The 144179-nt window shown below is 36.3% G+C and overlaps 5 protein-coding genes and 1 long non-coding RNA gene across 8 annotated transcripts in view; 1 reads left to right on the top strand and 5 right to left on the bottom strand.

The window, feature by feature from the left end:
• LOC109163354 (delta-aminolevulinic acid dehydratase, chloroplastic-like) overlaps positions 1–7189 on the bottom strand; it is a 9083-nt gene extending 1894 nt beyond the window's left edge. The window contains exons 1-11 of the mRNA XM_019312114.1: positions 6668–7189; positions 5659–5770; positions 5475–5548; positions 4781–4849; positions 4614–4697; positions 4430–4499; positions 2212–2267; positions 1872–1993; positions 1010–1081; positions 823–904; positions 625–702 (exon numbers count right to left, since the gene is read on the bottom strand). Of these exons, the coding sequence (XP_019167659.1) occupies positions 625–702; positions 823–904; positions 1010–1081; positions 1872–1993; positions 2212–2267; positions 4430–4499; positions 4614–4697; positions 4781–4849; positions 5475–5548; positions 5659–5770; positions 6668–6976 (1128 nt within the window). The 5' untranslated portion in view covers positions 6977–7189. The remainder of the gene's footprint in view (positions 1–624; positions 703–822; positions 905–1009; positions 1082–1871; positions 1994–2211; positions 2268–4429; positions 4500–4613; positions 4698–4780; positions 4850–5474; positions 5549–5658; positions 5771–6667) is intronic.
• A 32283-nt stretch (positions 7190–39472) lies between these two features.
• On the top strand, positions 39473–44125 carry LOC109163311 (phytanoyl-CoA dioxygenase). 2 transcript variants are annotated; one of them, XR_002051247.1, is made up of 10 exons: positions 39473–39583; positions 39702–39826; positions 39937–39997; positions 40077–40145; positions 40331–40449; positions 41782–41929; positions 42051–42195; positions 42296–42382; positions 43595–43760; positions 44010–44125. XR_002051247.1 is itself a non-coding variant. In XM_019312065.1 (9 exons), the coding sequence occupies exons 1-9, from the start codon at positions 39529–39531 to the stop codon at positions 43635–43637; spliced, it is 852 nt and encodes a 283-aa protein (XP_019167610.1). In that variant the 5' UTR covers positions 39473–39528; the 3' UTR covers positions 43638–43814. The 2 variants fall into 2 exon arrangements, 1 of the variants encoding a protein (XP_019167610.1); XM_019312065.1 differs by lacking the exon at positions 44010–44125 and having other exon boundaries at positions 43595–43814.
• A 3241-nt stretch (positions 44126–47366) lies between these two features.
• Positions 47367–60830, bottom strand: LOC109163320. The gene is made up of 3 exons (XR_002051252.1): positions 60821–60830; positions 48749–48751; positions 47367–47542 (listed from the first exon to the last, which is right to left on the bottom strand). It is a non-coding gene; the product is annotated as an uncharacterized LOC109163320 (long non-coding RNA).
• Positions 60831–80276: 19446 nt separating this feature from the next.
• Positions 80277–88729, bottom strand: LOC109163358 (uncharacterized protein At1g04910-like). Of its 2 annotated transcripts, XM_019312118.1 has the most exons (10): positions 88070–88724; positions 86998–87067; positions 84613–84680; positions 84376–84464; positions 83822–84019; positions 82828–83032; positions 82566–82733; positions 81484–81651; positions 81204–81394; positions 80277–81008 (listed from the first exon to the last, which is right to left on the bottom strand). In XM_019312118.1, the coding sequence occupies exons 1-10, from the start codon at positions 88442–88444 to the stop codon at positions 80846–80848; spliced, it is 1695 nt and encodes a 564-aa protein (XP_019167663.1). In that variant the 5' UTR covers positions 88445–88724; the 3' UTR covers positions 80277–80845. The 2 variants fall into 2 exon arrangements, with proteins under 2 accessions (XP_019167663.1, XP_019167664.1); XM_019312119.1 differs by lacking the exon at positions 80277–81008 and having other exon boundaries at positions 81264–81408; positions 88070–88729.
• Positions 88730–127010: 38281 nt separating this feature from the next.
• Positions 127011–127823, bottom strand: LOC109163334. The gene has a single exon (XM_019312087.1). It carries the CDS (start codon positions 127821–127823, stop codon positions 127011–127013), a length of 813 nt encoding a protein of 270 aa, XP_019167632.1.
• Positions 127824–140298: 12475 nt separating this feature from the next.
• Positions 140299–141178, bottom strand: LOC109163317 (10 kDa chaperonin, mitochondrial-like). Its single transcript, XM_019312072.1, has 3 exons — positions 140928–141178; positions 140638–140777; positions 140299–140539 (listed from the first exon to the last, which is right to left on the bottom strand). Exons 1-3 carry the CDS (start codon positions 141033–141035, stop codon positions 140488–140490), a joined length of 300 nt encoding a protein of 99 aa, XP_019167617.1. The 5' UTR covers positions 141036–141178; the 3' UTR covers positions 140299–140487.
• Positions 141179–144179: the final 3001 nt, after the last annotated feature.

Genomic DNA, 144179 nt, shown 5'->3' on the forward strand with positions numbered 1-144179 from the left:
AAGGGTATTTTCATTCTAATAAAAAGGACAAGCAAGAAGCTAAGATAAAATCAGAGTTGGGAAAACTCTCAAAACAATCCCAGTATCTTGTTCCCCAATTAAAGTCACATTTTTCCTTTCCACCCTCGTTCCTTTAATCCATCTCTCAACATAGGCAACCCACAGACAACCTCCAATAACCCTAACCTCCCTGTGAGGCATGCGTTCGTCCAAGTACATAACACCCAACACCTTGCATTAAACTTAGCAAAACTGGGACAGAATACATTGTCAACAACTTCAACACCACCATCACTAGAGGAAAGGCACCACTAAGTTGTACAAAACAATTGTGCCTAGAGCATCCTAAAGTGACAGTGACATAGATAAATTACCCTAAATTTGGTATTCTTTCTCTCTCTAGGGACAAACTGCTCCTTCACCATTTAGTTTATGCTACTGAAAGAGCTCTTAAACTATGTCTTCACTCTGTTCGTTTGCTCTGATAGCATACAATTTGAGTTGATTACTTAGTGAAGTTTATTATTTTTGGGATTGAAACTGTAGGATCATGTATCCAGCTTTGTAGACCTAGTTAAAAATATAATCATAGGGCAAGCAGGTGATATTAAAAGTTTATGATACCTGATATGCAGCTATGGGTAAAGGAGATTTATCCCGTAGAAGCCTTATAATATCCAAGTAAGGCAGACCGGGTTTCACCTGTTTATAAAAGAAACTAACTTTATTAGGGTAGTGTAGTCAAATAAGAAATTATAAAATAAATAGGCACATAATCCATTGTGAACTCGTGGAAGACAATAAAAGCATTAGCAAGACTACCAGGAGAATATCAGCTCCTTCAGACTCATCTTCGTGCATCTCAACCAGTGCTTCCCTATAATTTGCTGGGTTCATCTGATAGCTAATGTATAGAAGCCAAAATTGATTCAAAATAAGCCAGGACGCTAAATATTCAGTATAATATATTAGTTAAAAGAAAAATAATCTATTCAAGTTAGCTATGTACGTTTTCTTATCTCCAAAACGTGGATTTGAGTCTAATGCTTCTCGGAAAGGACCATAAAAGGAGCTTGCGTACCTGCAGTATTGTTCAACTCAATAAGATTGGCAAAATTATGCAATACACAAGACTACTAGAAGTCTAGAAGAAGTAAATTAAAAGGAAATATGCATGCTGTGCCTGATTTTAATGTGCCCAGACTTATGTTCCGTTAGATAGGAACAGATTTGATAAATACTGATAACTCTCGGATAGAGTACGACCAGCCTTCATTCGAAAGCGCAGATGGTTGCTATTTCTTTCAAAATGCTAGCCAGCAAACCCCCCCCCCCCCCCCCCCCCCCCCTTTACTCAATCATTTTAGGTTCATTTTAGTATCTGAAAAACTATACTCCACAAAAAGTTCTGGAAACACTCCATTCTACTACAGTGTAAGTCAAATTGAGGTTTTAGTAATTCTAGTTTGCTAACTTTTATTTACTGAAAAGGTTATAGATTCCTTTCCAATTAGGAAATCTTAGAGTCTATAAATACCATTCCAACTCTCCCTATTCTTAGGCATCAGTTCTCAGACATGATTGAGCTTCAATGGAAACTCAGACACAAACTAGCTCCTTCATTCTCCAGAGTTCAGTTGTAACATGCAATTCAACCCTAGCTGTGATACCAATATGGTTAATTCCTAGTGCTTCTATTATCTTTCCTGCTTTTTTCAACATTTTCTAAGCAGTTCTACTTCATTTACTGTTCACAGGCACTGTTTTCTACTTTTCTGACCCCTAAGTGTTCTGCTTATTCCATACAAGTATGCCTGTCATAGATATTACAATGTCTTTTTGCAATGATAGAAGTTTCATTGAGCAATTACTTTGCAGTGTAGGACATTATAGACACATTATGAAATCCTTCAGCATCAAGAGCAGCTCGAATTGCTCCAACACGGCCATCCATCATGTCACTGGGACTGACAACATCCGCTCCTGCTCTGGCCTAATGTAAAGGGGAAAGAAAGCACAAGGTTACATGCAATGGCTTAACCTAGCATGCTTGTTGAGAAAAAATACAGATACTCAAGAATTATAACAGTATCTGCAACATGCAATGAAGAAGTAAATCTTGTCTAGGAAATACTCCGTAACATTTTTATAATGGGATAACAACATGAGATGTTTATAGACAGTGAACAAGGCATATAAATCTGAAATTACTTGGCTGACTGCCTGCTTACACAACTGGTGCACAGTTTCATCATTCATTATAACTCCTGCAGAATATTGAAGTTGTCAAAATAATTAATTCATCTGAGCCAGAGAAAAAGAAAAAACACAATATCCAAAAACAACTGGCAACTGATTAGCTAAAGTTAAGGATTTTACATATTGGCAGCATGGCCTAAAGTTCAAAAAGAAAGCAAGGCATAGAGTACATGGGCAAAAAAATGAAACTATGAAAGTTGTTGAGGAATAATTCTGCTAAAATTGGTAGAACCTAATAGAGGCTATGCAGTAAAAAATACACTCAAGTGTAATGTATCAGTTGAAACACAAAGGGATGTGTCTATCTGCGAATGGGGTGCCTGATGAAAGTTCACAATGTGTTTGTATATATTTGTATGTTGTCTCTTCTTTTAGAACACGAAAATATACAACTTCTTCTCATCATTTTCTATATGGTATCAGAGCCCTTGTATCCCAATCTAGCCTTAGCAGACCATGGGTGCCTCTAAATATATCTCTGATAACTCATCTTTAATTTCTCATTTCACCAATTCTGAGTCTCTTCCATCTATTTTTTTTGGTAATGGGTCAAAATGTATGACTACCGGAATTGGAAAAGCTTCAACCCTTCCTACTCTGCTTCTCTATTCGGTTCTTTATATACCTAAATGCCCTTTCAATTTAATTTATGTCCATAAACTTACAAAATCTTTAGACTGTTTGGTCACTTTTTCTTATGATTTTGTCATTGTGCAGGACCATACGGGGATGCAATTGGCTTGGATATGAATCAAAAGGACTCTATTAATTGTCTACCCCAAATCCTACAGTTTGCGCTACTACCATTCCTCCTCCTCTTGCCCATAGTTGGGTTAGGGCATCCCAGCCTCAATAAATTATGACAACTTGTTCCAAGTATGTTCTAGTTATCTATCCTAGAGTGTGAAGCTTGTCAACTTGGAAAACATTCTAGAACGTCTTTTCCTAATCAAGTTAATAAAAGAGTTGCATCCCCTTTTTCCTTAGTCCATAGTGATGTTTGGGAATCTTTTCGTTGTACCTCAATTTTAGGTTTTAAATACTTTGTTACCTTTATTGATGACTTATTGTTGCACACGGGTTTTCTTAATGCAAAACCATTCTGAAATGCTTAGGCGTGTTTAGTTTCTAGAAAATTTTCCATTTTTTTTTTGGAAAAATGGTAAACAACCAAAAAAAAAATAATATTCTTTAGCACTATTTTTCATTTTTCTATTTGGAAAACTGTTTTTTCATTGTCCATTGAATTGAAGATTTGTACAATGGATCCCATGAAGCTCATTTATGGTAATCAAGCATCTCTGCTTATTGCGTCAAATCTAGTTTTTCATGAAAGAACAAAACATATTGAAATTGATTGTCATTTTAGTCAAGACAAAGTTACATCTGGAGATATTACTACTTCATTTGTAAGCTCAAACGATCAAATAGCTTATATATTTACTAAATCTTTAAGATGTCCTAGGATTGAATATATTTTTAACACAAAGGGTTGTGTCGTGCCTAATGAAAGGCCAATGGGCCTATATATATTTTTTACGTCATCTCTTCTTATAGAAGACAGAAATATACAACAAAATCTGCCATATTTTTCAACAGTACCATTTCCTCACCAAACAAACACTTGAAAACTAAGCGGAATTATATCAAGAAAGATGATGTACATACTAGATCAACAATTCACCATGACACCAAGAAGGCAAGAATCAAACAAAAATTTAACACCCCAAAAAGAAACTTCAATATAAAAATGATTATTATGGCAAAGAAGAGAATAGTAAACCAATCACCAATGATATAAAAATTTAATCTTGGAAATGGTTTCCCTAGCCCCTTTTTTCCTAGAACAATAATGGGATTTCCAACAATGTCTTGCACATCACTAATGGTCTAGGAAACTGTTATCCAGACAAATATTTTTGTCTTCTATATTATATTTTTAAACTTTAGCAATTTGATATTTTCCAAGGGATTTCTAACCTTCTATACGTAATTTCTTTTTAACATCACTAGAATATTGTTTTCCCTCAAAAAAAAAAAAAATCAAAATCAAAATCAAAAAAAAAAAAAAAAAAAAAAACAAAAAAAAAAAAAAAAACAAAAAACAAAGGAAGAAGAAAAGTCAAGTTACTTGTATCCTAGACTTCCATGAATACGAAGTACATCTTACCATCCTCCCTAACAATACCATCATGCCCATCAGAGGAATATGGATCTAGAGCAACATCAGTGTAGATAATCTGTTGAAGGCCACATGAAATATTATAAAATGTCACTTCTCCGCAAACACCCAATACATCAGTAAATAATTTATTTCAAACAAATGCAGTAAGTTCATTAACAATTTAACATACAAGATCAGGGTACTTGTCTTTTAGCAGTCGTATAGTTCGAGGGACTAATCCATTATCATTGTAGGCTTCATCACCTGTAGGAGACTAAAAGGTACAAAGCCAATTATGTTGTGTCAAATTGCGAACTCTTAATTTTAGAAGTTAACAATTAATGCATAAGAGAGCACCTTTATAGCATCTGGAACTTTTGGGAATAGCACAACACTGTTAACACCAACATCCCTAGCCTTTGAAACCTGTTTCAGGATAAAATTTGATACACTAAATCATGAAATGCAAAAGCATATACAATTTATCACTGTATATTTTTTTACTGATATTTACAAAAGCATTAATTGTTAAGCATCCAGACTAGAGTAGCCTCCAGATTTGTCGCAACCAAATTAAGACCAACATTTCCTGTTTATAGAACCAAAAGTGTCATGACTCATGAAGTGGACAATATCTTATGACTCCTGAATAAAAAGAGAAATGTGACAAATAAGAATCAGACTATTTTCATCTCTAAATAGGTACAAACTAGAAACATTTTCAGCAACAAAAGTCATTATCACATTTTCTTATACAGTGACAACACAAGGGAGTCAACATTGAGGGTGTTAACAAGAAAAATACTGTGAAAAGCAATAACTTATTTCCTCATAAATGTTGTAATACAAATATTTGCTTTTTGTGTCTCATAAAATAATTCAACAATGCTTTTCTAGTTTGACCATTAAGATAAATTGGTAGAAACCATTATTTGGTTGCTTTTCTACTTTTTAAAAATCTATGCGTGTGTGTGTGTTGGGGGCAGATTGGATTGTGGGTCCAATATCATGTTCATCATAGTAGAACAAGAATTAGCAAAAGCAAGTTTACCTCTTCAATAAGTCCATGCCTCCACCCAAGCCTATAACATCCAGGCATTGCCCCAATAGGTGTGTCTTCTTCACCTGCAAATCATGTAAATATGTAATTCAAAAACACATATAAAGCACACTAGCATACATCATAACTGTGTAGACACAAAAGACCTGCAGATTCTAAACATGCGAATACTCACCCTCATGAATGAAAAGTGGATAAACAAAATTCGCAGGGCTCAAAGTTGTTTCTTGGAATGCGGACCTCATTGCTGGTGACTTACGGTTGCGACGTGGGCGCCTATTTAGTGGCTGATGCAAGCAAAATTCAGCCACATGAATTGACAAAAAACTTGAAACTGCATATTCTAACTTTTCAGTTCCAACTTCAAACTTATTTCTTACAAAACCAAATTAACAAAGAAAATATGTGAATCCACAAATATACAAGTACAATACCAATTAATTGGTCCCAATAAAATTAGGAATATAAGCTTTGTATGGTAAGCAAAGCTTCTGTCTTCTTTCCAGTTTTTAGTATGTTCATTTCATCACAATTCACAAACATGAAACATGACCCTTTGGGATTTCCTATTTCTTTTCATACCATTTCTTCAGTTCATGGAAAGGAAAATTGATTCTGATGAACGAGGAAATAAAACCACATTTCTTAGTTTGTTTTCAGAAGCAGAATATATAACTATTGCAGCTGCTGCCTTAGTAACACTTTGTGTTCAATCAGTATCAAGGAATAAGAGGCCAAATCAACTACCGATGTCATCAACTGTAATAAAAATAGCAACTACTTACACTTATTCTCATCCAGTTTTTTCCAAGAAAAAACATATTGAACTTGATGAGCATTTCTTTTCATATGGGTTGCTTATCTAAGCAGCCTGTTTAGCATGTCACCTATAACGGCTAATAGGCAGATTCTATATAAGTTTGTTTGGAATTCAGCAAAATAAGACCAAGCTAGCAGCTAGATGACACTCCGATCTTCAAGGGCCATTGGGAAGTAATAATTAGTCTCATCAAAATTTTGATAAATTAATATTTACTTCCAAGTAAAAAGACACCCTTTTCTCTTCAATTTGATTCATTTCTCTACACCTACGCGTCCAGAATTCATAACAAAGGGGCATTTAATAGCTTAGCTAAACCTAACATTACCACAGCTCTCTAGTTCACTCAGCTGAGCACACTTACAAGCGAAGAAACTACGGGGGTACCGGCCGGGGCGGCAGGCTTGGGCGGCACAGGCGGAGCTTCAGGCACGTTTCCAGCGACGACGGCAGCCTCACATTCGGCGTCAGTCATGCCCAACTTTTTCACAGGTCCGGAGCTTCCAGAGCCATTATTGATACTCGACTTGATCAACGTCACAACCCGCGGTCGCCTGGTCCTGATTGAAGGCAGCCCGACAGGGAAAAACTTCACCGATGGCTCCGATTTCAGATCGAATTTGAGTGCCCCAAGGATACCGGAAGAAGAGCTTGACATCGCGATTGAAGCCATTGAAAATCGCCGGAGCGGTAAAACGAAATTTTATGCTCCGCTCCGTATGTAATGTAGCAGTAGCAGGATAAGTGCTCCTCCTTGTCAAATGTCAAAGTCTTACCTTACCTTAAGAGGTGGGGACGAGATATCGGATGGGATTAAGATAGAAATGGTTAGGTGGGGGAACCCAATTGGTTCCGACGCTACCACACCAATATTCGATTTTAACTTAACTCTAATATGCCACTTATTCACAATATATACTACGGAGTAGTATTTTATATATCCCACTTAACTCTTGCTTCAGATACTATAATATAAAAGAATTAGTAGTACTTGATACTACTAATTTCGGATTGTAGAATGTATATACGAAGGTGTAGAACAAAGCATTCTCTTCTATTAATGTGTGTTCTTGTATCTTGCTTTAGAGAGAAGGGGGAGAACAAGGGCAATTTATATCCTACACCACGGCACGCGTTGCACTGTGCGCCCAGATGCAAAACGACGTTGTTTTAATTTTATTTTTTTTTTTTTTGAAATTTCCCGGCCCAGTGCATGGCAGTTAATTTTTCTTTAAAAAAAAAAACCATGTTTAAAAATGTACATAATGTTATACTAGAATACACATAATTATATAACAAAATATACATACTCCTTTTAAAATATAATACACATAATCTAACATAATACATAATAAACATAAACTTTTAACATAACACACATCAACTCTTAACATAATACACACAAATTTTCTGATTCAAATGTACATAATTGTATAAAAAGAATGTACATAATTGTATAAAAAATGTACATAACTGTATAAACAAATATACATAATTGTATGAACAAATATACATAATTGTGTGAACAAAATACATAATCACAGCAACTTCCTACCGCGCCTCCCAAAACGACCCCAAAACAACGTCGTTTTGGGAGAGGCGCGGCGCACAGTGCTACGCGCGCCGTTGTGTAGGGTATAACGATTGGAGAACAAGCTAGAGAGAGAGAGTAGAAGGGAAGCCCCCCAACTAAGAGGGCCAAGGGCCCTTTTTATAGGCCCAATAGGGTGGCGGGTTTGACCCCCACCTTTGACCCCGACACGCAGACCAGGACCCAAACCGTCTGACTCCGATCTGACTATAAACGGGAATACGGACCCGGGGTATATATCCTACCAGTATTCAACAAAAAAATATGTGCAATGCGCAAAAATATATGCACAATACTAATACTTACTTAATGTTAAAATATTTTTTTAAAATAATAGAATATAACTTCGTTTTTAAATTTATAGTTGTAGAATGCCTATATTATATTAAAAGTATAGTCAATAATTTGAGTAATGTTGAATGGTAGGTTTGTCTGCAGGCCTTTAGCTGGTGAAGAACAGTAATAAAGAATAATAATAGCAGGAAGAAGAAGAATAGAGAAAAGTAATATTTATTATCATCATAAACTCTGTACAGCATTACAATGGTCTATATAATCTCTCTATCTTTAGGACTCTTACACGCCTACCGTATTCAGAATCCTATCATAAATATAAAGCCAGAATAATGTCCACATAAGATTTTACAACACTCCCCCTTGGACATTACTCGTTAAAAACTCGCTAGAAAAATCCCGTGAGAAAACCTAGCCGAGAAAAGAGTACATGATATATGAATAACCATGTGTTGCATTAGTTGTCTAATTAAAAAAACTTAGTGGGAAAAAACTTAGTTAAGAGAAAAATAGTACAATCATAAGCCTTCAAGGCATAATCGGCATAATCTTCAGGATTTTGGGGTTTGTCTACTTAAGCAATTATTTTGCAATTTTTTCTCCAATTACATTACTATATCATACCCATGCCTAGTTAAAAACCTCACTAGAAAATTCAGTGGGAAAAAACTAGTTGAGGAAAAGAGTGCATGATGTATGTGTAGTCTTGTTTTAGATTAACTGCCTCATTAAAAACCTTAGATTTAAGGAAAAAATCCCGTGGGGAAAAACTTAACTAAGGAAAAGAGTACAACTGTTAGTCTTCAAAATCCAATCTTCAGGATTGATTCATGCAAAATGATACTCCCCCTCAAGATAACAACCTTTAAGTTCCATACATTAAATTTACAAAATGTATAGGGGAATTTTGTAAATACACATGTACAACTGTCAATGGCATAAATATATTCTATAATAATCTCATGACTCTTCTGGAGCTCACGTGGGTATAATATTGACATCATAATATCTAGTCAAAAAGGATTTCATTATATCTCCTTTTATCATTTGTGCAACACAATCTTTATTGTCCCTTTGCTGGACAATAGGATAATGGGGTAAATATAGCACAACCAGTTTTGGAACTTGGCATTATGGGGATACAAAAATAATAGCCAGTACCCAAGTATCCCATTATATATAGGCTTGTCTAAGCATCCAATCAAAATCATATATTGGCTAACTGGTGTATAAAAATTCTTCAAGGAAAAACTCGATCTTCAATTCAAGTCGAGATAATACTTAGCTTTCCCAAGCCTTTTAAACAAAATCTCTGTCTTTAGATATGGGCTGACATCATCAAGCTCTTTATATATTTCATTGATGTTTACACCATCAATATTGACTGAGATAATAAATAATAAATAAGTTCATTATCAACCCTTTATCGAGCACATAATGGTACATATTACTCCTTCTTAATGAGGATATTAACTCCATTCGCAACTCTTTAAAGAGTACATAATGACACATAAATACATATTCCTTCTTCGAGAGGAAAATACTAAGTCAATTCTTAATTATTTCAGGTCATATAAAGACCTTAATATTTTAATGTTGCGATTTTCACTTTTTCTCATTTTGAGAACTTAAAATCCTTTGGGGACTTTTGAAATTAATATTAGTTGCATATCTAAGTTTATTATTCTACCAGTGATATTATGTAGTGGAACTTAATGTCATTTACCGTGGCAGGGTATATTTGATTAAAATCAATCAAGGGTCTCTGCGTGAAACCATAAGCTACAAACTCGCTTCATATTCTATCACCTCATTAATCTTATTTCTCTTTCATGCACATACCCATTTGTAACCTTCAGGATTAACACTCAACGGTGTATTGTTATAAAGAGAATATATATTTTAGCGAGTCGAGCTATGCCTTAATTGCTCCTTTATATGTTAAATAGTCATGGCACTTCCGGTGCCTAACTCTGCATCCAGATTATCATATAACGGAGCAATTTGTAAAGGCAATTGTGTTATCGACAACTATAATACTTTCATAAATCTCTCCGATATTTATCATTGTTCATGGCAATATTTAAGTCAACCAGATTCTAGATATTTCCCAGAATTATTATGACCACATCTGGTTGTCCTGCATCCCTAGTATTATGTTTGTTTGGTGCACCTATGAATTGACTAGGGTTTCTCGTCATCTGGATGAGCGTCTTCAGGACTAAATTATTCAAGCTTTTCCAAGAGTGACAATATTTATTTACTAGATCTAGTATTATGATTCTTATCTCTTTTCACTGATAGATCTCCTACACTTCTAGTGTCAAAGAGTATCGGTAGATATATTTGGTCCAAGTTGGGGAAGGTATATGGACCTAGTCACTCTTTTATGATCACTATGATCAATAGATATGTTTGGCAGATTATTTGCCAAAGTCGCAAATATATAGACTATCTTTTGAACTTCTAGTTCAGTCTAACTAGTACGTGAATTTAAATAATGAAGATCTTTTCATTTTATAAAATTTCTCGTCATTTCATTAAATTTGAGTTCATATCTCCCCTAATGCCGTGAACCGGTCTTCATAAAGTATGCAGTCAGCGTATCTATTATCCCCTATAATGGGTTGTAGGTATTTAAACAACAGACGGAGATTTATAACACACGGAGATACGCTGAGGTGGTGATACAATAAAATGAACTGCATACTAAGAATAGAAACACAGATTGGGAAATGTTCAATTCTACCACGTACTATGTGTATGGAGGAATAATTACGATATGCAGTGAGTCAGATTTGAATTAATACAAATATTCCCAAAAATAGATAATTTGGTAATTTCTCATTCACACATGCTTTATAATTCACTCATATATGGGTATGAAATTTCAATATCTGACTCATTATGTTCGTCCTAAGTGACCCAATTGTTCATGCCATAATTTAAAAGAATTTGAGTCTTTACAATTCTAAAAGAATCGCAACATATAAGTACTCAAAAGTATATGCAATCATATATGTCCAAATAGAGAAAGCATACATATTAATTAAATGAAATTATACGAGTACACAACCATCTTAAGTAGGTTAAACGCCAAATAGATGTATAGATGGTGAGACCATTCAGGATCTCAAAAATTCATTTTCTCAACTTATGAGGAGTAATCATTATCAAATATTATACAACTATTTGCTTCAGGCAAATTATCATGACGTAATTTATTTCCAGCTTTCAAGCACATAGCATTTTAAATAACTATATCATGATAACTTTGCGAAATGATCATAAAATATTTTGGACTAAATAGCATAACACTAAGGATAGAAATTCAAGACTTTTCATGAGTCATTATCTCATCCAAAATCAATCTCATATGAGGTCTTCCATACTTTTATTTAAAAAAAAAAAAAAAAAAAAAAAAAACGGTCTGATGACCAGACACATTACCAAGTAGGAAAGACTTAGAACTCATAAAGTACATTCATATAAAAACTAAAATTTTGATGTCTTGTAAAAATCAATGACATTCAAGATACTTATTATAATCTGGTCATGTACTACTATAGGAGTACAAGGAAACTATCACATATGACAATGAGACTCGCACTATTTTAAAATAATTTTAGTTATGTACTTCTACTAGAGTACAATGGATTCATGTACCATCCAAAAGGTATCATCCGTGAATTAAAACCCGTCTAGAAAAGTAAACTTCAAGAAGTAAATTCTGAATTGTCAAATGATTCTAGATGATCCACGAGAATTAACTGCTCAGATCATGCATTCTATGCATTAATGGATTGCAATAATTTAATGATCGTACGATCGTACTGATCCTTTAGGGATTAACTTAGGCTCTATGAATCTTTTTCGATCAAATATTCATAACCGATGGTTTAGACCAAAAAGGTGTCAAATAAAAATTAGTGCTCTTAGTGTTTACCTTCTGAGCAAAACTATATTAAAAATTAGGCACTATCATCTTGTTTGGATACTCAGATTTGAGATTTATTTCAATGTCTGAGACACGTGTAAAAGGATTTCTAACATAAAGACTAGCACCATAAATAAGCTTGAACTTGGACAAATAATCAATTGACTTCTAAATAAATACCAAGTCAATTTTCATTAGGAGATTGTCCTAGTGCTATTATATTCTAATTAGTGCCATGACTTGTCTCCTTCTGGGCAATGCTATGTCTAAAAATTGAAGCTATAATCTCTCTTAAAACGTAGGGTGTGAGTTATATCACAACATTCAGGCTCATATCATGTACTCCGTAATTGTTATAACAAGAACAAGTTAAGGTTTAGCAACAACAGGTGAGACCTAACAAAACCATGTTTCCGGTGTGATGCGTAGTATATTTGCAAACAAATAATTCTCGGAGTACGAGTTATCGATCCACAGGGAAGTGGTTGTATCAAGCACTAGTTACTAACTTATTCATTAGAGCTAATCCTAACAATTATTTAGATGATTGATTGGCATAAAATAAATAAAATAAAACAGAGGTTCAGGATTTTGAAAACAATTAGAGAGAAGTTGAGATTCATGGGATTCAAGTATTTAATCACCTAGTGCCAATTATCGTTAGCAATATTTAGTTTGGAATTAAGATTTGTGTGGGAATGCAAAGTGGAATCGAATTACTCCCGTAATCTCTATTCCTAGTGAATTTCCACTCCCATGGCTTAAACACCCAATAAGATCAAAGATCAACATTCAATTATTCCTAATTACTACCATCTCCCGATTGGCAACAATCTAGAATAAACTTCCCCTAATAAGTTCCCCTTTCCCAAGGACCAACCATTAGGTGCAATCGTGTATGCCCTAATTTATGCCCCAACTCCCATTGGTGACACAAACATGGTTATAAAGCTAGTAACTATGGCCATTAATTACAAGCATCAAACAATATTATCACGATTGCAACACAAGTATTAAACCCAAATAATAATATATTAAAGAAACTGAGAGCTCAGGCACATAGGTTCATAAACACTTTTACCCAAGAATCTCTAAAGAATTTAGCCAAGCATGACTAAATTATACATAGCAAATATAAATAAAGAATTACAAATCATCAAAAGAGTACAAGAATTAACCAGACGATTTTCCCAAATCTCCCTAGTCTTCTTCTTGCTTTCCAAGACAACTTGTGGCTCTTGATTTCTCTCCTTCTTGTCTCCAAGAATCTCTGAATTCTCTCGGTGTCCGGTCTCCCCCATTAGGGTTGAGGAAGGAGGGATTTTATAGTGGGTACAAAGTTGAGATGAAATAGGAATCTTGTACCAAATTGGACTCAAATTCTAATTCCTATATTTAAATAAAGAAATTGTCGTCTTTAATGATATTTAGAATTTGGAAGATTCCTTGAATTGCTAACTTTTAATATGGAGATATGAGCATTGAAATCCGTGCAATTGATATTAGGAAAAGAAATCTCGCGCTTGTATTGAATTTTGCCCAGCTGCGCCACTTTAGGCGTCTGTTTTTATCCCAGAAATAGACGCCTATTCTCTCGACGCGTCGAGAATTTTCTCCACGCGTCGAGACTTCCTGTGCGCGAATTAGTTAGCTACTGGAAAATTTCGACGCGTCGAGCCAAGGGCTCGACGCGTCGAGTCCACTGGGCCCCGAACTCATCCAAAATTGCTCCAAACTCATCCTTGAACTTCCCTTGCTCATAGAATTGACCTACAATGGTTCAAAAACACTAACAAATACCGTAAAATATTCAAAACAAGTACGAACCATAATTAAATGATAATAGCAAGGAAAACTTGTATTAAATAAGCAAAATTAAAGAACTTAATTACTATGATGATTCAAAATAACCATAAAAACAAGCACAGATGTGATAACATCACGGTGACATATAACAAATAATTAATTGCCAACAAGAGAGACAACAAATTCTCTTATATGAGCCTAATCAAGAGATTATATGCTAAATTTTGTCAAATAAGGAGAAGCATATTCAATATGTGATATAATTGTCCCTTATATATGTCTTGGACACAAAAAATTCAATTGAGTCATGCACATCCATTTTAAACAAAGAGTATCATGTTTGGTACACACAAGGCACATGACGAGATATTCTATTAATTAATAAATTAGAAAATAAAATGAGAGAAGTACCGTGTGCCGAAGGATAACGAGCACATGTTTGCTGCTGGGCCCATTCATTCCTATTTCAGGGAGTCAAAAATAGCAATTTTCAAAGCAAGCTCTCATTTTATCTCATTGTTTCATAAAAGCATCAAAGCAACACAAAATAGCAAGATATACAAGCTGAAACCGGCAGAAAGTTTTCAGATTTTTGACCTGGATTGCAGAATTTTCTGGGGAAGAACGGTAACTCATTTTGACACAAAATTTACCATATAAAAAGTACATCGAGTCTAGAATGTGCACAAAAAGTTTCAGGTCAATCCAAGGTCTAGAAGTATTTTTCTCAAAATTTTTCCCAACACTGCGCCAAACAGAAAAATAACTGGTAGCACATTGCCAAAACTTTACAAAAATTTTCTGGAACAACCAAAGCATATTTTTAACAAAATCTTTTTACAGACATCAAATAACACAATTTTAGGTTCTCCATAAAAAAGTTCATGCCAAAAGGAGTTCAACAAGTATTTTTCATGAATTTTGCTTTCAAACTGCACCGATCAGAATTTTCAGGCAATGATTACTATGTGTGAAGATCATTCTTCTAGAAGTCACAATAAATAGACTTTTGAACTAGGACTATATAAGTTGTTTTAGTGCGATTATCACATAATTAGTGCTAAAGATTTGCCTTCCGGGCAAAGCTACATTTGAAAATCAGCCTATATATAGTTTCATGTATAAGGTGTGAGATACCTCTCAATATTCATGACATAATTTATCAAAGAACTAACAGTTTGACACCATCAAGTGTAAGTTCAACAAATAGTGTATGTTCAAAAACATAATAATAAAATGGATACTTGGCAATGTGCCTTCGATATGTTGTGTTTGTAGCTTGTAGCATTACCGTGCAAATTAGTCGTGCTACCACCATGTAAGGTATCAGGTAAAGCCGTTCACCAGGGTGTATTGAGCGTGCTGATATCGTGTTGAATTGCAGGTTTGTCTGCAGACCTTTAACTCGTGAAGAACAGTAATAAAGAATAATAATAGCAGGAAGAAGAATAGAGAATAGAGAAAAGTAATTCTTATTATCATCATAAACTCTGTATAACATTACAATGATATATATAATCTCTCTATCATAATAGGCTTTAGGACTCTTACAGTATTAGAAATCCTACAGTATTCAGAATCCTATCATAAATATAAAGCCAGAATAATGTCCACATAGGTTTTACAACAAGTAATAATTATGGTATATGATTAAATGATTAATATTATTTAAGCAAGGATTTTAGATATGATAAATTAATGAGAAAATACCAATTTTGGTCCTACGAGTATTAGCAAAATGACGGTTTTGGTCCACATGTTTAATTTCTACCAATTTTCATCCACGATTATTGTTTTAGTACCAATTTTCATCCACGACTATTATTTTAGTACCAAAAATCATCATGCCGATCACCCGTCCATTTAAGACATGCCGAAATCTAAAAATTGTAAGGGCATTTTCGTCTTTTTCAACATAAAATTCTAATTTGAGCAAGAATAAGGAGATTTAAGCCCTAAGATCAATCTCAATTCGCAGTTCTCCTCCTCATCTTACCTTAATTTGTGGTGGAGAACTACGAATTAGATAGATCTTATGGCTAAATTTCCTTTATTCATGTTCAAATTGAGATCTTAATTTGAAAAAGGACAAAAATACCCTTAATAGTTTCATTTTTTGGCATGCCTTAAACGAAGAGGTGACCAACGTGATGAACTTTAGCATTAAAATAATAGTCGTGGATGAAAATTGGTACTAAAACAATAATTGTGGATAAAAATTGGTAGGAATTAAACATGTGGACTAAAACTGTCATTTTGTTAATACTTGTGGGACCAAAATTGGTATTTGCTCATAAATTAATAGATATAATTATGATAATATTTAATTAAAATCTAATCAACTCAAACTTATTTCTTACAATAGCATGTTTACATACATTACTATTACCATTGAAGAATATAAGAAAAGATATGGGTCGTTATATCATAGACCGCGGTGCATGTGCATCGCGGTAAAAAACGACACTGTTTCTTTAAGTAAAGAAACGGCCCGCCATTATAGTTAACGGAGTCTGCTTGTTTGGTGTATTAAACATCAACTGACACTACAGTATATTTAAACTGACACTGCAGTTATATCAAAATGATACTGTAGTTATAGTGAAATGAAACTGCAGTGTATATAAAATGAAACTGAATAACATTTCACATATTTGAGTGTACATTGTACAATGAAGCTGTAATTATATCAAAATGATCATGTAGTTGTGTTTTAATGAAACTATAATGTATATAAAATAAAATTAAATAACATTTTCACATATTTGAGTTTATAAATATCGAATGAAACTATAGTTATATCGAAATGAAATTGTAGTTGTGTTGAACTGAAACTGCAGTATATACAAAATGACACTGAATAACATGATTACTTTTTGCGAAAAGGTGCGAAACGGCGGAAAACAAACACCGTTTCTTTTCATTTAAAAAAAGGACGCGCGGTGCATGATTGATCATGCACCATGGTGCATGATATAATTTTCCAAAAGATATTGTGTATGTATGTGCATAGTAATAATAATGAGAAATGATAACAGAAATTATAACGGTAAGATTATTTTTTTGTCCAAAAATTTGTAGAGTACAATTTTTATAGCATAATGTATAAAAAAAATTAACAGAAAAAACGAACATGTAATTTTGCATTTTCTTTTTTTAAACAAATTAACTGGATTAATCAACTGACTAAGTGGACTGACTGATTCAGCGATGAATTCAATCAGTAAAAACTAATCACAGTGAAGATTAAAGAAAAGATAACACCACAGAGCCAACGACACAGAATGTTTACCCAGTTCAATACAGTGTGTATCTACGTCTGGGGGACGATCACATAGGCGTCCAATCCACTAAATCATAATCCGATGTACAAATGTAGATATACAATAATCTTACCCAAGTGCCTCACACAAGGTACATACCCAGTCTACACAGGTTTAGTGGATTGATGAAGATGGAGAGCTGTGCATACAGAAGTCCAATGAAATCCCTTCACTTGGAGAGCCCAATCTGATGCAGTCCACTTCAATGACGCTCTTTACAGTTGTTCCCACAACAGTGTGATCACAGTGTCCTTTCGTTTAAGCAGCAGTGATTCTTCTCAAGTTCATCATCTTAATCACCATGAACATGTTGTATTGAGAAGAGGCATGATAATCAAAGATCTGATCTCATCAAACTAATATAGAGTGTTTTCTTCTGTCTCAAAAGCGTAACCCTAATTCTCTTCGAATGAGGATACTTATAGTTCCATCAAAAGAACACTCCTTCCATAGATATCTTTGATTGTAGATGGTAGGACAATATTTGAAGAATGTAATCTTAAGGATTCGGTCCATACCTTTCCAAAGCAGATACGCTGATCTTCTTTCCAAATCTGACTTCTGTAATGCCGCGTACAGTCTTTTAGAAGTCAGCTTCCTAAAATAGATCTTCAGTGTCAGTCCTTCTGTTGTTGCTTCTGATTGATCAGTCATCTGTAGAGCTGGACGGACAAACCCTAAACCTATCTTAGTAAGCCATAATAATATTGCCAATTATAAGTTGGGGTTTTTGAACAATTAAAACACTAACAGAACAAAAATCAAGGATATAACCTGAATTGAGACTTATTATGTTTTGAGATAAATGAATAGAATTTCATAAGGAATGGGGTGGGGAAATATCATTTCATCTATTTTGTCTTGATTACTACTCTTTTTTTTTTTTGGTAGAGACCTTGATTACTACTCTTTAATAACATTCCGTTGCTTTGCTTTCAAAAAAAATAAAGAAAAAAAAAAAAAGAAAATACAATTAAATTTTAAAAGTAAACTATGGTAGATTTGGTGGGAAATCAAATATATAATATTTTTTAAATAAAAATGTAATACTTTCATTCTTATACTCTTCCTTCAACCAATAGTGCAAAGATAGAACAAAATGAAACGTGGAATTAAATATTATATGCAATATGATATGTAGATTAATAATCTATTAAGATTAAAACTTCACATTTTTAAAAATAAAAAAGTATTAAAAGGTAAATAGTTGATAATTCAATATGAAAGTGCACAAAAGATAGTATAGAATGCTAAAAGAGTAGCACCTAGAAAGACGAGAGATTCTTTCACCAACTTTAGATGTTGATCAAATTAATCAGTATATGTGTGACATGTACATTACAGAAGGTCGGACGTATTTAAGCTGTGATTCTTTGTGTAAGGCAGAATCAGATGGTGATAATCTACAATAAAGGTTGGTTCACATGTTATGCTATTGCGGAACACAGACCACTCTCTTGGTCTTTGCAACGATACATGCCCCATTGTTACAAGATTGGCGGATCATATTGTCGAAGCAAGAATAGTTAATGGAATGCAGCAAGTAAACAAAGTTCTTATACCACAAATGTCTCTCATCCCTTTTGATACGAGATTGTCGTTCAAATTACACCGTAAACAATTCCCGTTGATGCTAGCATATGCAATGACTATCAACAAAAGTCAGGGTCAAACACTAACTCACGTTCGCTTATTGTTGAAAAAATCGATTGTTTTTTTCCATGTCACTTATCCTGATGGCCTTAAGGGTTTAGCTCTAGACGAGGATGGACAAACTTCTGTTACTACTAATAATGTCGTCTACATAGAAGTTTTCAACAATATGTAATTCAAAACAGTTATATTATGTATTCTTCTTGCACCAATATAACAAATTGTTACATATCCACATATTACGTATATATTTCGTTACAAAAATTTTATAGTTAATTATTACACATAAAGATAATGAGACCAATTAATTCAATTCCGAAACATTCATACAAATCTTTGAATATAAAGCAAATTATAATTCATATATTATAAGGATTATATTCCGTGCATCCCACGGGTGCAAATACTTAGTATAACTTAATAAATTTTAATTACTTCTAGTTGTATTGGGTTTATGATTCTTATGCTTAATTCAAAGCGGGAAAAGAATCCTAAAATTAGATGGAACAGCATTACCTATAAATAAACTATAAATAAATTCCCATGTTAATTGCTCTCTCACATCTTCATCTACTGCAAGGTTTCTGATCTATCTTCTAATGGCGGATATAGTTGCTTCCTTTCTTGAGGTCGCCGGCGTCGGCATCTCTCCTGACACGGCAAGGCAGTTCCTTGATGCCACAGGCGGGATGCTTGACGAAGCACTTTCACTCTTTTTCACAAGCGGTGGAGTATTGGAACAGCCACCGTCGAACTCTCGAAGGGAAACGTTTCTCGACCGAGACGAACCCTCGCCGACGGTGGAAGAAGATTTATGGGGATCTCCTTCCTCCAACAATAGAGCAACGGATCTCGCGGCTTTGTATCGCCCGCCTTACGAGTTGATGTACTACGGATCCTTCGAGGGCTCCAAGGGTGAAGCTAGGGATCTGGACAGATGGCTTATTGTTAACGTGCAATCCGGCGGAGAATTCGCGTCCCACGTTCTAAACCGCGATATTTGGGGCGACGAATCCGTGGCGCAGATAATCAGGAGCACCTTCGTTTTCTGGCAGTACGAACACCACACGGAGGAAGGCCGGAAGGTCTGCACCTACTACAACCTCACTTCCCTGCCGGCGGTTCTGGTGATTGACCCTATCACCGGTCGGAACATGAAGTCCTGGACCGGAGCGGTTCAACCTCATACTTTCCTGCCGGAAGGTCTTCAACCGTTTTTGGATCAAACGCCGTCCGATTATCTCGCAAGCTACTGCAACAAACGCCGCCGAGACCAGATCGAAGCCAAAGAAGAAGTAGAAGAAGAAGAGGAAGAAGAAGAAACAGCCATGGTAAATGAGACGAAGAAAGAGGATGACGTCATGCATTATCCCGATCTTCCTGAAGAGCCGCCATTGATGAATGACGCTAATCTGGTTTGTAGAGTTGGAATTCGGCTACCTGACGGGAGAAGGCTGCAAAGGAGGTTTTTGCGTAGTGATCCGGTTCAGTTGTTGTGGTCTTTCTGCCATCTCCACGTCGGAACAAAGCCATTCCGGTTGATGCAGGCGGGTGTCCCCGGATCGCCAAGGCTTGTTCTGGACTATAAAACTAAAATGAGCTTTGAGGAATCAGGCATCACTAGCTCCATGATTATAGTAACTTGGGATTGAAGATATATATGTTGAATATCTTATAATTCTTTTTTTTTTTTTTTTTTAAACAGAATATCTTTTAATTCGTATCAATGTTATGTTACGGACTACTATAGTAGTTTATTTTTAGTATTATAAAATCTTTGCATAGTTTGAGTTTTCATGATCATTCGTAACCCATTACTTGGCATCGTTTACCGTGGACCAAGGTTCATAGTGAATTGTGGGCTCTAGTTCTATCGTTTGTTATTCAGTTCACATTATAATTTTTATTTAGTACAGTAAAGTATACGTATGTGTCTCATGTTATGCAATTATTTACTTTAAGTGTATGAATTTTGTACATGAAATAAAGTAAATATAATATGCATGTGTATATGTCTCATGTTATGCAATTATTTACCTTAAGCGTATGGATTTTGTACTTGAAATAAAGTAAATATAATATGTGTTTTTGTGTCTTGTGCTACGCGTTTTTGTGTCTTGTGTTATGTGTTTTTTTTTTTTGTATTTTATGTTATGCAATTCTGTACCTGAACCGCGAGAAAAGATTTCCCATAAAGTAAGTTTGGGGTGTGTGGACACACTTGCGCGAATTCATGTAACGGCTACAAGGGAGAAATCGAAAGGACACTGTACCCGACCAGGGATGGACGTAAACTCGTAAGCTACCGAAGGTAGGGATAATCGTCCCGGTCTTATTGTGAAAGAAAAAAGCCGCCCCGCCACATCAGACGGGTTGCTTCCTCTGTCGTCGCCGGGGAGCTCTTGGTGAGGAGACCTTTTGAGAAGTTGCTAAAACAAACGGGATGGGAGGATCGACCCGTTCAGTAGAATTCCGAAGAAAGACGGTTGACAGTTGGTATTTTATAATATAATTGTATTACACTATTTTATAATATTAGAATAGGAATTTTAACCTAGAATTATAGTACAAATAGGAAAGTAGAAAATAATATATTTTTAACTGAAAGAGAGATTTTTTTAGGAATTGGGCGTGAAATTAAAGTTCCGGAATTTGTTTTTATATATAGTATAGATTCGAATAGGAATTGTATTACACTATTTTATAATATTAGAATATGAATTTTAACCTAGCATTATAGTACGAATAAGAAAGTAGAAAACAATATATTTTTATCAGAAAGAGATATTTTTTAGGAATGGACCTAGGCGGGAAGTTAAAGTTCATGATTTTGTTTTTATATATAGTATATATTATATTATATTATATTATATTATTATTATTATTATTATTATTATTATTAATATTATTATTATTAAATGGCTAAACCCACAACATGCCGTATTATATATAAAATAGTTATAATCAAATCAATTTAAAACAATTTATGCTTGATAATTGATATTGGGTAAGAGAAAATTACACTTTTGGTCCTATGACTATAGGGGAGGTGGTAATTTTAGTTCGTGACTTTTAAAACTAACAAATTTAGTCCTTTTAGTACGCTTTTTTTTACACATTAAGTCCTTCCGGCCAAATCACCGGTGGATTTTGGCCGGAAAAACACAATCCCTTAATTTATTAAATATTTGGGGATAAAATGGTCAATTCAGATTCTACTTTCTTCTTCCTTCTCCTTCCTACTTCTTCGTTCTTCTTCTTCCTTCTTGATGAACATACAGAAACCTCAACGACATCATCCACCGCCGGCGGAGCCGGGACAGAAACCTCAACGACAGCTAAAAGTAATGAGATAGATACCTGTGACAAACAGGAGAACTCAAATGACAGCTACCGGTCCAATGCATCACACCAAATTTCTGCCGGAAGTTTGATGGAAAATGTTATGTTAGATCCAACTGATTCAAGGGCTGTTGCTACTGGAAAGGAAAAGTCTAATCAAGTTGGTAAGAAAAATTCTGCTCGCAAATTTCAGTATCATCCTATGGGAAATTTGGATGAAGATGTAGATCCTCCATATGGATTGCAAAAGCCTATCCATACACAGGCAATGGCCCCACAGAATGCCCACTTTGGCCACTCAAAGTTTTTGATTCAGGTTCCAAAGAATCTTTTTGAAGTTATGCTGTGTGTATAGCATATGTAGTTTATTTTGACCAAATTATTGGCATAAAAGTAAAGTTGTACCTTTGGTTTTTCTGTATTTTTTACAGGGGCAATCATCTGATGTTCTAAGAGATGGCAAAGGCATGGCTGAAGTGCACTCTCAGAACTGGAGATATCAGCAAATCATTTTTTTCACGAATAAGTGCTCACTTATTTGAAGAAGATTTATCTCGCAGGTGTTGAAGAAGGTGACCGGAGAGATGCAGGGATGGTTGAAGATCATATTGGCGGCGGTGTCGACCAGAGTTCTTGTTTCTCTGGTGATTATGGTTATCCAGAAAGCATGTTGTCGTGGGAGATGAGGGGTTGAAGAACGGGATCGGAGATTATGGAGGATGGGCCGGCCGGGAGATCGGAGAAGAAGAACGAAGGAGAAGGAAGAAGAAGGAAGAAGAAAGAAGAATCTGAAATGACCATTTTACCCCCTAAATATTTAATAAACTAAGGGATTGTGTTTTTCCGGCCAAAATCCACCGGTGATTTGGCCGGAAGGACTTAATGTGTAAAAAAAACGTACTAAAAGGACTAAATCTGTAAGTTTTAAAAGTCACGAACTGAAATTACCACCTCCCCTATAGTCATAGGACCAAAAGTGTAATTTTCTCTATTGGGTAATTACTAACCATCATTCACTCTGGCTCTACATAGCTGTAGTATAACGATCAATGTATCCTTCTTACTAGTAATGAAACAATGACTGCAAGGTAAAATGAATGTTGCTTCTAGTATTAACCTCGGGATCCTGCAACTTGATAGTTTCTAATTCATAACATTCCACCTATTTCATAATTATATTCTCAGTTAAACAAATTCTTTTTTAATTTGAATTTAGTTTGTGTCTACATAATTTTTCTATGTTTTTTTTCTTCTTCTTTTGGCAGTATATATACTGTGATGAAAATGCCTGCAAGAGAGCAACAATATTACAATCACTTGGAATTGAGAAGTAACTCAATGCATAAAATAGAAAGAAAATAGACGTCAAACTCATTGTTATACCCAATCAGCTAACAACTATTTACCAAACACGCCAAAATAGAATTGAAAATTAGAGAAACAAAAGATTAGTAAAATAAAATCAAAACTATCAACGTTTACTACAAATCATAGAACTATAATTAATAACATTCACCTGAGAGTCATGGAGTAAGCACTCCAGTGTCTGTTAGTTGATTGTGGAACGTGGATATTTCCTTGACAACTAACAATGCATGAGCCGGAGCCTTATACAGCTTTTTCTCTTGGGAGATAGGTCGGAAGTAGAGACAAAAACAGACTCCATTAGTATATATATAAAAAAAAAAAAAAAAGCAATATTGTTGGAATGCACAGATTATAAGATTTCGAATCGCCAAAAGTACAATGTTGTTGGATTTTTTGTTTCTTGTATTTGTAGTGGCGAGATTTTTTCGTGCGTTCAAAGAGTTACGCATGGAGTATTTATAGTGCCAGATAGAATATATTTACGCATGGAATATTTGTAGTGCCAGATAGAATATATTGTCCTATTGTATTACGAATATGAATTTTAATGTAGAATTATAGTACAAATAGGAAAGTATGAAACAATATATTCTATTAGGAATTGTATTACACTATTTTATAATATTAGAATAGGAATTTTAACCTAGAATTATAATACGAACAGGAAAGTACAAAACAATATATTTTATTAGAAAGGAATTGGCCGGGAAGTTAAAGTTTAGGATTTTGTTTTTATATATAGTACAGAATTTTAACCTAGAATTATAGTACGAACAGGAAAGTACAAAACAATATATTTTATTAGAAAGCGAAATTTTTTAGGATTTGACCGGAAAATTAAAGTTTAGGGTTTTGTTTTTATATATAGTATAGATTATACTTTATAAGCAATTCTTTTATTAAAAAAAAATTATTAATCAAGCAAAATAAATATCTTACAAATAATGGTCCAAAAGTGACCATAAAACAAACTTAGACCTAAAGAAAATGCCTAGAATAAATAAATAATAGAATGGACCAAAGCCCTAAAAAAGAGGCACATGCCTAAAGATGGCAATTTATATCATGCACCGCAGCACACTCAGTGCCGGATCCAGAAAATAATGTGAGTGGGGACATACTTAATTCAAGATCTCACTTCTAAGAAAAAATTGCATCTTTCACAATTTTGTCTGAAGAATTCACCACGATTTTAGAATTAATTGTCAATGACAAAATAGCAAACATATATAATATGGTTCAAATACATTAGAAATTATAATACAATATTTATGATAGACTACAAGATAGTTAAGGGCGGAGCCAAAACTATACTTGGATAGGATAAAATTTTAAAACACTTTGAAATGTTATAAAAATATTTATAATAAAATATAAAACATAATCGATTAGATAAAATAGTTTGAATAGAAAAGACATTATATTCATAAATACTTTACCAGGACTATGTGGTCCAATGGTACCCGGGTTGGACTTCCATTTGGAAGATTGTGAGTTTGAGCCTCAGTGGAGGCGTTATTAGCTCTTTGTGTTTCAGTAGGTTGAGAAAGTATATGAACAGATACTAATACTTTAATTTTAATTAATTTTTTTAATTAGATCAACTTTAAATTATTCTAAATTAATTTGAATACGATGAAGTATAATATAAACTTGTTGACTACATTAAGTAAATGATTCACAAAAAAAAAATATTTAATTTATTGAATGGTGAGAAGAGCTAAAATAAAGAAAAGAAGCTAAAATATACATGCAAAAAAAGTAGAATTAAAAAAGTACATTTAATTTATTGAAGGGTGGGAAGACATAAAATAAAGATAAGAAGCTAAAACATATAAAAATGCTATAGGTGCGTTTCAAACCTGTGACAATCCATGTCATATTCAAGTTTCGAACCTGTGACACTCCATGTACTTATATAGTTATATATATATTAATAGAAAGAGTTGAGGAGGGGCAGCTGCCCCCACTGCCCCTATTGTGGCTCCGCCACTGGGCGCACATAGCAATGTGCGTCCAGCACAAAACGCGCGCATTTCAATTGATGACGTTACTCTGTCCATCCAAACGGCACAAACCTCATTATATATGTGTATTCAGTTAAAAATTTATGTGTATTGTGTTATGAGTTTCTGTGTATTCAGTTAAGAGTTTCTGTGTATTCAGTTAAGAGTTTTTGTGTATTCAGTTAAGAGTTTCTGTGTATTCAGTTAAGAGTTTCTGTGTATTATGTATCATGTTAGATTATGTGTATTCAGTTATGAGTTTCCGTGTATTCAATTATGAGTTTATGTGTATACGAAACAGATGATTTTTTTTTTTTTTGGACAGTGCGCCAAAACGACGTCGTTTTGGGTAGGACGTTCGTGCACGATATAACGACTACCTAAAGATGGCAAATTATTATGTGGATCCGGATCCACCACCTTGCAAGGTGGATCCTGGTCTAGAAATACAGAATTTACCTACTAAATGTTCACAATTTACCTTTTAAAATTCACAATTTGTGATGACCCTATATTGTATTCACAAATTCTCAAAACATAAAAATACAATTTATATTCTAGAAGTTCACAATTTCAATACTAAAAATACACAATTTAGGATCATGGTCCATCTTGTAAGGTGAACCATCCATAATATAACAACTACCTAAAGAATGAAAACAAATAAAATAAAGAAAGGCTCAAGCCGGCCAACGCCCAAACCTAAATAATGAAATAGTTTAAATAATAAAATTGAGTATATCAATACCTTCTTTGTTTTTTTTTTTTTTGTTTTTTTTTTTTAATGCTATTAACTCTATTAGAATGCAGTATCTATTCATAACTACTTTCTCAACCTACTGAAGCACAAAAAATCAATACCTTCTTTGTTTATTAGTACAATTACATGGTTGTATTCTGTTAGCATTTAAATGTAGTTCTAAATAACTATTTGACCCATCGTTATACCGTGCATCAGGGCGCAGAACGCATTATGCACCCCACTCTGCCAAAACGACGTCGTTTTGTTAAGTTGTGTGGGGAGTTGACGCGACGAACACCAATTTATGTGTTTTATATTAAGAGTTTATGTGTTTATGTTAAGAGAATATATGTATTATGTATTATGTTAGATTATATGTATTTTCCTTTCAAAAAAGATGACGTATATTATGTTAGGAGTTTATGTGTACTATATTATACAAGAGTAAATACCTAAAATGGTCCCTCGAATATAGCTAAATTCACAAATTGGTCATCGACTTTCAATTTCAACCAATTCAGTCCTTAACTTTGCAATTTTGACACGATTTGGTCCTCCATCTATTTGACCATTTGTTGACCGTGATCGATGATCTCCAGAAGAACCTTCAGCTCTTGTCGGAGCACGTGGAGGCCTCCAGGATGACGTTGCACCGGTTCGGAAACACGTCATTTTCTTCGCTCTGCTACGAACTCAACTACATTGAATCCAAAGGGAGGATGAAGAAAGGCGACCGGATTTGATAGATTGCTTTCGGTAGTGGATTCAAATGTAACAATGCGGTCTGGAAATGCAACCGGAACCTTAAAAACCCGACGATGGACCATGAAATTACATATATATCCTCAAAAATCACAGTCAACAAACGGTCAAATAGACAGAGGACCAAATTGTGTTAAAATTGCAAAGTTAAGGACTTAATTGGTTGAAATTGAAAGTCGAGGACCAATTTGTGAATTTAGTTATAGTCGAGGGACCATTTTGGGTATTTAACTCATTATACAATTATGTACATTTTATATTACAATTATGTACATTCAAAACAATGGATTTTTTTAAGAGGTAAGAGCTTATGTGTATTATGTTAAGAGTTTATGTGTATTATGTATTATGTTAGATTATGTGTATTATCCTTTCAAAAAAGATTGTGTATTATGTTAGGGGTTTATGTGTATTCTATTATACAATTATGTACATTTGAAACATGAAATTTTTTTTAGCAGTTAACAGCGGAAATGCGAAACTGAATTTAAAAAAAAAAAAAATATACAAAATGACGTCATTTTGGGTCAGGGCGCACAATGCATTGTGCACCGTGCACGATATAATTTTGACATGTAATCATATGCTTGCATGTGTAAGCATAATCCGGCAAATTATGTTGTGCATCCGTATGCACCATGCATGGTGCATACGGATGCAAAAACGACGTCGTTTTAATAAAACGCACGTCTCTCCTTAAAAAAAAAAATCAGGTTCGATTACCAGCAACAACATATGAACTAAAATTCCATAATCGATGAATTATAATTCCATAATCTAATCTATGAACTAAAAATTCCAGAATGAATGAACTAAAATTCCATAATCTATAAACTAAAATTTCAGAATCGATGAACTACAATTCCATAATCGATGAACTATAATTCCATAATCAATGAACTATAATTCCATAATCTATGAACTAAAATTCCAGAATGAATGAACAATATAATGTTGTTGTTGGGAATCGAACCTGAATTTTTTTAAAGGAAAAACGCGCGTTTTTTAATAAAACGACGTCGTTTTGGCATCCGTATGCACCATGCATGGTGCATACGGATGCACAGCATAACGATTGGCATAATCCTATTTACACATTATGGAGTATTTAATTTCTCAGGGAAAAAGGTCCTAGAGCTTTCTTTCAGTTCCCCAATTGTAGGCAATTAAATCCAAAGATCTGAGTAATATAATGCTGCCTATGCACAACCAATTTACCTAAGAACACTCGGTGCGGGCATCTCCTTATCAAAATGCTTCATTCGTGGCTTCTTAATTGTGTTTGGCATGCTTTATTGCACCCATGACCATTTTGATGGATCCACAATTTAAATGATAAGTCATATAATATCATTATGATTGAAAATGTAAATTATGTTGTAAATAATATTAAGTGGACATTATTATAGTGTTTATAACACTTGTAACGGTCGGAGGATTATGACCACACTTATGGTTTCCGTTACAATTGTACATTATATATATGTGCTAATACCTTCTTGTATAGATGGAGTTTTGGATGCAAGATTAATAAAACTTCCTTGTCTCTTATCTTGTCTCTACTTTTCTTCTACTTTTCTTATTTTGTGCCACTTGCAACTGTATTCACCGGTTACCGGTTAGGAGCTAAATGGCCAACGGGCATAATCTCCCACAACACGTTATCAGCACGCTCAAACTTGGTGAACGGTAATTTTATGTTATTCTAATGCACGTTATACTCGTTTAAAGCATATACTATCATTTTTATGATCAGTGGATATATTTCTTGAATTATATGTTTTTTAGACAATTCGTATGGTATGAATGCATGATATACATTTTTCCTTCCCGTATTAATCATAGTTGTCTAGATACCACAAAAAATGGTATTTATATTATCTCATATGCTTTACGATTTTCTCAAAAATATTTTTTTCGGTATTTCTTTTACATATTGCGTATATGTATATGTTTCGTATTAAAAATTTTTTTTTGGGAAAACCTTGGATTGGAGTACAAACACAATCCATAATATGAGAATGGATTTGCTAGTGATCTTCCTTATCATAGATGGTTTTTAAAGATGATTGTCATCTTGTAGTGATCTTCCTTATATTACCTTTAATATTGAGTTCATATAGCTAGCAATGATGTGCCTTGTGCAACCAAATTGTTTCAATGACTATTCTCACATTGAAAACAAAAAAATTTGACCTTCAATTAAATGCTAAGAAATGTGATTTTGTATCATGGTTTTGGAAAAGGCATTGTTTTGTGGCAATTAGATATTGCATTTGTTTTGATTTGCCATAATAATCTTGATTATGATATGGGAATCATATTTTAGAATTCCTATTGAAATTGCTTATTCAAATTTTATGTGGTAATAATGATGATATTATGATTTTCAGTTACGATACACAAAAAAATGTTTATATAACATTATTACTATTAAGTAATATTTTTTTTCAATTGAGAATTTCATGTATCGTAACCTTATCATCATTATTCTTGGATTTTGATATCCATGTTGGTTGAGAATGAATATTTAGATTTATTCTCATATTCATACTTTTAATTCAAGATTATTATTATGCATATAATCGAATTAAGTGCATAGTAGTATTGATTTAAATTATCCAATTTGATTATTTCTAGCATATGATGTAACCACACTTATCAAACCACACTGCCAGTACTTGCTTTGTTTAGTGACAGTGCTATTGTTCCTGGTTAATGTGAATACCACTGCTAATGAATCACTTAGTGTTGGTATTGGGGACTAGGGTCACACCTACTTGCGTGACTAATAATGGTGCACGTCAAGCTGCCAGTTCGGCCATAGCGTCTCGTGACTCTTATGTCACAATTAATACTTTAATAATTTAAATACTTTGGTCTAGCCCCATGTTCCAATTCGTGGCAGTGCATGTGCTTTCAATGAACCTGTTAGTGGTTGGCATGTTGTGTTGCTAGGTGTTGGCCCTAGTGTTAATGCTCTTAATGTTTATAAGATTTTTCTTAAATCTTAATGTAATTTTTTTTGCCTAGAAATGAAGCACTTATTATATGATATGATTGTCCCTGAAGGATCGTCTTGATCAAAATTCTAAACATAGCATTGCCCAGAAGGCAACAAGTCATGGCACAAATTAAAAATAACAGTACTAGTGCGGTTTCCCCAATGTAAAATTGGCTTTGTATTGTTTTAAAAGTTAATTGATGGTGCTAATTTGTTATACAAATTATTTCCCATGAGTCTTTGGCATTGAAATAGATCTCAAATCTAAGTATTTAAACGAAATGATAATACCTAATTTTTTTTAATATGGTTTTGCCCAGAAGGTAAACCAAAAGCACTAATTTATCTGTCACTCGTTATCTTGCCCGTCAGTTATGATTGTCACATTGTACTCCAGTAGTAGTACATGACAAAATTATGCTAAGTGTTTGGTCATTGGGCTATTTTTTTAATAAGGTCTGGAAGACCCTGAATGTGGATTGATCTTTAAGGTGACTAATGACCCATGAATGAAGTTTGCAACTTCTATTTCTAATGTTATGCTACTCTCCAAAAGTCAACATTGACTCACATCATGTTGGTTTGCCTGAAGCAAACAAGTTGTGATTTTTTTTAACATAGTAATCACTGCCTAAAAATTCTGACCGGCGCAGTTTGAAAATTAAATTCGTGAAAAATACTTGTTGAACTCCTTTTGGCATAAATTTTTTTCTGGAGAACCTAGACTCGTGATATTTGATGTCTGTGACAATATTTTGTTAAAAATATGCTTTGGTTATTCCAGAAAAAATTGTAAAGTTTTGGCAGTGTGCTGCCAATTATTTTTCTGCCTGAAGCAATGTTGTAAAAAATTTCAGAAAAAATACTTCCACACCTTGGATTGACATGAAAATTTTTATGTACGTTCTAGACTTACTGAACTACATATCTGCCAAATTTTGTGTCAAAATGTGCTACCGTTTTCCCCAAGAAAATTCTGCAATCCAGGTCAAAATTCTGAAAATTTTCTGCCGTTTTCAGCTTGTATATCTTGCTATTTTGTGATGTTTTCATGCTAATATGAAACTATGAAATAAAATGAGAACTTGCTTGGAAAAGTTCTATTTTTGACTCCCCGAAATAGGAATGAATGGGCCCGGCAGCGAACATGTGCTCATTATTCTTCGGCGAACGGTACTTCTCTCTTTTTTCTAATTTATGAATTAAGAAACAATATCTCTTGTCATGTCATGCCTTGTGTGTACCAAACATAATACTCTTTATTTAATGGATGTGCATGACTCAATTGAGAGTTTGGTGTCCAAGACATAAGGGACAATTATATCACATGTTGCATGTGCTTATCTTTAATTGACAACATTTAGCATATAATCTCTTGATTATGTTCACATAAGAGATTTTGTTATTTATCTTGTTGGCAATTTATGATTTGCTATAGGCCATAGCTATTGAAATTCATCACACAACTTATAAGTGAGGCAATATCATGAATTCTCAATATGGTTAGGTTGCACCTATCATTGCTAAACCTTAGCTTGCATGTGATAATAGTTAAAGGCTATGACTTGTTTACAATGCTAGTTTCTGCTATAGAAACTCTTTGACATGAGATTTGGGCATATGATATTTAAATTTATAGCCCTCATTATTTTGTATATTTATTTGCCCAGAAGGTAGATTAAGGATTTTAATTCTCTAAGTCATCCCCATTCTTTTAGGATGAACCTTTTAGGATGAATCGTGACAATGAATTCTTGACCAAAAATGGTCAACCTATCCCATCAATCCCCGAAGGATTGCTTGACGTTACTATGAGTCAAGTTTTTTTTTACTAAGTCTAACATACTGCAGATCACAAATCAATCCCTCAAGGATTGCTATACCCCCTTTTTCACCTAGTACGTGGTTTCAAAAGTAACATTTCCCTATCTGCGTTATTTTATTTGCGCAGTCTATTTTATATCACCACCACAACGTACCTCTAAAAGGGCTATCAAAGAAACCTCCGTCTATTGATTAAATACCGAAAGCCCATGATAGAGGATCAATACATATAATTGGGTACGTTGACTGCATTCCTAATGAAGATTGTTTCTCGGCATTAGGGGGAGATAATATACTACTCCGTAGCTTTTTGGAATGCCAAGAAATTTCATAAGAATAAAAACATCTTCACTATTTAAATCCATGTACTAGTTAGATTGAACTGGAAGTTCAAAAGATAATCTATTTGCGATTTTAGCAAATAATCTGCCAAAAACATACCTATTGATCATAATGATCATAAAAGAAGTGACTAGGTCCTATATCCTTGGACCAAACATATCTATCGATACTCCTTGACACCAGAAGTGTAGGAGATCTATCGGTGAAAGAAATATGGATCGTAATACTAGATCTAGTAAAGAAACATTGTCACTCTTGAAATAGCTTGAATAATTATGTCCTGCAGACGTTCGTCCAGATGACGAAAAACCCTGGTAAGACTTATAGGTGCACCAAACAAATGTAATACTAGGGACGCGGAACGACCAGATCAAAATATCTTTGGGAAATGTTTAGAATTTGGTTGTTTTAGAAATTGCCATTACTTTTACAGATATGGGAGTTTTACAAAAAGGTTATAGTTGTCGACAACACAATTGCCATCACAAATTGCTCGTTATATGATAATCTGGATCCAGAGTTAGGCACCAGAAGTGCCATGACTATTTAATATATAAAGGAGCAATTAAGGCATAGCTCGACTCGCTAATATGAATAAATTCTCTTTATAACAATACACCATTAAGCGTTAACCCTGAAGGTTACAAATGGGTGTGTGCATGAAAGAGAAGTAAGAATAACAAGGTGATATGATATGCAGCGAGTTTGTAGCCTATGGGTTCACGCAGAGACCCTTAATTGATTTTAATCAAATATACTCTCCCACGGTAAATGGCATTAAGTTCCGCTACATAATACAATTGGCAGAATAATAAATTTAGATATGCAGTTAAATTTATCTTGAGAAATCCCTGATGGATTCATAATTCTCATTTTTAAGTATTATTATGTGTCATTATCTACTCTTTAAAGGGTTGCGAATGGAGTTAATATCCTCATTGAAGGAATAATATGTACCATTGTGTGCTCGATAAAGGGTTGATAATGAACTTATTTATTATTTATTATCTCAGTCAAGATTGATGGTGTAAACATCAATGAAATATATAAAGAGCTTGATAGTGTCAGTTCATGTTTAAAGACTGAGACTTTTGAAATAAAAAGCTTGTGAAAGATATAAGTATTATCTCGACTTGAAGATCGAGTTTTTCTTTGAAGTTTTTTTTATATATACACCAGTCAGCCTACATCTAAAAATGTTTTTTCACATGTCTATATGCATATAAGTGTCATGTTTTATCAAACTAAAGGTTGCCTAATAATCTCCTGAAGCAGATAAGGAACCTTGTTGGACTCGAAGTCCCTTACTTCATTATCGTTGGAGCACCATTATAGAACCAGAAGTTCCATAATCGCAACATATTTGCGATGAAATTACTAGCAAAATCTAGTGCTCCCCCTACAAATGAAGTACTTGAATAATGATTAACATATCCTCCGGTATCTTCGAGATACAAAGACATGACATTTATGTAAGAAACCATGATACGGTTTTAATAGGCTACTTGGGTACTGGCTGTTTTGTTTGATCCCCGCAATGCCAAGTCCAAACTGGTTATACAATGAATTTCTCTAAATGTTCAAAATGAGGACAATAACACTTGTGTTGCACAAATGTTATATTAGCTCTAGAAGAGCCATAAGATTATTGTACACTACTCTAAGTGACAATCTAGAAGAGTTGTCCAATCCATCTCTTCAAAATTTGAAATATATGTAGAACTTGAAGATTGTTATCTTCAGGGGGAGACTGGAAGTACATTTACTCGAATCAATCCGGAAGATTGAACATTGAACGTAAAATCCTGAAGATTAAGTCATAAAAGACTAACAATTGCGCACTATTTGCAACGAATAAATACATAAATATCATGTACTCTTTTCCTCACTAGTTTTCTCCCATTGGGTTTTCTAGTGTGGTTTTTAACGAGGCATGAGTATGATATAGTAATGACAATGAGGAAAAGTTGCAAAATAATTGCTTAAATAGACAAACCCAAAAATCCTGAAGATTATGCGGTTTGCGCCCTGAAGGCTTATGGTTGTACTCTTTTTCCCTTAACTAAGTTTTTCCCACAGGGTTTTCTTAAGTTAAGGTTTTTAATGAGGCGACCAAATACAATATATGTTTTTACATATATCATGTACTCTTTTCTTCAACTAGGTTTTTCCCATGTGGTTTTCCTAGTGAAGTTTTTAATGAGGCATGAATATATATTTTTTATTGTACTCTTTTCTTGTCTAGGTTTTTCCCACCGGGTTTTTCTAGCAAGGTTTTAACGAGGCAAGGTCGTGGCCAAATAATGTCCAAGGGGGAGTGTTGTAAATAATATTAAGTGGACATTATTATAGTGTTTATAACACTTGTAACGGTCGGAGGATTATGACCACACTTATGGTTTCCGTTACAATTGTACATTATATATATGTGCTAATACCTTCTTGTATAGATGGAGTTTTGGATGCAAGATTAATAAAACTTCCTTGTCTCTTATCTTGTCTCTACTTTTCTTCTACTTTTCTTATTTTGTGCCACTTGCAACTGTATTCACCGGTTACCGGTTAGGAGCTAAATGGCCAACGGGCATAATCTCCCACAACAAATTAACAATAACAATATCCTTCTTTACGATAACAAAAATTAATTAAAAATTCTTAATCAGTTTGACTGGTAGGTTGATTTAGACAGGTATTGAGCATTTCTAAAGTACCAAATTTTAAAGAAAAGCGGCAAACATCCTGCAAACCTGCAATATCAATATATGTTTAAAGAGCTTAATTTATGCAAACCTGCAAGGTGCCAAGCTTTGCACCAGCCAAAGAAGTTGGATTCCTAAGTCTACATCTGCCCTACCAATCATGAACACCTTCAGTACTAAGCACAAAATCATCTAAGTCAATAAAGCTTCTCATGCATAAACAGGATATACCTAAAGCCTATAGTTTTGAATACTTAAACATAGTTATATGTCTCACATTTGAGTAGAGACAACACATAGATGCTAAACTATAACATTTTTCATCTTCCAATATAGTAAAACTAAATTATTTGAATTTGAGGCACGCACAAAAATAATTAATAATTGATGTTAAAGACTAATTTTATTCTTTCTAACACTATTATAAAAAAAAATGGGCCAATACAAAATTCTAATAATGCAAATTCAAACTTCAATAGGGAACCATAAAATTCATAAAACACATTATAAGTGCATAATTAATAAACTAATACCATCATGAATCATAGAGCCCAGCAGACAAAAATTAAAGTTCATTCAATTTTAATACAGAACAGATATATATAATCAAATATATTCCATTCATATGATCATATCCATCATCACTACTGGAAATTCTGAAATTTCCGACCACCTGAAAGTGATCTTAAATCAAGTTGAAAGTCTTGTTCCGACCACTTTTGGTATCCGGAAAAACCACTGTTGCTATTTCCGACCACTTTTTGGACTTTTTGGTATCAACTTAATTTAAGATCATTTTCAGGTGGTCGGAAATTTCAGAATTTCCAGTAGTGCATTTCAAACCAGATGCATGAAGAAAGACGAAGTATTATGGATCAGAAATCAATATTTACCAGAAAATCAAACAGGTCAACCAAATTCTATTTGAAGAAATTAAATATAAACAACTAAAGCTGCAATTTTTTCCTTCCAAAATTATTCTTTGTGTCAGTTCAGAACATTAATCTGATTATAGAGATAAAGTCCAATTCTTAATGCAAACAATCTCTTGGAAAGTGATGTGAAATCTGTGTTCAATATAATCTTCAAGATTCATATTGTGTTCATGCCTAGAAGATCTAACTGATACTGAAATTTCTGCTGCCTTTAATTTGGTTAATCTAATCACTTGTGTAAAGAAACACAGCTCTGTCAAGGCTCAGGTGTAACGTTTATCCGTTACTATTATTATAACATTAGGATAAGTTATGATAATAACGTGCATCAGGAACAACAAATATGGAAAAGAAAGCCTATATATGCCTTCCTGGATTTGCTGCTTGTTATATTATAATCCATATCAACTAACTAGTACAAATCTCTGCTGTCAGACAATTTAATGCAGAAAAAAATAAATAACAATAACTGCACCTATGAGGAAATCTTACATTTCATTAATAATGAAAAGAAATAAAGCATCATAATATACCACGAAATCTTACATTTCATATATAATGAAAATGAGTACAACAAATTATTACATGCATTTTGAGCCCCACAGACCTTCCTAATGATCAAAGCACAACAAATTGAAGAAATGAAGCTAGCTAGTTCAAAGCACCGCAGACCTTCCTAATGATACCATTTTGACCTGTGAGTGGCTGAATTTCAGACATTTTAATCATAGCTGATGCGAAATTTGCTTGGAATGCCTGTGGGCTCCTTGCATACTCTGAAACTATGCTGTCCGTAGCTCCACCACTGAATAAAACTGATCCGATTGAAGCAAACCTTTCTTTTGCAATAGGTTCTTGTAGTAGTTGTTATCGAAGGAATTTGTGGTCACTAAATCAAGTGGTGCCAAATTTTCATTTCCGGTGTCGTTAGGACATTGGCGTCTTCTAGTACGTGTTAGCAAAACTGACATCAATGTCAGTATGGTTGCCATAAATTCTATCGCGAAATAGGAAGCATTGAGCTTGGCCGAGAGTGTGTGCACCAGACAAAGCAACCATGTCTCTTGTATTAAAGCCTTTGCTTGCAAAGCTAGATATAAGTGTATCTAGATATGCAAATAAATCTGACACTATAAATACAAGAAATCTTATAATCTGCCCACACAATTCGATACCTCCGTATAATACTTTTGAATCTGCAAATTATACTAATGGGATCTGTTTTTGTCTCTGCAAATTATACTAATGGGATCTGTTTTTGTCTCTGCTTCCGGCCTATCCCCAAAGACAAGAAAAAGTTGTATAAGACTCCGGCTGATGCGCTGTTATTTGTCAAGGGAATATCCACATTCCACAATCAACCAACAAACACTGGAATGCTTACTCCATGACTCCCAGGTGAATATTATTATTATAGCTCTACAGTTTATATTACATGTTGATTTCTGGTGGAGTTGTTTAGGTTGCATTTTATTAAAAACTCGTAGAGCATGCAAAAAATTAATAAGATTATCAACTCCACCAGAAATCAACATGTACTATAAATCGTAGAGCTATAGTAATAATATTCACCTGGGAGTCATGGAGTAAACATTCCAGTGTTTGTTGGTTGATTGTGGAACGTGGATATTCCCTTGACAAATAACAGTGCATCAGCCGAAGTCTTATACAACTTTTTCTTGTCTTAGGGGAAGCAGAGACAAAAACAGATATCATTAGTATTTTCTATTTGAAGAATCGAACAAAAATGATTAGAAAGTATTATATGGAGGTGTAAAATTGTGTGGGGAGATTATAAGATTTCTAGTATTTATAGTGACAGATTTTATTTGTATTGTCCTATTAACGAATAGGAATTTTGATGTAGAATTGTAATAGAAATAGGATCATAGGAATCAATATATTCGATTGGAATTATATTATACTATTTTACAGTTTTGAATTGCATGAGCAAATTATAAGATTGGTATGTAGTGCCAAATTTATTTCTCCAGTTTTAGGGTTGGAACACACGAAATATTATAACAATATTTTAATATTATTGTATTGTATTACAAATACGAATTTTAATGTAGAATTATAGTTCGAATAAGAAGGTAGAAAACAATATATTTTATTAGGAATTGTATTACACTATTTACAATATTAGAAATTAGAATACAAATGTGGATGTAAAATTGTAGTACGCTAGAAAAGTAGAAAACATTATATTTTATTAGGAATTGTATTAACAATATATTTTATGGGATTGTTTTGGGCGGGAAGTTAAAGTGGAGATTTTGTTTTTATATATAGTATAGAGTATAGATAGATAGATATGGATTTGTACTATTATAAGGAACTAGTATTTGTCCCGTGCGATGTACGGAAAATATGTTATAAAAATATACACTATATGAGATTTATTCATATATAAAATTTTTGTTATTTAATAATTATTATGTGTGAATTCCTATGATAAAATTATGAACATAAATATATTTACAATTAAAATAATATTTAAGGTGGGTGATTACTACAAATATTAAACTATATTAAAAATTTAGTACATAGTATTTAATATTATAAATTTTTAAGAACTTAGTAAACTACAATAGTAATTGAATTACAACTTTAGAGTCACCACGGATCAAAATTTTTAGACCTTTGAGATTTCTAACTCTAGATGTAGCAACATACAATTGACGTTTAAAGACCAAAATCACAATCTTAGTTAGAACATTGATTTTTTTCTTCCAAATACTATCGAATTAAGTGTGTAATCAATAAAAGATGAGAACTAATAATTCGAGAATATAATCTTAATGTTACTAAGCCTACTTCACGTCAATTAAGTTGGAGAGTGTTGTTGGATAGTATCCGATGAATCCACGAATAACGCATCTTTGTCTCCGTAGTCCTCAATATGCACATCAACAATCTTAAATATTAAGCCACATAGCTATGCTATATATTAATTTCAAACTTATGGACTTTGGGGTTACATGCATGCTTCTTAAAGCCATATGGCTTTAAGATGTGAAAATTAAATGTTGCATTTAATTTTCACATTTTAAAGACCATTTAATTTTCACAAGACTTTCACATCTTAAAATCATATGGTCTTGTGAAAATTAAATGCAACATTCAATTATCACAAGACCATATAACTTTATTATATATAGGATAATTAATAAAAGATATATTAGTTATTTATTTAAATTTAATTATTAATAAATAATAAATTATTTTTATAAAATAAAATAATGCTCTCATTTTGCCTATTATAGCTAATAAAGATAAAAATAATTTTATTAAACACATATTCACAATTAGATAATAGTTAATGCTAACAATTAATAGCTAATTGCCTGGAATACCCATTCACAAAAAATTGAAAAAAAAAAAAAAAACAGTCAACTGGGTTGCTTAAAGGATAAAAAGTCAAAGTAAGTAATTCAATCTTAATCTATTTTTGGCGTGGAGGTATATTTGACACTTTGTGCATATCACATGGAAAAAAATGGAGGATAAAACTCATAAAAGCACTCAAGTTGGTATATAAAGTTATATACGAGTAATACATTTCTCACCAAAATCAGGAGAAAGGCCGCAGACATGGGAATCCTTGGAAGTCTCAGTTCAGATCAACTCCAGTTCTTCAATTCGCAAGGTTAACATCTCTGTTCATATGCATATACACATATCTGTATGTATGTATGTGTGTGTAATGCAAACAATTACATGTAAATTAGCATTGGAACTAATGCAGTGAGTGGAACTATGATTAGGGTATCTTGTGTTGGAATCGTTTTCCAGTGCAGAAGATATAGAATCGATGAGGAAGAGAATGGAGGAGTTGCTAGATACGTTCGATTGCTCTTCCACCGCCTCAATTTTCTCCACCAGGAATCAGGTCAACTCTTATTCTCGACTAATTAACACCGCCATATCAAAAACTCAACTCAAAATATCCTGAAATTCCCCTTTTCTTTTTGGGGTTTTTTTTTTTTTTTTTTTTTCCAGAAAAATACTACTGACAATTACTTCTTTGAAAGTGCTGAGAAGGTTTCATTTTTCTTTGAAGGTTTGTTGTCGATTATTTTGTGTATGTATCTTGTGATTTGGCTGATGGGTTTTTAAAAAGGTAGTTGTATAATTTACAGAGAAAGCATTTGGGGATGATGGCAACTTAAAGCAGCCAAAGCATCTCTCAATAAACAAAGTTGGTCACGGTATGCCTGAATGAAAGAAACGCCCTTACTGAATTGTTTAATAATGTACATTCTGAGACTTTCAACATTTTGAGTCTCTTCTATTCATAATTTAAGCAATATGATCTTGAATTACTAGAGCATATCCTATGTTTATTTTTATTTTATATCTTAAATTGGATATTTTATTACCTGAAATTTGGCAGCTTTGGATGAAATTGATCCTGTGTTTAAGAAGTTCTCTAGTACAGAGAGAATGTCAGGCCTACTCCAGTCTTTGGGTTACCATAGGCCAGTGGTCATTCAATCCATGTACATATTCAAGGTACCTTTTTTACTGGCATTCCGGAATGCATGTTGTGAAAGAAAAAGCTATCTATTGGCTGCTGTTCCCACATTACATTGCAGCAGTTATGTTGCACCGGAAATAAGCAGTACTTAATAGTGTTAATTTTATTTTATTTTAAGTCAAACTCTCGACTGCTGTTATGAAGGATGCAGAAATTAGGGCCAACACAGTAAGGAAGAATCCTGCATATCCGAACACTTGAGTTACACTACATCTAGATAAAAATTAGTTTTTGGGAAATCCCCCAACTACGGATGTGGTGGATGTGAGACTCACATGTGAAGCTTGGAGATTTGAGATGACTTGCCAAATTAGTGACAACACCCTTACTGGTGATGAATCATGGCCCGATTCAACCTAGAAAGCATAGACACCAAATTTAGGATCAGATACCCATCCTAGACACGATAATGCTTCAGACCCCAAAATATTCCCATCTTAACATTTTGTGACAATTTAAAAGGGGCATGCAAGTCCTAACACATCCAAGACACATATTAATGGTAGTGATGATAAAATTGAAGAACTATGAAAACTGAAATTTGAATCTCTTTGGGTAACTAATGTTATTATTGTTACTCTGTGGCTTCAGTTATTTGTAGGCTATTCTACTTTACTCTTCTTTTGTGTGTCATTTTTTCTTTGTTGGTTTTATTTTATTTTATTTTATTTTTTAATTTGTCACCTGATATGCTTAATAGTAAATTAATAATAGAAATATTACTAGAGTAATTTTTTATAATAACTAAAATTAGTGTCTCTAAAAGGGTCTATATTTTGGAAATCTTGTGTCCTTGTGTCCATATCCACTCTTCATAGGATTCAATCAACCAAGGATTTTTACCAGCTTTTACTGATTTCTACCTGGTTTTGCTACAAAATCTTTCATGTAGAAAAGAAGTCTGACTAGTTCCCTGTGGATTGGCTGAAAATTCTCTAGTTCCCTATAGAGAATTTATTGAGTGATGTATAGTTTCCATGGACGCACAGAATAATATTTTTAATTTTTTGTTTTTCATACCTCTGGTCATAATTTTAAGAGAACCTCCTGTTACTTTCTTTTATAATTTGAATCTTTTTTTTTGTTTTGTTTTTTTCCCCCTTTTTTTGGGTCTTTGAGAGTATGAACTATTCAAAGGAGAGAAAGGAACCAAAGGAGTGGTTTCTGTACATATGTGACCACCACCTCATTCCACACTTGATATTCAATTAGTATAAATTACTGAAATAACATAATTTCCTTAAGTATACCTCATTCCTTGCACGACATCTAGCTTTCTTGGGTGACATTTCAAGTTTCCTTTTCAGCAACCAGGTATTGGGGGTGAAGTAGTGCCACACCAGGATAACTCATTTCTGCATACTGAGCCACGAACTTGCACGGGGTTGTGGCTGGCTTTAGAGGATGCAACAGTTATAAATGGCTGTCTTTGGGCTATTCCAGGGTCTCATAAAAGTATTATTGCTTCTTATTTTATTTTTAATTTTTAATTTTTAATTTTTAATTTTTTTTTTTTTTTACAAATTGCAATATAGTTTTTGCTTATCAAAAATAAAAATTATTTTCATTTCTTTAGATGGTCTTGTGAGGAGATTCATTCGAGATGCGAATGGGGTTCATTTTGATAACCCATCCCCACTCTATGACCAAAAAGATTTTGTTCCTATTGAAGTTAAAGCTGGCACTTTGGTTGTCATCCATGGTGATCTTATCCACCAGAGGTAAGAAGTTCATTAATAACCGGATTGATTGTTGACTATATCTCTGCCATATGCACCTTTGAGATTATACTCTGTAACACGCCGATATATTTTTTTACAGCTTTGAGAATCAGTCTGAAAAATCAAGGCATGCATACAGTTTGCATGTAGTAGATACTCTTGGCTGCAAATGGTCAGAAGACAATTGGTGAGTTCTTTAGTTCTAATTATCGTTTGCTTTGTGTTTTGCAATTGGTGATGCCACACTTTTTCACTTAAGTCAAAAGTAGTAGAATCAGTTTAAGCTTTTGTTTAGTGTTGGAGTGGCCTGGTCAATAAAGATGTCCTGCCTGTTTAATTTAAACTATTTTTTCCATTTTTTGATCTCCAATTTTCTATTTCCATTCTCTATGACTCTATGAGCCATGGGTCCCACTGGAAAGTTTTTGTTTTCCAAAAAAAAAGTTCACTGTTAAAAAAGGTGGGTTCTGTTAGTCTGCATTTTCCATTTTGGAGAACCACTTTTCCAGGTTTAGAAAGTTGGGAGTCTTGGAAAAATGTTTTCCATTTCCAGTCTTCTAATGGAAAAATTTCCAATTTTCCAGATGCTGAACACTTGGTTTTTCAATGTTAATGAGCTTTGTAAACTCAAAGTATATTCAGGATAATTATATTGTACAAGTGTCAAACCCTCCCGTGGATTAGCATGTTCCGTACTGTTGTTGAAATAAATAATACAAGGGAACTGATAAACTGATTGCATACTCCTTTTCTTTAAGATGGTCACACAAAGGACTTAAATCTGAAAAAAAAAAAAAAACTAGATGTTGGCCAAGTAGCTAGAATGGCAAACAAGCCCAATGCCTAACTGTATACAGGACTAGTAAACACACCACAGACACATATAACTAAGAGAATAATTTAATATGTATTTTTAAACTTAAAAGCATGGTCGGTGCATTCTTCACCAATGTGTGTATGCATAAATATCTTCTGGTACTTAACATATGCCTAGACTGATTTTTGCAATAATGATTAAACCAGAAGGGTGAAACCCAATAGCATCAGTATTAGATAAGCAAGTACTATAATGATGTCATGAAACGTTATGAACTTGCATGGAGTTGCGTCTGCCCTAACTCTGATGATAACTCAGAATAAGTAATGGAACCTTCTTGTGGTTGGTTCCCTTCTTATGGATTCATTCTTTGTATGCCAACTGAGTTTTCTCTACAAGCCCAGCTCATGACCCTACTTGTGGGCTATGTAACTAGTAAAAGCTTGCAATAGATATGTTAACTGTTAACTTTAGCTATATAGCAAAACAAATTGAGAGACATGCATATACTTGTGAATGTAAAAATGAGTTACTACCTCAAATAATTGCTAATGATGTTTACTTGTGTGAACAATGGATCAGGATTAGGAGGGCTACTGATCTGGCACCCGTATACAGTTCTTGATATTGACCTGGCTTGTCTCCAACAGTGTTGTTTAAGAAGCTTCTGCATTCACCAAGTGCAAAATCTATGCTTGTGCATATGTAAACATGTTGTCTGGAAGAATAGGAGTTGTATTGAGCTTTGTTTCTATCTAATAATAAACCTAAATAATGGGAGTTCTGTTGAGCTTCTTTTCAGCTAAATAACTCTCTCTGATGGGATTATCTAATGCTTCTCTTTTTCATCATCATTTGTTACTGTGTTTTTCTAGGGAAATCGATAGTAATAGAAAGAATTTCAAAGTCATGGACAAAAGTAGGAAATTTTTTAATATTAGACAAACTTAGGAGAAGAATTTTTAGTAAATGCGTTTTTGGCGTTGATTGAGCTATATTTCAGTTTAAAAACATACACACACACACTCTGACATTGGTTCTATTATTAAACCTAAATAATGAGAGTTCAATTGAGCTTCATTTCAGCTTAAACTCTCCCTGACGGGATTTTCTAATACTTCTCTTTTTCATCATCATTTGTTACAATAGGTGTGTTTTTCTAGGGAAATCGATAGTAAAGGGAAGAATTTGAAAGTTATGGACAAAAATAGGAAACTTTTAAATATTAGACAAACTTAGGAAATTTTTTTTGGTAAATAGTCAATCAAAAGTTTGACTTTTGTAGAACCTGCAACTTAGAGTTGATGTGTGCATTAGAGTGCAAAATTTATCTAACCGGTGAGTTTAAGATTCATATTCAGTGTCATTGTATCCTTTCTAGCCTTTTACTTTGAATGTGTTGAGGATTGTTAGGAAGTCATTCAAACTAGAAATCTTTTGGCTTGCTAGTTGTCCTACATTGGTATTGGAACCTTCTTTATGATAAACAACACTTCTAAGTCTTTTGAATTCCTATTGAGAAGAAAGAAAAGGGGAACCCCACAAGCGCCATCGCCCCCGCCAGCCCGCTCAGCTCGGTTCGGTTCGCACGCGTGCAAGGTGTGGTCTGGTGTGGCAACTTTTTGTCACCTAATTTTTTGGATTAATTCTGTTTACCTTGTCCGCATTGTTAATGAGATCATGGATACGTATAATTCTCTCAGCTACACGTCCCTATCCTGCGCACTGTTAATGAGATTATGGGTATATGTAATTCTCTTAGAATTGTTAATGAGATCATGGGTACGTGTAATTCTCTCAACTACACATCTCTATTCCTATGCTCATCCGTCGCTGAAAACAAAACTTGTTGCATTATTTATTATATAAACAGCATCCAACATTGTGAAGGAACACGCCAAAACCTACAGAGTTTCTTCTCCTCTCTAGTTCTATTTGAGCAAAGTCTAGTTCGCCTACGTTATAGCTGGTGTAAGCTAGGCGTAGGTGGTCTGTGTTACCCGTCAAAATCGTGTCAGGAAACTTTTGACTGCACAGTCACAAAAAAATCGCTTTTAAGGTAGTGTTATTACAACATGACACGGAGCTCTCTTTTCTTATTTCTCAACAGCCAGCATGTTTTTCCCTTCTTTCATACACTTTCATTTTCATACACTTTCATTTTCTTCCAGAAGTTCTTCGACGTTGCTCAAGGTATTTTACAACACTAATGGTCCAGGATACTTGGCAATCCACAGCCACCTATGTACCCATGTTAACCCCCACACTTTCCACTAGCTTGCTATATAGCCTATGAAGCTGGGAGACCTTAGACCAACATCCCCATTGGCCAAAAGAACCTAAAAGTCAAGCGGGTCGGCGTATAATTAGGGGTTGGAGGCTGTTTCGGGCTTGTATTCTTACTGAGCGAGAGTTGGACCTTGACTCAAGCGAGTGAGTGAAAGGCGTGGCAAGAGAGCAAGTTCGACTCGCGAACGATCAGCAAGTGAAGGACTGATCCTTTTGCGCCAATACTGTTGCAAGACTGGTACTTGGCGGCTCACGAGCAAGCATATCGAATGTCCGTCTATTCCCGCATTTGGCTACTTCTTCATACAATTAGTCTGGAATAGAGAAATGACAATAATACAAAGCGGCATTCTCCCTTTACTCTATCTTGATTGAGAATGGAATTATGGAACAAACTCCCAAAGCTGTGGAACTAACGAGTCTATTAGAAAGTAGAATTAGCAACTTATGCACGAATTTTCAAGCAGACTCGATCGGCCGGGGGAGGAGCATTTTTAAATGCTAAATCACTGAATTAATAAAATGCCAAATGCGTTCCTCAATCACAAGCTCTAAAGGGAAAAAAATAGAATCACCAAAGCGGATGATTGACTCATTCCATACTAGAACTAATCATAGAAAATTCTTTGATAACAAAGATTCCTATTTCTCAATGATATTCTATGATGAAGACAATTGGCTGAATTCCGAAAAACCATTTTATAGAAGTTCATTGATATCCTCTTTTTATAAATCAAATCGACTTCGATTCTTGAATGAACACTAAAATCCGACCGACCGTCCACACCTCACCACAACCCGGTCAAGACCAAGGTGGAGGGTCAGCCGACCCAACAAACTAGTTGGCTAATAGATGAGAGTCAAAATAGCACCTTGCCCGCATATCGGCTAGGCGAGGGGCGAAACTAACCCCCTTCTCCCCCAGCCCTGCATTGTGTGTTTTTTCCTCCTTGCTCCAATTCCCCTCAACAAATTTACCTTAATCAATTTCTGGTTGAAAGAAGCCTAACAACGAATAATTCCTAATCTGTTTGGTACCCCACTCTTCATGCTAAACTTATATATATATATATATATATATATATATATATATATATATATATATATATATATATAGGGTAATGTTCTTGTGATATCATACCACCTCTTTCTGTGAATTCGTGAGACCCTTCATGAATGCACACAACTACTCAATGGTAGATTGTATGCATTCAGCCATTCATGTTGGGCAGGGCCGGTCCAAACATTTTACAGGCTCGGGGCGAAATTTTAAAAAAGGGCCCTATATAAAAAATTTAAATTCAAATTTAATAATACTAAAACAATTAGAATATCAAATAACAAGAAATAAGATTAGAAAATTTTCAACAATTTTTTAAATACAAAAATAATCATGACAAAAAATTTCTACGTGCTTTACTCGATGCAAAATCATCGATAATTGCATCAAGATTTATATTTTCTAACATATCTTTCTCAATACACAAAATCGCCAAACCATTCAATCTTTCTTGTGACATTGAAGATCTCAAGTAGGTTTTCAATAACTTCAATTTTGAAAAACTTCTCTCCGCTGATGCTACAGTCATGGGTATTGTCAATAATATTCGATAAGCAATAGAAACCATTGGGTAGCAATCCGCAACTTTGACAAACTCAAGAATCTCAATCGCTGACATCAATGTGTTTGGCAAAGTCATCTGTAACACTTTTAATTCAGAGAAAAGATCATCAGAATCAACATCGGACATATCATTATGAGAAAAAGTAATTGCAAAATTATTGCAACATTCTCTTAGTTTATTATTATCCAATGACTTCAATATTTTTGAATTATATAAAAATCCAAAAGTATTTTCAAATATCTTTAGTTGTTCAAATCTATTATTCAATGAAGTAATTGCCACATCCACAACAGTTAAAAAATAATTGACTCTAAAAGACTCCTCAGGTGATTGAATTTCCTCTTCATTATCATTTTCATCAAATTGCTTTTTCCTAATAATACGTCGTCTAATTGGAAATGTAGGCTCTATGTCCATATCACATGCAATATTTTTGGCAATATTCATACTAGTAGCAAACCCTTCATTTCTATATTTCTCAAAAAAATTCATTACACCTTCTAATTGGGTCATTGTAGTTTCAATGCACATAGATTTTGATTGCAACTTTTTGCTTACCATATTAATAGCAAATAAAATATCATACCAAATAACAATTCCAAGTAAAAATTCAAAACTTTGGAGTACATTAACCAAGCTATCAGCTTCACTTTTTGATTTGGCATCATCACAAATTTTAGATAATTCTAACAAAGCTAACCTTATTTGGGGAGCTTGAAATCTAATAGCTTTGACACTTTTTATTCTACTCTCCCATCGAGTATTTGATAAATATTTCATAGTCAAGTTTGGAACATTATCAAGTAAAATTTTCCACCTTTTTGTTGAACTTGAAAATAAAGCATATATACGTTGCATAGCACCAAAAAATGAAACTGCTTTAATACAAGAATGTGCCATATAACTAACAGTAAGATTAAGACTATGACAAGCACATGGCATATACAATGCTCTCGGATTTATTTCAAGTAATCGTTTTTGAACACCTTGGTGTTTTCCTTTCATATTCGAACCATTATCGTAACCTTGACCTCTAACATCATCAATTTTAAGACCTAAAGCTTTAATTGCATCTAACAATTCATTAAAAAGTCCTAAACCAGATGTATCATCCACTTTCAAAAACTCTAAAAAATATTCTTCTATTTTTATTTTATTACTAGACATATTAACACACCGTACTACAAAACTCATTTGTTCTTGATGACTCACATCAGGGGTACAATCAAGAATTATAGAAAAATATTTAGCCTCTTTAATAATATTTATGATGAAACTTTTAACACTTTGGGCCAAAATAGAAATTAACTCATTTTGAATTTTATGACCAAGATAATGATGATGAATTTCATGGTTGTTAATACGTCTAATATGATCTTGCATTATTAAATCAAATTCTGCAATCATCTCAATCAATCCCAAAAAATTACCATTATTATCACAATAAATTTTTTCATTGGATCCTCGAAAAGCCAAATTATGTTTTGCAAGACATTTTATAGCAGAAACTATGCGTAGTAAAACTTGTCTCCAACGTTCTTTTTCTTTTGAAATTTCATATTGTAAATTTTTATCAATAGTTTGATTATTATTCAATCTTATTTTTAGTTCATTCCAATTTGTCATATTAGTCATATGTTCAATACTATTCTCATGTTGTTTGAGTCTCTCACTAAGATGCTTCCAATCTCTAAATCCATCATTCGCTAAAGGACTTGTATTGTTATTAGATTTGAACAACTTACAACAAAAACAATATACTTTATCCACATGTTTTGAGTAAACTAACCATTTTCGATCACTAGTTTCTCCATTACTCAACTTCCTAGTATAATGAGCATATAAAAAATGCCTAGAGTTATTATCCAAAGGAAACACATTATTTAATTCCCTTATAGGCCCCTTTTCAACCAAAATATCTTTTGATTTATTATCAAGATTAGACCAATTTCTAGGGTCATAAATATCAAAATAAGGAGCAATTTGTTCATCAACCAATATATTTTCAACACTATACTCATTTGATAAATTATCATGTTCACCTAAAGGACTATTATTTGTTACATTATCTTGTCCATTCAAATTACCAATATCCTCATCAATATGATCTTGATTCCTCAAATTTTCATTAGATGGTTCAAGATTATCTACGTTTGGTCTCTCTAAATTTTCATTAGATGATCCTACTATTTTAATAAATTTATTCATAGCTCCTCTTTGTGAGTCTATTAACTGCTCAATTTTTTTTCTTTTTTTTCTCTTTTCACTTCCAGATAAATGTTTATTAGGCAACATTATATATATATATATATATATATATATATATATATATATATATATATATATATATATATATATATATATATATATATATATATATAAGGAACAAAAGCACCTGGCACTTGGAATACTGAAATAGCCAATCAACAATCTTTATTTCTACCAACGGGTAAACATGTATCTTCAATCCCTACATAAATAAATGAATAAACACATTACACAACTTACAAAATAAAATAAAATAAAATAAAAACAATCTTCATATAATAAACCTAATAAACTTACAATTTCATTATACATAGGAATCCTAAGAAATAGAATTAAAAGACAAATAAAATTCATAATTCCCAACTCTTAAACAACAAATCAATAATTCCTAATTTCAAAATGTAATAAGCAATTTATTCTGCAATTTTTCCTAATTTCCAATAATCTGCAAATCTGCAATTTTGTAATATGTAAATCTTTAATATTCAATTCATTATGCAAAATTCCTAATATGCAAATCTGCAATTCCTAATATTCAATTCAATATGCAATTTATTAAATCTGTAATATGCAATAATTCATACTTTCAAATCTGTAACCTAATATGCAAATCTGCAAAAAATTCATTTACCAAATCTGTAATATGCAATTCATTAAATCTGTAATATGCAATACTTTCAAAATGTAATATGCAATTAATTCCTAAATCATAACAATTAACTAAATCTGCAATAATTCCTAAATCTACAATAATCCCTAAATCCTAACAATTAACAGTTAACAAAACTTAAATTCAGATTACATTAATAACTAACAATTAGCAATGCCTAATCTGCAATTTTAAACCTAATCTATAATTCATTTTGTTTTTAGAATGTAATATGCAATTCCTAAATCCTAAATTTCCAAATCATAAAATACCTTTGCAATTGCAGATTACTGAGATTAGGCCGGCGAAGGCCGAAGGTTAGGGCGCGAGACAGAGGAGTAGAGGACGGTGACTTGGAGAATGGCGAAGAAGAGGCAGGGCGGTGAACTGAAGAGCGGTGAAGGCAAGGTAGAAGACTGTTATTTGACTTCTGAACTTTTAATAACTTCATTCTTACCGTTGAGAAGAATTGAAGGGTTACAATGGATTGTGTTGTAGGTGCAACCGGCCAGGCAGAGAGAGGCGTCTCTTCTTCGTAATCCCGTCTTTCCGTCTTCCGCTCTTCTGCTCTCTGTTATTAGATTTTTTTTAATACATATTAACTATTAAGTACAAGTATTATAATATATATAATATATTACTATATTTTCTATGGGCCCCCTATAGACTTGGGCCCTGGGCAGGTGCCCAGGCTGCCCATGTGCCTGGGCCGGCCCTGATGTTGGGCAATTAAAAATATTTACGAGTGAGGGAAAGAAATCATATGTTTGGACAAGAGACTTTAATGATAAAATTACATATTAGCCTTCTTTGAAAAAATTATAAATGGATGACTAATTGTGACAAACAAATTAAAATCATGGATATAATGAGACAAAATTAAAAGAGGAAGATTAGGTGACAATGTCACAATAATCAATAACTAAAATTAAATTTTATTTATTTATTAAAATGTCAAAGTACATATGAAGTCCATGTGCTATAGGGTGGCAATGTAACAATAATCAATTACTAAAATTAAGGTTTTTTTTTATTTTTTTATTTTTTTATATTTAAAATGTCCATGTGCTATAAGGTTTTGTTCAATTTAGTTCATATACTTTTGTTTTGAGCACCATAATCTCTTTACTCTAAAAGTTTATACAATTTAAAGACAATAATTGTCAATATTAATATAACCGTTAACTTTGCTAACATGGCATTAACTCATCATTACCACATCAGCATAATATGATGTTGGCATGTCTAATTCATATATTATTTTATCAATATTTAAAGATAAAAATGAGTATGGAATTCATCACGAAAACTCTCTCTGAAAGGGAAGAGGTGGAGGTCCCAATCGCGCAGCAACTCAACCAGAACACATAGTTGTTCGTGGTTCCAATCAGGGGCGGGATATTGCCACGACGGTGGTTCACCATGGAATTATGACCACGAACCATCCTATGGCAGTCGATTTAGTGAATATGTTTAAAGAAGTTCCTCCTGACATCCCTCACATTGGCACCAAGGCGGCTGATCCTCCGGATATATCAATGGTTAATGTGGTTAATGATGATGGCAGTCATGGCCTTGAGGCGTCTTTCCTTTTGTGCTCTTAATGGGCCCTTTTCATTTTATTTATTGTTTCTAATGATCTCTCTTGTTTGGAATTGTCAGGGTGCGGCCTCGGCCTCCTTTAGGCGCACCCTAAAACAGTTTTCTCGTGATTTTGCACCTTCAATCATTTGCTTGTTGGAACTTGTTCAAATCTCTATATTTCATACTATTGAGTCAAGAGGATACATGTATTTATACTAGGCTATGCACACTAACTATGGTAAGAATCAATAATATCCTTAAGATATTATACACAATATCCCTAAGATATTATACACACAATCACTGAGATCATATCAAATATACTTCTACCATATAATGTTTAACACTCCCCCTCAAGTTGGAGCATAGATATTGATAATGCCGAACTTGTTACATAAGTAATCTATTCGAGGCCCATTCATAGCTTTTGTATAAAGATCTCTTAACTGTTCTCCTGTCTTCACAAATCCAGTAGAAATTAAGCCTCGTTGTATCTTTTCACGAATGAAATGACAGTCAACTTCAATGTGCTTGGTTCGTTCATGGAAAACAGGATTGGCTGCAATATGGAGAGCCACTTGATTGTCACACCATAGCTTCGCAGGAATAGAAGCCTTGAGCCCTATTTCATCGAGAATGTGATATATCCACAAGATTTCACAGGTTGCTTGTGCCATTGCTCTATACTCTGACTCTGCACTCGATCGTGAGACAACATTTTGCTTCTTGCTCTTCCACGAGATCAAGTTTCCACCAAAGAAGACACAAAATCCGGTTGTAAACCTCCAATTCTCCTTAGACCCTGCATAGTCTGCATCTGCAAAGCACTCAATGTTCATATGTCCATGGTTTTGATATACAATTCCACGTCCTGGAGCCACCTTTAAAATAGTTCAGGATTTGTTCAACAGCTTTCCAATGATCAACAGTTGGAGACGCCATAAAGTGACTTACAATACTTACTAAGTAAGCAATATCAGGACGAGTTACAGTCATATAATTTAGCTTACCAACCAATCTTTTATATCTTTCTGGATCATCAAATAGCTCCCCCTTTGATGTCAACCGTGAATTAGGGATCATTGGAGTATTGCACGGCTTGGCTCCCAGTTTCCCTGTTTCTGTCAATAGATCAAGTACATATTTTCTCTGGGAGAGAAGTATACCTTTCTTACTCCGTATTACCTCAACACCTAGAAAATATTTTAATGTACCAAGATCTTTAGTCTGAAATTGACTATGAAGAAAGGTCTTAAGAGATACAATACCAGCGGTGTCACTTCCAGTGATGACAATGTCATCCACATAGACAACTAATAAAATAATGCCTTTCTCAGAGCGTTTATAGAAGACAGAATGATCAGGATTTCCTTTTATCATGCCAAACCTCTCAATCGCTTGACTGAATTTCCCAAACCATGCACGAGGGCTTTGCTTAAGGTCATACAAAGATTTGCGAAGTCGACAAACCTTACCATACTCCCCCTGAGCAACAAACCCAGGTGGTTGCTCCATTTAGACTTCTTCTTGAAGCTCACCATGTAGAAAAGCATTTTTAATGTCCAGTTGATGTAAAGGCTAATTAAATGCAGCAGCCATAGATATAAGCAATCTGACAGAGGTCAATTTTGCAACAGGAGAAAATGTGTCAGAGTAATCAATACCATAAGTTTGTGCATATCCCATAGCAACTAGACGAGCCTTCAACTGAGCTACAGATCCATCAGAGTTAACTTTCACCACGAACACCCATTTGCACCCAATGGTGTTCTTCCCTACAGGTAAATCTACCAAGTTCCACGTACCATTGAAATCCAAGGAATTCATCTCCTCAATCATAGCGTTACGCCACCCAGAATGGGACAGTGCTTGTTTGACAGTTTTAGGAATTTGTATAGAGTCAAGAGAAGCAATAAAAGAGCAGGAGATATGGGGTAAGTGGTTGTAAGAAACAAACGATGAGACTGGATAAGTACAAGTTCTTTTACCTTTGCGTAGGGCTATTGGCAAGGTAGCTGGATCAGACGACGAAGAATCCAGCTAAGGACATGAATTTGGCGTATTGTCAGGAACCGAAGTAGTGTCTGGATTGGGGTTAACCTCTTTTAGAACAGACTGGTGTTTACGAGAATATACCTGAGTGATTGGTGGTCGGGAAGGTGGAATAGAAGCGGAAGCGGTGGTAACCGTATAGATGAGAATATCATCATCACTGTCGCCATGGCTTTCTGAATTTGAAGAAGGTGAGAAGGAAACATCTTCATGGAAGGTTACATCAATAGACACTAGATATCTTCCCGTTGACGGACAATAACACTATACCCCTTTTGAACACGAGAATATCCCAAAAAGATGCACTTTAAAGATTTAGGATCTAATTTCGTGATATGGGGCCTTACATCTCTCACATAGCAAGTACATCCAAATGTTTTTGGTGGAATAGAAAATACAGATTTGTGAGGGAAAAGACACTGATAGGGTGTTGTACCATGTAAGACCGAAGATGACATACAGTTGATCAAAAAACAAGCAGTAGATTCATGTCCTTTACCAATAATCTGCTTCGTCGTAAGATCCGGGAACATGCAGTGAGTGGGAAAAAAGGTTATGAAACAATTTAGAGCATTAGTGATTTGACTAACAGAGATCAAATTAAAAGACAAGTTGGGAAGGCTCAAGATCGAGGATAATGGGAGATCAGGAGTCGGATTAGCAGTGCCAATCCCAAGCACCCTAGAGATGGATCCATCAGCTAGAGTGACATGGGAAGTTGAAGGAGAAGATTGAAAGGTAGATAGGAGGCTAGAGTTACCTGTCATATGATCCGTGGCTCCTGAATCAATAACCCATTTGGAAGCTGAAGAGGCGAGGCAAGTGTTGGGATTACCTGAGGTGGCAGCCGCTACAGTTGAGAGAGATGATGAGGATTCTTGGTACTTCAGGAACTTAGCATACTCATCTGCAGAGAATACAACTGTTTTCTCACCATGAGTATCAGAAGACACCATATTGGCAGACCGATTGCCCTGATTTCTATTCTGAAGCTTTCGGCAATCCTTCTTCATGTGTCCCGGTTTCTGACAGTAATGGCAAATGATTGGATTATACTGTTGGCCATGAGGATCCCTATTGTGATATGACGACTTCACAGGCTCCCCCTTTGACTTCTGACTGACAAGAACACTGCTCGACTGAGGGGGTTGGTAGGTCTCTGTGCGTAATACTCTAGAGAATACATCAGATAGGGATTTGAGCTCCTCACTGGACAATATCTGGGACTTGGCTGGTTTTAGTCGAGGATGAAGACCAGCCAAAAAACTCATGATGGCCATTTGTTCTCGCTGTTGCTGCTGCACCTTTATATCCGTTGTGAACGACATTTATTCATTATGAGCCTCATAAGTTTTCTTGAACTCCATAAAATAAGTCTGCAGAGGTTTGTCAAGCATGTCGGCCCTATAAAAAGCCTTACAAACATCATAGATTCGAATAATGTCGCCCTTACCCGAATACAAAAAATTAAGATAGTCTAAGAGCTCTTTGACAGTTTCACAGTGACTAACAAAACCAAATATCTCAGATTCAATTGAGTTCCGTATTTGAAGAAATAATTTAGCATCATCACGCAACCAAGTTTGCTTAGCTTTGTCATCCTCGGGTGGGGTGTCAGTCATATGGGCATCTTTGTCAATACTACGCAGATATATTTTAATGGTTCGTTTCCAATCCAAATGATTTGAGCCATTTAATTTGTGTTCTGTGATTCTTGCATTAACGGGAAGAATATCAGACACAAATATAGACTTAGGCTCAGACATTAGGCTATCCAACAGGAAGATATCTCAAACCAGACAACCAAACTTCCAGAATCAGTCCTCTAAGCCACAAGAAACACACAAACAGCCACACAACCTCACTGTCTTGCAAAGCAAAAAATAAGAGGGATATTACCGGGACCTCCAATACCAAAACCGAGCCTAGAGCAGCGATGTAGAAGACCAGGTGACCTCGGGAAAGTCGACCGGAATCGATTCCGGCGCCGGAGTGAAGCACACGCCCCAGCGCGTGGACTTCCGGCGAGGGACGAAGGCGGCGCGTGAGGGCCACTCGCCGGGAAAAATGACGTCGAACTCAGCAGTCCGGCCTATCGGCGACCGACGAGTCTGCTCCTGAGGGTGGTGACGACAAACGGCTGGCGACAATCCCGACCCAAAACTCCACCGTGCGCAGAAGCAGAAAGAGGAAGAAAAAAAAATTCTGTGTTTTTTTTTCTTTATGTGGCTCTTGATACCATGTTCAAATCTCTATATTTCATACTATTGAGTCAAGAGGATACATGTATTTATACTAGGCTATGCACACTAACTATGATAAGAATCAATAATATCCCTAAGATATTATACACAATATCACTGAGATCATATCAAATATACCTCTACCATATAATGTCTAACAGAACCAAAGGTCTCCGGCAGTCAAGCCAACAAAATTTGTTCAGGCTTCAGCTTTGATGAGTGGATTAGAGTAGAAGCTATGAGCTTTTCCAGAGGAATTTGGGTTCTGGGGAAGGGCAGCTTGAATGTTGAAATTCTTCAAACTCATCCCCAATTTATTTCTATGCAGGTAGACAATGGAATTTTAGAGCTATAGGTGTTCTCGGTGGTTTATGGGAGTCCAAACCACCACCTAAGGAAGCAACTGTTTGCAGACCTGACCAGCCAGTCTTTGAGTTCGCCAGTACCATGGCTAATAGTTGGAGATTTTAATTCAGTTTCTTGTAGGGATGAAGTGAGTAATGCTGAAATTTTTTATTCATCTAGGTACATTGATTTCAACGATTTGATCTTTCGTGAGGGGTTGGTGGATTTAGGATACTCAGGTGCAAAGTTCACATAGATGCGAGGAACCAATGCGGATACGTTCAAAGGGGCTCGTCTTGATCGTGCTCTAAATAACATTGATTGGAAACATAAATTTCCGGAGGCTTCTGTGACAACCCAAAATTTAATTTTATAAATCCGATTTTAAGAAATTCTAAAATAGCCATTTTTACTCCCTAAATTTTTTTGCAAAAGAACAGTGTTTGAATAAATTATTTCGGGTGACTTTTTAAATAAAAGTTCAACACCGAGAGTTTTAATTTCGAAATTCTAAATTTTCGGGTACTTCGCGTACCAAGTTTTAAACCGAGAAAATTATCTGAGTGAAATCGGGAGAAGTCCGAGAAGCCTAAGTCAAGTGTTTGACTAGAAAAATTTTTTGGAAAAATTATCTTTCAACCCCAAACTATTTTAAATAGCAAATCTAGCCCATGGTCCATGGAGTATGGTGGACCACAAGCCATCCAAAACAATGCCTGAAACATTCTCTGCCAAGTCCTTTTTACAACTTTGCCATCCACCAATCATAGGGAATCATCCTAGGGTTTTGCACCCTTTATAAGCCTAACTATCCATTTGTTTCCTGATCTCTTTCCTTGCATCTCCTCCCCTGAGTCCTCTGGTAGAAGAAAGAAACACCACAGTAAGTTTCCCCAAGCTCATTCTCATCCATTCATTCACTCATTTTGCTTCTAGTTTCCATCTTCTTGTTTCAATCTCTGAGGTTCTTTCCTTCTGTGTTGTTTGTGTGGTTTGTTTGAGGAGTTTACGAAGTGAAGGTGGTGGAAGTTGAATAGAGAGGGGGGATGAAGAACCCACACAAGAGAAAGAAGAGGAAAAAACAAAAGGTGCAACCCCATGGATTCTCAATCTCTTTTTGACTTTGTGAAGTCACTGTTATGTAGATAGAAATGTGTAGGAATGCTAGCATATCGTGTGTTTGAGCTATTAGATGACTTGTTGATGTTGTATGATGTGTTGTTGATGATTTAGAAGTGGAAAATTGTCTGAAAATGCTATACAGGTGAAGAAGAAGCTTCTGGTACGCAACACAGTGCGCACCAGCTAGAGTCACGGGCCTAGCCAACGGCCCACGAGGGTAGCCGCTGGCTAGAGCCGTGACGGGACGGCCCTAGGCCGTCGCCGGGCAGTCCTAGGCGGCGGGGCTCCTCTAGCCCCGCCGCAAGCTCCGTTTGGTTTTGTCTGTGCAATGGCCAGGCCCTTGTGGCTTAGCTACATATCATTTCGGACTAGGAGTCGCAGACTCTTGTGGCTCGGAATCTTGGGGCCGTCATGACGCGCGTTTGGACTTTGATTTCGTTGAATTTGGATTAGAAATGAGCATTTTATGATAGAATTTGTGAAGCAAATGTGTCACAGTAATGTTCCAGTGTTTGAAAATGAGAAGTATCATACTTGGTTTTGCCTATGTGAATTGCTTGATACTATTTGATTGTTAAATTGAGAAGCATGATCATTAATTGATTAAGTCTTGTTAGAAAAGTATGCCTAAGGTGTATGTTATGATTCATAGAGGTTATTTGTCAAATTTCAAGAATTGAAGTGTACAGAGCATGTTAGTCTTGAATGTTATCATCCCGAGAATTAATCTAAGTTGATGTAGTTGAGTTCCAAATGCATGATGAATGATTGCTAAGTGTTTGTGTAACACCCCGTGTTACGGCCTCTAAACCAATTAATTATTTAATCAATTACCCAAAAGAAAGAATTAAATTTCATTAATTAATTAGGAAGAGTCCACCATAATCCCATGGACCCTTATCCCTAAAACCAATCCCTTAGTCCTATAAGAAATAGAATTAGCAAACCCATACCATTTAGACCCTAATTGGGACTCTTAGATATATAAATAGGGACATAGGAGGCACCTAGAACTCACACCACAATAACTTTCACCACACAAGAATTCCCAAGAATTCCCATAGGAGAAATCAAGAAAGAAGAGATCTTAAAGAAAGACCATTCATAGCCAAGGAATTTAATTAAGGCTAAGAGGTAACCCATGTCTTAACAAAACCTATTTTCTTTGCTATAATCTTCTTCTTTGGCTCCTTCTATATGCTTGTGTCTTGATGAAATCTTCTATGTTAATTATGATATGATCTTGATGATTTTATGTGTGATCTTGATAATCTTGATGATGATAAGAGGATCTTGATGATGGTGTGATATTCTTGATAAATCTTGTTGTTTCTTGATATTAAAGATGAACTATGATCTTAATGATTTAAATATGATTAGAGCCCTAGGTTGAATCGTGAATTTTGTATTGGGTTATTCTTGGTATATTTGGGTGGGAATTCACATGTTCAGGTGTTGATTATGTTTAGAAGTCATGATAGGTGTGTTCTATGTAATTCTTGCTTTTGATCCATTAATTGTCTACGTGGTGTCATCAATTGCGTTTAAAAGTGTCTAAGCATGGTTTCGGGTTCCACGGAGGATCCCGCGACGTATATTTTGGAAAAGAGTCAGTGGGGGGTAGGTGGGGGTAGGGAAACCCGCCACCTACCTGCTGCCCAATTTAACGCCGCCGGCAGCGGGCAGACGACTGCCCGCTGGGCACCCGCTGCCCGGAGGACTATCGCCGGCGGGTGGCCCTCCACCCGCCGGCCACCCGCTGGAATGTTGCCCACTTTGGGACTTCGACTTCCCCGTTTGTTGTTCCCCAACCCCCGTGGTGTCCCAACAGACTCCGTTTGTCGTGCATGAGTCTAGTCGACGTTTCAGGTACCGTTTGTAGGATAAAAGAGTCTCGTATATTGCATGCTAGTTGAATCGGTAACCCGTTGGCCTAGGAGGAAGATGTATGAACCCCTTAGGACTATTCTTAGTATGTGGATAATCACGCATAAGTTTATTTATACTCTTTCCCCATTCCCAATGTGCTACTATGTGTTTACTATGTGTTATGTGAGCATGATACCCCAATTTGGTTGCGATCAAATTGGTTATACATGAGCTGTGGTTCGTTATCTTGGCTGCGGTCAAACTGGTTACTCATGAGCTGCGGTTCATTCTCCTGGCTGCGGTCAGTGACTCACTTCTAGGGCTGCGGTCCACATGTGCCTCGTGTGCTATGGTCCACCGACTGGACGCGCCAGGCGGTGTGTAGGGCCACTAGCCCGAGGAAGGCCATAGTCCACCGAATGAGTTGTCAGGCGGTGTGTAGGGCTATGGTCGGCTGCGATCCACCGAGTGTATGTGCCAGCGGTGTGTAGGGTCGTAGTCCCCAAAGATCATTACCCACCGAATGAGTCCCTCAGGCGGTGTGTAGGGCTTTGATCAGCTACGACCCACCGACTGAGCTCGTCAAGCGGTGTGTAGGGTCGCAGTCCCCAAAAGAGGATCATAGTCCACCGACTGAGCGCGTCAGCGGTGTGTAGGGCTGTGATCCGCTGTTGAAACTATTGACGGTCTATACAATTGGCTGCGGTCAATTCCTTCATGCTGCGGTATGAGGTAGGGTGCTGTGAGGCTGTGTTAATGCTATATGCACTAACCCTCATGTTTGGGGCATGCGATTGGTCCCGTGGCGCCACCAAAGTGTGCTTGTGTGACAAGGATGTTGATTGAATGATGATGTGAATGATTTGAAAGTGAACTGTGACCTTAGATACATGATTTTATGACATTGTCTCTATATAATTTATTATCATTGTTTAATGTGTTTATCCCTGCCTGTCGAGTCTATTCCTAGTTTTAAAAGCTAGAGTCTCCTAAGTATATATCTTCCTGCTTCAAAATGGTTTTCCTATATATATATATATATATATATATATATATATATATATATATATATTGTATTTCAACGCATTGGAGTGGGTTACCAGCATCATTCGCTGGACAAATATATTTGGCTTTCAAGCACAGATGATTAGCTTCAGGAGCGCGCTAGAAGAACTTGGATTAGATAGATAGCTTTTCCTTTCGGCCTGCGTGCCATGATGATGTATTGAGGATATTTAGTTAGTTTAGCCTGTGCATCTGAGTTCTCCAGCTCAGATGTGGCATAGCACCCCGCACACTTATGTTTAGTAATGCTATATTTGGGATTTAATGAGAAATTACCTTTATTATATAAGTTTTAAAAGTTTCGAAAATCTGGGGTGTTACAGTTTGATGAGGGTATTTGTCAGATTATGAATTTCAAGCATGATTATGTGCCTTTCGAGAATTCACAGTAATACATAATTGAAGTATGTTGTACAGTAAATTGCATTTCAAGCATATCATGTTTTAAAAGTGCATAAGTGGCCAACGTGAGCCTAAGTATTATTTTCCAAAACTCATAAGCATGTGGAAAGTCATTATCTTGTTGCATTGAGAATTTGTTGAGAAGTTACGTGCATAAGTTTGCATAAGTAGAGGAGTTGTGTAACACCCCAGATTTTCGAGATATTTAAAACTTATAAAATAAAAGTGAAATCTCATTAAATCCCAAACAGCGTACGAGTGTACGGGGTGCTATGCCACACCTGAGCTAGAGAACTCAGGTGCACAGGCTAACTAACTAATGTCTCAATGATATGAATGCATAAACATGGCACGCAGGCCGAAAGGGAAACTAACTACTTCTATGTTCCAAGCTCTAGCGCACTCCAGTGACTTAATCTTCTGTGCCTGAAAGCCAAATATATCTGTTCAGCGAGAGATGCGGGTAACCCACTCCAACGCGTTGAAATACAATACGTATAGAGATATATATAGATATACGAAAACCATTTTAAAGCATGAAGATATATCCTATGAGACTCTAGCTTTTAAAACCGGGGGCGACAGATAAGGCTAGACACAAGCAACAGTTATAACAGGCGTATACAATCCACAACAGGCAAGACAGATAAAGCTGAGCATAATTAATAATCATAACCCAACATAAACAATCCCCAGCATAAATCCCTTAGTCACATCCCCCAATATACTCATAAACACAACTCCTCCATATCTCATCACATAGCACACTTTGTTGGCGCCACAGGACCAATCGCATGCCCATACATGAGGGTCAGCGCATATAGCTCTGACACGGTCCCGCAGCACCCTGCCCCGTCTCACATTACGGAGGAGCCGATCGCAACCGACTGATGGACCTTTGTCCTACATAATATTTATATACCTGACCGGTCTTTACCAGCCTGGTTAACAGTTGGGATGGTTCTCAGCCCATTCAACTGCCCGTATAGTGGACCTTTGTCCTATATAATATTTATATACCTGACCGGTCTCTACCAGCCTGGTTAACAGCCGGTATGGTTCTCAACCCATCCGACTGCCCGTATAGTGGAACTTAGTCCTATATAATATTTATATACCTGACTGGTCTCTACCAGCCTGGTTAACAGCCGGTATGGTTCTCAGCCCACCCGACTGCCCGTATAGCCCGATTGATCTTAACCAACTCGGGGTTACATGCACACATAACACATAACAAGTACATGCAACCCACATTAACACATTGGGAAGGGGGAGAAAACGTATAACAAAACCTATGCGTGATCCATCACATACTAAGAATAGTCCTAAGGGGTTCATACTTCTTCCACCTAGGTCAACGGGACACCAATTCAACTAGCATGCAATATAATAGACTCATAAACCTACGAACGGTACCCGAAATATCAAACTAGACATAGGCACGATAAACGGAGTCCGTTGGGACACCACGGGGGACGGGGAAACATCAAACGTGGAAGCCGGGAACCCAAGATGGGGAAAATTCCAGCGGGTAGCCGGTGGGTGGGGGGCCACCCGCCGGCTACCCGCCGGATTCACTATACCGGGCAGCGGGTCACCGGCGGGCAGCTACCCGCCCGCCGGCTGCCCGCTGCCGGGATCACCATTCCAGCCGTGGGTAGGTGGCGGGTCCCCTACCCCCCACTGACTCTTATCACACAACTTCGCCCCGGGAACCATTGTGGAACCCGAAACCATGCTTAGACACTTTACAACGCAATCAACGACAACACGTAGACAATTAACGGATCAAATACGAGAAACGAACGGCACATAACCTATCATGTTTTTCTAAACATAATTAACACCCAAACATGCGATTACCCCACCCGATAATCCAAGAATAATATCATACGATACAACCTAGGGTTCTAATCACTTTTATATCAACAAGAATACGATTCGCCTTCTAATTGCAAGATTTGGTAAGAATAACACATAAGCATCAAGGGCATCACACAATTATCAAGAACAACACATAATCATCAAGAACTCCATATAATCATCAAGAACATCATAATTATCAAGAATCTCCCTATATCAAGATTATCAAGATCCCCCATGGGATCATCACATCAATCATCAATCATAATCATCACAAGTCATTAATACACAATAATATGGGGAAATCCTACGGGGGAAATCATAACTACGAAAATAGGTTTTGTTGAGACATGGGTTACCTCTTAGCCTTAATTAATTCCTTGGCTATGAAGGGTCTTTCTTTAAGCCTTCTTCTTTCTTGATTTCTCCTAAGGGGATTCTTGGAACTTCTTGTGTGGTGAGAGATTATGGTGGTGAAAGATCTAGGTGCCTCCTATATCCCTATTTATATATTTAAGACTTCTAATTAGGGTCTGAATGGTATGGGTTTACTAATTCTATTCCTTATAGAACTAAGGGCTTATTTTAGGGATAAGGGTCCATGGTCCATAGTGGACCATATTAATTAATTAAAGGGAATCCTACTCGTAGTCTGAATAGTAAAAGGCCTACTTCCTTTATTCCTAATAGATAACTAGGTCTAGGATTCCTAATTAGAATCTGAATAGTAAAGGGTTTACTTTCTTTATTCCTAATAGGCTTAGGAATCTAATTTAGGCAAGGGTCCACGGTTCATGGTGGACCTTTATTAATTAATTAAAGGAAACCTAACCGAATTAAATCATATTTAATTATTATTAACGGGATTAATTAAATAATTAATCCGGGATTGAAGGCCGTAACACGGGGTGTTACAAGTTGCATGAGATATATATGATATCTATATAAGTGAGGTTCTGGAGGACTCGTTGGGACTATGTCCTTTCGGAGAGAAAAAAAAACAGACATTGCGATCCGACAGATTTATCATGTAACGTGGTGTATTCCCACGTTACGAGGTTGGAGACTGCCCGCCAGGCTTGGAATCCTGGTTAGGGGGTGTGCACACTAAAAGTACGATACCTGATTCCACATAGAAAGCAAGCCAGAAAGAAAGATTAAGAACCAAGAGAGTGGTTTTGTGGGCGAGTTGAGTATTAAGCCGACTAGATTTCCGAGCATTTTTAGGTCCATTCACGAGTGTGAAGGTCCTACCTCCTCACAAGTTAGAGGTTCCGTAGTTACGGATGTGGCAGATGCACAAGCTTGCACCGTACGCTAGGGCTTCGCTGCGGCGGAGTACCTGCCTCGCACAAGAAGAGAAACGAGAAGCATGACAAAGTTTGAGCAAGAAAGAGATCGAGTCAAGAGACTCAAGAGAAAGAAAGCGAGTCATTGTGACTCTAAGAAACCTACACAAGAAAAAGTATTCTTTTTACAAAAGAGTGTATGTGTATATCTATCCATACCTAATCTAAAGCTTCATGTTCATTAGATTGCATAACGAGTATATGATTGCACGAGATTGCATAATGAGTATATGATTGCACTAGATTGCATGTTGACGTATGATTGCACGAGTTTGCATGATATGTATAAGATAGACTATATGGTGGATATTTGATTGCCCTTGATTGCATGACGAGAACTTGATAGCATGAGATTGTTTGTGAAGTTTATGTGTTAGCATGAGATTGTTATTGAGTTGTTATACAGGGTTGAGAGCATGTTGTTAGGTTTGATATCGTTGAAGTATGCCTATTTGATATTTTAGGTTGTGAGCATATAGAAAGCTTTGTGGTTTAACTTAAGGTTTTGCCTAAGTGATTGAGATTGCTTAATTTGGGAATGTGAACAAATATTTTTCCAAAGTATATACTGTAGTATTTTACAGGGTTGAGTGGAGTTATACTTAGCTTCGTGCTAACGGGTGTTTTCTATTTGTCTATTTGCAAACCCCCTTTCAGGTGGGCCCAACTCTTGAGAGTGCTCGAGTTAGACTAGTGTAGTTAGTTGCTATTAGTCTAAACTCTTTTGATCTATTATTGATGTTTTTGAGATTATAGATGTAGACACTTGTTGTTTTGTTGGTGATAGACACCGGGGTATTTTTTCCCCCAAGTTTACTTTAATGTAGTAAGTTCTGGATAGTTAGTACCTTTTTAGCCTATGCAGTCACCGGGTACGGTGATTGTGGCAGTGACATCCCTTTGTTTTCATGCTTAGTAAGTTAATGTGATTGATTAGTTGCGTTATTTAAGTTAAGCGTTTAATTATAAGGTTTTAGAAAATTGGGGTGTTACAGCTTCGATCGATCACCTTCCCATGGTGGGGTCTAATCATTCTCCCTTACTCATAAAGACGAGCTCAGTTCTCCAGGCTTCAAAGAGTAGGAACTTCCGGTTCAACATGGCTTGGTCCACTCACTCGGGCTATCAGGATTTGGTCCATCAGACCTAGAACAACGCACTCGATCTCAATACAAATAAGAACATAATGGCGAAAGCATTTACTGAATGGAACAGATGTGTTTTTGGTAATGTGTTTCAAAGGAAAAAGCATTTGTTGGCTCGGATTGGTGGGGTGCAGTGCAGTCTTGCAATCAACTTGCAGCCAGAATTAATCAAATCAGAAAAGAAGCTTAGACTAGAGCTAGATGAAACTCTTTTCCATGAGGAGCTTATCTGGTTCCAGAGGTCGAGAGAGGACTGGATTGCTTCCGGGGATCAGAATACCCGCTTCTTTCATGCAGCCACCTCGGTGAAGAATGGAAAATCCAAGATTAATGCGCTTAAAGATGAGGATGGGAACTTGATTCTGGATGAAGTGTTGATTAAAGAGCATGTCCGTGGTTACTTCATGGAGTTATTCTCGGAGGAAACTCATACTGATCATCAAAGTATTCTAGAGGGGCGTTTTCCTAGCTTGTCCCAATCTGATTAGTAGGAAATTAATGCTCCCTTTTGCTCAGATGAGATTAAACAGGCGTTGTTTGATATGGCACCTTGTAAGGCATCGGGGCCGGATGGTTTCAGTGTCGGCTTCTACCAGAAATATTGGAATGTAGTAGGCAACACTTTGGTTAAATATGCTGTGGACTTCTTCGAGAATGGTATGCTTCAAACGGGTTTCAATGATACACTAATCTCTCTTATCCCAAAGGTACTGTGATTGTGGCTGAGATTTGGCTGATTGTGGCTGATTAATGACTGTGATTGTGCTGAGATTTGGCAGAATTATGGCTGATCATATTTGTCATAATTTGTATAATTAGGTGTATATATTCTTACCTAATGTATAATAACAATATTTAGCGTAATAAGTGTAGATATATTCTTGTCTAGAATAGATGTACAGCAATCACTATTTATTGGAGAGATTATCAAGAAGGGGACATTCAGTCTTTTTCTCAAAGTTTGTCATGGTATCACAGCTAGTTTTTTTTTTTTTTTTCTTTTAATTCATAGCTAAATCTTCGAATTTCTGTGTTTTTTTTCTGTGTTGTTGTCTTCCAGAGGGTTCTGTTTTTTTTTTTTTTTTTTTTTTTTGGGTTGATTATTTTTTGATTAACAATTTTGGTCTTGGGATTATCCTTTTTTTTTTTGGAAGAATGTCTGCAGAGAATTTTCTTGGAAGGATGCCTACAGAGACTTTGGCTATCAGATTTACAGGAAAGAACTATGCATCATGGGAATTTTAGTTTAGAATGTTTCTAAAAGGGAAGGAGCTTTGGTGTCACATTGACGAATCTGATTCGGCTCCTGAAGAAGGTCAAGAACGTGATCAATGGGAGGCAAAAGATGCTCGGATCATCTCTTGGATTTTAGGTTCTATTGAAGCTCATATGGTGAACAATTTACATTCCTTTAGTACAGCTAAGGAGATGTGGGATTATTTGCAGCGCATCTATAATCAAGGTAACACTGCAAGACGATTTCAACTCGAACTTGAGATAAGTAACTTCAGTCAAGGTAATCTCTCTATTGAGCAGTATTATTCTGGATTTATTAATCTATGGAGCGAATATTCTAGTATTATTTACTCAAAGGTACCTAAAGAGGCCTTAGCCAGCGTTCAGGAGGTTCATAAAGATAGTCAACGTGCTCAGTTTTTGATGAAACTGATGCCAGAATTTGAAGTTGCTCGGGGTAGATTGCTGAATAGATCTCCTGTCCCTTCCTTGGATATATGGCTTTGTGAATTATTGCATGAAGAACAAAGAATGGCTACACAAGCTGTTCTAGGTTCGTCCAAGGAGACTTCTGAGGTTGTTAATGTTGCTTATGCGGCTCAAGGGAAGGACCGAGGGAAGGGACAAATGCAATGCTATAGTTGCAAGGAGTTTGGGCATATTGCCTGCAATTGTGGTAAGAAATTCTGCAATTATTGTAAACAGAATGGACACATTATCAAGCAATGTCCTACACACCCAGAAAACCGACGAGGCCAGGCTTTTCGGGCTGCTATCTTAGACCCTACAAATATCAGTTCTCCATCCACGATTGCTGGCACAAGTCCGTCTTTTGCTACTCCAGAAATGGTCCAGCAGATGATCATCACAACATTCTCTACTCTTGGACTTCATGGTCAAGGTAAGATTGTTTTTTCTCCTTGGTTTGTTGATTCTGGGGCATCAAATCATATGACTGGATCACCTTATTGGCTGCATAATCTTCAAAAGTATACTGGTAAACAACAAATTCAGATTGCAAATGGAAGTAATCTTCCAATTGCCGCCATTGGTGATATTGGACCTTCCTTTCGTCATGTATTTGTCTCTCCGGGATTGTCTACTAGTTTAATCTCCGTTGGGCAGTTGGTGGATAATAACTGTAATGTAAATTTCTCTCGTCATAGTTGTCTTGTGCAGGATCAGGGGTCGGGGAAGGTGATCGCGAGGGGGCCTAAAGTTGGCAGATTATTTCCATTGCAATTTATACCTAGAACTTTGTCTTTGTCGTCTATTTTTTATTGAAAATAAGGCTGATATTTGGCACAAACGGTTGGGCCATCCAAATAATGTGATATTATCTCATTTGATGAAACATGGTTATATTGGCAACAAAAATCAGTGCTCTTCTAGTAGTCTTGATTGCTCTGTTTGTAAACTAGGAAAAAGTAAAGTGTTACCTTTTCCTACATATGGGACTCATGCTAATACTTGTTTTGAAATTATACATAGTGATGTTTGGGGTATTACTCTTATCACTTCTCATGCGCAGTATAAATATTTTGTGACATTCATTGATGACTATAGTCGTTTTACATGGATATATTTTCTGCGTACCAAAGCTGAAGTTTTCACTGTTTTCAAAAGTTTCCTAGCTTATATTGAGACTCAATTTTCCACCCTCATCAAGGTTCTACGGTCTGATAATGGAGGTGAGTATATGTCACATGATTTTCAAGCTTTCTTACAGCAAAAAAACATTATATCCCAACGATCTTGCCCTAATACCCCTCAACAGAATGGGTTGGCTGAACGGATAAACTGTCACCTGCTGGATATGGTTCGCACTTTACTCTTAGAGGCCTCAGTTCCACCTAGATTTTGGGTGGAAGCTTTGTCAACGGCAGTTTATCTAATTAATCGGCTACCTTCTCAACAATTGAATTTTGATTCTCCTTACTTTCGTATCTTTGGTATGCAGCCTGATTATCATATGTTACACACTTTTGGATGTGTTTGCTTTGTCCACTTGCCTTCACGTGAACGTCACAAGCTTTCAGCTCAGTCAGTAAGGTGTGTATTTATGGGATATAGCACTACACACAAAGGTTTTTTGTGTTATGATGCTACCACTAATAGACTGCGTGTTTCTAGAAATGTGGTTTTCTTTGAACATGAGTACTATTTTCATCATTAGCAAGATCTCTCTTCACATGGTGTTCTTCTTCCTAGCTTTGATGATATATCTCCTTCCGTTGAGCGTTTTAAACCTGGTTTTGTGTATCAGCGACGACAAACCCCTTCCTTGCAAATACTTCCCACCCATGATCCAGTACCCCCCCCCCCCATTGGCTCTTCGCAGATCTACTCGTAATTGTCATCCTCTTGATAGGTATGGTTTTTCTGCTATTGTAGCTGATATTACAGTACATACCTCTTATTCTCAGGCCACTAAACATGTATGTTGGGAGAAAGCTATGCACGAAGAACTTCAAGCTCTTCAGGAGACTCATACTTGGGATATTGTTCCATGTCCTACTGGTGTTAAACCCATTGGTTGTAAATGGATATATTCCGTTAAGCTGAGACCTGATGGGTCACTTGACAGATACAAGGCAAGGTTGGAGGCACTTGGAAATCGACAAAAATATGGAATTGATTATGAGGAGACATTCGCACCGATGGCAAAAAATGACGACAGTGCGACTCATTCTAGCCATTGCTGCTTCCAAGGGCTGGTCATTACGGCAGATGGATGTTAAGAATGCCTTTTTACATGGGGATCTTAAGGAAGAAATTTATATGACTCCTCCGCCAGGGTTATTTTCTACACCCTTTTCTGATGTTTGTAAGCTCAAAAAGTCACTCTATGGTTTAAAACAGGCTCCGCGTGCTTGGTTTGATAAGTTTCGATCCACACTTATTAGCTTTGCCTTTGTCCAAAGTCAATATGATTCTTCTTTGTTTCTCTGCAAGACTCCTAACGGCATTGTTTTGCTCCTAGTATATGTTGATGATATCATTATTACAGGGACTGATTCTGAATTGATTTCTAAGCTTCAATAGCGCCTTCAAAATTCTTTTCATATGAAGGACCTAGGTCCTTTACGCTATTTTTTAGGCCTGGAAGTAAACTCTACGGCGGTTGGTTTATTTTTACATCAACATAAATACATTCAAGACATAATTGCATTGGCTAGTCTTCACTATGGTCGATCAGTTGATACTCCTTTAGAAGTGAATGTTAAATATCATCGCGATGACGGTGATTTTTTACCTGATCGTTCCTTGAATCGCCGTTTGGTGGGTAGCTTGAATTATCTAACTATTACTCGGCCTGACATTTCTTTTGCTGTCCAGCAAGTTAGTCAATTTTTGCAGGCCCCTCGGCACCTTCACTTGGTTGCTGTTCGTTGCATTATTCGCTATTTGCAAGGCACTTCTACTCTGGGTCTTTTCTTTCCTGTGGATTCTCCTATGCACTTGGTTGCATATAGTGATGCTGACTGGGCTGGTTGTTCAGATACTCGACGTTCTGTTACTGGTTGGTGCATGTTTATTGGTAATTCTCTTATATCTTGGAAAAGCAAGAAGCAAGATCGAGTGTCGAAATCCTCCACTGAGTCTAAGTATCGTGCTATGTCATCTGCATGTTCTGAGATTGTTTGGCTTCGGGGACTACTGGGCGATATTGGGTTTCCTCAAATGGGACCTACTCCACTTCATGCAGATAATACTAGTGCTATCCAAATTACAGCTAATCCAGTTTTTCACGAGCGCACCAAGCACATAGAGATGGATTGTCACTCTATTCGTGAGGCATATGATGTGCATGTCATTTCGTTACCTCACATCACCACTGATCAACAAACTGCTGATGTATTTACTAAAGCCCTCTCACGGCAACGTCATCATTTTCTAGTTACCAAATTGATGTTTTCTGATCATTCAGCATCAATTTGAGGGGGGATATCAAAGGCTGATTGATGACTGTAATTATGGCTGAGATTTGGCTGATTGTGGCTGATCGATGACTGTGATTGTGGCTGAGATTTGGCAGAATTATGGCTGATCATATTTTTCATAATTTGTATAATTAGGTGTATATATTCTTACCTAATGTAGAATAACAATAATTAGCGTAATAAGTGTAGATATATTCTTGTCTAGAATAGATGTACAACAATCACTATTTATTGGAGAGATTATCAAGAAGGGGACATTCAGTCTTTTTCTCAAAGTTTGTCAAAAGGTCCCCAGCAGAATGATAATAGACAATATATTAGTGTACCAAGAGTTGTTGAACTCTATGAAATATAAGAAAGGCGCAGTGGGACGGATGGTAATGAAGATTGATTTGGAAAAAGCCTATGATAGGCTTGCTTGGTCATTTATTGATAATACCCTTCGAGACTGCGGGTTCAACGAAGCATGGAGAAGGAACATCAATGAATGCGTCTCTACGCCCAGACTTTCGATTCTTTGGAACAGGCAGCAATTGGAGTGGTTCAATGCAAAACGTGGGACTAGACAGGGAGACCCTATTTCCCCATTACTCTTTGTTTTATGTATCAAGAGATTAAGCCATTTAATTGAAGATTCTATAAGTTGTGGTTGGTGGAAAAGTATAAAAGTAACAAAACGAGGTCCTCATATTTCTCAGCTTTTTTTTGCAGATGATCTCGTCCTGTTTGGCGAAGCCTATGTTGAGCAAGCTTTTGAGATGAAGCGCTAGCTAGACATATTTTGCGCAGCATCAGGGCAAAAAGTTAGTTTCAACAAATCTTCAGTGTTCTTTTCTAAGAATACTAGCCCATCTTTGAAGCATAGAATTGCAGAAACGGTTGGCATACCATGCGTGGATGACTTGGGGAAGTATCTAGGAATTCCCTCTATTCATGGGAGGCTAAAGCGAGACTCCTTAGATGGCATTGCTAATAGGATCAAATCAAAACTTGCAAGATGGAAATCAAAGTTTCTCTCGCTTGCTGGCAGACAGATATTGGTCCAGTCAGTTTTATCATCAATTCCTTACTACACCATGCAGACTACCCTACTCCCTGCTGGTGTAATTTCATCCATCGGAAAGCTAATTCGCAGCTTCTTATGGGGGAGCAAAGAAGGGGAGAGGAAGTGTTATTTGGTGAAGTGAGAAACTGTGACAAAGAGTAAAGCTTGCGGGGGGTTTGAGGATTCGAAAACTTGAGCAAATGAACTTGGCATTCATGGCAAAGCTTGGCTAGAGGCTTCTACAGGAAGAAAATGCTCTTTGGATTCAGGTATTCAAACCTAAGTATGCCATCTATAGTCCAGATTGCTATGTTTGGCGTCCCAAAGTGAATATGTCTAATGCGTGGAGGGGAATTCTTCGAGCTGTGCCCATCCTGCTAAAGGGAATAAAAAAGTATGTGAGGAATGGTAGAATAACATCTTTTTGGCTTGATAGCTGGCGTGATGTCACTTCGTTTAGAGAACTAGCGATTTGTGATATTCCCTCATCTGAGATTAAGAAAACTGTTGCAAGCTATTGGGTTCCTCAAATAGTCTAGGACTGGGATCAACTTACCAATTTATTACCAGAGCAACAACTAGATAATCTTGCAGCGACCTTCCTCATTGAAGACTCTGACTTGGAGGATTCCATCCTATGGAGTAAAGAACCCAATGACTGCTTCTCAACCAGTTCAGCTTATGACTTAGCAATGGGAACGACAGAAACCATCGATGCAGCCAAATGGAATAATTTTTGGAAATTGAAGGTTCCAAACCGTATTCGAACATTTCTTTGGCGTGTTTGTCATGATAAGTTGATGACCAACCAGAGTGTGAATAATGTTATTATTGTTATCTTTTATATTGTTGTTATTTATCTTGTTATTATAGTTTGGCTTAGTCTTCTGTATAGGACCTACTAGTTAGGAGATATTATAGCTATCTATTTCATATAGCTCTGTAATCCTTATCGATTGAAACTGAATGAAACACTTATTCCTCATCTGGTATCAAGAGCCAACGGTCCTAATCCTTTTTTTTCTCTCCCTCTCCGATCGACTATGTCGACTAATTCTTCCGAGAGAACGGTGACTGCCGCCACCGTATCTACTCCGGCCACCACCCCAAACACGCTTGCCTCAGCCCATCATTTTGTATCCATCAAGCTCAATTCTCGCAATTTCCTGTTCTGGAGAACGCAACTCGTTCCCTTTCTCAAAGGACAAGGGTTGCTCGGCTTTGTGGATGGCGAAAATCCATGTCCACCATCCACGATCGCCATTCCACCAACCTCCGGCGACTCCGGCACTGCAACGACGACCACGCCCGCCACCACTGGTCCCAATCCCGTGTTCCACGCGTGGGTGCAACAGGACCAATCCATCATGTCGCTTCTCATCTCCTCACTGTCTGATGAGGTTATGTATCTGGCAGTAGGGAGGAGCACTTCGCGTGAGGTGTGGGAGGCCATAACTGGTGCGTTGGGGTCATCTTCCCGGGTGCGTTGCTTGAATCTGTTGGGCCAGTTCCAATCCTTGCGGCAAGGGAACAGCTCTCCGGCGGAATACCTCGGCAAAGCTCAGCTCATCGTGGAAGCTCTCGCCCTCGCCGGTCGCCCTCTCTCTCTGGACGAACAAAATATGTACGTCTTCAAGGGGTTGAGGCCAGAATTTAGGGTGATGGCGTTGTCTCTCACCGTCACCGGAACTCCGGTATCCATCTCCCAGCTTTCGGATTATCTCCAAGCTCAGGAGTTTATTTACTCCGACGATTACCCGGCCACAGAAGGCGGCACTACAGGTTCTCCGGCAGCCTTCTTCGCAGGTCGTGGACGTCACCAGTCCAGCGACCATGGTGGCAGCAGCAATCGCGGTGGGCAGAACCGCGGCAGGCAGGGTCGTGGACGTGGCGGTGGAGGGCGTGGCCGTGGCGGAGCTCCCCGGTGCCAAATATGCCGCTCGCACGGACATACTGCGGTGTATTGTTACAAGCGATACACGACTCCGCCGCCGGCTCCACAAGCCAATCTTGTCGTCGCCGGCGATGATGCTACCGTACCGACAGTCGGGTCATGGTTCCCGGACACTGGAGCCACCGCCCATGCGACACCGGATTCCACGATGGTTTTGCAATCTGAAGAGTACACAGGCAGCGATGTTCTAAGAGTCGGGAACGGCGCAGGTTTGACGGTCTCCCGAGTGGGCCATGCATCTATTCCTACTCAGTTTAAATCTCTGTCTATGTCTAATATTTTAGTTGTACCCAAACTGTCAGTTCCTTTATTATCTGTACACCGCTTTGCAACTGAAAATAATGTTTACTTCGAATTTCACAAAATTGTTTTTTTGTGAAGGATTCCGTCATCAAGGCGACACTTCTTAAGGGTCCTGTTGCGGGCGGTCTGTACAAGCTGCCGATGTCACAGTCACATTTTGCGTTCATAAGCTCCCGGGCCACTCCTGGGGTGTGGCATCGCAGGTTGGGTCATCCACATAGCCAAGTCCAGAATCGTGTCCTTCAAGTTTGTCCGGTTACCACAAATAAATCTGAGGCGTCGGGGTCGTGTGCAGCTTGCCATCTTGGAAAATCGTCACGTTTTCCATTAGATAGGGTAGCTTTATCTAGTCAAAATGCGTTAGATTTGCTGTACACTGACATTTGGGGCCCCGCCCCCGTTATTTCTTCTTTAGGTTTCCGTTACTTTTTGTTATTCGTTGACGATCATTCCCGATTTTGCTGGTTTTATCCTTTAAAGCAAAAATCGGATATTTATAAAATTTTCGATTCCTTCCGTGTTATGGTAGAACGCCAGTTTTCGCGTTCTATCAAAGCTATTCAATCAGACTTAGGGGGTGAGTACCAAAAGTTACACAAAACCTTCCATTCCCTTGGCATAATACATAGGCAGTCGTGTGCGTACACACATGAACAAAACGGTAGGGTGGAACGCCGAAATCGACATATTGTTGAGACTGGGTTATCACTCCTTGCCGAAGCATCCGTCCCTTTACAATACTGGGACTATGCCTTTGAAACGGCTGCGTGTCTTATCAACTATCTCCCCTCATCAGCCATAAATTTTGAAACACCCTACAGTCGGTTACACAAAGTGTCTCCTCCATACACGTTTCTAAGAGTCTTCGGGTGCCGATGCTATCCCTATCTCAGGCCATATAATCGGCACAAGATAGAGTATCGCTCTGCACCCTGTGTCTTCCTAGGCTATCCTCCGTCTTTTAGGGGGTATAGGTGCATGGATCTCACAACGGGGAAGGTCTATATCTGTCGTCATGTCCGATTTGACGAATCTTGTTTTCCTTTTTTCAGAAATACAGGATCAGACACAAGCGGTTCCTACCCAAGCACCATGGGCCGCCGGGCCTATTATACCACATGGTCTGACAACTGATTCCCCGAGTGTTATACCTTTGTCATCAAATCCCACTCCTTTGGCACAGGACCCACCGCCTATGGCACTTGAAGCGCCGGCTGCGGTCCCGGCCAGACGGAAGCGTACTCGTGTGCAACACACCACTGACAAGGGCCATGTCATGAGACTACGTCACATGACTCGAGGAACTGACGAGCCCTTTCATGTTTTAAATGTTACTACTGATCCCACATGTTACTCACAGGCAGTTGGTCATCCACAATGGCGGGATGCCATGGACCAAGAATTTAATGCCTTAATTCATAACAGCACTTGGAAACTCATCCCGGCTACACCGGATATGAACGTCATTGGGTGCAAATGGGTCTTCCGTACCAAACGCACCGCTGACGGATCGATCGAGCGCTACAAAGCTCGACTAGTCGCCAAAGGGTTTAATCAAGTAGCTGGAGAGGATTTCTTCGACACTTTCAGTCCCGTAGTCAAACCGACAACGGTTCGCTTGTTATTTTCTTTAGCCGTATCAAGGGGGTGGGCTCTGCGTCAGTTGGACGTGCATAACGCCTTCCTAAACGGGAATTTAGAGGAAACTGTTTACATGAAACAGCCTCCCGGGTATGAAGACCCAACCCACCCTGACTATGTTTGCCACTTGCAGCGCTCCCTGTATGGCCTGAAACAGGCACCCCGAGCTTGGTTCAAAAGGCTGCATGACTACTTGATTTCAGCTGGCTTTTCTCCCTCGAAGACTGATGTTTCATTGTTTCACTACAAATCCGGGGCCTCCCGGGTATTTCTATTAGTCTACGTGGATGATATAATCATGATGGGTGACGATGCTCCGTTAATAGATGCTTTGCTTCAGGGTCTATCTACTACTTTCAAGATCCGGGATCTTGGTACACCAGGATTCTTTCTGGGCATCGAAACATTAAAACAGGATGACGGTCTTATGCTCTCTCAACGCCGCTACATGAATGATCTCCTGAGTCGAGCAGCAATGTCAGATTGCAAACCGCTTACAACTCCAGCGGCTGTTACACAAGCCGTTTCACCCTCAGATCAACCGTACGAGAATCCCACACAATACAGGCACTTAGTCGGGGCTTTACAGTATCTCACGATCACACGACCAGATCTTTCCTATGCTGTGAATCGTCTTTGTCAGTTCATGCATGCGCCCACAACAGATCATTGGGTTCTATTGAAGCGGGTTTTACGCTATATCAAAGGCACCTTGAACTATGGGTTACGGTTGTCTCCGTCCACATCCTCCGACATCCATGCTTTCTCTGACTCTGATTGGGCCGGTTGTCCGGTGGACAGAAAGAGCACTAGCGGGTATGCGGTGTTCTTAGGCACTAATCTTGTTTCGTGGCTATCCAGGAAACAGTGCACGGTAGCCCGCTCTTCGACTGAAGCCGAGTACAAAGCCCTAGCTGATGTCTCTGCCGAGGTCACATGGATTGTCTCACTACTCCGAGAACTTGGGTTGCACTCCGGGAATCCTGCCACTCTTTGGTGTGACAACTTAGGTGCTACTTATCTTTGTGCGAACCCGGTTTTTCATGCCCGGACGAAGCATGTGGAGATTGATTTTCATTTTGTCAGGGACAAGGTTGCAGCAGGTGATTTTATCGTTAATTTCGTGTCTACGAAGGATCAGCTTGCAGATATCTTCACCAAACCACTACCGGGGCCGCGGTTCGCGACTCTTCGTGACAAGCTCAGTGTGGCTACACACCACCCTTGTGCTTGAGGGGGTGTGTGAATAATGTTATTATTGTTATCTTTTATATTGTTGTTATTTATCTTGTTATTATAGTTTGGCTTAGTCTTCTGTATAGGCCCTACTAGTTAGGAGATATTATAGCTATCTATTTCATATAGCTCTGTAATCCTTATCGATTGAAACTGAATGAAACACTTATTCCTCATCCAGAGTAGGGTCAAACGAGGTATTGCTAGTTGTGACTATTGTGGAATCTGCTCTGGAGCCGTAGAGGACATAGAGCATGTTCTTTGTGGCTGCCCGGAAGCTAGCAGCCTCTGGAATGCAGTCTTTCTGCCCTTTGACAAAAGGTTCAAGAGCTTTCCATTCTCCTTATGGTTAAAAAAAGGTCTAGCAAAGAGCAGAGAGAAGATAGAACTCCATCCAACGACAACACTCTCTTTGCCATAACATCTTGGTGGATCTAGAGGTGGAGAAATGAAGCCATTTTTAACAACTCTACCAAACCATTGGAATTCAAAATAACCTGGGTTAACTCACAAGCCAATGAGACTATCAAGGCGTTCGCAACAGATAGGGGTAAGCTTCATCCTACTTCTTCATCTCGCTGGGAAGGTTTGAGCTGGAAGAGACCTCAAGAAGGCTTTGTTAAAATCAACATTGATGGTTCTGTTGAGCCTAATACTTCGAAGGCCGGCTATGGAGGAGTTATCTGTGATTGTTTCGGTAGTTGGAAACATGGGTTCATGCACAATTTAGGTTACTATTCGCCTCAAGTTGCAAAAGCTTGGGCCCTCTTGAAGGGCATTCAGTTTGTTGCTCATTGGGGATGGAGGAAAGTGATCTTTGAAACGGATGCTAACGAAGTCGCAAGGTTTATGAATAGCACTTACCCTTCCACTTCTGTGGTGCATAATATACTTCTATCTTGTAGAAGAGAATTGCGTTGTTTCAAGGTTTGGCAGATCACATCAGTCAACAGAGAACATAATTTTGTAGCAGATTCTTTAGTAAAGCTATCTAGGTATCTCCCCAAAGGAATGCATATTCTGAATGATCCCCCGGTAGAAGTGTTAGGCCTGTTACAGGATTATATGCATGGTATCCTGTAACACCCCGTGTTACGACCCCTAAGATCAATTAAATCATTTAATCAATTACCCAAAAGAAAGAATTAAATCACAATAATTAATTAGGAAGGTCCACCATAGTCCATGGGCCCTTATCCCTAAAACCCAATCCTTAGTCCCAAAAGAAATAGAACTAGCAAGCCCATAATATTAGTTCCTAACTAGGACACCTAAATATATAAATAGGGGACTTAAGGGGCACCTAGAACCCCCCCCCCCCCCCCCACCACCACAAGAATAACGCCCACCACCCCAAAGAGCTCCAAGAATCCCCCTAGAAAAAATCAAGAAAGCAAGAAAGCTTAAAGAAAGACCCTTCATAGCCAAGGAATTAATTAAGGCTAAGAGGTAACCCATGTCTCAACAAAACCTATTTTCATAGCTATGATTTCCCCCGTAGGATTTCCCCATATTATTGTGTATTGATGATTTGCGATATTATTATTGATGATTGATGGGATAATTCCATGGGTGATCTTGATATTGGGAGATTCTTGATAATTATGATGTTCTTGATGATTATGTGGAGTTCTTGATGTTTATATGTCATTCTTGATAATTGTATATGCTTATGTGTTATTTGCACCGAATCTTGTAATTGGAGGACGAATCGTATTCTTGTGGGTATAAAAGTGATTAGAACCCTAGGTTGTATCGTATGATATCATTCTTGGTGTATCGGGTGGGAAATTGCATGTTTGGGGTGTCGATTATGTTAGAAAAGCATGATAGGTTATGTGCCGTACGTTTCTCGTATTTGATCCGTTAATTGACTACGTGTTGATCGTTAATTGCGTTGTAAAGTGTCTAAGCATGGTTTCGGGTTCCACAATGGTTCCCGGGGCGTTTTTGTGATGAAAAGAGTCAGTGGGGGGTAGGTGGGGGTAGGGGACCCGCCACCTACCCGTGGCCAAGTCGGGCAGTCCCGGCAGCGGGCAGCCGGCGGGCGGGCAGCTGCCCGCCGGGCACCTGCTGCCCGAAACAGTGCACGCCGGCGGGCAGCCGGCGGGTGGACCCCCACCCACCGGCTACCCGCTGGAAAATACCCCAACCCGGGGTCTCGGCTTCCCCGTTTGATGTTTCCCCGAACCCCGTGGTGTCCCAACGGACTCCGTCTATCGTGCCTATGTCTAGTTTGATATTTCAGGTACCGTTCGTAGGTTGTATGAGTCTTATATATTGCATGCTAGTTGAATTGGTATCCCGCTGACCTAGGTGAAAGGAGTATGAACCCCTTAGGACTATTCTTAGCATGTGAAGGATCACGCATAGGTTTTGTTATACGTTTCCTCCCCTTCCCAATGTGTTAATGTGGGTTGCATGTGCTTGCTACGTGTTATGTGTGCGTGTCACCCCGAATTGGTTGAGATCAATCGGGCTATACGGGCAGTCGGGTGGGCTGAGAACCATACCGGCTGTTAACCAGGCTAGTAGAGACCGGTCAGGTATATAAATATTATATAGGACTAAGTTCCACTATACGGGCAGTCGGATGGGCTGAGAACCATACCGGCTGTTAACCAGGCTGGTAAAGACCGGTCAGGTATATAAATATTATATAGGACAAAGGTCCACTATATGGGCAGTTGAATGGGTTGAGAACCATCCAACTGTTAACGAGGCTGGTAGAGACCGGTCAGGTATATAAATATTATATAGAACTGTGGTTCATTAGTCGGTTGCGATCGGCTCCTCCGTAATGTGAGACGAGGCAGGGTGCTGCGGGGCCGTGTCAGAGCTATATGCGCTGACCCTCATGTATGGGCATGCGATTGGTCCTGTGGCGCCAACAAAGTGTGCTATGTGATGAGATATGGATGAGTGTGTTTATGATTATATTGGGGGATGTGACTATGGGATCTATGCTGGGGATTGTTTACATTGGGTTATGATTTTTAATTGTGCTCAGCTTTATCTGTCTTGCCTGTGGAGGATTGTATACGTCTGTTATAACTGTTGCTTGTGTCTAGCCTTATCTGTCGAGTCATTCCCGGTTTTAAAAGCTAGAGTCTCGTATATCTTCATGCTTCAAAATGGTTTTTGTATATCTATATATATCTCTATATGTAATGTATTTCAACACGTTGGAGTGGGTTACCAGCATCTCTCGCTGAACAGATATATTTGGCTTTCAGGCACAGAAGAGTAAGTCACTGGAGCGCGCTAGAACTTGGAACATAGAAGTAGTTAGTTTCCCCTTCGGCCTGCGTGCCATGTTCACACATTTACATTATTGAGGCATTAGTTAGTTAGCCTGTGCACCTGAGTTCTCTAACTCAGGTGTGGCATAGCACTCCGTACTCTTGTATTCTGTTTTTGGGATTTAATAAGATTTTACCTTTGTTTCATAAGTTTTAAATATCCTGAAAATCTGGGGTGTTACATATCCCCCATTGGAGGAATGTCCATGATGTTCTATGACCATGCATATTTTGTACTGTTTTGGGTTACCCCTCCAAGAAATATTAAAAAAAAATAATAAAAAAAAAAATGAGTAAGATGGTAGAGAACTAGTTAATTTGTGAAGTAGGTTGAAGACTTAAATCTCATCACCAACACCGCATCAGCAAATTACTTAGCGTTATACTAAGGTTAGGCCTGATTTAAAAATAATTTTCAACTTTTATATTTACAATTGACACATTTACACTTACAGTTTATGTACTTGTGATTATCATATAGTTTATGTATTAGCAATTATCAAGTCAGATTCCGTATTTATAGTTGACACATTTTATACATGCAATTGATAATTTATGTACCTTTAGCTATCATTATCAAGTTATTTATTTAAATGTAAAAAACTGTTGACGGTAAGTACAGAATGTGTTAACTGAAGGTACATAATTTGTGTATAAAAATTCACAATGCAATATGAACTCTGTTCCATGTTTAAACAATTGAAGAAATGATGAACGACGCAAGAGCGAGGTATCCAAGTCAAATTTGTGCAAGGAATAGAGTATAATACAAGCGAGCACATCAAACAATCCTGGTCCCGGAGGTTGGAACCTCTGGGAATATAAATTTCACATAAAGGGTAGGGTAGGGTAGGGTGGGTATCCAAAAATAAAAATTTGGAACCCAAGCATTTTCAAAATCCTATACTGTTCTTCATCGTCATTCTTCTATGGTCTAACATACTACTGAACAAGAAACGTACAAAAATACAATTACAGCAAAACCAATGTGGAAACTGGAAAATGTATGTTCTGTTGTCAATTTTCAGCTTGGTCAGATAAAGTGAAATTTATCAACACCTGGGTAACTATGGACTGGAAAATCGTCTTCAATTCCGTCATCTTTGAAGAGCAGTTACCCATCGAGACATGCCCCGTAAAATATCATATTCGACCCCGGAGGAGGAACGCAAGCCTTTCAAAATCCAAGTAGTTGACCTCTCTCCAATAGAAAGAGGGTAAAAAATGAAAGAATCACTGGGGTTAGCAACTAGATGTTCACACAAATTACAGGAACAAAAAACACAACCTTCATTTCAGGGATCACGTCCCAGGCGACAATTTTGAATCTTTTGTTTTATTAAGGCGGCACATGCAGTCTGGACAAGGGAAGGAGTATATAGAATCATTGGGCCTTTTCAGCTCAATCCCTTTCGAATCACTATGCGCTCGCATATTTAGCATTTGGCGCTTGAAGCTCTTCCACCTGGAAACAAAATCCACCATATTCAAGCAAAACAGACTGAAAAACTGGTGATTTCAGGGGAAAATAATAAAATGAAACCCAATTCAAAGCATCATTTTTTTTTATGATCTTCTCAATCATATGTTTGCTTAAGTGCAGTCTATTATACCATCAGCAGTATCAATAAAAAGTAAATTATGTTGCAAGAATGCATACCCAATATTTGGATTATCAAATAATAGTGCAAGTTTCCTCTTGTCCGGCCGGATTGTCCTAGAGTGCCCACCATACAAGTATCTTCTGTGTCCTAGTAGAAAATGTGGGAAATTCCCTCCTTGGGTGGTCACAAATACTTCACTGTGAAGACAAACAGTGTAGTCTATAGCAGCCATCCTTGACGAATAATTCTGGATGCAATAAACTGAGTTACCTTAAGTCCAACATATAACGAGGGTCTACAAGAAGGCATTCATAGGGGAACTGAACAAATTTACACCTGAAATGGAGCCAATTCTTCTGGCGATGCAAGCATCTCTTTTGTTTGTAAAAGAGGAAACATTTCCAATAGTGGTTTCATGTATCTCTCAGAGTCGTATATCTTTCCTGATGCCAAATAGATGGATGTAGTCTTGTCAAAACCCATCCCTCTTAACATCAAACCAACCTGATAAATGAGAGATTAAAGAATGAAACAGCAAAGCATGTGTCAAGGCACTAAGGTAACAAAGCAAATTTTCAAGAGAGCTAGTGAAGTACTGACCCTAATTCATAATTAAATAAGATTCAACTGAGTAGGCTGCAGCCAGCTATTTCAAGAATAGCATCATAGCATATTCTAAAGTAGAACAAGACATTATTTTATGGATCAAGGATTTACCAAATAACATTACTACACTCCATGGCCATAGGAACCTCATCCATACTGCCATCAACAGTTCTTTAAGCAGAGTTCTTAGGTCTAGTGAAATAGGATTGAAGCATGGAACGTGAAAACAACCTACTAATCAACTATATCCATCTAAAATTTCAATCTGAAGTATCCTTGAGGTATATAAGAAACCTCATTAACAAACAAATTCACACGTAGATAACAGTAATTGTAAAAACACTTGGAGATGAGGCTTGTAGCATACAACAATTTTTCTTGTAGTAAGACAACATTATAAGGTAATAATCAAAAGAAAACTATATACTACAATATTTATAACATCAAAGATATGAAGTCTTTGTACTCAAATTCTTCTACATACTTTTGGTATTAACAAATTGGTGTGAATCCAACCAAACCCCCAATCATCCCAAGGTGGTCTTTACTTCAAATAATAATAATAATAATAATAATAATAATAATAATAATAATAATTATTATTATTATTATTATTATTATTATTATTATTATTATTATTATTATTATTACTACTATTATTAAAATAAGGTCTCTACCACCATTGAAAAGGCAATCAGAAAATTGTATGATATCTTTTTGACCAAACTTCCAAAGTCGTTGGATTAAGAAAGATGGGTACCAGGAATGAAATTGTTCTTGTAGAATATTAATTAATACGCTATAGATATTACCTCTAAAGGTGTCAAGGGACACTTCCCATTTAACCTAATAGCTCCAGGACGGATAACTCGACCACGTTTCGTAAACTTCCCCTTCCATCCTCTCTCCCTTGCAGCATCCATATCTTTTTTCTCTCTATCTCCACCATCATATATACAACAGGAGAAAGCAACCATATCCTGTCAAAGAGAATAAAAAAGAAACAACCAAGATAATAAAAATTTAAACCAGTGAAGCAATAGATGTACCAATCTCAGCTCCAACAAGACTAACCTCTTCAAAGCGAAGATGAACAGAAATATACTTGCCACTGTTATTTGCACTCCTTTCTTTCATTCGCGCAACAAGTGCTTCACCTAAACTTAAAATGGGATTTGAAAAGCGGAGGGCTTCATAATTAGCCAAGCACCTAAGCCTCTGAACTGCAGGAGGAGCATCAAATGACAAGCGGTTTGCAAAAGGGGAAATCCTGATGATCCTGTGTTGAAAATATTATGAAAATTATTGGTGAATGGTAATTATTAAGTGGAAATAAATTGATTAATAGCTCCAAGAACAGTAACTTCATAAATAAATAGTCCATTAATTCAACTATCTTTTACACCATACAGATATTACATGTTAGCATTGCTGCTTAAATAACAGTATAACTCCATGTGATTACATGAAATGGTTTTGTCCCACATGTTTCACATAAAGCCTGCTTCCATAACAGCTTAAAAACATCAAAGTCCTCATTTACATAATTTGGATTCTCAGTAAATGTATCCATCCACATGGAATATTAATTACACTTTTCTAAATATTCATATAAAATCAATTCAGTTCCTTAAGATAAAATAAGTTATCAGTTTAATCCCTATGGGGCATGTTGTCCTGCATTTTTGCATGTGGCAAGCTTTATGTGGATGATATGGTGAGCTTAGTATTAAGTAATATACTCAAATTTAATCCTTGCAGTCATTGGATTTCATTAGACCCAAAATAGGCTTACAGTCATGTATATTCATTAGGCCCAAGATACACCTCCATATCCTGCATTTTTGCATGTGGCAAGCTTTATGTGGATGATATGGTGAGCTTAATATTAAGTAACATACTCAAATTTAATCCTTGCAGTCATAGGATTTCATTGGACCCAAAAAAGGCTTACAATCATGGATATTCATTAGACCCAAGATACACCTCCAGTCCATATAGGCATAGCACCGTTGAAACAAAGAAAGGAGGAATGAAGATAGACAGAACAAAATGTCCAGAAACTCACTTCTCTTCAAGCAGCTTCGGCAAAACTGTGTCTCTGTAGTAACTAATAGAAGACCATGCCTTTATCCTGAAGTTGTATACATTGCTCATGTTGTAGTCAAACCTTCCCATAATGTAGTCAGGAAGTGTATTCACCACCCGTACATCATGTTCCAGGGTTTGAACAAAAAACTCTTCATCATAAATATCTCCAAATTTGCTGTATGAATAAGCCAGCACAAAACATATTGTTCTTTGAGACGGAGATTGTAAAATCAGCGCAATATCAAAATGAAAATTACCTTGAGCAAACCCTTAATGGGCTATAGTTGTTAAATAACATTCAAGGAAAAACCATTTGATTCTAGTACATGTGACCAATATTGAGAAAGGTATGACTGCTTCCTTTCTCATGGCAACTTTAGTTCCAACTACCAAGTAAAATATTTCAACTAACATATCAATTTAATGGCACTTTATACAAGTACTTGCTGATATGCATCTTCGGAACTACTACATAAATTCATAAAAACCAACATGAGCACATAAAAGAGGAAAATAGACTTGATAACTTACCTTGGATCCCTCCAAATGCTATGAAAATGGAAGTGTGGAATCACAAGGGTTGCATTCAGATAACCAGCCACAGCAACAGCATTGCATATCTGGAACAGAAATCCAATTATAGTAAAATAAGTATCTAAGACTTGTTAAATGGAATTTCAGTTTTGGGTTTTGGTAATATATATATATATATATATATATATATATATATATATATATATATATATATATATGGATTGAAATACATACTGATGTTCTTTGCTGATTCAAACCACCATTGGCCTCGATATAAATGAACCCATTTGATTCAGGTAAACCTAGTAACATGTAATGCAATCTTAGTGCACGACTTACCAAAATACAGGAATTTAAATGTATTGTATCATGAATGCATTATAAGACCTAGCATATCATAGATTGATAAAAAAAATTGTGGTTATTTAGTATACTACAAGCAGGTATTGTTAAGGAAGTTGGTAGGATGAATGGAAAAAGCTTAAATATTGATTTTTCATTTTATAAGAACAGAAGTTAAAGATTCATAAAATCACAGACATGGATTTCACTTTTAACTACATACATTATAAGAAGTTCATGAGGTCAATAGGGGTTAGATAGCATCTACATAACCTGGTTCTTTCGTTCTAAGTCAATCAAACAACTAAACAATAGGTGCAGCCATAAATGGATGTTCAAATCCTGGGAACATAGGGATCCAAAGTTCAAAAATTTGAAAACAATGCAAGCTACAAATGCAATAACATAATGAATAAAAATGGCAACTAAAGCAGTTTTATGCAAATGAGCTTCATCAATATGATGCCACAGCAGAAAATATGGTTTTAGGATACAGCTTCACATAAACAAATGACAGCCAACAAGGAAGATGATTCTTCAAGAAATTTTGCCAACTTATATTGTGGTCAACTGTTTATGTTTTGAACAAAAAACAAAGTGGGTTTGAATGCAATGTTGCTTTGATAGAATGCATGTGCAACCACCAGTTCGTAAAGTGCATAGGAAACTGAAGGCAATGAGAATCAAGCACAAGTACATATGAAGAATCTAGGTTCTAGACTATCCATTGAAAACCACTCACAGTGTTGTAAAAATCAGCCTAGGCCGACTAGGCGCTAGGCACCCTTAGGCCAAGGCGATTTCAACCCTAGGTGGCTTTTAGTCGGCTGGCCGACTAGGCACCCAACTCGGCCGAGTCGGCATAGTGTTTTTGTTTTTTTTTTTAATTCTACCAAAATAGTGAATCCCTAAAACCCAAAAATAATAATAATAATAAATAAAAATAAGGAAGCCAAAACGTCTAGCCGCCAAGTAGTCTTCTCCACAACGCTTAGTGTTGCCCTCTCCACAGCATCAGAGCCTTAGTTGCCGTCGCCAATCGTCTAGCTGTCAAGTCATCACAGTCGCTGTCGCCACACTCCTCAACCTCCTCGTCCGCTTGCCGTCGCAGTCGCTGCGCTGAGTTGTTGAGTCGCCTGGTCATAGTCGTCAGCCTAGCCAGCCGCTCATCGTCGCAGTTGCTACGCTGAGTTGCTGAGTCACTCGGTCATCTTTGCTAACCTCGCCTACTCCTCTTCCATATTACTCTAGCCAAGCACTCAACTAACAATCTAACATATGTTGTTGACTAATTTGGGGAATTATATCAATCTAACCACACAGCCCCACTACGTTTTTTATATATATAATTACTCGGCCACCTAGGCACCCAACTAGCGCCTAAATAATTATTCTGCAACATTGGCCTCTCAATATATCTGTCTGAACAACAATTAACTCCAAATCTGCATCTTTTTTTTTTTTGTAAAAAAAAAAAAAAAAAAAAAAACCTGCTTTTTAAGCAAGGAAACTATTGCAGAAAATTAGACATTGTATTTATTATCAGTTGTGCACTGCATTCCAACTCCATCTTATGGGGGCACACACACTACAAATCTCATAAGAAACGAGAAGGAGCCTGCACAAGTTGGATAGTTACTGAGCAGTATCTTGTAGACACTAAGAATTGGGATTAGTCAGAATGAGAGAAGGATCTAATCAATTAAACATTACAACTAGGCATTGCTCTAACAAATTATACATTTCCCACCAGATGATTCAGCTTCAATATCAATCACAAGCACACTGTTTTATGATAACATATAAACTATTCCAATTTTTCTAGAGATAATCAAAACAGCTGCTAAAGGAATCCGCGCTGGGCTATAAGTAACAAAAGAAATATGGGATTCCTATCTTTTAAAATCCTGTGTGCCTGAATTAGCCAGGAAGAAAGCTATGTAAATTTGATAATAATTGACAGGCGAAGAAGAAAGACTTTGGCATATTGTTCTTCTAAAAACATAAAGCATGACTTGTAAAACTGTGCTAGAGTTCACACTTGTCTAAATGCAATAACAGGGATTACTAACACAACCTAACAGCAACTTAAACAAGAAAAAAAAAATTAAAAATTAAAAATTAAAATGGTATACATAAGACAGAATGACTGACAAAAAGGTTGAAAAGTGAATAAAAATATTAAAATCAAGCTTTTAGAAAAGAAGACTCAGATACAGCCACATTACATTAATAAAACACAAAATTCACTCATGAGTTATGTTATATATCTTGTACCTCCAGATGACTTGTTTGCGCATGGTCTCCATTCATCACCTTTATAAGAGTGTTTCCATATCGTTGATATCTACAGAAAATTATGAAAAGTAAAACTCATGTGCCTCTTATCAACATCTGGTTACATGCATCATCAGTCAGATCATATAGCCAGTTAATTCAAGCAACTTGTGTGAAACACACTAAATTGTCAACTTGATAGCCAATGAACCTCAAAGTAATGCTAGAGAAGCATTTCCAGAATAATTAAATCAAGAAACTTGATAAAGATTATTCACATACATGGACCCTAGCACACAAACAAAGATAAAGAGATAGGAACCTCAGTAATCTCAGGTAACTTCATTAGGCAACTACAATCATTTGATCAATTCTCCACATTGTATCACACTACCATGTCCTTATCAAACTTTGCTTTTTTATTTTAAAAAATAAAATTGTCTTTATATTTTAAAATTTACAGTTTAGCTGGAGCCAAAAACAATACAGATACAGAGCCCCAAATGCAGCATGTGGCAAAAACCCATACAAATTCGGTGTTAAACCCAATAATCTATACAATTTTGAGTTTACGAAAGTCATGCCACAAAAGGATGTACCATATTACCATGTCTTCATCACTTTAGCATTTATTGAAGAAAATTGTTAGACCAAATCTTAATTTTAGGATTCCAAGTACACTGCAAAAAAGAACTGCATTGTGTTACCTTCTCTCCCAGCACCATCTAAGAATTGGGTGAGCACAGCTAGTACAAGCTATGTTCACAGGGAATTGCAGATCTAGACACAAATCTCTCTAATTCAACCAATGCTAACAGCTAAATTCCAATTCAAATTATGGCTTAGCTCGACATTAAAATCTAAATTAGAGTGAGGAAAGTGAAAGATTGAATTGATTTATAAGTTAAGACTAAAATTCTAAAAGCATAACCACAATTAGTAGAACAGTACGAGAAAGTGTCAAATCAATGCAGGCATTGTCATCCAAGTCGCTTTCGAGCGCCCCAGTTAAAGAATGAATAGAAAAGCGAAAATCAGGAGAAGCAGAGATCGAATTGGGAGAAAAACTAACCGCATCGGCGGATGAATTGTCGGAATCCATCTCGGGTTGAAGTTTGAGGTATAGTTGAGGGCTGCGGTAGATGGAGCCAGGAGTGGCTCGGTGCTTGATGATAGGCACAGCATCGAACGACACCGTCCCCATGTAGAAGAGCATGCCGGAGATGTAAAGCAAGGGCGCGAAAAGAAAGATGCCCTGGCGGCGGAGGAGGACGGAGAGGAGGATCCAGGCGAAGCGTTGCGCGAGGGTTCTTGGGGCGGGTTGACCCGGAGTGAAGCGACCGCCGGGTTTTCCGCCGCGGCGGACCCGAGGCGACCGAGAGCGCGGCGACGACGGCGTTGAGGGGCTGCTGTGTCCGCTGCTCGGTAGCCTATTCTTCGCGTGCATGTCTCCTATACTTCACATCATTCTTAGTACATATATACAACAATCTTGAAAACCCAATACGACGAAAAATTCCAAAAATCCAAAATCTTCTTCCCCTCTCTCTCTCCCCTCTCAAATGAGTGAGTCGAATATAAACGCATAAGTGTATATGTATTATGTACGTCTATGTAGAGAGAGAGAGAGAGAGAGAGAGAGAGAGAGAGAGAGAGGGTTGAGTGCGGGGTCAGGGATAGTATAATGTTGGAAAGAGAATTACAAAAGTGACAAGGCAGGCAGAGACAGACAGGGAGGGATAGGCTGGAGGTCGTATAATATAAGGTGCGCCACTGCTTACCCAGTTCGGACTATATTCTTCAATATATACACCAAATGCATATCTTTTTTATGATTAACGGTGTTAATAAGCGTAACTCATAGGGCACTAACTTTTAAATTATGATTCTCAACTTTTTCATAAATTAAGAGAATATTCATATTAGGTAGTTAAAGAGGAAATGGAATTCTATAATATTAAGGAAAGATTTTCTTCTTAAAATATACTAAATTTATTCACGTAGTTATATTTTTAGGTTAAGTTCAAAGTCTCTTATAAATATAATAAATTGGTGTTTCTTACACTTTTATCTATAAAAAAAAAATTCTCTCTCAACACTTCCTTCATATATAATGTTTTGATTTTTGAATATTTTTATTGAATACTAAAATTTTTTGTATATGATTAATTAAACTATCGATTGTTTTTTTTTTTTTTTGTTTGATGCTTGTATATAATAAGAATATATTTTTAAAAAATTAAAAATCATGAAATGTTTAAATGAATCAAACATCTTAAATAATTTTCTAGGTAATTTAATTCGTATGCGATGGGATATGGACTAGGGCCCGAAAGACTGAGGTTGGCAAGCAGCGCAACAAAGAGGACGAATGAGGCAATTGGGTGGAGTATAGTAAAAGGCAAACAACCAAGTTGGCTAAAGGCAAAAATAAAGTGACATAAGCGGCCAAAGAGACAGAAAATGGCGTGACTGAAGGAGTCGGGTCATCTACAACAGGACTCAGTTGGGTATAGGTGGCACTCTGGATTTTGCCAGATGAGAGGGTAAGCTAGTCTACTAGAGGAAGTTGAGTGATCAAGTCAGTCAAACGGTTGGAGCAAGTGGCATGGTTAGTAAAACCAGACGGATAAAATAACAGAGCGGGTGAGCTAATTGGTCGTCTTCAAGGTTGCTAATTGGTTAAGAAAAGAAGTCGTAACAAGGGAAGTTGATTAATTTAGAAAGACAGTCGGTAACACGTGAGTCAGACAGGGGAGAACCAGCCTATCAACGATCGGATGACTGAGTTAATCGGTCATCAAGGAGTCGAGAAGGGCCGACTGTGTAAAGGAGGGAGCCACACGAAGAGGGCGGTGAGAAGAGTAATCCAAGCACTCGGTAGGAGGGGAGTAACGAGGCTAATCAGTGCGAAATTAATGGCAATAATGAGTCCCACCGTTGTGGAAGGTGGTCCAACATGGAGGAGACGGGAATTCGACATGAACTCTCATGATTAAGGCATTTAAAGCATTTATAGCTTCATTTATAGCATTGATGATAGGGTGAGCATTTCATTCTTCTTGTACAAAAAGGCTTGAGAAGCTCTGAAAAAAGGGTTAAGCGCTTTGAGTATACACGAGTTGAGAGAACAAGCAAATTTCCAGCAAGCTATTAACTTTTCCGGTAGTCTTAGCCTACCGGTTGGCTGCTTTGGGTTCCACAAAACCAACAGTATGCTTTTAGGATAACACCACCATATGTAATTAATTTTTTGTGCAAAGTTATTCCCATCAAATGCACATCTTTTATGATGATTAACGGTGTTAGTCAAAGTAACTCAGAGTGCACTTTTGTATAACGATTGTGAATTTTCTCGTAAATTAAATGTGTTAGTTAAGGTAAAAAAATATGAGGTTCAAGTAAGAATAAGTTCCCACGTAAAAAGTAGAGACCAATTTGATCCATCCATTTGGGTATACCAATAGTTAATAGTTGTCAACAAAGAATGAAAAAAGGAGCGTATGTGGTCATTTTTATAAATATTATAAACTTGAAAGTTTGCAATAATTATAAAACTAACTCATATTTTTGTTACTAAAATCCTTAACCGATGAACCCTTATGAATAGTCGGACCAATCTTCGCTTTTTACAAGATGTTTGTTCTCATTTGAACATACCCCTTATAATTAATATGGAAAGGTCAATACCGGTGCATTTTACATGGATACAACTAAAAAAAGTTTTAGAACTTGTACTAAGTGCAATGAAAATATTGTCTCGCGATGTTTTTATTGCATTCAGTTTAAACCCCAAAATTTTTTGTTGAAAAATTAGTTTAAAGAAACTATATTTAATTGTTATTTTGAGGTTTTGTTTCAGAGTTAATTCTAATAACAATGGTCCTCTGATTATATTGATTTTCCAAAATTAATCTTCGACATTTAATTTGGACACTTTACGTTTCTTGACTTTCAATTTCTTTTCAATTGAGGTTCTTCGTCAAATTACGGTAAATTGGACTTTAAATGAAATGGTAAAGTAGTCATTTCATTTGCCTAATGTATAATTCTTCGTATTTCTTCCTTGTATGCGCGACTTCGGACATCAGATTTACTTAATTGCTTAATCCCTAAATCCACTCGAAAAACAAAATTTTATTAGGGATTAAGCAATTAAGTGAATCTGATGTACAAAGTCGCGTATACAAGGAAGAAATACGAAGAATTATACATTAGGCAAATGAAATGATTACTTTACCCTTTCATTTAAAGTCCACTTTACCGTAATCTGACGAAAGGACCTCATTTGAAAATAAATTGAAAGTCAAGGGACGTAAAGTGTCCAAATTAAAAGTCAGTGACTAATTTTGAAAAATTAATATATTCAGAGGAACATTGCTGAAATTAACCCTTTTGTTTCACTATTACTAAAAAGAGTTACTACACATCCAATTTACGTTGATTTTGGACTAATCGACGCAAAATGTTAACGAAATTAAGTAAACTAGTATTTGTCCCGTGCGATGCACGGAAAATATGTTATAAAAATATACATTATATGAGGTTTATTCATATATAAAATTTTTGTTATTTAATAATTATTATGTGTGAATTCCTATGATAAAATTATGAACATAAATATATTTACAATTAAAATAATATTTAAGGTGGGTGATTACTACAAATCTTAAACTATATTAAAAATTTAGTACATAGTATTTAATATTATAAAATTTTAAGAACTTAGTAAACTACAATAGTAATTGAATTACAATTTTAGAGTCACCACGGATAAAATTTTTTAGACCTTTGAGATTTCTACTCTAGATGTAGTAACATACAATTGACCTTTAAAGACCAAAATCACAATCTTAATTAGTTAGAACATTGATTTTTTTCTTCAAAATACTATCGAATTAAGTGTGTAATCAATAAAAGATGAAAACTAATAATTCGAGAATATAATCTTAATGTTACTAAGCCTACTTCACGTCAATTAAGTTGGAGAGTGTTGTTGGATAGTATCCGATGAATCCACGAATAACGCATCTCTATCTCCGTAGTCCTCAATATGCACATCAACAATCTTAAATATTAAGCCACATAGCTATGCTATATATTAATTTCAAACTTATATACTTTGAGGTTGCATGCATGCTTCTTAAAGTCATATGGCTTTAAGATGTGAAAATTAAATGTTGCATTTAATTTTCACATCTTAAAGTAATTTTCACATCTTAAAGCCCATTTAATTTTCACAAGACTTTAATATCTTAAAGTCATATGGTCTTGTGAAAATTAAATGCAACATTCAATTTTCACAAGACCATATAGCTTTATTATATATAGGATATAATATATATTATTTTCTACGTCAATTTTGTCAAAAAAATCAACATAGTAAATATTAATTAAAAAAATAAGTTATAGGTTAAAGTGTCATCCCGCATCATGAACCATTCCTGATTATTCATGGCGCATCATGATCTTTAATAAGTGATGTTTAGAGCTATAAACCATAAAAAAAAAAAAAAAAAAAATTTGTCTAGAACTTTTTACAGGTTTTCTACATGTTACCGGTAATAATATTATTGACATGAAATTTTTTATTAGTTTTTTTTTTTTTTTTGTATTTTTCTTCTTTCACCTTCGTATTATTATTTTTTTCGTATTTTTCCTAAACGTATAGGCCTGCTTTGCGTTTTTTATTTCTCGTTTCTGCGATGCCAAACTCCGCAGAGCTGGCTTATACAGAGCATGCATGATCGGAGAAACGCGAAGCGAAAAACACAAAACATGCCTATACGTTTAGGAAAAAAGAAAAATACGAAAAAAATAATAATACGAAGGCAAAAGAAGAAAAAATACCAAAAAAAATTAATAAAAAATTTCATGTCAGCAATATTATTACCGGTAACCTATGGAAAACCTGTAAAAAGTTCTAGACGGACAAAAAATTATGGTTTATGGTTCTAAATATCACTTATTAAAGATCATGGTGCGGCATGAACAATTAAGAATAGTTTATGGTGTGAGATTACAGTTTTGCCTAAGTTATATTTTATACATTGGTTATTGGACTAACCGACGTATATAGTATTTTTTTTAAAATTAAATAAATATTATGTCAATTCACCATCAACCGACGTAATACACACACATTAGACGCCGGGTTATACAAATCGACATATGATATGTATTTTTAAAAAAATTAAAATATGTTTACGTCGATTCCTTGTGAATCGGCATATTATATATTTATTTAAAAAATTAATACAAAGTTATGATATAATGTATATCCACTATTTAATACACACACACATAAACACAAATTAAAAACAAACACACACACGCACACGTCAATTTATACAAACTGATGTTAACGTAATTTTTTTTTTTTATTATATACTACTTCGGGTACATCCGTTTTAGTTAAAACTGATGGAGTATATGTTTTAAAATTAGCTTTAGCCATATACCTAAAATCCCATCACTTCCAAAAATTTTATCATCTTAGCTTTTTCCTACTTCAAAATTTACCACAGTCGTTGTAGCCATTGTCATCGTTGCCAAATAGCTGTAGTTACATGTCCCCTGTCGTCATCGCTAAGCCACTACCACCATCGCCAAGCAGTTGCCATTCGCTAAGCCACAATAGATCTACCGCTACTACGATTGTTGTGGTCCGCTGCCATTGCAAAGCACTATATATCGCTGTCACCATTGGATTTATTTTTTTCAAATTTTTGAATATCTTTTAAGAATTTTGAATATATTTTCAAATGTTTCATTGATTTTTCAAAATTTAAATATATATTTTCAAATTTTAATATATTTTTTCAAATTTGGTTGGATTATTTTATTGAATTTATGATTATTTAGTATATTGTTGTTGAATTTAGGGTTATTTAATATTATTGTTCCATAATTTCCAATTCTATCATGAAGTTTAATTTTATGATATAAACTTTAGATCATATTTCTTAATTTGCTCACAAAGATTAAGGAAAGGAACATGACTTCTTAAGTTTTATCATAATGGTTGTAATGACTCTTATTGAATAAAACTTTAACCTACATGCAAGTTTTATGTCACTTGATTCTTCAACTTATTTGATAATTGTTTCATCATAAAGAAAATTTTCAGTTGAATCTAATTGAGTAAAGCTTTAGCCCACAGCCAAGTTTTATGTCACTAGATTCTTCTAGCTATTTAGTAATTGAGATTAAATATTATCATTTGGGTTTAATTAGATTTAATAGAATTAAAACTTTAGTCCACAGGCAAGTTTTATGTCAATAAATCTCTCAATCCATTAGATAATAATTTTATCACAATTCTTAGAATTTATAAATTTAGTTCAATTATAATTCTAAGTTTCATGGTTTGCATTGACAAAACATGTTGTCAGTCACTTCCCAAAATTTAGCCACTTTTATTAATTGATCCACGAATATTGCTCGGTTCTTCGGACTGACTGTAGTAAGTTACGTGATTTAACATTACCTCTTTTGGATTTCAATAATAATAATGTATCTTTTGAGCCAAATTCTAACTTGGTTTTAGAAGGTGTATTTTATTTTATTTTTTAGTATGTCCAACTATGGTGGGGAATTATATCTTCATTATTTAGTTGGACTTTAATTGGAAAAAAAATTTGATTATTTAGTATGTCCAACTAATGGTGGGGAATTATGTCTTCATTTGTTAGTTGGTCAAATCAATTATGAGTATGTATATTATTAAGTTCATTTTATTAATTTCGCTGAAGAATATCTTAATCAGTGGGAGTGATCATTTAGAAAAAGATAATTAAGATACTCCACTAAAGATTATGGATTTAATTATTGTCTTCATACATCTCAAATTGGATTGTATGTCAAACAATAAGTCCAAAAGATTCCACAAGTATTAATCTTGTATTTGTTCATATAAATTCATAAGTTTAAATTATTGAACATTTAGTTGTGCAACATATTTATGAAGATGTTATAACAATATTAAGGAATTTATTAGAACAAAAGAATTTAATTTGTGGTGCACTATCATTTAATAAATTCATATTAAGGAATTTATTAGAACAAAAGCATTTAACTTGTGGTGCACTATCATTTAATAAATTCTTCAAGTGAATAGAGTCTGGTAATTAGTATCTGTTCATAAATTACTTTCTCAACCAACTGAAGCACAAAGAGTCAACGCCACCTCCACGAAGGCTCGAACCTACTCCCTTCCATATAAGAATGCAACTCGGTTGCCATTAGACCACAAGGTGCTAAATTAAACTATTTACGGATTATAGTTATATTATTGTGTAACTAGTATTTTCACCCGTGCATTGCACAGAATGAATTTGTTATAATATTTTAAGAATATTTGGATCGATATACAATTGTATAAATTATAACATCGAATATTATATAGTGCAATTGAAGAATTGAGTTGGATCGATTATATTTTTTTATGCTACCATTGCTTGAATTCGAGCAAATAATTGTCCAATTAATCGCTAACGTGTAGATATATGCATCCGGTGCTGAAACTTTAGAGATTTTATATATAAGTGTTTAGGATTTGTATCAATTGGGCTAATTAGCTCGTTGTCTAGCAACTCAGTTATATAAATTATTTTTATGGAAGATATATATTTTTTATGTAGATATATAGCAATTTTGTCATCTTTGTATAAAAAAAATCACTGGCTTGAATTACACATTATTGAAAACCTCTTTGTAGACGACATTGGTAGTAGTAACAGAATTTTGTCCATTCCGGTCTAGAGCTAAAACCTTCAGGCCATCAGGATGGGTGACTCGAGAAAAAGCCACGTACACCTGAAGGGCAATCTCGTATCAGAAGGCGTGAGAGACATTCAGAGGATAAGAACTTTGGTTCCTTGATGTGTCTCATTAACTATTCTTGTTTCGACAATGTAATCTGCCAATTTTGTGACGATGAGGCGCGTACCGTTGCAAAGACCAAGAGAGTGGTCTATGTTCCGCAATAACATAACAGCTGCACCAAGAGTCGCAACTTAAATATGTTCCATCTTGTGCAGTGTTCATGTCGCATATGTACTGATTAATTTGATCAGCGACATCTAAAGTCAGTGAGAGGATCGCTCGGCCTTCTAGATGCGACTCATCAAGGTGCAAATTTGTTACGAAAATGTTAAGTTCTGAATCGAATCCTATACTATTTTAATTTTTAAAGTCGAGTGTTGAATCAAATCGTATAATATTTTAATTTTTAAATGCTTTTTGTTTTCTAAATTAGATATTTAATAAAACATTTTTTAATTATGGGGATGTAACTCATATGGTAGAGCGCTTGCTTCGCATGCGAGAGGTACAAGGATTGATACCCTGCATTTTCAATGCAAAAATGTTGAATCAAATCATATACTATTTTAATTGGCAAATGCTTTTTGTTTTCTAAATTATAGATATAAATGAAGCATTTTCAATTATGGGGATGTAGCTTAGATGGTAGAGTGCTCGCTTAGCATGTGAGAGGTATGGGGATTGATACCTCGCATCTCCAATTCTTATGTAATGTACATGTTTTATGTGGTGCAAATTTGTTACAAAAATGCCGAGTGTTGAATCGAATTGTATAATATTTTAATTTTAAAATGCTTTTTGTTTTCTAAGTTATAGATATTTAATGAAGTGTTTTTCATTATGTAAATGTAGTTCATATGGTAGAGCGCTTGCTTTGCATGCAAGAGGTATAGGGATTGATACTCCATATCTCCAATCCTAATATAATTTGCAAGCTTTACACGGTGCAAATTTGTTCTGAATCGAATTGTATAATATTTTAATTTTCAAAGTCGAGTTTTGAATCGAATTGAATACTATTTTAATTTTAAAAGGCATTTACGATTATGGGGATACATGTAGTCTGCAAGCTTTACACGGTGTAAATTCGTTACAAAAATGTTGAGTTTTGAATCGAATTGTATAATATTTTGATTTTCAAATGCTTTTTGTTTTCTAAATTATAGATATTAAATGAAGCATTTTTCATTATGAGGATGTAGCTCATATGGTAGAGCGCTCGCTTTGCATACGAGAGGTAACATAATTTGCATGCTTTACTTGGTGAAAATTTGTTCTGAATCAAATTCTATACTATTTTAATTTTCAAATTCGAGTGTTGAATCAAATCGTATAATATTTTAATTTTTAAATGCTTTTTGTTTTCTAATTTAAAGATATTTAATGAAGTATTTTCAATTATGGGGATGTAGCTCATATGGTAGAGTTGTAGAGTGCTCGCTTAACATACAAGAGGTATGAGGATCAATATCCTGTATCTCTAATATTGCAATAATTATTATATTATTATCCTCCTCCTCCATTATTTATTATTATTATTATTATTATTATTATTATTATTATTATTATTATTATAAATTTCATTTTATTATTACATAATAATAATAATAATAATAATAATATAATAATAACAACAACAACAACCATAATAATAACATTATTATTATTATTATTATTATTATTATTATTATTATTATTATTATTATTATAATATAAAATTTTGTTACCAATTAAGCTTTATTAATTTTTTTACCAATTAATTAGTATTCATATTATTTTGAACGGGGAAGTTGAAGATGACGCTTTTACTTTTATTAATAGTACTAGTTGTTTTACGCGCTTTGCGCGAATGAGATAATATCCAATGATTATTTTTAAATTATTATTTCAAAGTATATCAATGTAATATTATATCGGAGATGTTCATGTATGAGTAAATAAATATTGAATTTATGTATTTAAATCGATACTTTAAAGTATATAAATCCAAGATAATATATGAGAGATTGATTATATTGTCATTAAAATAAATGTTTGCAACTTTATAATAACGCTAGTCTAAATACTTAGTCTAAAAACGATAATCTAAATAAATACTACTTTTGGTTTAAATTTCTCTAATTCTTCTTAATTCTCCTTTGTGTAGCATTGTCATTGTCTTCATCTTCAGTACGTGTCCTCCTTTTTTTTTTCTTTTTTTTTTTCTTTTTTTATTGGTAGTGTATCATGTGTAATTGGGTTACTGGTGGTAGCATAGATGGATTCATCATGCAATGAGATTATGGTGTAGGAAGATTTAGATTTGTCTTGTTGTGTATATGATGAGATCTTAATAACTCTTTATCTTACAAACACCTATTAATATTTGGTAGTGGTAGTTTTTCCCCTACATGTTTCATGCGTTGTGAGATGTGTCATAGGTTATCATGTGAAAGTATTGAATAAAATATTAATATTTGTATAAAATACTTGGTAAATAAATATATATAACATATTTTATTATAACTTTAATATTTAATTACAAGATAATGTACCAGGACTATGTGGTCTAATGGTACCCGGGTTGGACTTCCATTTGGAAGGTTGTAAGTTTGAGCCTCAGTGGAGGCGTTAAATTACAAGATAATGTAAAAAGAAGACAACGGACAATGTAGTGAATATAATAAATTAATAAATTTGAAGGTAATGAATCTTTGAATTGAAGAAAATAAAGATAATATAACTAATGAAATTATATCACTTTTAAATTTTTTATAATGAATATTTTTTTTTTCTTTGAATTGAAGAAAATAAAGATAATATAACTAATGAAATTATATCACTTTTAAATTTTTTATAATGAATATTTTTTTTTTAAAATAAAGGCGTTATATACATCTAATTCTAAATTAATTAAATGCATATGTATTATTTTTTGTTGTAGCTGCTAATTTATTTAATTTAATAAGAGTAATAAAGTGGTGTACATACTTTTCATCAACAATAAAGAAATCATTGGTTTTTTTTTTTTTTTTTTTTTTTTTTTTTTTTTTTTTTAATTTACATTCGTTGTTTAGACAAATTGTTTTGAGAGATTGTCAATGACAATTGTTACAGGCCTATCAATAGAGGATGATAATAAATAATTCAAAATATGTAGTTAGAATAGATATTGTTATAATGATATAGTAAAAATTAACTTTCAAGTTTCTTTAGAAGTTTTCATGCATTGATAAAATTCTGATGTGTAAACTTGTTCAATTGGAGCCAGTGGGATGTCAACATTGTCAATTCTTTGGAAAATGATCCTATCGTTTTAGAGTCCAGGTGTAATTGTATTTATGATCAACAACTTTGTAATTAGGTCACGCATGTCTGACAATGATGTAAGAACAATTTTGTCCAATAAAAAAATAGTATAATATTTGTAAAGTAATGTACAATTGTACCATTATAAAAATACATACAAAAAATATTGATACCATAACGACCTAAATCATACCAATGCAAAAATATAATTGAAATATTAAGTTTTGTTCTGATCTAAATAATCAAAAGAAGCTTAATTAAACGAAAAAAAAAACTTAACCTAAATTTGTTTTTTTTTAAATGCGTAAAAATCAAATAATTTTTAAAGTTCTTGATTTATAATCTTTGATGTTTAACTTTGAATGTTATGTATTTAGTCAGACTAATTATTTGACTAAAGTTTATGTTAGATTTTATATTATATATATATTTAATACATTTTAACATATTCGTAGTATATATATATATTTTTTTTGGGTTTCGTAGTATATATTTAACAATTATGCCAACTCTAATTCGGATGAGGTTCGAACCTAAGACCTTTCTTATAGAAATTAATGAGTAAGTTAAAAATAATAAATAGTTAACGGAATATCCCGTTACTAAAGTTTATAGAGTAAATACCAGCCAAGGTCCCTCGAGTTTGGTGGTTTCACCACCTATAGTCCCTAACTTTTGTAATTACCATCCGTAGTACTCCGAGTTGCAAAATCTAACCTGCTGCCATCCTTCCGTTAATTCCTTCCGTCTCAACCGTCTAAAGCTGGGGTAGATATGTCTTTTGACATAAAATAAAACATTCAGAAATTAAAAAAGCACTAATTCTTGATGGTAAGATAATTTTCTTCATTGATGATACGCCGGCGGGGATTTCGCCATAAAATCTGTTGTTATTGATCTCCAACCGCGTGAAATTCTATGCTACTTTGCTTGGAAGTTGGCTAGAGAATGAGTTGTCGCTCAGCATCACGCTAGTCAAGTTCTTCAGAGAATGGGTTTTGTTTTCACACGCTGTTATCCCAATCAGAGCCTTGCCAGCGCACAAAATCTTTCCGGTGAACCTATTACAAAATCAGAGGAAGAAACCCTCTGCATTTTTATTTTATTTTGGTACAAACAACCCTCTGCAAAATTAGAGGAAGCAACCTATTGCAAAATCAGAGATGGGATTAAGCCTATGCTTGGTGAAATTTCACAATTCAAGAGATTCTTTGTAACTCTCCAAAGCCGCCTGGGATTTCGACAGTCAAATTGTTCATTGACAAATCGACCACAGACAATCTCGAAGACTCTGTAAAACAAATCGACTGCGCTGCTCTTCATCCACGGCAGCGCCTTCCACCGCCACTTCTCAACCGCCGCGACCTCGCTCAGATCCGAAACCTGGTTTATCTCACCCTTCCACCTTCATTCCAGCTCCGACCATGTGGGCGGTGGCAGCATCGGTGGCCAGAAACGTCGGCAAGTCCTTCTGGATGGTTCCCCTGAGCGGGGGTACTACAAGCGGGACCCTCACCTCCAGCTGTGTAGCTTAGCCGGAGCAACACCTCTAAGCACCATCTTCAGCAAGAATCTCACCCACCTCGCCACCGCCATGTCTCATTCCTCAGCCTTCCTCTGCCCAACCTCCGCCACTTCCACCTCCTCTATTTCTTGAAATTCCAGTCCCATTGCGGCGGCGGCGCCCTCGCCGCTCACCACTAGTTCACCTATTTTCCTTGACCGGAAAACCCAATGAAGGTATTTTGTGCTTTTTTAATTTTGAATGTTTTGTTTTATGTCAAAAGACATATCTACCCCCGCTTTAGACGGTTGAGACAGAAGGAATTAACGGAAGGATGGTAGCATGTCAGATTTTGCAACTCGGAGGACCACGGATGGTAATTACGGAAGTTAAGGACTATAGGTGGTGAAACCACCAAACTCGAGGGACCTTGGCTGGTATTTACTCAAAGTTTATACTAACGGAGTTTAAGTTATTTAAGGGAAGAAAATAATATAATAGAGGGTAAATAAGGAAAATCATTAAAAAAAAAATACTAAAATCAAATTAATATGAACCATTCATTTTAAGAAACAATACTACTGACATTTTTTCTTTTGTTCCAATTAAGGGCCTAACATTATTGGTTCTTATTAGAATTGTAGATAGAGTATAGATTATTAATAGTATAGATTATTATTATTATTATTACGATGATGACAGAGATTATTTCCAATCAGTTATAAAGATAAAGATTACAATACTAAGAAGAGTTAGGAAACGTAAAACTCTCCTAACTAATAGACTAACTCTAGTCAAGTAATCTCACACCACACAAACAATAACCAATTACAATAAGGAAATAAATGTCTAATAATAACATTATTAACACACCCCTCAAGCACAAGGTTGGTGTGAGACAACATTGAGTTTGTCCCTAAGAGCCTGAAAGCGCGGGCGTGGCAGCGGTTTGGTGAATATATCTGCAAACTGATCTTTAGTAGACACAAAGTTTACAACGAAGTCCCCCGACGCCACTTTGTCCCGAACGAAGTGATAGTCCATTTCAACATGTTTTGTCCTGGCGTGAAAAACCGGATTACCGCAGAAATACGTGGCACCTAGGTTATCATACCACAAGGTAGCAGGATGACCAGAATGCAACCCAAGCTCACAGAGTAGCGAAACAACCCAAGTGACCTCTACCGAGACATCTGCTAGGGCCTTGTACTCGGCCTCGGTGGAGGAGCGTGCAACGGTGCGCTGTTTCCTAGAAAGCCAGGAGACGAGATTGGACCCTAAGAACACGGCATACCCAATTGTACTCTTTTTTGTCTATCGTACAGCCGGCCCAATCTGAATCAGAGAAAGCATGTATGGCGGAGGATGAAGATGCTATAAGACGTAAATCTTAGTCAAGAGTGCCTTTGACATACCGGAGCACTCGTTTTAGAAGACACCAATGCTCGTCAGTTGGAGAATGCATGAACTGACACAGCCGATTAACCGCGTAGGATAGGTTAGGCCGAATGATAGTTAAGTACTGCAGGGCACCCACAATGCGCTGATACTGTATCGGATTATCATACAGATTATTCGAAGGTGCAACAGCCTAAGTGACAGCAGTAGGAGTGGCTAACGGCTTACCGTCCATCATTCCTGCTCGATTGAGTATGTCTCCCATGTAGCGTCGCTGTGATAGTAGCAGACCCCCATCTACCTTTAGCGTCTCAATGCCAAGAAAGAACCTCGGAGTGCTAGGTCTCTAATCTTAAACGTAGTGGAAAGCCGATGAAGTAGAATATAAATTAGAGTGGCATCATTCCCCATCATGATGATGTCGTTGAAATAGACAAGGAGAAAAACCCGTGACGGGCCGACGGCGTAGTGAAAAAGTGACACATCCGTCTTGGACGGCAAGAAACCTGCAAAGGCCAAGAAATCATGCAATATCTTGAACCAAGCCCGTGGGGCTTGCTTGAGACCGTATAGGGAGCGCTGTAGATGACAGACATGGTCGGGGTGCATTGGATCTTCATACCCTGGCGGCTACTTCATGTATACCGTTTCTGCTAAGTGTCAAGTTGACGTAGCGTCCAACCATTTGACACGGCTAAAGAGAGTAGTATGCGAACCGTAGTCGGTTTGACAACAAGGGTGAAAGTGTCAAAGAAATCTTCTCCTGCGACCTGATTGAAGCCCTTGGCAACAAGACGCGCCTTATAGCGCTCGACTGAACTTTCTGCGGTGCGTTTCGTGCGAAAAACCAATTTGCACCAGATTATGTTCATGTGTGGTTCAGCCGGGACTAGCCGCCAAGTGTTATTGTGTAGGAGTGCATTGAATTCCTGATCCATGGCATCACGCCATTGAGGATGACCCACAGCCCGTGAGTAGCAAGTAGGGCCAGTAGTAGCAGTTAGGGCATGGAACTGTTCGTTTGTGCCCCGCGTCATGTGCCGAAGTCGCATGACGTGACCACGTTCTTGTGATGGAGCACGAGTGGAACGTGTTGCGGTCGGTGCAGGCCCGGTGGGACCCTCTATAGCCAATGGGGCGGGCCATTGGTGTGGGCTCCGGTGCCAAGGGTGGTAGTGCAGCCGCAAGTGGTTGCGAGTTTTGGGGCACTAAAAGCCCAACCACCCATGGCGCCGAATTGGCCGCTTGTTGCGGTTTAGCTTGTAACGCCGAGTCTGAAAAATGAAACACAAATTCGTCAAACCGGACATGGCGACATATGTAGATTTTTCCAATTGTTAAGTCCATGCATATATAGCCCCTATAAGATGGTGGGTAACCTAAGAAGATACAGGGAGCCAATCGATACTCTATCTTGTACCAATTGTAAGGCCGAAGATAGGGGCAACATCGGCACGCGAAGACTCGTAGAAACGTGTATGGAGGTTACACTTTCTAGACACGTGAGTGTGGGCTTTGAAACTGTAACACCGAGGATGGTAAATAATTTATAAGGCAGGTAGCTGTTTCAAAAGCATAGTCCTAGTATTGTAGGGGTACTGAGCTTTCAGCGAGTAGAGCTAGCCCGGTTTCAACAATATGTCTGTTTCGGCACTCAACTCTACCGTTTTGTTCATGCGTGTAAGCACAGGATTGCCTATGGTTTATGCCAAGGGATTGGAAAGTTTTATGTAATTTGCGGTATTCACCCCCTAAATCGGATTGTATGGACTTGATAGAATGCGAGAATTGGCGTTCTACTATGACACGGAACAACTCAAAATTTTTATAAATATATGATTTTACCCATAAGGGATAAAACCAGGTAAGATATCATTGTAGTCACCCATCACAATCCATGGTAGCATATTCTAGGCAGCCAACATATGAACCATTTGCCACGCCTCTCTCCTCTGGTGTCGTTGAGGGAAGCCATAATATCCCATAAACCGCCAACACGGTTTACCCACATCTAAGGCTAACTTAGTATCAATATGGTTTGATGAATATCCAGTTATCTCCAATTCCACAGTATTCGACCAAATGTGTAACACCCCTAAAATTTAAAACTTTGAATGCTTATGAAATAAAGGTAATACTATCATTAAGTCCCGAAACAGAGCATAACTAAACATAAGTGTTGGGGTGCTATGCCACATCTGAGCTGGAGAACTCAGATGCACAGGCTAAACTATCTAAACATCAGAAATCCTCGAATCAATGTCAAGTACATCATCATGGCACGCAGGCCGAAAAGGAACTAAACTAACTAAGCCTCGGGTCCTCTAGCGCGCTCCGGAGCTACTCATCTGTGCCTGAAAGCCAAATATATATGTTTAGCGAATAATGCTGGTAACCCACTCCAACGCGTTAAAATACAATATAGGTAGATATATATATATATATATATATATATATATATATATATATATATATATATATATATATATATATATATATATATATATATATATATATATATATATATATATATATATATATATATATATATATATATATATAAGGAAAACCATTTTGAAGCCGGAATACATATATACTTATGAGACTCTAATTTAAAACCGAGAATAGACTCAATCAAGCAAGGGTAGACGAATTCATCAGGCATAATTATGCACATAGAGATACTAGCATACACCCTACGGTCACAAGACTATTTCATATCAATCGTATCAGTATTCAATCACTATCTCAAACACATAAACACATTTGGTGGTGTCGCAGGACCCTTCACGCGCCCATACACGAAGCGCCAATGCATATAGCTTTGCCATGGCCCCGAAGCACCCTGCCTGTACCGTAACACAAGGAGATTGATCGCAACCAATCGATGAATCGCAACTCATTTATAACGTTTGATCGCAACCAAACGGTGGACCGCAGCCCGAATAGTATGTATATCTGATCGCAACCAGATTATGGACCGCAGCCCTATATATATATATATTTATATACCCGTCCGATCGCAACCGGCCGGGTTAACAGCCGATGGTTCTCAACCCATCCAACTGCCTGTATAGCCAATTAATCGCAACCAATTAGGGTATCATGCACAAATAACACATAGCCAAGCACATGCAACCTACATTAACACATAAGGAAGGGAAACCATACATACATAACCTATGCGTGGTCAACCACATTACTAGAGATACGCCTAAGGGGTTCATGCACCTTTCTCCTAGGCCAATGGGGTACCAATTCGACTAGCATGCAATACACAAGACTCTCTGATCCTACGAACGGTACCCGAAACATCAAACTAGACTCAGGCACAACAAACGGGGTCCAATGGGACACCACGGGACACGGGGAAACATCAAACGGGGAAAACCACCACGTTCCACATTGGAATTCCAGCGGGTGGCCGACGGGTGGAGGGCCACCCGCCGGCGGCACATCACGAGGCAGCGGGTGCCCGGCGGGCAGACGCCTGCCCGCCGGCTACCCGCTGCAGGCGGCCTCATGGGGCAACGGGTAGGTGGCGGGTACACCTGCCCCCACCTACCCCCCACTGACTCTTATGTAATAATTCGGTCCCGGGATCCCTCGTGGAACCCGAAACCATGTCCAGACACATTTAAACACAAACGACGACACCACGTAATCAAGTAATGGGTTATAACCAAGAATCACATTAAACACATCCTAACATGACTTCTAAACATACCAAGACCCAATACCCGATCATGCAAAATTCCACCCAAACATACCAAGAATAACACAATACGAAATCCACGTTTTAACCCTAGGGCTCTAGTCATATTTAAAGCACAAGATCATAATTTATCTTAAAATCAAGAACATCAAGATTATCACATAAGCATCAAGATCAACACATAAATATCAAGATCATCTCATAAACATCAAGATTATCTCATAATCATCATAAAAGCCTTATCGAGACACAAACATCGAATTGCATATCAAAGGAGCCAAAGAAGAAGATTATAGCAAGGAAAATAGGTTTTGTTGAGACATGGGTTACCTCTTAGCCTTAATTAGAATCCTTGGCTACTAAGGTTCTTTCTCTAAGATCTCCTCTTCGTGATTACTCCTACGTTTGGTGATAGGGGAATTCTTGTGTGGTGGAATCTATTGTGGTGTGAATTCTAGGTGCCTCCTATGTCCTTATATATTTCTAAGAGTCTTAGCTGGGCCTGAATGGTATGGATTTACTTATTCTATTCCTTATAGGACTAAGGGTTTGGTTTAGGGATAAGGGTCCATGATCCATGGTGGACCCTTCTTAATTAATTAAGGGAATTCAATTCTCTTTTAAGGGTAAGTAATTAAATAATTAGTTTGGGTTAGAGGCCGTAACACGGGGTGTTACAAAATGAGTGTCAGTCCCCCTCTGTGACCCATGACATCCACCGCAAAAAGATGTCATGGCCCAACTGAACACGTATTACCTCAATCCTGCTCTTATTAATAAAGGTCTCTATAAGATAAATCACTTCCGGCTTCTTAGAACGAACAAGGTCTGTAAGCATGTGAACTGCCGTCGGGTTGCCAAGCCCCTGGCAATTCCAACTTAGAAAACTCATAATCCTAGGCGGGCTTGCATTGCAAGACCCGCATCCATCTCGTTTTTTTACCATGATGCATCACAATCCATTATAGAGTCAGCAACGCTTAACTCCCTTTCACCATCACCAACTCTACGTCACTTCTGTTCAACCACTACAACACTTGGTATCCCATCATGAACACTATCACTAGGCATAGTACCAGATACAAGTCCTTTACCTTTATCAACTTTCTCATGAGTAGTCTGAACCTCATCCTCCTCCGTGATTGGCGCTCTCCAGTTCTGGCGTTCAGTATTGGACTCATGCGCAATCCACCTTTGTCCAGCCTTAGAGGCTACTCTTCTGGATCCTGCCTGCAGCCAAGCTCCAAAAGGCCTTTCTGCTTTCAAATCAAAACCCTGGGCAATTTTTGGGCAATACTTGTCTCCATGTCTGATTTACCCAGCATATAAAGCAAAAAGTCGACAGCCTCTCATAACGAAAATCCACAAAAGCCCAGCCTTCGTTCTTCTTTTTAAGCTTCATTTGCTTCTTCAAAGACTTTGTGATGTCGAGTGATACCCGAACTCAATAGAACTGTCTCATAGAGCCATCAAAGTTTTTTTCGTCAGTATGCACAAGAGTGCCCAAGAAAGAACCTATAGCTAATACCACGACCTCCGATCGAAAACCGATGGGGAGGGTGTGAATCTGAACCTAGAAATCTACGGGTTTTAGCGGGGTAGACTCTGGATCTTCTTCTGGCTGGAGCCTTTTCATGATTTGCAGACATTGCTCATAAGTCCAGGGCCCCTCGTTGATGATCCGATCAATGTCAGATTCGTGGTAGAAACGGAAAAGGAATCGACGCGACTCAAGTTGGAGCATACTTACTCCCATAGATGGCCTCCAAACCAATGCCATAGTGTCTTCGAAGAATGGAAAACGAATAGGCTTTGCAGTAGCAGGCCTACCCACCGCATAATACCCAACGTCCCCTTCCGTTCGATTCACAGAGACATTTGGAAGTTGCATGGAGACGTCCTTGTCATCAACATCAACGAGGGTGAGAGTCACACAAAGGTTAGAGATGTCAGATGACGACATGGTTGTCGGAAACAGCGAAAAGCCAAAAACCCTAGAAGACGAAAAACTCATGAAGGTAGCAAGAGAAAAACCGTTTCTACACACTAAATTATTCTAAAATCTCATTTTAGGTTGAGGTTCTTAGCCCAATAACTTTCAATAGTCAAATTATATATGAATCATGATCCATTATTATAATATTATAAGTTTATTAAAATTCAAATATATCAAATAGTGTATATACTCATTATAATAATATTATAAATTCATTAAAATAGTATAAATATGCTAATTATCACATAAATACTAATCTCTATTTTTGTATAAAAACAATCAATGTTAAAAAATATATTGTTAAAATATCTTTTTGAATTTTTTTAATTATCCTCATATTGATATATTCTCTCAGTTTATTGTTTCAATAGTTTTGTAATTAATTTATAATAATGACTTAATGAATATGTAGTTATGCTTTATGCTGATATTTAATGGGTAATTATTTAGAAATTAGCTTGTATTTCATATTTTCATTTGAGTCTTAGCTATTTACTATAGACTTGTAGTATTGATAATATGAATCTTTTGTATTATAAAAAAATAAACCTCCCGTGTTTCCTTTTAGGTCTATTAGTATTATTATTGTAAAAATGAACATTAAATATTATATAAATGAACTATTTTAGTATTATAAAACTAAACTATAAGTATTATGAAAATGAATTGAACTTCTTAATGAACCTATTTGAAATCTATCATTACAGTGTAATAATATTAAATTGTGAAAATAAAACTATAGTATTTTGTGAATAAACTTATAGTATTTTAAAAATGAACATGTAATATGCATAATAAAAGTGAACTTACAGTAGTGATTAATGTAATTATACATTAATTTAAAACAATAATAAATTATCAATGTTGATGGGGTCACGGGACCTTGGGGATCGATTTTATTAGATTAATCTTGGCCCAATGGGGTAAGAAGGAAGCTTAATCGTTATGTTATGGACGCGTGTCCAACATACATTGTGGACACGGAACGGTGTCGTAAGTGGCATCGTTATCTTCTATCAATTTTTTTTTTTTTTTTTAAAATTTCAGGCCGCTTCGTTATAGGAGCATATGTTCATAATTTTATCATTATATGTTATAATTGTAAGTTTATAATGTTAGAAATCTGTGTTCATAATTCTATAATTGTACATTCATAATTTCATAACTGGACATTCATAATTCCGTAACTGTACATTCATAATTCAATAACTGTAAATTTATAATTTTTGAAGCTCTATGTTCACAATTTTAGAACTCTATGTTCATAATTTTATCACCATATGTTCATAATTGTAAGTTCATAATGTCAGAGCTTTGTGTTCATAATTCCACAACTGTACATTCATAATTCCATAACTGTACATTCATAATTCAATAACTGTACATTCATGATTTTCGAAGCTCTATGTTCACAATTTTAGAGCTCTATGTTCATAAATTTATCACTATATGTTCATAATTGTAAGTTCATAATGTCAGAGCTCTGTGTTCATAATTCCATAACCGTACATTTATAATTCCATAACTGTACATTCATAATTCCACAAACGAATAACGCCGTTAACGCCTTAACGGCGAGACAAAACCAATTTTTTTTTTTAAATTGGAATTCCGTCGTTTTCCCTGAAAACGACGTCGTTTTGGACTCGTGTCCACAATGCATAGTGGACACGAGTCCACAGCATAATTTGCCAAGGAAGTTTGGAGCAAAATATTATAACTAGGACCATGGGATTCTGGGGACCCATTTTATTGGATAAGTCTTGGCCCCAATGGGATGAAGAAGGAAGCTTGGGGCAAAATATTATAAATTATAAGAGGTGCTACTAGCAGGGGTATCGCACCCACAACCTCCCACTTAAAAACACAAGAACCAACCACCTAAGTTACCCAGATTTCATGTATTAAAAGGCATGATATGATGTCCTACATAGTTGTGTGAAGATCGATGACATCCAGGTAGTGGGGGGACACGTGTATGGCCAAGATTGAAAACTAACCGATGTCGTAAATTTGTCAACCATCTGCAAGGTCCTCCATACTATAAATAGGCACCCCTATTCACTCCTTAAGACATTCCCTTAGTTCACTCAATCGCCTGGTCCAGTGGCTTGAGGTCCTAGCAGTCTTTAGCTCATATATACCAAGGTTTGAACCCTAGCAATACCATTATTATTTCTAGTCCATTATTTGGACTATAACTTTTATTATTTATTTATTTATTATTTGAGCCGCTGTTTTGTGCCAGTATCTTGGGCTTTGTACGTACTCTTTTGAGCCTAACACCCTGAGCTAATAATTTCCATATCCGATTTATGGTGGATCCAATCCCAACAAAACCATCAAATGTATGTATCATTTTTTTTTGAAAGCTACTGACTCTATTACATTTTAGTTTCCGATTTATGGTGGATCCAATCCCGACAAAACCATCAAATGTATGTATCATTTTTTTTTAAAGCTACTGACTCTATTACATTGTAGTATCTGTTCAACTATACTTTCTCAACCTGTTGAAGCACAAAGAGTCAACACCGCCTCCATTGAGACTCGATCTCATAACCTCCCATATGGGAGAGTCACTACATGCCATCAAATGTATATATAATTTAAAAGATTTCAATTAAATTTTTTTAATGATACAAATTTATATATTAATTTTGTTTGTACAAAAAAAAAATTATGTTAAAAAGTTCAAATTGAGTTCATCTTATAAGATGAACCATGGTCCACAATAATAAGTAACTCATATCAAGATGTGCAATCATGTACCACCATGCTTTTTATTTTTATTTTTATTTAATATTTTTATTTTTCTAATAATAATTGACAATAAAATTAGGTAGTGCTTACTAATGAAAAAAGCTATATAAAAAGTACTACTTGCACAGAATTAAGAAATACATTTTTAAAAATTAATAAAAATTAAATTGAATTGTTTCTCGATGAATGAAATCCTTTCTCAAATAAATTAAAAAATTGCAGTATAAATTATACAATATGCATTGCTGTGGACATGATATAAGCACGGGTTGGACAGTTGGAGTGAGAGAGATGGCATGCACGTGCTATGAAATAGAGGGTTTTGATGGAAGCAGATGTAGACCCTGCTCCCAATAATATCTCCATTGGTGATAGGAAAAGTGAGTTTTTTTTTTTTTTTTTTTTTTTTTTTTTTTTTTTTTAAATTCTTTATATTTGGTTACAATTTTAGATGGAGTTTGGTTCGTGAAATAGATAAAGAAATAAAATAGTATTTCATTGAATAAGTTTATCGTTTTGTTTTGTTTTGTTTTTAAGTTTTTTTTTTTTTTTTGAAAATTTTTTTTTCATACGGTATATTAATGAATAAACTGAATGATAGAGTCCGAAGGGACAGTGTCCCAATACATAGCTTGGTCCTGATCGAAAGCTAGAGAAGCTAAAATATGAGCATGTAAATTTAAATTTCTAGAAATGTATCTTAAAGAACATCTCGTAAATAACGATATAGCTGTCCTACACTGGTCCACAACGATCCCAAGGTAGGAGTAGTTAGCCGCGTGGCTTGAGCGCATACTATTTTGTAAGTCCATGCAATCCGTCAGAATGTCCACTTCCACGATACCCCGATCCTTAAGCCAAGAAAGCGCCTCCTTACAGGCCAGTGCTTCGGCCATAGTAGCCGAGAACGCCCCAGCCAGTCGTCCATTTGCTGCCGCAATAAACGAGCCATGGTGCGAGATGAGAACCACACCGTAAGATGCCTCCCCAGTACCCGGCCTGAACCCCGCATCGACGTAGCAGCGCAGAACATTGCCGCCAGCCTGATCGGTCATGGCAGTAGGTGTTGGTGCAGCCGCCGCGGGTTGCACTCGTCGATATGCTTGCATGGCCGCCACCGCTCGGTTCCAAGTGCGACTCGGCCTCGAGAGAGCCTGGTCCCATACCGCCGTATTGCGGGCACTCCAAATAGCATATAATATAGCCACTGCTAGGCCACACTGTTCCTCTGTCAAGACAGTAAAAATTCCCATAAGCCATGTCGACAATGAATTAGTAAGTATATTGGTTACAGGCAACCCCGACAAACACCATACTAATTTAGAATAATCACAATAATCACACAAGAGTAATGCATGCATGACGTTTTCTTGCGCCCCTTGGCACATTGGGCAAAGCGGGTCAACCTCAACTCGTCGCATTATTAGATTGCCTGTAGTAGGGAGGATTCCACAGACTGCTCTCCACAAGAAGGTTTTCCATTTGGGTGGCACTTTCAATTTCCACATAGTAACCCATTTATCAAAATCACCTGGGCTATGCTCATAATCTCCCTTAATCTGTCTATAGGCATTTTTAACTGAATATATTCCATTCATCTCACCCTTCCAATACCATGTGTCTTCATATTCCGGGCTAACAGGGATCATTAAAATACGTGTGACATCCTCAGGAATAAATAAGTCAGTCAGAATATGCGGATCCCAGGTATTAGTCTGTTGGTCAATCAAACCTGCTACATGGGCATGTCGTAATTCCTGGGGCATTATTGTTTGGATCAACGGACTGGGACTATCTGGTAACCAGGGATGTCCCTATATCAATGTTTTTTGGCCATTCCCTACACGCCTCCTTACCCCCGAACAAACCATTCCGTGTGCAGCCATTATACTTCTCCAGCAAAAACTTGGGCAATTCCCTATGGTAGCATCAACAAAAGATGTATTCGGATAATACCTGGCTTTATATATTCTTGCCACCAAAGTGTCTGGGTTTGTGAGAAATCGCCATGCCTGTTTACCCAGCATTGCCAAATTAAAAGTCCGTAGATCTTTAAATCCCAGTCCCCCATACTTTTTAGGGACGCATAATTTATCCCAAGCTTTCCAATGTATCTTCCTATCCGTTCCAGAACCCCACCAATATCTGTTCATGGTCCTCTCAATTGATGTGCAAACCGTCTCAGGTAACAAAAAAACACTCATAGAAAAGGTTGGCATAGATTGTGCCACACTTTTCAAGAGTACTTCCTTACCAGCCTGAGTAAGTAACTTTTTACTCCAGGAACCAATTCTCTGCCTGATCTTGTCCTCTACATAGGAAAAACAGCTCTCTTATTTCTGCCTACAAATGATGGGAGACCCAAATATTTTCCAAAATTAGCCGCCTGGCTCACCCCTAAACACGCCGCCACCTCCCTCCTTATTTCCTCATGAGTGTTCCTACTAAAACATATACTGGACTTGTCATAATTCACTTTTTGGCCAGACAACCTTTCATATTGGTGTAAGCACTGTTTAATTACACCAGCTTCCTCAATATTAGCTTTGAAAAACAGTAGGCTATCATCTGCGAAAAATAGATGGGACACTGCGGGTGCCCCTCGTGCCACCCTACATGTTAGGAATAAATTGTAATAGATTTTGATAAGCCATATTGTAATTCGTAGATCCCCAATTTTATTTTTATTAGACTAGTCGAGTCATAGACCAAGAAAGGGAAAAATAAATTCATTAGTTGAGGAAATGGATGAAGAAGATATAAAGCCAAAAATCAAGAATTTGCCTAGTGAAAATGGCAAACAAAAGAGGAAGATGTATGCGTATGATATTCAAGAAGAAATCCCTCAAGAAATTCCGAAGAAGAAAGAACGTGACTTGAAGTTTGCATGAAGCTATCTTGAAGATCAAGCATCTATGGAAAGAAAGGAGTACACCAAGTGAAACAAGAAGATAACTAAAAGGTTGTACAGACGAGATGGTAGAAGCTTGAAATATTATGTGTAAGGTTACAAGTTCGAATCTCACATCTCACATATTTTAAAGAAGCCAAGTTTAATTCCATCAGTTAAAGTAAGAGGTGATGGTTTGCAAAGTCAAAGAGGATGAGATTTCCAAATTGACTAAGGGATGAAGTTTACAAGTGAAGGTCTCGGAAATTGACATAGGGATGCAATTATCTCGAAATGAAGGCAATTTCAATTTGAAGGGATGAGATCTACAAGGCGTCAATTCAATTGGAGATATAAATTGCAAGGGATGAGATTGCAAGTCCAAAACAAGTAAGGGATAAGATTTCAATTGACAAATCTAGCAAGGGATAGAGATTTCCCAAAATAGCAAGGGATGAAGTTTCACAAGGGAAGAGATTTCCCAAGTCAATTGAAGAGATGAAGTCTGGAAGAGAGTCAATTGAAGAGATGAAGTCTGGAAGAGATTTCCCAAGTCAATTGAAGAGATGAAGTCTGGAAGAGATTTCCCAAGTCAATTGAAGAGATGAAGTCTGGAAGAGATTTCCCAAGTCAATTGAAGAGATGAAGTCTGGAAGCAGTCTACAGACCCAGACACGCGAAGTACAGAAGAAAAGTTGCAGAAGCAAAAATACTAGTCTAACTAGTAAGGGATTATATTGGAGATTATATTTTGAAGATAAAAATCCCAAGAGGCGTGATCTACACCAGATGGAGATTCATGGGACGCCATTTTTGCTAAAACCTCAAGCTCAACTTGAAATCTCTGACATATCTGCAACGTTATCTTATCTTCTGACAAAAGGCTATACAGCTGGATGAAATTCAAAAATGAGAACGTTTCTCTCCAACGGAAATATTCTCACTACCAGCTATAAATAGATGAAGACTGAAGCTTTGGAAAGCAGGGGTAAAAGAAGCAAAATAAGCAAAGAGCAAAGAACAGAGCTAAACAGAGCATACAAAATTCAAAGAAAGCTTTCCATCTCAGGAGCTTAAATTGTTCTATCTTTTGTGAGATAAACACTCAGAGTGATACAGAGCTTAGAAAAGAAATATCCAAGAGTGTTAAAATCTTCATCAACTTCAAGAGACTCAGCGCATCAACGAAGATCATCTACAGAGTCTCAAAAGTTAGAATCAAGGCAAAACTTGTTTTGGAGCAAAACAAGGGAAATGAGGAAAGTAGCACGGAGTTGTGAAATCCTGGATTGTCACACGGAGCTGTGAGATCCGAAGCAGCAGTGTCGGAGGACATTGGGCGTGATTGGTGTGGGCTTAGTGATCAAAGCACCAGATCACGGAAGATACGTTTCTACCGGATCGTAGAAGACGGGGGGAAAGTAACGCGGAGTCGTGAAATCCTGGGAAAGTAACGCGGCGATATGAAACCCGAAGCAGCAGTGTTGGAGGCACTGGGCGTGATTAGTGTGGGCTTGGTGATCAAAGCACTAGATCACGGAATTCATTGTATCTTGGAACCAAGAAGTGGTGGATATAGTGAATTGGCTCTTGGAGAAAAGAGCAAGTGGAGTAGGAGGATTACATCACCTCGCGAACCACTATAAATTGCCTTGTGTTCTTTACTGCTTTCTTTACTTACTGCTCTTGCTTGCTTCTCACGAGAATAATCTTGACACGATCTACACACACACCGTATCGTTTATTTATTTCCGCTGCGCACCATACTCTAACAATCTAGTTAAGAGTTTTGGTTTATCTCTGGCTTACCAATTGTTATATTGTGCAAAAATTTTGAAAGTCTATTCACCCCCCCCCCCCCCCTCTAGACTTTCACCTTACCTCTTTTTGGGACCAACAATTGGTATCAGAGCTGGTGCCTATCCGAGTCAGATTTTGTCTTTAACTGATACCAACAATTGGTATCAGAGCGGGTGCCTATCCGAGTCAGAATTTGTCTCTAATCGATACTAACAATTGGTATCAAGGCCTGTAGCCTATTTGAGTCAAATTTGTTTCAAAGCAAGTTGTCTCTTTGGGTCAACCTTGTTTCTAACTGCTAGGCAGATCCATCTTACCCAGTGTGTGTAAATTGGATTATTTGTCTCTCGTATCCACCGAGAAGATGAATAAAGATTTAGCTCAAAATCTATTATTCTCGCTTGATAAATTAGATGATTGGAAAGTTCGTATGCAGGTTCATCTATCAGCTTTACACGATGAAATGTGGGAAGTTATTTCCACTGGCCCGATCGAAATATTAAAAGTAAATACGGCTTTTCTTCTATCTCCGGATGCTCAACAATTCGTACCAAAGCCAAAACCGGAATGGACATCGGATGATAGAAAGAGGAACAATCTTGACAACATTGCCAAAGATATTCTGTTCAAAGCCATTGATGATACAATATTCCCAAAGGTTCGAAAATGTACAAGTGCAAAAGAAATTTGGGATACTCTCATCAAGATCGGAGAAGGAGATGAACAAGAAAAAGATAACAAGCTCACTATTGCTATAAAGAAGTTCGAGGACTTCAAAATGCTCTCAAACGAATCCATTGTTGATATGGAAGCTCGAATGATCAAAATCCTTGGAGAAATTAATGACCTTGGCAAAAATATTAGCCAAAAGGAAATTAATCTCAAAGTTCTACGAGGCTTACCATCTACATGGGATATGAAGGTTACCGCTATGCGAGATCACCGAGATCTAAGAATATTGTCAACCGACAAATTATTTAGTGATCTTAAAGCATATGAGTTCGAAATGAAGGCCAAAGATGATGAAGTTCATGAAATTCGAAATCCAGCTCTAATGGCCGAACAACCATCAACCTCCAGGTCAGTAGATAATATTGACTTTATAACTGACGAACAATTTGCTCTTTTTGTTAGAAAATTCAAAAGGTTCATGCGAAAAGGAGACAACAAAAATTCTGCTCGTGGAAAATATGTCTCTCACACGACACAAGAAGAGAAAGTCGAAGAAAACAACAATTTATGCTACAATTGCCGCAAACCCGGACATTTCAAAATAAATTGTCCATATCCGATCGTTAGCAAGTATCAAGGCATAAATGTTGAATCTACACCGAATAAATCTGAAAGCAAAGATCGAAGGTTCAAGCGCGACAAAAGAAAAGCTCTCGTTAGCAATGAACCAAATGAAAATGATGAGTCGAATGGATTGTCATCAAGTGATGAAAACTCAAGTTCGGAAGATGACACGGCTCTAATATGCAAGTCAATTGAGTTGAGTTCAAGTGAAGAGTGCTTTATGGCTCTTGGAGCAGAGGAAGAAGAGGATGTTTGGTACATCGACAGTGGTTGCTCACGCCACATGACTAGAAATAAATCTTGTCTAGTGAATTTCAAGAAAATCGATGGACCAAAAGTTATATTTGGAGGAAATCAAAATTATGGAACTACAAAAGGAGTTGGTACAATTGAAAGAAATGGTTTGAAGATCGAAGATGTTTCATTTGTTGAAGGCCTAAAATTCAATTTGTTGAGCACTAGTCAATTTTGTGATAAAGGCTATCTTGTGGAATTTTCCAAAGATAATTGCCTAATAAAAAATGAGCTCTCAAATGAAGTTGTGCTCACTGGAAAAAGGCGAAAGAATATGTATGTTGTTGATTAGAGCACAAGCAAAGATTCAGTATGCTTAATGGCCAGAAATTCGAATGAAGCAAATTGGGAATGGCACAAAAAGCTCAATCATTTAAACTTCAAGACTATCAATCAGCTTGCAAAGAAAAATCTAGTTGAAGGTCTACCAAGTATTATCTTCAAGAATGACCAAGTGTGTGATGCATGCCAACGCGGAAAGCAAATCAAATCATCATTCAAGTCTAAGACGCACGAATCAACATCAAGACCGCTAAGCTTGCTACACATGGACTTATTTGGACCGGTTGATCCAATAAGTGTAAGTGGTAAGAAATATACTCTTGTTGTTGTTGATGATTTTTCCAGGTACACTTGGACCGTGTTTCTCAAGAAGAAAAATGAAGTTGAACAAGTGTTGCCGAAGCTGTTGAAGCAATTACAAAATGAGAAAGAATTGCAAATATAAAAAATCCGAACCGATCGTGGAACCGAGTTCATGAATGGAGTTATACAAGCTTTTTGCAATTCACATGGAATTTCTCATCAATTATCTGCCGCAAGAACACCACAACAAAACGGTGTTGCCGAAAGAAGAAACCGGACGCTTAAAGAAGCCGCACGAGTGATGATTAGTGCAGCCGGTCTCCCGAAAAGATATTGGGCGGAAGCTATCAACACAGCTTGCTATACGCAAAATCGAAGCATGATCCACAAGCAGTATAGAAAGACGCCAAATGAGCTATATAAAGGGAGAAAACCAAATATTGGTTATTTTCATATTTTTGGATGCAAGTGCTTTATTCATGTTAATGATAAATTGCATCTAAAAGCTTTTGATGAGCGTGCAGATCAAGGAATTTTTCTAGGATATTCGACTACCAGCAAAGCATTCAGAGTTTTGAACAAAAGAACAATGGTGGTTGAAGAATCCATACACGTGGTATTTGATGAAAAATCACACGTCAATATTGATGCTCTGGACGAAAATGGCGAAAATATTGAGCAAAATGGTAACAAGTGTCATATTGATTTTTGTGATACTAATGATACGTGTGAAGAAAATATTTTGCAGGGAATGGATGAGTTGGAAATTAATTCTCTAGAAAATCTCATCTCTCATCCAGTAAGAAATGAAGTGCGGGATGCAATTGGTATTGAAATTGCAAATCAACCCAGGGATGCAGTTGAAGTGGAAATTGCAAATCAGCCCTTGGATGCAATTACTGGAGAAGTTGGAAATCTAGAAAATGAAGCAGAAATTCGAAACAGTGCTACCTCTTCTCAACCAGTAAATCCACCCAGCACCATGCACCCTTTTGAACCAGACTTAAGATGGCTCAAAAATCACCCACCAGAATTAGTGATCGGAAATGTTCGAGATGGCGTGAAAACAAGATCATCTACCATGGAAGCATTGTTCACATGTTATATATCTCAGATTGAACCAAAAGAAGTGGACGAAGCTCTAAATGATCCAAGTTGGATTGACGCCATGCAAGAGGAACTCGATCAATTCAAAAGAAATGATGTTTGGAAACTTGTTCCAAGACCAATGAACCACAATGTTGTAGGAATTAAATGGGTCTTCCGGAACAAAGCAAACGAAGAAGGCGTGATTGTTAGGAATAAAGCAAGGCTCGTTGCAAAAGGATACTCTCAAGAAGAAGGAATAGATTTTGATGAAACCTTTGCACCGGTAGCCAGACTCGAAGCTATAAGGATTTTCCTAGCCTATGCCGCACACAAAGATTTCACTGTTTATCAAATGGACGTGAAAAGCGCATTCTTGAATGGACTACTCGAAGAAGAAGTTTATGTCGAACAACCCCCAGGTTTTGAGGTAAAAGGTGAAGGTGATAAAGTCTACAAACTTAAAAAGGCATTGTATGGGTTGAAACAAGCACCTAGAGCTTGGTATGATACCTTGTCAATGTTCTTGATAAGCTGTGGATTCACCAAAGGCCTTGTTGGCAAAACTCTATTTAGAATTCAAGATGGTGATCATATTTTATTAGTGCAAATATATGTTGATGATATTATTTTTGGAAGCACTAACAATTCTTTGTGTGAGAAATATTCGAAGCTTATGCAGAATAAATTTGAAATGAGCATGATGGGTGAATTGAATTATTTCTGGGGCTTACAAGTCAAACAATTGAAGGAAGGAATATTCATCAATCAAGCAAAGTACACCCGCGACTTGATAAAGAAGTTTGGCCTTGATGGAAAATCATCGATCAAAATTCCTATGAGTACATCAATAAGGCTAGACAAAGACGAAGATGGAAAAGATGTCGAACAAACGAAGTATAGAGGAATGATTGGTTCACTACTATACCTCACTGCAAGCAGGCCGGACATTTCTTATGCTGTGGGAGTGTGTGCAAGATTCCAAGCAAATCCAAAAGAAAGCCACCTCACCGCAACAAAGAAAATCATAAGATACTTGAAGGGCACAATCAATGTTGGATTGTGGTATCCTAAAGGTACAGATTTTACGCTAACTGGTTTTTCAGATGCGGATTTTGCAGGTTGTAAAATAGACAGAAAAAGCACCTCCGGAACGTGTCAATTCTTGGGAGGAAGGCTTGTTTCTTGGTTTAGCAAAAAGCAAAATTCCATCGCAACTAGTACCGCCGATGCCGAATATATTGCTGCAGGAAGTTGTTGTGCTCAAATTTTATGGATGAAGCAACAATTGAAGGATTATGGAGTGAATTGCGACGATGTTAGCATATTTTGTGACAATACAAGTGCAATCGCTATCACTCACAATCCGGTGCTTCACTCAAGAACCAAACATATCGACATACGACATCATTTTATAAGGGATCATGTTGAAAAGAAAGATCTAAAAATCGAGTATATCCCTACGGAGAATCAAGTTGCAGATATTCTCACGAAGCCTTTATGCGAAACGAGATTTTCTACTTTAAGGCATGAATTGGGAATGTTGGAAATGAGCTAAGTATCACCGAACTTAATCTCTTGATCTAAAATGATACATATGCTCAAATTATGTGTTCTACGTGTTTATATGCAATTATGTGTTCTACGTGTTTATATGCAATTATGTGTTCTACGTGTCTATGTGTTTTTTATTTTTTTTTTTACGTGTTTACATATTTCTATGTGCTTAATTTTTACGTAAGCTAATTTGCTAAATGTGTTAAGTTTTCAATTATATATTTGCATGTAGTGTTTAACGTGATTTTATATGCCATGCAAATTAATGTGACAAAATGTGCAATTTTTATTTAATCTAATTTGTTTTTGAATTGCATGTTTTGATCATTACTTGGACCGCAAGTTATGTTCATGTTTGTGTTAATTTGTTTGCATGAACAATTTATTTGTGATATATGATCTATAATTTGGTTTATACTTATGTGCTAATTGTTTTTAATTAGTTTATTTTAATTGGTATCTAAAATAATTGGCTAGTTTCTAAATATTTGATTATTTATTTGATTGTGTTTACAATTGTGTGTTTTAGAATCTACCGTATATGTGTATGTATATTTTAGGTGTTTAATTAAAATTTGACTAATTTTCTAAATCTGTGTTAAAGTTAATTGGGAGTTTACCGTGTATATGTTTGTTTATATATGGATGTGTTTTAATTGCTTTATTTTTTTAATATCCATATATGTTTCGAAATTATGTGAGAAATTTTGTATATATGAGATTTACGGATGTGTGTGTGTGATTATATATTATATTTATGTGATTTTATATGATACATCTAACGTGTATATTTTTGAGATGAAAAAGGAAGAGATCAGATTGGATTGAAAACCTCCACCCTTTAAACCTCTACCCCATAAAACCCAATCCCATTAAAACTCTTCACCTTTCAAACCTATACCTCTTAAACTTCCACCCATAAATTAAATCCCACAAAAATCTCACCCCCTCTCACAAAATCAGATCCCCTCTCATTAATCCTAATCGACACCCTCTCTCTCGAAGATCTCGATCGTCACCCATGCCTCAAATCTGATAAAATCCTCTCTAAAACACTAGTAGTTACTTGTCTAATCTCCTCCTAGCACCTTCCTCCTCAACCAATAGAAACTCATCCAAATTTAATGGATGTCAATCATACCTGTTTAGAACCCATCTGTCGACCATAATACCTGAAGCCCTCGGACGTTTTTCGAGCCTATATATATCGGCAATCCAAAAACCGTGCAGGTAGTCTATTTTTTTTGCAGGAGAATAATGGTGTCAAAGGAGAAGAACAATGAAGAAAGCAGAACATCCAAGAGAATCTGGAATCAAGTGCGACTCCAAAAGTTACGAGCCAGAAGGGCTGAGGCTGGAGGACATCTTGTTGGAGATACTGCAAACGACCCTCTTGTCGTATCTGAAGAGAAAAGCTTTGATAAATATACACCTGTCTCACCACCACGAGAACCAGGTTTTATTTATGAAGAAGGAGATGCCAAGAAAAGCCTATCACCACCGTGTCAAGGCTTAGCCGAACCAGAGGAGTCCAAAGGGTCTGATTCCCGATTTCTGAAGTTTTCACCTGTTGTGCAACCGGACATCTACCAGGAGATCTTGAACATGAGCGACGCCGAGTACCTCCACTATCTGAAGTAGCTGACATTTGGACCGGTCATGCCACCACCAGGATTCGAAGGGCTTACTCAAGAACCTCTTGCACCACCTGTTCAAAATGTTGCACCATCGGTCGTAGAACAAGATTTACCACCAGTTCCACCTGAACTTGTTCTGCAATCTGCTCCACCACCGGTGAATCCCCGTATCCGTCCACCCGTGGACTATACAAGGTTCTTCAATGCAACGTACTCGTCCTCAAGCTCGAACATGCACAACGAAGATTCAGGACCAGGGTACTGCCCATCTCCTCCACACACTGACGAGGACAACAGTGAAGATGAATGTTGTTCTACTAATCGCAATTGATGTGGTTGTACTGTCGAAAATGTCTTTTGTGGTCCTCTTTTGTACTCCTGATTAAAGGAGTAATAAATAAAAAAATGTTGGGTTGGCTGTGTTTGGAACAAATCGTATTTCCTACCCCATTAAAAAGCACAAAAAATGAACAATCTTCCTCATCACGTCATATGGTCAAAAGTCAAAAAATGGACCCTACAAGGGATGAATTAAGAGACCAAATTGATGGTGAAATCAGACCATCAATTGGGGGGGGGGGGGGGGAATACTTATATGAAACGCCAGTGCACAATAACACCTCTATGATGTCACTTCAAAACACCTCTCTGGAAGCCAATTTAAATACAGAGGTTATTTCAAGAACAGAGGTTATTGAAGAAGAAATTGAAAATCATCTTGAAGAAGCCGAATCACCAGAAGAAAATTTGCAGCTTGTTGAAAATCCAGTTCTTGGTGATCCATGAAGGAATTTGTTCAAAAGTCTACACTCTCTGAACATGAGTAGAAGACGAACCCGAGAAGAAGATGAAGATGATTTGTTAACATCACTATTTGCAAAAGTTACAGAATCAAGTGATGTTGTGTGTCAAAAGATTGGAACAACTCTTACTGAGCAAGGACATCTCTCTTTGCAACACTTTGAGGACACACGAACAAGTTTGAAGGAGCTATTGGAACATCAAAACGCGCTGCAAACAAAGATAGACAGAGCCGAAAGACATCTAAAAGGAGATCTCACCGAAGGATTATTGGAGATAATCCAACTTATGAAGAAGGAACGGGAAGCTACAGAGAAGATCAACAATGAAAGACACATGAGACAAATATAAGCCATACAAGACCAGGAGACAAGGATAAATCACCTTGAGGTAGAATTATCCTCTATGGCTAACAAAATATCTTATTTGCAGGATGTTTCTCTCAAAACACATGATGGAGTTAAGATTGTTAAAGCCAATCAAGAACAAGATTCCAAATCCCTTGGCTTTTTGATTGATAATGCCATAAGGGGGGAAGAAATTCTCAATCATCTGGCTTTACAACAACATGAATTCATCATTGGAAGTCAACCGCAACAGCCAGTTTTGACCGCCGCACCAACAAAAGGCCGAGGCCGAGGACGTGGTCAACAATCCCAAGTTGGTTTCGCTCAATTTGCAAATCCGAGTCTTGGATCAAGCTCATCGAAAGTGGCCGAAACTCGAGGATGGCTCGAATGCTCAAAAGGAACCTTAACACCACAGAAAATTTGGACATCCGAGAATGTGCCAAGTATGGTGAAAAGATGGCCCAAAGCTGATCAAGCTCAATGGATTTCTGAGAAATATAAGGAAAAAGAAGCAAAAAGGAAGCAAACCGAGATGTGGTATGAGCTCAGAGACTATACCAACAATAATGGTGAAAGTTTGGGACTCCAAAGAAACTTTGAAGAATACATAATTTGGTAGGAAGCCGGAGCTCTTCCGGGCACCAATATTAAAGAGGCCTTTGGACACTACATGGCTGGGAATGTGACCAAGAGATTTGAATGTGAAAAATTCAAGAATGATATCTGCAAGATGAGAGAACATATCAAGGATATATTGAAAGCTGACATGGGAGTCAAGAAACCCAGAAGGTAATCAAGCATAAATTCCTCAAGAATATGATGTTTTGAATTTCTATGATTTTGGCTACAATAATATTTCCTCTAATCGACTAATATGAATAAATATTTCCCATGGTCTGATCTAAGTCTGTTTTGATCTATTTTGGCTGTCATGTATTAGTTCGTGAATTAAAAGGACAAGAATTGTCAAACGCATGCAAAGATTTGAAAAGATAAAAATTGATTAAAAAAATTAATCAAGGATGCGTATAGGACTTGTCTAAATTAATTCACAAAGTTTTCGATTTCCCTAGAATTATTTTTGTCAAATTCATCTTGGCTTTGTCAAAATAAAATTGAGCAAAAATGAAAATATTTTTCAAAGACTTAAAGCCAATGTTTGAGTATAGGTTATGACATTATCAAAAGGGGGGAAATTGTTAGGAATAAATTGTAATAGATTTTGATAAGCCATATTGTAATTCGTAGATCCCCAATTTTATTTTTATTAGACTAGTCGAGTCATAGACCAAGAAAGGGAAAAATAAATTCATTAGTTGAGGAAATGGATGAAGAAGATATAAAGCCAAAAATCAAGAATTTGCCTAGTGAAAATGGCAAACAAAAGAGGAAGATGTATGCGTATGATATTCAAGAAGAAATCCCTCAAGAAATTCTGAAGAAGAAAGAACGTGACTTGAAGTTTGCATGAAGCTATCTTGAAGATCAAGCATCTATGGAAAGAAAGGAGTACACCAAGTGAAACAAGAAGATAACTAAAAGGTTGTACGGACGAGATAGTAGAAGCTTGAAATATTATGTGCAAGGTCACAGGTTTGAATCTCATATCCTACATATTTTAAAGAAGCCAAGTTTAATTCCATTAGTTAAAGTAAGAGGCGATGGTTTGGCCGAAGGGATGAGATTTCCAATTTGACTATGGGATGAGATTTCCAAGGAAGCAATTTGCAAAGTCAAAGAGGATGAGATTTCCAAATTGATGAAGTTTACAAGTGAAGGGAGATTTCCAAATTGACTAAGGGATGAAGTTTACAAGTGAAGGGATGAAGTTTCTCAAATTGGTATCCCGGAAATTGACATAATTGACTAAGGGATGAAGTTTACAAGTGAAGGGATGAAGTTTCTCAAATTGGTATCCCGGAAATTGACATAATTGACTAAGGGATGAAGTTTACAAGTGAAGGGATGAAGTTTCTCAAATTGGTATCCCGGAAATTGACATAGAGATGCAATTTCATCTGAAGAGTTGAAGTTCGAAATTGAAGTTCAAATTGATATCTCGAAGGGAAGGCAATTTCAATTTGACCGGAAATTGACATAGAGATGCAATTTCATCTGAAGAGTTGAAGTTCGAAATTGAAGTTCAAATTGATATCTCGAAGGGAAGGCAATTTCAATTTGAAGGGATGAGATCTACAAGGCTTCAATTCAATTGGCAATATAAATTGCAAGGGATGAGATTGCAAGTCCAAAACAAGTAAGGGATAAGATTTCAATTGACAAATCTAGCAAGGGATAGAGATTTCATTTCCCAAAATAGCAAGGGATGAAGTTTCACAAGGGAAGAGATTTCCCAAGTCAATTGAAGAGATGAAGTCTGGAAGCAGTCTACAGACCCAGACACACGAAGTACAGAAGAAAAGTTGCAGAAGCAAAAATACTAGTCTAACTAGTAAGGGATTATATTGGAGATTATATTTTGAAGATAAAAATCCCAAGAGGCGTGATCTACACCAGATGGAGATTCATGGGACGCCATTTTTGCTAAAACCTCAAGCTCAACTTGAAATCTCTGACATATCTGCAACGTTATCTTATCTTCTGACAAAAGGCTATACAGCTGGATGAAATTCAAAACTGAGAACGTTTCTCTCCAACGGAAATATTCTCACTACCAGCTATAAATAGATGAAGATTGAAGCTTTGGAAAGCAGGGGTAAAAGAAGCAAAATAAGCAAAGAGCAAAGAACAGAGCTAAACAGAGCATACAAAATTCAAAGAAAGCTTTCCATCTCAGGAGCTTAAATTGTTCTATCTTTTGTGAGATAAACACTCAGAGTGATACAGAGCTTAGAAAAGAAATATCCAAGAGTGTTAAAATCTTCATCAACTTCAAGAGACTCAGCGCATCAACGAAGATCATCTACAGAGTCTCAAAAGTTGGAATCAAGGCAAAACTTGTTTTGGAGCAAAACAAGGGAAAGGAGGAAAGTAGCACGGAGTTGTGAAATCCTGGATTGTCACACGGAGCTGTGAGATCCGAAGCAGCAGTGTCGGAGGACATTGGGCGTGATTGGTGTGGGCTTAGTGATCAAAGCACCAGATCACGGAAGATACGTTTCTACCGGATCGTAGAAGACGGGGGGAAAGTAACGCGGAGTTGTGAAATCTTGGGAAAGTAACGCGGCGACGTGAAACCCGAAGCAGCAGTGTTGGAGGCACTGGGCGTGATTAGTGTGGGCTTGGTGATCAAAGCACTAGATCACGGAATTCATTGTATCTTGGAACCAAGAAGTGGTGGATATAGTGAATTGGCTCTTGGAGAAAAGAGCAAGTGGAGTAGGAGGATTACATCACCTCGCGAACCACTATAAATTGCCTTGTGTTCTTTACTGCTTTCTTTACTTACGGCTCTTGCTTGCTTCTCACGAGAATAATCTTGACACGATCTACACACACACCGTATCGTTTATTTATTTCCGCTGCGCACCATACTCTAACAATCTAGTTAAGAGTTTTGGTTTATCTCTGGCTTACCAATTGTTATATTGTGCAAAAAGTTTGAAAGTCTATTCACCCCCCCCCCCCCCCCCCCCCTCTAGACTTTCACCTTACCTCTTTTTGGGACCAACACTACAGCCATGGATTGCCCCATCTAACTGTGCTTTCTGTAACAGCATGGAAAGCCCTTCTGCACAAATAATAAACAAATAGGGAGATAGAGGGTCCCCTTGCCCATCTTCTCGTCCAAACGGACGCAATAAAGATTCATTCTGAGCATGCGTTACTCGCGGGATAAAATTTTCAATCATAGCATCATCAAAAACAGTACTCTCAGTTGTAAAAATTTGTCTAAAATAGTCAAGGATAACAGAGCACATATCATTCCCCTCCACCCACACACCATCATTATTCAAAATTCTATTCACAGTATTCTTTTTTTTATGAGCAGAAGCATACCTGTGATAGAATCTCGTATTCGCGTCTGCACCGCGAAGCCAGTGCTGCTTCGCACGCTGTCTCCAGAACACATCCTCTTGCGCCTCCAGCTGGGTTAAGAGCACATCAATCCGGTGAAACTCGGCCAACGCGGTCGGGTCCCTCCTATTCCTAATAAGTTCATGTATCTTTTTCAACCGCCCAATACGCTCTCCAAACTTATGAAAATTCTCTCCACCCCACCTCATCAACTTCTCCCCACACCGCTGCTGACAATTCAGCAACCCCTCAACCCATCCCTCCCTGCCATGCCGTAGTCACCACCTCCCTACACCCCTCATCTTGAAGCCATGCCATCTCAAATCTAAACCTCCTCGCAAGTCTTCCCCCATGGATGTTCGGCACATCCATACTAAGAAAGAGGGCCGAGTGATCCGAAGGTCGGGCTATGATGTTCTCCACGTCCACATGATTGTTTAGTCCACACCAGTCAGCTGTGGCTAAAACTTTGTCCAGTCTCTCCTCAATCCAATTGTCCGTCCCTCTACTTTTCTCCCAGGTATACTGATGGCCTCTCATAGGCAACTGTATCAAGCCACAAACATCTAGGGTCTCCCCAAAGCCTCGTAAGAGGTGATTCGGGTATCGATTCCCTCCTCTTTTCTCATACTGGAATAGAAGATTATTAAAATCCCCTATGACCACCCAGGGTAGAACAGATTTAGGCTTCAAACTCTCCAGCAAACTCCAGGACTCCCACCTCCTACTACGATCCGAATGCCCATAGAAACATGTCATCCGCCACAGTTTACCATTCTGAGTCTTTACTTCCACGTCCACAAAATTCTTAGAATAACCCAACAAAGATGCCGAATTATTCTTCCTCCAGAACAACGCCATACCACCACTCCTCCCGTCATTATCCACATAGAACAAACCCTCATATCCAATCGTGACACGGAGCCTTTCTGCATGTATCCGTGCCACCATAGTCTCCATCAGAAATACAAATTCAGGCTTCTTTCGGGACACAATGTCCACCACCTGTCGAACTGTTCGTGGATTACCCAAGCCACGACAGTTCCAGCTCAGCGTACTCATGAGGACGGGCGGGGCTGAGACGCAGCTCCCGCCATACACAAGTTTTTTGAAACATCATTCATTGTCACATCCTCATCCTCCCTCCCCTCACACCTTTGCTGTCCCTCCTTGCGGCGCTTCCCGGTTGCCACCACAGCCCCTCCACCCGACACCACACCTCCCGAACCCTCACCCTCACCACTGCCTTCCGCCGTCATTCCCCCACCTCCCTCCTCACTGTCCGGCCGGTTCCCCGGTATTGGCAACGGCTTCCCCCCTACTGGAATAAGCCAGCTCCCACCCACCCCTCTTGCGGCACCCCTTCCACCCCCCGCCCTCAACTCGGCACCGTACAGAAATTCACTCTCTGGAGTCCGGCTTTCCCGTGCTTTCAAGCAAAAAGTGTGTACATGTCCCATTAGCCCACAAAAGAAACAAAACTTGTGAAGTCGTTCGTACTTAAAGGAAACCCAGCACGAAGTCTTATCCCTCTTAACCAGCTTCATACCCCTCCTCAATGGCCTGCCTACCGCAATCGAGACCCGAATCCGATAAAAGGTTAACCAGGGAGCCCCGACAACATCATGTTTGACGAAAGTACCAATGAACTTGCCGGCCTGCTCAAGAACACTTTGCGACGTATAGCCCATTGGTAATCCATGCAGCTGAACCCACATGTCCACCGTATCGAGAGGAACATCACACGGGTTCATCCCCCCCTCAACCTCACGGCAAACCAGTGTATTATTCTCGAAAGCCCATGGTCCCCCATCCAAAACATACGCTACATCTGTGGCATGATAGAATACGAATAAGAATAGCCCCGGTTGAACTTCGGTTACCTGAACACCTCTGACCGGCTGCCAAACGGACGCCATCACATTCCGCATATACTCAAGCTTGACAACTTTGGCCGTTAGGAATCGCCCCACGACAGCCCATGACGCCTCCCCATCAACCGCCACCTCCCCAACACCGTCACCCTCCGGGACGAATTCGTCCCCATCCTCCTCCAACGCCATACCCGCCCATCTCGCCGTAAGTCCCTCCACCACCTTTGTCGACTGAACTGCTGCTGCCTGTTCACTATTCTGATCCTCCATCACCGCTGGAAACGCCGGCGTTCGCTGGGAAAAGGAGCAAAATTGAGCCGAAAAACCCTAGAAACCCTAGAGAATAAGAGAAAACCCTAGGAGCCCTAGAGAGAAACAACTTTGTTTAATCATAGATTCATAGGTACTATTTTTTACGTATCTTACTGAAACATCATATTATATGCAAGATTCTATATTAAATAGTATATATTAATTACTTTCTTAATAATTTTTACAAGTTTGATACTTTGATCTTGTGATGACCTATTTAAAATTGTAATAAAAATGTTACCACATTATATGGTAGCAAATCTCCCTCGGTCTAAACAATTTTTGTGTTTACGTACACGAATCAAGTCTTTTCAAGCCTCCTGCGAGAGAGAGAGAGCATCTATGTTATACAATTCAATAAGCCGTATAAAGACTCTTGTATAAATAGTGGTGCAAATCCACTTCCCAATTCAATGTGGGATAAAAGCTCATTATTTTTCCCTTCATTTTTTTAACTCGTTTACTTTGAGAATCAATATCTCATTCACCCATTATCTGTTTCGAGCTTACAATATATCAATCTCTCCGTCTCAATAATGTATATTGTCAAATAAAACTGTAATATAATTAAAATAATATTTTAGTATTGTTATAATGAAACTAATGTGTGTGAAAAATGAAACTAAAATTCAAAGCACATTAATTAAAATAACATAACAAACTAACATGACGTTTAATTAAAATAGTACTTCAGCATTGGTATAATTAAACTAGTGTGTATTGACTCTGTAGGAAAAAAAACTGAACCAAGTCGATTTAATCACAAAATTCACAAAATAATATATATATATATCCACACGAATATATATATATATATATATATATATATATATATATATATATATATATATATATATATATATATATATATATATATATATATATATATATATATATATATATAGGGAAGGGATCATGTGCATTTGTGGCTTCTCGTGCGGTGGATTAATGTGCGTGAGGTTTATACTTAATGTGCGTTAGTGTTGTGCTTAATGTGTCTGAGATTTGTACTTAATGTGCGTAATGTTAATATGCGTGAGTTTTGTACTTAATGTGTCTGAGTATTGTGCTTAATATGCGTGAGATTTGTGCTTAATGTGCGTGAGTAGTTCAGAATTACGAGCTCAGAAGGAAGCAGAACAGAAAACTCACGCACATTAACGCCCAAGCTTCTTGTTACTTCTTCCTTCAATTTGGCCATGGATTCTAGATTATCAGCTACCTTCAGTGCAGTTGAATGTTTATATAGATGACGCACGCACAACAAAATTTGCACACCAGCTAAGTGTGGATTTCTGTTGTATTATTCCCATAATTCTTAACCACCATAGCTCGCCTCTGCATCATCATCATCAGGGAGGGGGCAATGGCTACTGGGGATGGAGAAGAAGCTGACATCCATATTTTCTGCTACATTTTACACATTCACGTACATTAAGTACAAATCTCATGCACATTAAACACAACACTCACGCACATTGAGTACAAATCTCACGCACATTAATCAACTGCACAACCGCACGGAAAGCACGAGAACCTTTCACTGTATATATATATATATATATATATATATATATATATATATATATATATATATATATTGGATCCAATGAGACCCCTATGTTAAATGAGATCATGAGATCTCATCACACTCATTAAAACATTTTCAATTGATGGTTGAGATTGAAAGAGAAATATAATCTAATTAAGGACATTTTTAAAAGAGAAGGATTAAATAGTCATTGTAGTATAATGATTAATTATGGTTAGAATTAAAGTGTGATCTTTAGCATGATATGTGAGATCATATTAATGGAAATCACATGTATTAATTTGAATAGATGGCTGATGAAGTAATAACGTGAGTACACTCAGTTGTAATCCACAACATTTCAGACATAGGTATGTGCTTTTGTACTGTTTTTAAGGTCATTTTTTACGGTGTGTGCGTTATAACATATAAGCGTGTGCATGTTGCTGAATGTGTGTGTTAGAGAGCACTACTGTGCTGATATAATGTTTTATTAGGCGTTTATTTGAATGTGCAACATCGTGTGCAATAACGTAACTAGACCTTGACATACCATTGTTATTAAAGGTTTGTTTTTAATTGTTTTAGTTTTAAAATAAAAGTTTTGTGGACTGGTAAGTATTTTTTCCGGTATTGTGTGCGTAGATGTGGTATGGCGGTAGTATACTATAAGTGTGGGGGCTGTGAATTTTTTTACACTCGTAACCAAAATGTTTATGACTCTACTGAAAAATCCAGCCCTATTTATAATAGTTCAGGCTCCTAAAAACAACTCTAATTTTCCTAACATTCACAAATTAAATTCATCTACTCAACCACACAAAATCTAGAAAATAAATAATATTTATTTTCCTAAATGCTAAGAAACCACAAAAAATTAGTAGAACAAGCTCAAACCTCTGCTTCACTTGGTAAAATTGCGGACGAAATCTTCATCGCAGCAGCCTACAGAGTTGCCGAAACCACATCCTTCAAGCAGTTCACACGGACAGAGCGCGCAGACGGAATCTTCGTCGCAGAAGTCGCTACCTTCGCAGTACTCGACTTAGTCTACTTCGCGATAGTTCGTAAAAGCCGCTCATCCTCTCAGTCGCAGAAGGAGTCGCTATTTTGATTTCTTTCTGTTGCTGCGGTTCCTGCGACAATCTCACGTACAGAGCTGCAAAGGAAAACGAACATAAAAATGATTGTTTAATTTGATCTTGGGCTTTAATAAATAAAATAAACAAATAAACTATATTGTATCAAATTATGTTAAGTTAGTAAAGAGCCCATTTTGATCCACCTAGCCCATCTCTGATGTATATTCCTAAAGGCCCAAAATAACATTTAAACTTAATTATTCAAATAATTAATATATAAATACAGAATATAAATTAAAGTTTAAAATAAGTATAATGTTAAATAAATAAAACTAATTTATTATGAGAATTAATCTATAAAAATATATAAAAATAGTGCTTATCAAAATTCCCCACACTAATCGTTTGTTTGTCCTCAAGCAAAGACATTATTCAAGAAAAATATAAATATGTAAAAACTCATAACATTTCATGAACATTAGTCTCAAACACAATATCAATAATTAGCTAGCCGTTTATTTGAAAATGAAGTAAACTAAATAATCAAGCCCTTACGGGAATATCACTCATATCGCATAAGTGTTTGAAGGGTGTGTATATTTCACTCAAATCAATTCATATAGAAATGCTCTACCATAAGCTTGCATATCTTCTCATTCTCCACTACAAGATAACATGCACGATCAAATCATAAGGACTTTTTCCAAGGTTGTAATGAGGCTTAAGGTAAAGGGTAGGAAATATTTGGAAAAGTAGTTCAAAAAGCCTTAAAAACTTAAAGGAGCATGATTGAATGAACTAACTCAAAATAAAGACCAAATGAACCAAACCTCTCTTTGCTATTTTGATAAACATTAGATCCCCATAAAATCCCCATGTTAAGTTAGTAAAGAGCCCATTTTGATCCACCTAGCCCATCTCTAATGTATATTCCTAAAGGTCCAAAATAACATTTAAGCTTAATTATTCAAATAATTAATATATTAATACAAAATATAAATTAAAGTTTAAAATAAGTATAATGTTAAATAAATAAAACTAATTTATTATGAGAATTAATCTATAAAAGAAATATATAAATAGTGCTTATCAGTGTGTGCGTGAACTTGTAGTTGGTTTGTTTTATAAGGAATATACTGTAAAAAGTAATAGTTCTTTTATTTTAGTATGCTCAAGATAAAATTTGTTTGGTGATTTGTGTGTGATTGTACAACCGCGTGTGCAAAGTGAGTGATGGTGTGTGTTTTAAGAAAAAGAGTGCGAGTAACATCAGCTTGACGTGTGCATAACACTAAATGGATGGGAAGTCAAGAAAGAAACATTATTAACAATTGGTAGTGATGCGTAGTATATTTGCAAACAAATAATTCTCGGAGTACGAGTTATCGATCCACAGGGAAGTGGTTGTATCAAGCACTAGTTACTAACTTATTCATTAGAGCTAATCCTAACAATTACTTAGATGATTGATTGGCATAAAATAAATAAAATAAAACAGAGGTCCAGGATTTTGAAAACAATTAGAGAGAAGTTGAGATTCATGGGATTCAAGTATTTAATCACCTAGTGCCAATTATCGTTTGCAATATTTAGTTTGGAATTAAGATTTGTGTGGGAATGCAAAGTGGAATCGAATTACTCCCGTAATCTCTATTCCTAGTGAATTTCCACTCCCATGGCTTAAACACCCAATAAGATCAAAGATCAACATTCAATTATTCCTAATTACTACCATCTCCCGATGAGCAATAATCTAGAATAAACTTCCCCTAATAAGTTCCCCTTTCCCAAGGACCAACCATTAGGTGCAATCGTGTGTGCCCTAATTTATGCCCCAACTCCCATTGGTGACACAAACATGGCTATGAAGCTAGTAACTATGGCCATTAATTACAAGCATCAAACAATATTATCACGATTGCAACACAAGTATTAAACTCAAATAATAATATATTAAAGAAACTGAGAGCTTAGGCACATAGGTTCATAAACACTTTTACCCAAGAATCTCTAAAGAATTTAGCCGAGCATGACTAAATTATACATAGCAAATATAAATAAAGAATTACAAATCATCAAAAGAGTACAAGAATTAACCAGACGATTTTCCCAAATCTCCCTAGTCTTCTTCTTGCTTTCCAAGACAACTTGTGGCTCTTGATTTCTCTCCTTCTTGTCTCCAAGAATCTCTGAATTCTCCCCGTCTGTTATTAGGGTTGAGGAATGAGGGATTTTATAGTGGGTACAAAGTTGAGATGAAATAGAAATCTTGTACAAAATTGGACTCAAATTATAATTCCTATATTTAAATAAAGAAATTTGGAATTGAAGTTGAATTGGAATTGAAGTTGAATTGGAATTGAAGTTGAGGATGCTGAAGCCAACGCCCTTTTGTATTAATCTGGCGACTTCGTGCGTCGAGACCAGCAGGTCTCGACCACAAAACATTCTGGAAATTTTCGACGCGTCGAATCCTCTGGGCCCCGAACTTGTCCAAAATTGCTCCAAACTCATCCTTGAACTTCCCTTGCTCATAGAATTGACCTATAATGGTTCAAAAACACTAACAAACACCGTAAAACATTCAAAACAAGTGTGAACCATAATTAAATGATAATAGCAAGGAAAACATGTATTAAATAAGCAAAATTAAAGAACTTAAATACTGAGATGATTCAAAATAACTATAATAACAAGCAAAGATGTGATAACATCAGGTAGCCCCCTCACGCACACACTCAACACCTATAATGCACACACAACCGTAAATAACAATTTTGGTAAAAAAAAAAAAACCATTGTTCTCAGCCCTATAATATGCACACGTCATACCACAATTATGCGCGCACACCACCTACATTACCACTCAATTGCACACAAAAAAACAAAGGAATAGTACACTTACAATCTTTTTCCTAAAAACAAAACATAAACAAAAATTCACGTACACACCTAATGTTAATGATTTTTAAAAATAAATAAATAAATAGCAATGTCCACATCCATAAAATTTGCACACGCCATATCACATAAAAGCACACACCATCTTAAAGACGCAACGCGAACACCAATGCACACACTCACTTCATCCATGCTCCCACCAACGAATAACAATTAACTAACAACATAAATATGAAAATCATATTCATTTGGTGCATTGGTGTTGGATACGTTATGCACATGCCAAAAAAGAAATAACCCATATACCAAAACACAAAATTGTGGAAAAAAAAAGTTCATCATGCACACGCCAATAAGTAACATAAATGCACACACCCACGTATGTATTAATCCATCGCAGAATTTAAAATATAATTAATTATTTACATTAATAGGATCTCTTATATTATAGTAAATATTCTATTTTAATTATAACCAAAATTAAACATCATTATACAATTATTCTTTCACCTTTTTTTTTAAAAAAAAACTCTCCTTGATTAAATGCTAGTTGACTTTTAATCATATCAATCTATTCTAACTTTTTTAATAGTTGAGATGAGATCTCATGATCTCATCTTATTAGGTGATCTCACTGGGTTCGCACCCTATATATATATATATATATATATATATATATATATATATATATATATATATATATATATATATATATATGAAAAAATTTCAATTTTGGTCCACTGACTATTGGATTTGTGTTAATTGCAACCCTTGACTATCAAAAATGTTAATTTAGTACCTTGACTATGTAATTTCTATCAATTTTGGTCACGCCGGCCAAATTACCGGCGAGTTGTGACTGGAAAAACTTAAGTCAATAGATGTACTGAATTGGAAGGGGCAAAATAGTCTTTTCTTGTTCCTTTTGATTTGGGAAAACGATTCGTTGACCAAAATTAAAGCCCACCCGCCTTTCCCACTCTGTGATTATACTCCACTGATACCGGTGAATTGTGACCAGAAATGCTCCTCGATTCCCACTCTGTGATTATCCTCCACGCGCACTCTCCGGAGGAGAGGATGATGTCGAGTCGAAAGACGATGCCATTGTCAACATACACGAATCTGGCACTGAGTGAACGTCTTGAGCATTCACTTTCGCGTGGTTTACACCGCCGTTTTTAATGTTAACCGAACCATCCGGCAAAGGTTCTGGATCTTTTCCAATAGAATTCTCGTTTCCGATATCCAAGAAGGCAATTCACCGATGAAGATTTAGACATGACTTTTGTGGAAGTTGAAGTAGCTCCATTAAGCGCGTTGAGAAACCAGTCTTCGGATTTGGTTGAGCTCTCGAGAAGCGACCCGATTGATGACACCGTGTCGGACTTTGAAGGAAAGAGGAATAATCGGAGCCGATACTTGAGTGAGAAGGAGCAGCCATTCAGGAGCGTTTTGGAGAGGCGGAGGAAAAGGTCGGAGAGCGATGAGTGCCGATCGGTGACGATGATTCGCGTGTCGCCGCCGACGTAGCACATCGACTTATCGTGTGGCTGCCGTAGCTGCACATCAGCCGGAGCTTTCCGCCGCCTGGGTGGATTTTAGTTTTGGTCAACAAGTTGTTGTCCCCAATTATACTGAATAAGAAAAGACTATTTTGCCCCTTCCAATTCAATGAATCTGTTGACTTAAGTTTCTCCGGTCACAATTCGCCGGTAATGTGGCCGGCGTGACCAAAATTGATAGAAATTGCATAGTCAAGGTACTAAATTAACATTTTTGATAGTCAAGTGTTGCAATTAACACAACTCCAATAGTTAGTGGACCAAAATTGAAATTTTCTCTATATATATTTAACCAAAATGGAATTTATAATCCTCCAGATTATAATTCCAACCAACAACTATATATGTAAAATATATAGAACAAGGATATGATGCTTAGAACATAATCCCAAAATCGAAAAAGAGGAGAAGATGAAGAAGAGTGGTTAGTACGAGTCGAGCGAAACACTCTTTCCTTAAAACCTTATTTGCTACCTCTACCTCTCAAAAGTGATAGGAGCATTGTAGCCTAGGTTTCATAGGATAAAAAACATACTACGGTGAGCACGGGTAGGAGTCTTGTTTCAGGCTCAATTGGGATTTGAATTGCACCCATCTCACGCGAGAGAGAATCTCTATGCTATACAATTCAATAAACCTTGGAAAGACTCTTGTATAAATAGTGGTGCAAATCCACTTCCCAAATCAATGTGGAACATAAACTCATTCTTTTTCCCTTCATTTTTCCAACTCAATGGGTCTACTTTGAGAATCAATATCTCATTCACCCATTATCCATTTTGAGCGTACAATATATCAATCTCTTCGTCTCACTATGGAGAACCCGAATCCACTTTGACCCGACCCAAATCGGAAATGGATCACTCTAATAATTGTACCACAAAATAGCTACTTAAAACGCCATTTTAATGCTATTTTTCCAACAAACTCTTTGTGCTTCAGTAAGTTGAAAAAGTAGTTAATAACAGATACTACATTATAACAGAATATGTAGTACTAAAAAAAAAAAAAACTAGTGTGTATTAAAATTGAAATTAAAAACTAAAGTTCATGCAATAATGTATATTGTCAAATGAAACTGTAGTGGAATTAAAATGAAATTAAAAAACATAGCATTATTGTCAAATGAAATTAAGTTTAATTAGAATGATACTTTTTTTTTTTTTTTTTTGAAGAATTAGAATGATACTTCAATACTTTAATTGCTAAAATTTGCCTAAGAATTTTCAATTATTATGTCATGGATAGGATCCACCATAAACATTGTTGATCAATTATAAATGAATTTACATAATCTATTAAATGGAAATACATAATATATTACTTTGTAATATATTATACATTTTAAATTAACAAATTACGTTCATTTAATTAATAGATTATTTTCATTCAATTATAACTTAATATACATAATATGTTTACTAAAAATATATATAATATATTAACTATATGAAATTAATACGTCCACAATACACATAATGAAACATAATTAACAACATAATTTGCAAAGAATTTCATTTCTTTCTGTGTAATGACACTAATGTATAATTATTGAGAAGCGAAAAAAAACCTTTATACCATAAAACATTTCCCGTCTCTCACGTGATGTTCAACAGTGCTGTTAGACACGGGAGGAAACTAACAATTCCGTGAAATTACAATTCCGTGAAATTGTAATTCCTTCCAATCAAACTAAAGAATTTAATAACCTTTGAAATTAAGAAAGTATTAAATGGGAATGAAATTAAAATTCCTTCCAACCAAACGCCCTGTTAAGGTCTATAATGCAAGATTCGTACAGTAAGGCACCAATGCACCATTTTCACCCTAATTCAACTCTTGTGTACTAAGAATTAGTTGGTTGACCCCTGGCCCATTCTTCCTCTTGGGTACATCTAAAGAGGGCAAATTATTCTTTGGATCCAAGTTCACCTTGCAAACTTGGATTCAAAGATACACAATTTACCTTTTAAATATTTACAATTTACAATTGGTGATATTCTATATTATATTCACAAATTTTCAAAACTTAAAAACACAAATTATTTATATTCTAAAAATTCAAAATTTCAATACTAAATACACAATTTAAGACAAGATCATGATACATTTATTTATATTTTAAAAATTCAAAATTTCAATACTAAATACACAATTTAAGACAAGATCATGATACATGGTATAACGACGGTCTAAAATCATTCACTCATAAAACAAATATGACAAAAAGTTCTCATTCCCTAAATTATCCACCTCTTTGGGATCATATACAAAATTTTCCATAATTTAAAACATACAAGTGCTCTTGAGTATACTTAGGGCATCCTCAATAGTTGGAGATTTTACCCCAAATTTTTGTGGGCCCCAACATCCACCTCATCATCCACTATCTCACTCAATCACAAAATCTCTTCTTCCCATTAGTTTTAAGTTTTTTCACAACTTTTTGTGGACCCACCATTTTACTATCCTATATTTTAGTTTTTTTTTTATTATCATTCTAAAAATTTATATTGTAATTATAATTATAAAATTGATGAAATGTTATTGATAACTATAAATTTAATAATAATATAATTGATAATTATGAATTTAATAAATAAAAAGAATAAAAAAATTAATAGCACCGTATGTTATATTAAATTTTTAAAATAATAATAATAATAATAATGAAACGGCCAGTTTTAAAGAATGCAATTGTCAGTTTTTAATAATAACATTGTATGTTATATTAAATTTAATAGCAATGCAACGGCCAATTTTTTGGAAAAAAACAAATTAAACATATCGTGTGAAAGTTGGGACCCATTGCGTCAGGTCAATCAGCAAGAGAGAGAAATAAAAGATGAAGGAATCTGACAAAATTTTCCCATTTGCAGGAGAAAGATATTTGCAAAATCCCCACCTCCCATTTGTCAAAACTTAAGCAAACAAATTTTACTGTTCCAAAATCTATGAATAAACCCTCTATTGGGGTTGCCCTTACTCATTTTGCAATCTAATATTTGTCTTTTCACATATCAAACACAAGACGTGAATTGGATTAATCCTCCACAACACAATCTTCAAGTTAAATGACTACAAACTACAAAGGTTTGACTCACACTGATAACAGAGTAGCATATGGGCACAAAGACATGAATCATAGCTAAGACATTCAATAAAACAATATGGATACTAAACAAAGATGTTAACACTGAAACTACAAGTAAAGATTATTGGAATGATAATGCATCTCAAATTGGGAGCTGATCGTTGCTTATAGTCATACATATCTAGTTAAATTTCAATGACTTCCTTACCAAATATTGCTATTGAGATTACATGGTCAATACTGTGGCTTAACTCACTATGTAATAAAAAAAATAATGAGCTTCATATACAAAAAGCAATTGTTATACCATAAACCAGGGTTCATACTGCATTGTGAACCTGATACAAAAATTCTGTACCTTCAGTTAGCCCATCATGTATCTACAATTAACCGGTTTTATACATGTAAACAAACAAATAACTTGATAATTGCTTTGACACATAATATGATAGCTCCAAGTACAAAATGTGTCAAAACATAGATCCAGAATTTAAAGGTTATTTTTCGACCAAGGTCTACAATGCAAGGTAAACTCTGGTCCTTGGTATAATTTGCCTACAAAAAGGCCATTCCTCTCAAATATCAGCTTCTCATTTGTCTCATAAAGTAAACTTATACATTACTAATAAATGAAATGCAGAATAATCTCTACAATCTGGTTGCTCTTGGCCAGACAGTTTTCTGCTAAAATAAAGCAATGTGACTACATTCTGCCACATTATTTGATCTATTTTTTTAATTGTTGCATTCAACCATTTATAAATCCTTCAGTAATTTTTCAATCTTCAGACTAGTACAAATCAAGTATTCTCATTCTTCCCACCTTTATGTAAGAAACACATGGCAAAATAGCATAAAATTACCATCCTACAACAATAATAGAAAGATACAAGTAATCAAGAACCAATGCACAAGAAAACAATTAAACTTCCTGAATTAATAACCCAATTTAAACACATACAAAATACCAACATCATCAATGCAAACAAAAATATATAGATGGACTTCTAGGTTGTCCAAAGAGCAATCACAATTAACAATTATCAACAGGAGCACAAAGTTTCAATTGTATGGATAGAAAGGAATGCAGCATGATCTCATATTCTCATGTTATGCAGTTTTTACAAGAAACTAGAGCAATCAACACAAAAGATCAAACAAATCTAAGGCACAATGGATGCTAAACAAGATAGTAAAGTCAAATATTATTGAGTAATGACAATTGCAATTTAAAAAGTTAAACCCCAATTCGCAACAATTCCATTACTAGAACGGGTACAACTGAGAACAGCTTGAGACACTAAATGAAGAACAGCCCAAAATATGTCCCTCTAAAGTAACCTCAACACAGATCAAAATGAAATTACTCATTTCTCGTGCAGCACACCCAAAATGTCTTCATCCCTGTACAAATGGAACCTGCAAAAACCCCCCATTAAGAAAAATTTAGAAATGCCAAAAGCAATAAATTTGGGGGGACAAGCATTCGTATGTGTATCAGTGTATGTATCACTCACTCTTTATCATCCAATTTGACTTGTGTGCCACCATAATCAGGTAAGAGAACAGTGTCACCTTCCTTGAGAGCTACCGGCACAACATTCCCAGCCTTGTCGCGGAGACCAGGTCCGACCGCAACAACTTTCCCGGAGTTCAGCTGCATTCAATCCAAACCCATTACCAAATTGAAACGAGAAAAATCCCACATCAAAATCAAAACGGAAATACGAAGTGGACTGATCGCACCTAAAATCCCCAAACTTTAAAAACCAAAAAAAGAGAGAAAAAAGTAAAATTGAAAACAGACCTGGAATGATTTCTCCGGCAGAAGGATGCCGCTGGTGGTCTTAGCAGGAGCAGTGATTTTCTCAACCAAGACTCTGTTGAGAGTCGGTAGAAGACGCTTCCACGACATGGTGCTTGGATCGATCGGGTCAGAAAATGTGTGAAGGGAGTGAGCAGGGCATAAATACAGAGCAGGGGAGTAGAAGCTTCTAGGGTTTAGGGTTTTAGCTATTCCGGTTTCCTAATGTCTTCCCAAGATGGGATCTAATTGGGCTTTGGTCTGAAATTTCAGTAAAGTGGCTCGGCCCGGTTGGATGTAGGGTAGAATCATTTATACTTAGATCTAGTTGGGCTTGGTCTGACCGTTGTATTTTTTTATTTCTACTATTATATATACTAACTAGTTACGACACGCGCTTTGCGCGATTACCATGGCAAATTATGCTGTGCATTCGTATGCACCATGCATGGTGCATACGGACGCAAAAACGACGTCGTTTTATTAAAAACGCGCGTCTCCCCTTAAAAAAAAAATTCAGGTTCAATTCCTATCAACAACATTAAAGAAAGTTTATATTAACGGAATTTAAGGTTATTTAAGGGAAGAAAATAATATAATAAAGGATAAATAAGGAAAATCATTAAGAAATACTAAAATCAAAATAATATGAACCATTCATTTTAAGAAACAATTAGGACCGATATTTTTTTATTCCAGTTAAGGGCCTAACATTATTAAAAACGCGCGTCTCCCCTTAAAAAAAATTCAGGTTCAATTCCCAGCAACAACATTAAAGAAAGTTTATATTAACGAAATTTAAGGTTATTTAAGGGAAGAAAATAATATAATAAAAGATAAATAAGGAAAATCATTAAGAAATACTAAAATCAAAATAATATGAACCATTCATTTTAAGAAATAATTAGGACCGACATTTTTTTATTCCAGTTAAGGGCCTAACATTATTGACTCTTATTAAAATTGTAGATATTGTATCGGTAAGGATATTCAATAATAATTAAATATTAAGCTTCCCTAACAAAAATTATACAATTGTCTAATATTAAAAAAATACTGATTATATATATATATATATATATATATATATATATATATATATATATATATATATATATATATATATATATATATATACATTATACTAATAAGAGTCCAAGAGAGTTAGGCCTATAATGGGTAGAAAAAATGGCGGTCAAATTTTTTAATCAAATGAATGGCTCAGATTGATCAGATTTTAATTTTTTCATGAGATTTCCTAATTTATCCTTAATGAATATGATTATCCGTTAACTTTTTCGTTAATTTTTGTTAGTTCACCGTTAACTTACTAATTGATTTCAATAAGAAATGTCTTAAGTTTGAACCTCATCCCAATCAAAGTTGGCATAATTAGTATTTTATTTTACCCTTATTAAATTAAATAATAATTTAGTAGCTACAACAAAAAATAGTACATATGCATTTCTTTAATTTAGAATTATGTGTCTACAATGCCTTTAGTCAAAAAAAATTATTCATTATAAATAAATTAAATAAGAGAAATAATTCCATTAGTTATATTGTGTTTATTTTTCTCCAATATAAAAATTCTTTACATTCAAAATTCAAATCCATCAATTGATTATATTCGCTACATTGTCCCTACAATGTCTTTATTAAAAAAAATTATTCATTATCAATAAATTAATTAAGAGAAATAATTTTTATTAGTTATATTGTCTTTATTTTTCTCCAATGTAAAAATTCTTTACATTCAAATTCATCAATTGATTATGTTCACTACATTGTCTATTATCTTTTTTTGTGCGTTATTTTTTAATTCAATATCAAAGTTATAATACAAAATAATGATATATATTTATTTACCAAGTATTTTATTAATACCATGAAATTTTTTTAAAATTTTAAAGTAATAAAACCAATCATATTAACTACTTGAGGGATTTGTTGACAAAGAGAGTATTCAAATCACACAACAAATTGAAGTGAGAAACTAGCTCGCAATGTCCTTGTTTGACAATTAGCAGTTAGCGGTTAGCATTAGTGGATTATATTAGCGGATTTGACCAGCGAATTATATCAACGGTTGGTAAAAAGATATTTGAAAAAATTAGCTATATATTTAAATTAACATTTAAAATGACCTAAGGGTATAATAATAATAATAATAATAATAATAATAATAATAATAATAATAATAATAATAATAATAATAATAATAATAATAATAATAATAATAATAATAATAATAATTGTTTTAATAATAATTTTTTAAAAAAATATAGATGTGTTTTAGGGAAATCATTCAAAAAAACGTTACGTGAAAATATTATAAACTGCAATGTTTATATTTTTAGTGGTTTGGAACAAATTGTTACTTCAAACACTTGAATAACCAAAACACTTTCTTTAGCATTTTGATCTTTGTGTTACATCATATTTACCAATCATCCAATATCTTTGGGTTACATTATAATTAAAATTTTTAAATTTTTACTACATTAAATTTCTTAAATTAGGAATTTCTTTATCCATAATAATTTATTCAACAATAATGGTTGAACTTGTTAGTGTTTTTATTTTCTCCAAAAAACCCCAACATATAATTGGCAATATTATTATGGAAAACTAAGATAGGGTTTAGCTTGGTGTCTGTTTATTGTTACAGAAGACTGATTGATCAGGTTCATCAACAGACGCACTGACACTGAAGATCTGATAAAGGAAGATGTTTCCAAAATGCTTAACGCGGTTTGAGAAGACAGTTTTGGAAAGAAAATCAGCGGATCTGTTTTGGAAGGTATGGACCGAATCTTTAAGATTGCATTCTTAACAATTTGTCCTACCATCTACAATCAAAGATATTTTTGGAGAGTGTTCTTACCAAGGAAGTATAAGTATCCTTATTCAGTCAAGCATTAGGGTTACGGTTTTAAGAAGACGAAAACACTCCATGCTATTGAGAGACACATATCTTTGATTCTAATGCCTCTTCTTAAGACAATAAGTTCTTGGTGATTATGATGAAGAACTTGAGACAAGGTTGCAAAACTCGGCCGCCTAGGCGCTAGGCGGCCCCGAGCCTTGGAGTTTTGGCCAAAACTCGGCCAAAACTCGGCTGGCCGCCTAGGCGGCCTGGGCGGCTGCTAGGCGGCCTGGGCGGCCAAACTCGGCCGAGTCGACCGATTTTGTCCGATTTTGACCGATTTTGACCGATTTTGACCGATTTTGACCGATGTCGTCTTTCATTAA

Source organism: Ipomoea nil, unplaced genomic scaffold (genome assembly GCF_001879475.1).
Source record: "Ipomoea nil cultivar Tokyo-kokei standard unplaced genomic scaffold, Asagao_1.1 scaffold3017, whole genome shotgun sequence".
Lineage (NCBI taxonomy): Eukaryota > Viridiplantae > Streptophyta > Magnoliopsida > Solanales > Convolvulaceae > Ipomoea > Ipomoea nil.

Excerpts from the sequence above, each read along its gene's own strand:
- LOC109163334 (XM_019312087.1), bottom strand. The coding sequence starts at position 127,823 with ATGAGTACGCTGAGCTGGAACTGTCGTGGCTTGGGTAATCCACGAACA.
- LOC109163317 (XM_019312072.1), bottom strand. The coding sequence starts at position 141,035 with ATGTCGTGGAAGCGTCTTCTACCGACTCTCAACAGAGTCTTGGTTGAG. Across the intron at positions 140,778-140,927 it reads TGCCGGAGAAATCATTCCAG|CTGAACTCCGGGAAAGTTGT; the intron begins GTCTGTTTTCAA and ends GATTGAATGCAG. Across the intron at positions 140,540-140,637 it reads GTCAAATTGGATGATAAAGA|GTTCCATTTGTACAGGGATG; the intron begins GTGAGTGATACA and ends GGGTTTTTGCAG.
- LOC109163358 (XM_019312118.1), bottom strand. The coding sequence starts at position 88,444 with ATGCACGCGAAGAATAGGCTACCGAGCAGCGGACACAGCAGCCCCTCA. Across the intron at positions 84,465-84,612 it reads TGAATCAGCAAAGAACATCA|ATATGCAATGCTGTTGCTGT; the intron begins GTATGTATTTCA and ends TTTCTGTTCCAG. Across the intron at positions 81,395-81,483 it reads AAGAATTGGCTCCATTTCAG|AATTATTCGTCAAGGATGGC; the intron begins GTGTAAATTTGT and ends TATTGCATCCAG.
- LOC109163311 (XM_019312065.1), top strand. The coding sequence starts at position 39,529 with ATGGGAATCCTTGGAAGTCTCAGTTCAGATCAACTCCAGTTCTTCAAT. Across the intron at positions 39,584-39,701 it reads CCAGTTCTTCAATTCGCAAG|GGTATCTTGTGTTGGAATCG; the intron begins GTTAACATCTCT and ends AACTATGATTAG. Across the intron at positions 39,827-39,936 it reads TTTTCTCCACCAGGAATCAG|AAAAATACTACTGACAATTA; the intron begins GTCAACTCTTAT and ends TTTTTTTTCCAG.